The sequence below is a fragment of the Petromyzon marinus genome, chromosome 1 (assembly GCF_048934315.1).
Source record: "Petromyzon marinus isolate PM22_M1 ecotype Great Lakes invasive population chromosome 1, UKy_Petmar_22M1.pri1.0, whole genome shotgun sequence".
NCBI classification, from domain to species: Eukaryota; Metazoa; Chordata; class Hyperoartia; order Petromyzontiformes; family Petromyzontidae; genus Petromyzon; species Petromyzon marinus.
Genome location: NC_133667.1, coordinates 25,955,031 through 26,098,868, shown reverse-complemented (window position 1 = coordinate 26,098,868; position 143,838 = coordinate 25,955,031). Strand labels below are relative to the sequence as shown.

General features: G+C 48.4%; 6 protein-coding genes across 10 annotated transcripts in view; 4 read left to right on the top strand and 2 right to left on the bottom strand.

Moving 5' to 3' along the window:
* Positions 1–9,955, top strand: part of DCAF15 (DDB1 and CUL4 associated factor 15) — a 13,407-nt gene extending 3,452 nt beyond the window's left edge. Inside the window, exons 4-15 of the mRNA XM_032956772.2 lie at positions 223–329; positions 614–738; positions 1,760–1,821; positions 2,492–2,600; positions 2,919–3,122; positions 3,545–3,649; positions 4,286–4,374; positions 7,349–7,477; positions 7,847–7,932; positions 8,487–8,600; positions 8,967–9,079; positions 9,486–9,955. Of these exons, the coding sequence (XP_032812663.1) occupies positions 223–329; positions 614–738; positions 1,760–1,821; positions 2,492–2,600; positions 2,919–3,122; positions 3,545–3,649; positions 4,286–4,374; positions 7,349–7,477; positions 7,847–7,932; positions 8,487–8,600; positions 8,967–9,079; positions 9,486–9,556 (1,314 nt within the window). The 3' untranslated portion in view covers positions 9,557–9,955. The remainder of the gene's footprint in view (positions 1–222; positions 330–613; positions 739–1,759; positions 1,822–2,491; positions 2,601–2,918; positions 3,123–3,544; positions 3,650–4,285; positions 4,375–7,348; positions 7,478–7,846; positions 7,933–8,486; positions 8,601–8,966; positions 9,080–9,485) is intronic.
* An 8,054-nt stretch (positions 9,956–18,009) lies between these two features.
* On the top strand, positions 18,010–21,990 carry TMEM215 (transmembrane protein 215). The gene is made up of 2 exons (XM_076066196.1): positions 18,010–19,017; positions 19,762–21,990. Exon 2 carries the CDS (start codon positions 19,828–19,830, stop codon positions 20,893–20,895), a length of 1,068 nt encoding a protein of 355 aa, XP_075922311.1. The 5' UTR covers positions 18,010–19,017; positions 19,762–19,827; the 3' UTR covers positions 20,896–21,990.
* Positions 21,991–28,986: 6,996 nt separating this feature from the next.
* Positions 28,987–31,952, bottom strand: NDUFB6 (NADH:ubiquinone oxidoreductase subunit B6). Its single transcript, XM_032957085.2, has 4 exons — positions 31,640–31,952; positions 30,637–30,732; positions 29,845–29,889; positions 28,987–29,328 (listed from the first exon to the last, which is right to left on the bottom strand). The coding sequence occupies exons 1-4, from the start codon at positions 31,823–31,825 to the stop codon at positions 29,257–29,259; spliced, it is 399 nt and encodes a 132-aa protein (XP_032812976.1). The 5' UTR covers positions 31,826–31,952; the 3' UTR covers positions 28,987–29,256.
* A 2,794-nt stretch (positions 31,953–34,746) lies between these two features.
* Positions 34,747–69,314, top strand: DOT1L (DOT1 like histone lysine methyltransferase). Of its 5 annotated transcripts, none has more exons than XM_032956574.2 (31): positions 34,747–35,442; positions 36,102–36,145; positions 38,152–38,226; positions 40,488–40,551; positions 40,913–41,141; positions 41,635–41,729; positions 43,091–43,153; positions 43,514–43,569; positions 44,006–44,085; positions 44,483–44,551; positions 44,857–44,963; positions 45,570–45,611; positions 46,678–46,752; positions 50,167–50,214; positions 51,131–51,530; positions 52,194–52,307; positions 53,771–53,862; positions 54,693–54,794; positions 55,387–55,524; positions 55,842–55,967; positions 56,540–56,712; positions 57,178–57,342; positions 58,381–58,510; positions 58,816–58,998; positions 59,579–59,698; positions 60,086–60,176; positions 61,448–61,986; positions 62,246–62,454; positions 63,194–63,246; positions 63,806–64,519; positions 64,667–69,314. In XM_032956574.2, the coding sequence occupies exons 1-30, from the start codon at positions 34,858–34,860 to the stop codon at positions 64,492–64,494; spliced, it is 4,956 nt and encodes a 1,651-aa protein (XP_032812465.2). In that variant the 5' UTR covers positions 34,747–34,857; the 3' UTR covers positions 64,495–64,519; positions 64,667–69,314. The 5 variants fall into 5 exon arrangements, with proteins under 5 accessions (XP_032812465.2, XP_032812456.2, XP_032812491.2 ...); XM_032956565.2 differs by having other exon boundaries at positions 63,188–63,246; XM_032956600.2 differs by having other exon boundaries at positions 34,748–35,442; positions 63,188–63,246; positions 63,932–64,519.
* A 1,144-nt stretch (positions 69,315–70,458) lies between these two features.
* On the bottom strand, positions 70,459–125,574 carry CACTIN (cactin, spliceosome C complex subunit). Its single transcript, XM_032956614.2, has 11 exons — positions 125,473–125,574; positions 86,159–86,199; positions 78,869–80,455; positions 77,821–78,010; positions 77,331–77,426; positions 76,377–76,522; positions 75,754–75,916; positions 75,253–75,367; positions 73,835–74,183; positions 72,337–72,626; positions 70,459–71,792 (listed from the first exon to the last, which is right to left on the bottom strand). The coding sequence occupies exons 3-11, from the start codon at positions 80,305–80,307 to the stop codon at positions 71,302–71,304; spliced, it is 3,279 nt and encodes a 1,092-aa protein (XP_032812505.1). The 5' UTR covers positions 80,308–80,455; positions 86,159–86,199; positions 125,473–125,574; the 3' UTR covers positions 70,459–71,301.
* Positions 125,575–130,366: 4,792 nt separating this feature from the next.
* The window catches only part of DNAI3 (dynein axonemal intermediate chain 3), a 27,664-nt gene continuing 14,192 nt past the window's right edge, over positions 130,367–143,838 (top strand). Inside the window, exons 1-14 of the mRNA XM_032956667.2 lie at positions 130,367–130,817; positions 131,692–131,854; positions 132,315–132,359; positions 133,215–133,396; positions 133,721–133,825; positions 134,771–134,917; positions 135,367–135,560; positions 135,738–135,854; positions 136,477–136,670; positions 137,564–137,688; positions 138,404–138,493; positions 138,791–138,880; positions 139,699–139,824; positions 140,450–140,523. Coding sequence (XP_032812558.1) covers positions 131,710–131,854; positions 132,315–132,359; positions 133,215–133,396; positions 133,721–133,825; positions 134,771–134,917; positions 135,367–135,560; positions 135,738–135,854; positions 136,477–136,670; positions 137,564–137,688; positions 138,404–138,493; positions 138,791–138,880; positions 139,699–139,824; positions 140,450–140,523 — 1,634 coding nt within the window. The 5' untranslated portion in view covers positions 130,367–130,817; positions 131,692–131,709. The remainder of the gene's footprint in view (positions 130,818–131,691; positions 131,855–132,314; positions 132,360–133,214; positions 133,397–133,720; positions 133,826–134,770; positions 134,918–135,366; positions 135,561–135,737; positions 135,855–136,476; positions 136,671–137,563; positions 137,689–138,403; positions 138,494–138,790; positions 138,881–139,698; positions 139,825–140,449; positions 140,524–143,838) is intronic.

Sequence of the window (143,838 nt, the reverse complement as noted above, 5' to 3'; positions counted from 1 at the left end):
CACACACTGCATCTTACGTATACGAACTGTGCCGGGTTTGAATGCTTTTATAAAGTTGAACTTGATCATCAAGAGCAACATGCTCATGCGTGTGTACCTGCGTGCGCAGGTGTTTGTCCATTTCAGTGTACCTGAACGTGCCCATGGATGTACAGGTGTAGGAGTACGTGTGTATGTATGTGTAACCTGTGTGCACATGTGTTTGTTTGCCTGCATGTGCAGGTGTGCCGTGTGCGTCTTTTTGGGGACACCCCAGCGTGTAGCGACCTCTTCCTTTCCGTGTGCGAGTGGCCCTCGGACCCCTCACAAATCATGGTCTACGGCATCAGGTACCCACAACCCACAGCTCAGATTAATTGTCTAGAGACTCGTTACCCTACCACTCTGTGAAAGGGATCCGTGACCAGTTCCGTGAAAAGCTCTTAGCTATGGAGGTGGCCATTTGACTTAGGGGTCAGCGATGCAGAGCTGGTGACGGTGGTGGTGTAGATGCGGTTTACGGTTCTCGTGTTGATCGTCTTGATAGTGTTGATGCTGCCCGTGATGGTGTTGATAGTGATGGCATTTCATGCTGTCTGTGATGGTGTTGATGGTGTTAATGTTGCTCGTGCAGTACAGTGATCTCCGATTTACCACTCGGTGTACTGCCGAGCGAGGATCACCGCGATGTCTTCATCACCATCGCTGCCTCGCCACCCCTTACCGCGTGTGCAGAGTGCAGCAGTGCCTTACCCACAGGTACCACTCACACAGATAGTACTGCACCCACAGATACCACTGCACCCACAGATAACATTGCACCCACAGATACGTATGCATGTGTATGTATGTTTAACTTATTTCGCACCGTACGTAGGCAACCGTGGTAATACCACTGCACCCACAATAAATGAGCAACATCTGAATTTGACAATTCAGATGTTTCCTTCATATATCTGTCGCGGCATTAAAAAAGGTATTCGTTTCACAACTCATTGGTTCCACGGCCTTCTGGGAGTGAATTTCAGCAGCATCAATTAAATACAAACATACTGGACCGGTGTTGACATATAGTGTCTCATCAGCACAGTCACATTTGCTTGAATTGATGCTGGTGAAATGCGAGATGTTAAGGTAAGGATCCTGAACGTAAGATTGACTGGAGCATCAACAAAAAGTGTTTGCTGGAGCGGCAAGTGCATGGAGTAGAGGGGAGAGGCAGGAGAGTTTATGGAGGGGACTAAGAGGGTGATGAGAGGAGAGAGTCCATGGAGGATCTTGAAGACAATGAGTGTGATCTTGAAATTTCTGGCATCAGGTTGGGAGTTAGTGGAGGAATTGTATTATTGTAGTGCTGTGGTCTCGTTTACTAGTGCCACTGTGAAGTCTGGCAGCGGGGACCGTGGATCATCTGGAGTTTGGAGAGGAGGAATGTGGGGGAGGCCATAGAGAGGAGAATTGCAATATTGGAGTTGAGATGTGATGATGGCATGGATGAGGGTCTGAGCAACAGTTCGAGTAAGGAAATGGTTGATGTGGGAGGTGTTGCAGAAATACAGGTTTGAGGTCTCGTGCATTTCAGATTTGTGGGGAGAAACTGAGAGCTCAGAATCAAGGACAACTCCCAAGGCTTTGTACACTCATTGCCTCAAACTTGGCCCCATCTTTGTGCCTGTCTTTGTTTCTTTTTGTGTTTCTCACTATCCTTGTGTCTGTGTATCTTTACCTGTATCCAGGTCTGTGCGTCTGTACCATGGTCTGTGCTTTTCTGTGTCCCTAGGGGAGTCCGGTCTCCGTGGGAGGTGTCGTCGTCATGGCTACCTTGTCAACTTCCACTACCAGGTATGTACCGCCTCGTGTAACCATTGTGTGTGAACCACTGTCCACTAATGTGTGTACTTCCGTGCGTGTCGTGCACTCCCTCGTGTACTATGTGTTTCCTACGGTGTCTACCCCTTTGTGGACTACTATGTGTATCACCCACAGGTCCAAGTTCAATTCCCGGCCGCAGTGAATATCAGTGGTAATTAACTTATTACCTTAAACCTTTCCCATTCTGAGACATCTGCAAGTTGCAGAGTGGGTCTCGTTCACCGCTGAATCTCGGAAAGTGCTAGTGGTTTGCGTTAATTTTAATTAGAGAGGCATGGCGCCGTTGTTTTTAAAGACATTGTACCAACCGCAAAAATTTTTTGCGACATGACCACACTGATAGCTGGTGCCAAACGATGCCATATTCCCCCCCGCATGGTCTTGTGGGATCCTCGGTACGTTTTCTGACCTAAAGACATACTGATAAAGTTATTTAATTTTAGTTTTTCTTCCAATTATGGAATCGGAAAAAGCTGATTCCGATGACTTATACGCACGTCATCGGAATGGCAAAGGGTTAGTAGGATTTGGCATAAGTCGGTATGGCTACATGGGATCTCTTTTTTTTTGTGCCACTGTGTCCCACTCTATGTGTTCCCCTGTCTGTATGCTGCTCTCTGCATACCGTGTTGGATCCCAGGTGGTGTTCCCGTTCCCCGGGTTCCAGCCATCTGTCCAGCTCGGCTGTGACCGTATCCTCGTGCTCAACACCAGCTACTCGCTGCTGGCCTGCGCCGTCTCGCTCACGGGTACGCTCAGCACGAAACCTGCACAGCACAGGCGTTAACTTTCGAGATAACATTCTTCTAAACACGAAACGTAACTCGACCCATATCCTTGACCCTAACCCTAACTTCAACCAAACCTTTACCTGACCCATAGGCCTATGCTTCACCCAAACCCTATATCTATTCCCAACCCCAAACAGTACCACTAACACTGATCATAACCCTACTGCTAACCATAATTATATCTCTAACCCCCCTGCTTCTAACCCTACCTTTAAACCCTTAGCCTGACTCTACTGCTAACCCTGGCCATTCTGTGTTGTTATTCTGTGACTGCAGAAGAGGCTGGAAGTGCCACTCCAGGTCTCCTTTACCAGCAGGCGGAGACAAAGCCGGAGACACAGAGACTCAGGTCCCCAGGGAGATCGGCTTCCAGGTCTCCCGACGGTCTCCGCTCTTCTGTTCCTCACGTCTCCGTGGGCGGGACGCCGCTCCACGCCTTGGAGGAGGAGGGAGACCTGGCGGGGAGCGGGGAGGATCATGGTGAGGAAGAATGTGGATGCACGTGTGGGTGTGAGCACACTTTTAGATATGTTAATGTATGAGTGTGTACAGGTGATGCTTATGTATTGTGGGGAGTGGTAGGGTCGTGGTTATCACACTTCACTACGAACCCGGTGACCCGAGTTCGATTCCCGCTCATGGCCAACACCAGCGATGATTAGCTGAACTGGTCCTGGGCCTCCCCTAGGTCGACTCAGCCTCAATTGAATACCTGGTGCGATGAGTAAAAACATTGCCACTAGGGAGACAAAGGCGGCCGGGTATGGTGCTGGCCACCCATCCCCTCATGTGCCGTACCGGCCTTCATAGGTTCTCGCTAACAGCACATGCCCCAAGTCTAGTCAGGCTATTCGGGGGGTCTTTTTCTTTATACTGTACTGTAATATGTGTATGTGCCACAGACCCTGGCGTGGAGCTTGGGGGCGTGAGCTACAGCAGCAGCGTCTACTCCCTCGCTCGCACACCGAGCCTGGACCACTCGAGGGGTGGGCGGGGCTCCTCCTACGGTGGGTGACTGTGTGAGCGTGTCTGTGCGAGTGTGCGGGTTGAGCGGTGGTGTCTTGGTTAGCGGACTAAACTATGAATCTGGCAGTCCAAGCGTTAGATTCCTACTCACAGCCAACATTGGTGGAAAATTCTAAACTGGTCCTTGTACCCTCCCCAAGATGGACTCAGCCTTAAATTAGTACTTGGTGCGGTGTGTACTGGCAGACCTCGCTTACCGCTCAAGATGTGTTCCTGGAGAAGTGAGCGCTAATTGAATCAGCGTTCTATGGGGTCACGCTAAGCGAGGTTTGCTAGGCGTGGTGCTGACCATCCACCCACTTGTGTGCCGTGCCAGTGTGTGTGTGTTATATATTGATGAAAGTTGGAGTGGTGGCAGGGTGGTTTGCGCACTGTGCAATGAACCCAATAATCTCTGTCCGATTCCTGGCCGTGACTAACATCGGTATCGAGCAATATCTGAAAGGGCTCCTGTGCCAGCCCTTCACCAATCCGCACTGACCATCATGGTGAAGTATGGTCAAATAACTCCTGTGACCGACATGATGTGGGGAGGCCTTCATGCAAAAGTGGTTTGACAAAGGGCTGTTACTCTTGTTATTTTCAAGAATATATTGAGGTGTGTGTGTCGTCCACAGATGAGGACATGAAGCCAGGTCTCCCTGTGTCCGTCACCGACTTTGCTCTGCGGCAAGGCATCCTCGTCTCTGAGGCAATGGCACAGCGGGTAATGGCACGCTGCCATGGTCACCACCGTTACCATGGTACCACACATTAGCACAAAGAGTAATGGTGTGTGTGAAGCTCGACTATTTGCTTGGATATGTCTGTATATTTTTTGTGTGTGGGGAGCGGTAATGTAATGCTTAATGTACTACAATACGAACCCGGCGACCCAAGTTTGATTGTAACTCACGGCCAACATCGGTGACGAATATCTCAACTGTTCCTGGGCTTCCACGAGGTCTACTCGGCCTTAAATGAATACCTGGTGCAGTATGTAAAACATCACCATTTGGGAGACATAGATGGCCTGGCATGATGCTGGCCACACTGCCCACTTGTGTACCATGCCAGCGTTTGTAGGTGCTCGCTAACAGCACTTGCCTCAACAGTCTGTGTGATGAAATTGGATTTTTCATGTTTGGCACTGTGATATTACATAGGTATGTGTATATCAGAATAATAATCTTTATTTAGACTGGACAATCTATCTAAAATAACCATGTGATTTAGAGAATGTGATTCAAGTTAAAATGTTTGAAAAGTTCCCCTCTCTGTGAAACGCAAGAAAATGTTGTGGACCCATATTACGTGATCGGGAACGTGGTGAGGAGGAGTAGGGGGAGCGGAGGAGAAGGACTGAACCTTGATCAGGGCCGTGCGAAAGGGGACTCCGGTCATCCTCGCAGCAGCTTTTGGCTGACTATCGAACAAAGACAGTAACCGCGTCGCACGCTTTCAGATGCACTTCTGCTGCTGTCTGGGAACACTCTTCCTTCCGATATTAGGAAGCCACTGGAGCTATGCACTTTTAAATCATAAGGACTGAAAACTCATTTCTTTAGAACAGTTTTTTGTGTTTAGTTTGTTGTTCTTCCACCACACCTCCCGATTTGCACAGGTGGCTACGTTCGGTGCGAAAGAACTTTAACATACATACAGTGAGGGAAAAAAGTATTTGATCCCCTGCTGATTTTGTACGTTTGCCCACTGACAAAGAAATGATCAGTCTATAATTTTAATGGTAGGTTTATTTGAACAGTGAGAGACAGAATAACAACAACAAAATCCAGAAAAACGCATGTCAAAAATGTTATAAATTGATTTGCATTTTAATGAGGGAAATAAGTATTTGACCCCTCTGAAAAACATGACTTAGTACTTGGTGGCAAAACCCTTGTTGGCAATCACAGAGGTCAGACGTTTCTTGTCGTTGGCCATCAGGTTTGCACACATCTCAGGAGGGATTTTGGCCCACTCCTCTTTGCAGATCTTCTCCAAGTCATTAAGGTTTCGAGGCGACGTTTGGCAACTCGAACCTTCAGCTCTCTCCACAGATTTTCTATGGGATTAAGGTCTGGAGACTGGCTAGGCCACTCCAGGACCTTAATGTGCTTCTTCTTGAGCCACTCCTTTGTTGCCTTGGCCGTGTGTTTTGGGTCATTGTCATGCTGGAATATCCATCCACGACCCATTTTCAATGCCGTGGCTGAGGGAAGGAGGTTCTCACCCAAGATTTGATGGTACATGACCCCGTCCATCGTCCCTTTGATGCGGTGAAGTTGTCCTGTCCCCTTAGCAGAAAAATACCCCCAAAACATAATGTTCCCCCTCCATGTTTGACGGTGGGGATGGTGTTCTTGGGGTCATAGGCAGCATTCCTCCTCCAAACACGGCGAGTTGAGTTGATGCCAAAGAGCTGCATTTTGGTCTCATCTGACCACAACACTTTCACCCAGTTGTCCTCTGAATCATTCAGATGTTCATTGGCAAACTTCAGACGGGCATGTATTTGTGCTTTCTTGAGCAGGGGGACCTTGCGGGCACTGCAGGATTTCAGTCCTTTACGGTGTAGTGTGTTACCAATTGTTTTATTGGTGACTATGGTCCCAGCTGCCTTGAGATCATTGACAAAATCCTCCCGTGTAGTTCTGGGCTGATTCCTCACCGTTCTCATGATCATTGCAACTCCACGCGGTGAGATCTTGCATGGAGCCCCAGGCCGAGGGAGATTGACAGTTCTTTTGTGTTTCTTCCATTTGCGAATAATCGCACCAACTGTTGTCACCTTCTCACCAAGCTGCTTGGCAATGGTCTTGTAGCCCATTCCAGCCTTATGTAGGTCTACAATCTTGTTCCTGACATCCTTGGAGAGCTCTTTGGTCTTGGCCATGGTGGACAGTTTGGAATCTGATTGATTGATTGCTTCTGTGGACAGGTGTCTTTTATACAGGTAACAAGCTGAGATTAGGAGCACTCCCTTTAAGAGTGTGCACCTAATCTCAGCTTGTTACCTGTATAAAAGACACCTGGGAGCCAGAAATCTTTCTGATTGAGAGGGGGTCAAATATTTATTTCCCTCATTAAAATGCAAATCAATTTATAACATTTTTGATATGCGTTTTTCTGGATTTTTTGGTTGTTATTCTGTCTCTCACTGTTCAAATAAACCTACCATTAAAATTATAGACTGATCATTTCTTTGTCAGTGGGCAAACGTACAAAATCAGCAGGGGATCAAATACTTTTTTCCCTCACTGTACCTACATTGTTGAGAAAAAAGGCCACTGGAACTTCTGCTCATCTTAGGGACACACAGAGAAACATCCCTATCCTGCATACGCACCCCTTCACAGCACCTGCGTCTTAAAAACTGACAGGGCTTAGGGCTGACAAATAACGGAAACGTTTCTGAAGTAGTTGATGTGCTGCTGTGTGTAGACGCTGGTAAAGAGGCGTTGTGTGTAAGCTGAATTGTTCGTGCCTTGTTTGACATAGACAATGTTGTGTTAATTGCTTTGGCATTGTGCTTTAGTTCTCTCATGGTATGCAAATATATGGAAGGAGAGGCTCCTGTGTCAAATCACTTCACATGCACCTCATCCATCATGTGCTGCAACCCGTTGGACTGTGTGACAATCTGTTGATGGGATTGTCTTTGTTGTGTGTATGTGGTGTGTGTGTGTGTGCACGCACAGGCAATGTGTGTGCGTGTGGAGCAGCTCACGCTAGACCTGGAGGACGTGATCAGTGCCTCCATTGCGTCGCACGCACCCTGGAGCGACCGCTTCTGCTCCTTCACTGACTATGACGCCGTCGTGCTGCAGGTCACCACACATGTCCCTGTATGCGTGTGTACACGTGTGTACATGTGTGTGTTCGTGTGTACGCCTCTGTCTGTATGGGGAGCAGCAGTGTAGTCGTGAGCGTGCTGTGCTATGAACCCAGCAATCCAAGTTGGATTACCGATTACAGCCAACATCAGTGACTATCATCTGAACCAGTCCTGGGCTTCCTCTAGATCGACTCAGCCTCAAATGGGTACCTGGTGTGGTGTGTAAACATCACCACTGGGGAGACAGTCGCCGAGCGTGGTGCTGGCGTACCCACCCCCTCGTGTGTTGTGTCGGTCTTCATAGATGCTCGGTAACAGCGCTTGCCCCAATTGCATGTTTGTCTTTGCTTTATGTAAACAGGTTTGCCCAGACACTGCCTCAGTTCTCCTCATGATTGGGCTGATTCTCCTCGCCTTCCCAGCCGCCCCACAGCCTGGCACCGACAGGTGAGCCCCGACCCCTCCTCTTTACCCACTTGATTCCCTTTGATACCCCCAATCTCCCAGATCCTCGTGACTCTCATCAACACCCCCCCCCACCCCCGGTACCCAGCTACCCCTTGATTCGCCTTAACCTGCTTCCATCCCCATCCCCCCCTCCCCGATCCTGCTGATCCACTTAGATCCCCCAACATTTTGCTCCCACAATACAGTGATCCTCATGATTATCTCTCCCCCTTGATGCCAACTTGAACCCCTTGATTATTCTGATCTGCACTTTCTTAATCCTGGCTGCCTGTTAATTGCCTCGAATGTTCTCCTTTTGATCCTCTTGGTTTGTGTTGATTGTCATAAACTACCCTTGATCCGCTTACGATTCCACGTAAATTCCCCTTTAGTCCCCTGTTATATGAATTCACATTGAGTTCATTGATCCTCCATAATATCCCATTTACCTCTTATCGACCTCCTCTTATCCCCTTAACCGCCTGTGATCCACTTGAGCCCCCTCACTCCCCTTTGATCCCTGTTGATCCCCGCTCCCCAACGTGCCGGGCTAGATGTCCCCGCACGCACCACGCATCTATGTTCATTCGCTGGAGCTTGAGCACGGGGAGAGCGGAGACGATCGGAGTGGAGGGGATGCTGCACGAGGTGGAGGGGAGACCTAGCAGGTGACACTCTCACCACACAACGCTCACCACTCACGCTCACATGCCGCACACACTGTTCGTGCTCACGATTCAACATGCACATGCCGCACTCACCACTCATTCTTACCACTCACGTTGACACTCACCACTCGCCACGCTCACCACTCACACCACTCGCCATGCTCACAACTACTCACCAATACCACTACTCACCAATACCACTACTCACCATCCACAACCAACACTCATCACCACTCACCAACACTCAGGACTTGTACTTATCATGGTAGATAGAGCGTGATGTGGGGATTCTTCATCATTACGTGGTGTACTGTAGTTCAATGTGGTGTCATAATGTTCACCATGGCATGGTGTACCGTGGTGCAGTGTGGTGTGGCGGCGGTGGCGTAAGTCCTGTGCTGAGCTGCTGATCAAGTGGACGAACCCCGTGAAGCCGAGCCAAGCCGTGACGAGACTCACGAACCAGGCCGTGCACACCGGTACAGCAACACCACCACCAACGACACCGTCAACACCTTAACTACCATCGGCACCATCGCCATCAATACCAAAAGCGCCAAAAACACAATGACTATTATTACCACCATCAACACCATAACCAACCTCCATCACTGTGAAAAAAATCACCATCGTCATTGTCATCTGTGAAATAGCTTCATATCTCCATCACATTCCTCCAGTCTAAATAAATATTCTGAGTCTGATTATCGCCATGACCGTCGGCACCATTTCTATTGCCATCAACACCACCACCACCATTGTCATTGTGATGTTGCCATGATAATAACGGTATTACCATGGTGAGTTGCATTTCCTTGGTGACGATGTTGCTATGGTAACGATGATGTCATGGTAATGATGATGTTATCATGGTGATGTGTGCAGGATGTTCATTGAAGGTCCTGTTGGATGGAGACAGATGCAGAGGCGTGAGACTGGGACAGAGTCTCAACTGATACGTGGAGACACTCATATTCGCACGGTTGTCTACGTACTGTGCGAAATAAGTTATACATACAATCACAGGGACACCCAGATATCTTAGACAAGGAGACATCTCGGATAGAGATGGAGACAGACACGGATACACTTGATTAATATGTGGAGACACTAAGACAACTAAGATGCACAGGGAGATACCTCAAGAGAGATCCAAATTTCGAGACATACAGACAAAGATACACACACACCACGAATACACATACGTTTGAGTCACAGATTCCCAGAGACAGACGCTTGACACACATGGAGATACGAGCACACACTTGAGACCTGAAGACACGTACATATTGAACTTGAGTTGCCATGGAAACATGTTTGTTGCTGTTAATACTGAAAATAAACATTTTATTGTGTCGGTGTGTTCAGTGTGTTAGTTTATATTGAGTATGTATATATATCTCTCTGTGTGTATTTATGTGTTACTGTTTATGTGGGTATGCGAAAAAATTCCTGCTGTCCTGGAGAATCGAGGGTTCTCCCTAACAGGTCTGGCCGATTGTGGGAAGTTCTGACATGTTCTGTAAGGATTATAAGGCTGACATGGCACGTTTAAGTCGAGTATCAGCCTATAACTAGAATATATGCAATTCAAAACTGAAAGTCAAGAAACTTAGAGTGTGGATTTACATTTATTTCACTCGTAGGGCAGAGTCAACCTAACGTTCATCACATACTTTTAAGCAAAACACTTAAAAATAGAGAATGTACCACCCACCATCAGTAATTTGTCTCCCACGGAGTGGGACGCTGAAGCCAAAAAGAAGTCAATAGAGATGTGTGTGGAGGGGACAAGAGTGTACATTCAGTAGGCCCTTGTGCCAGGGATGAATGTGGGATGCTGTTTTGTTTCCCCCCTCTTAATAGCCTGGCATCTGGGCCCCTCCTACCCGAGGGCACCGTTGCAGTTTCACCGCCTGCACACTCGATAGCTTCGTACTGGTAGAGAGCAAGAGGTGTGTGCACGTGTGTAGGTGTCCGTGGTAATGGGTGGGATGGACAAACGTGGGGAGTGGTGGCGCAGTAGTTGCTGCGCTGCGAACCCGGCGACCCGAGTTCAATTGCCGCCCTTGACCAACAGCAGCGAATATTTGAACCCGTCCTGGGCCTCCTCCAGGTTGACTCGGCCTCAAATGAGTACCTGGTGCCGTGTGGAAAACATCGTCACGAAGGAGACAAAGGCAGTCACGTGTGTTGCTTGCCAGCCACTCCCCTCGTGTGCCGTGCCAGCCTTAATAGGTGCTCGCTAACAACACTTGTCCCAACCGACTTGTATAGGCTACGCGTGGGATTGATGTATGGTACAGGTGGGTTGTGTGTGCATTCGCGCTCTGATCATGAGAAGCGAAAAGGAGCAAGCAATGTGGAGGGGAGGGAGGTTTTGTTGAGGACGTGGCCTGGCTAAGACAAATACCTCCATACTAGCCTTTTACCCGTCTAAGGGCGGGTGTATTGCAGTAAATCTGAAACTAGCAAGTGAAAAGCAGACCGCGACGTGATGTTTCATTGCATCAATTCGTGTGCAATTTGTAAGGGCGCGGCAACACAGATTTATTTCATGTAAAGGTTATGATCCCTTGTTCATCGTGACGTCCTTTTTACTTTGATGTCTCAACAGCGTTACGGAGATCACGTGACGTGAGGGTTCTGCCTTTGTAGGGAGAGTTGTCAGTTGACGCCGAGGAGGGAGAAGGAGGCGCCTCGGCCCCCCATGTGGAGTGACGTCAGCCGATAATTATTATTAATGGGGGGGATGACGTCACCTGTTAATGATTATTAATGAGGGGAGCTAACAAAAAACTACGACGTTTCGATCGCAACAGAAGTGGTCGTCATCAGGAAAAGGGGGTGAGCTTCTCAAGGCAAACTTTATAAAGGTTTGAAATGGGCATAGCCTAAAGGGGCCCTCCATAAATGACGTCACGCGATTTTGGACGATTTTTGAACCCCCCTCGTCACACGGCGCCACAACAAGTCAGACCCCTCCTCAAATATGACGTCACAAAGCTCTGCCCCCCCCCCCCTCCAAAAAAATAAAACATGCTTAAAATCGCTTTAAACTATTATTGTAGTGCGTATTTAATGTGGCGCTGCACTCTGATGTTGTAGGAGAAAACATCTATTAATTGATTGAAATAGCGTAATCAACCAGCCAAACGTTAATTGTGTTTAACCGACGGTCTGTGTTGCTTTATATAGTTTCCAAATTTTGCTAAACCCTATTTTATTCAGTGTGCTCCTCCGTCTCTCTCTGTATCCCCTGGTGTATCTGTGTCAATTCCCTCTCCTTAGGGTCTGTATATATATCTGCGGTTATGTGTTTCCTCTACCTGATGATGATTGCTTGTGTTGCAATCGAAACGTATGCTATTATGTAATTTTTTTCTTATTTCTACGTGACTTTACCGAAAAAAAACAAAGAGTAATTCCTGCAGTCACGAAAGCGCCAAATCGACTTTATTAACAAGTCAATTTAATTAAATAGAACGTGTTGTCTATATTTAAAGTTGCGCATTTTGATGTGACGTCACATTTCTCAATGCGAGTGGCGGCCGAAGAGGAGGGGGGGGGCGGACGTCGACCCCCACAGCGACTCGGTAACAGCCACTTGCCCTAACAGTGGGGGGGTGTTTACTTTGTGTGCATATTGGGCGTTGGCATGTATTTGTCCAAAATTGCCTGTGCGTGTGTTTAAGAGTGTGTAAAGGTGTACATCTGTGTGTCTTCACCAGTGCGTCTATGCAGTTGTCGGCATGAACAGGTTAACAGGTAACTTCACACAGGTGTGTGTTTGTCCTGTACACAGGTGTGTGTTTGTCCTGTACACAGGTGTGCTCTATACACACGTGTGCTGTCTTGTGTACTTGTATTGCACGTCGTGTTGGTGGCCTTGAGCAAGAATCGAACTCGGGTCGCCCGGTTCGTAGCGCAGCGCGCTAACCGCTACACCACCGCTCCCCTCACTCACTCCCACACACACTCAGGGGGAGAACACACAAACTCCACTCCCACGGGGAGCACACACCAGCCCTATCGACACAGTCGGAAATTGAACCCAGGACTTCTTGCCCCTGAGCCACCCGGCTGTCCGTATATGCTTATGTGTGTAGTATATGCGTCTCCATTTATGTATTTGTGAGTGCCGACTCGACTTTAAGTGGGTATACCTGGTCCGTAGTGTAAACATCCGCACTTGGAGAGACAAAGGTGGATGGGCGTGGCGTTGGCCACACCAACCCCATAGTGCACAGTTTCCGCCTTTAAAAAAAATGTGCTTGATTGCAGAAATTGCCCTAACATTCTATATAGGCTATATCGGGGATGTTGTGTATTGTTTCTTTATATGTGTATAACCGTTGCTCGCTAACAGGACTTTCTCCCCACGCTGTCTTGTGAGCTATGCCGATGGTGTTTAGATATTTTCTTTATATGTGTATGACCTGTCTTAACGGGTACATGCTTACAGCGCTTGCCTCCGCAGGCTACGTGGGCTACACGGCGGATCTTTATCTTTGTGTGTTTGTGTAATCTCCCTCTCTCTGTTATAAATCCGCTGTTTACCGAGACCCCGCTGGGAATTCACGTGTCGCGTTACGGAAGAAGCTGAGCCCCGGGGTTAGATTCCCGGCTGCTCGGTGGGGGGGTCTCTATGTGTTCGCGTGTGGGTTTTAAGAGATAGAGAGACTTCCCATTTGGTACAAAGGGGGACGCTAATCCAATGCCTGGGCGCGGTCAAGAGGTTGGTTCCAAACAGCTCAACCACGTTGTGCATGCTCGTGACATGGTAATTTCTGCCCGCTCTTGCCAACGACTTGGAGCCTCTGATGCTGAAGATGGGCAGCGTGCCACGAAGCCAGGTGGTCAGAAACCTGCGGCTCCGGAGACGCATGCGGCTCTTTCAGGACCACTTCGTGGCGTTATTTTTTAAGGATCACCGTCCGTGATCCACCACTTGCACTGCAGCTCTTGAAATATTGAGGTTTATTTTTACCGAATAAAAAAAAAAGCTTTTCTTGCTATTTTGGTTTGCCGAGCCCTGCACTAAGCGATGGCGCCTTAACAACATCCTCACCAAAAACAAAGCACCTGCCTGGGTGCTGTGTGTCATCCAATACTCCATCCCCTTCAACTCTGATCGACGGGTGTGGCGGTTGTCGAGAGTGTGAAGGAGTTCACATAAGTGAGCAGTGAGTTTGCTCACGACCAGCTCCCGCTTGGCAGAGGTCTCACTCCAAATTAGTCGAGCGGACATTATCTGTTAATCGGCTGCGTAACGCCGTGTGGGAAGCTGCCTGGCCTGTCGTTCCACACGAAGCTGTGGCTATTTTCACAGTTATACCCTATTATTTTCTATGCTTGCGAAACGTGGAATCCTTTACAGGAACATATGTGCCGGCTTAACACATTCAGGTTGATCTGCCGACGGTCCATCCTGGGGTTAACCAGACTGGATTGCGTAAGTAGCTCACGGGGGCCTTGAAAGTTATGGAAAAGGTGATGTTTATGCACGCTCCCTCGGCCGTCTTGTTCTTATTCTTGACACTCTATACTTACATTGGACCTTCTACAAATGTAAACTGTGTACGTGTTTAAAAATGTTTGTTTCCGTGTCATTACGTGTTTTCTATGCACGTGCCACTTGACACCCCCCTATACACCTTAGCAAACGAGATGTTTCAGCTCGACAAAATTTCCAGTTCAAATATTTTTTTAAAAAAATGTTAAATGCGTGTCCCATTAGTGAGCCCCTCTGGCAGGTGAGGGTGCGTTGGCCAGGTCACATAGCTCGCATGCCGAGCCACCGCATGCCCAACGGGTTTTGTTTGTGCGGATGGACGGTGCACACAACGGGCCCGGCACGGACTAGCGAAGAGATGGACTGATGCGACACAGGAGGACGTGGACCTGAGTGGACTTTGTCAATGACCGGTACCAGCAGTGTCAAGATCGTCCTCGTGAAGGATGCTGCTCGGCAGTTTGACACACTCACAGTGTCGCTATAGGGAGCACAAGTGTGCATCTTGCCAGTCGTCTCTGCCAGTTAACCCGTAATACCTGAGTGACCTGTCAGCGATCAATCGACACATCACATGATCTGAAAGTACACCTAGCCTGGCAAAGCGCTGTGGTGACCTCACGACTTAATCGCTGCTACGAGTCTTTATTGCCATGGTTAATCCACGGTTGGATGACGGGCTCCCACGCCAACGCCGTTACTCACTGCCGCCGCCGCCATGCCACACAATCTATTGCACGCCTGCTCATGAACTGATCTCACTGTTCAATACTATAATACAAAAAATGATGTTCGACATTCAGTGTCTTGTCAGCAGAGTCAGGCTTGTTGGCTTCCTGCCAGATGTGTTTTTGGCAATAACCGTCTTTGTTACATATCGATCCGAGTTTGACACCTATCTAACACATACCTATATTGTCCCTAATTACCATACGCAAGCGATTTTTATTATTTAGTGCAAGGCATGTACGTATATATAATATGTTTTGTTCTTCAAACAATTACGGAATTGTGTTCAGTAAATTTGGTGCTAAACACATCGTCTGTAACTATATAGTTGTTCATATTAAGGCCACAGTTTTATTGACAAATGTGTTGCATTCTTAATTGTATTTGTGTTTGTGCACCGCCACTGCCAACGCAGTAGCAGCATCACCCAATAATTTGGTATCACTTATTTTGCTCATACGGTAAAGTATATTTCCTGAGTCTTTTATTAAATTCTTCAATCGTTTCCCGAAATGTACCCGCTAGGTTCTTATATTTGTGTCCAGTAAACCTGAGACGTGTAATACTTTCTGAAGATATACGTATCTTATTATTTCTCCAAAAAAGTTTTCAGAAAATATTATTTTATGTTGACAGGAACCACGGTGAGAAGGCGTATCTTTATCCAATTTCTCGTTTGGAAGTTCTTATTGGTAGATGTTCTTCGTCATTGTGGTATAGGGATAACTGGATATTGTCGTGGAAGGGATAACAGAGCCTCGTGGTGGAGGGAGACTGGACCTCTTGATGGAGGCAGAATGGGCTCCGTGATGGATGGAGACTTGGCTCCGTGATGGATGGAGACTGGGTCCCGTGGTGGAGGAAGACTGGGTCCGAGGAAGAGGGTGTTGTTTCCCATTTTAGCGGAATGCGCGCTGTGAAAATCCGCGGAAGTTCTCTCGTTTCAGGGGCGGGGAGCGGCAGCTGCTCGGTGTCACGTGTACGGGCACGATCCCTAATTAACCCATCATCGCCACCACCACAATTATCAGCGATGATGCTGATGATGCGCCGGTTATTGGTGATAATGTTTTTGGTGCTGATGATGATGGCGGTGGCGTGGTGATTATTACGTCCGTTGATGACAAAAGTGTTCATGATTGTGATGATATTAGTGATTAAGTTGATGGTGATGATAATGGTTATGTCGTGGTGGTTAATGGTGGTGGTGACGATGATGTGGACGATTGTATCGATAACGCTGATTATGACGGTTATGGAACTGTTGCCCGTGTTGGTGATGATAATAGCGATGAACGACTGGTTTAATAGTTATTGGTGGCGTTGTTGATAGGTATGCTGGTGATTATAATTATGATAGTTGTTGAATTCATCATGCGTAATGTTGGAGAGACAAAGGCATCCCGGGCATGTGTTCGAAATTGAAACGTGGTTTCTAGTCACACCTCTACGCACGTGGTAAAACGTCGCCACATCCTTAATCGGTGCTCACGAACAGTCCCAGAAGTGTTAAGAGGCTATAAGAGGACCTTTGTGTATGGGTGTAGGTATGTGTGGACATGAGTGGGAGTGGACATCAGTGTGTGTATGGATGGTGTATCTATTTGTGTTCTGTTTATGCATGTGGATTCGTATGCTGAGCGCGCTGCTCTGCGAACCCCGGTAACACGAGTTCGACTCTCGCTCACGACCAACACCAGTGACGATTATCTGAAACAGTCTTGGGCTTCAACTCAGCCGACTCAGCCTCAAATGAGTACGCATTGCCACTAGGGAGACAAAAGCGGCCGGGAGCGGCGCTGGCCACCCACCCCCTCGTGTACCGTTCAGGCCTTCATATGTGCTCACTAACAGCACTTACTCCACAGTATGTTAAAGACTATACCGGGTTGTTTTTGTATGTGTAAATGTAGTTTTGTGGTCTTCATCATCAGCCACGGTCTATCGACACGCCGTGTGGGGCGCGAGGGTTATGTGACCACACTTCACCTCGCTGGTCCGAGCTGGTTGGTGAAGGCGGGCAGCATAGACGTGGCAGCATAGAAACCATAGGGAGAGACAGGGGCGTATGCACCCCGGATATGTATGGGCATTTTATGTTTAGCCAGGAAAACCTCGATTTTCCACAGTAGGGGGGGGGGCGATGTGGCTGTGCGTAATCCCAATGCAGTGATATTTCAGAATTGAGAAGTTGGGCCAATACCAGTTGCGTTGTATTTTCATTAGCTCGGCAGAAAACCAGAGGCGCCGAAGGAAACCCATGCAGAGCAGGCGCAGGTCATAGAAACGCTACACAACCGAGACCCCCGCGTGCGGAAATCGAACCCAGGTAATTATTGCTGTGAGGCACAGGTGTCACCACATAATGTGTGGATAGGTCAGTCCTTCATTTACGAACGGAGTTCCGTTCAAGAACCCCGTTCCTAAGTCGAACGGTTCGTAAGGTGGAACAACGATATACGTACGTATGCATCCGTCAATATGTACACTTCATACAAGTATGTATCACAGTGTATGTTTTTAAAAAATGTATACATAATGTGTATCAGTACATGTGTCTCCGTGTATGTGCATGTATCAGTATATGTGTCACTATACGTGTGTCCGTGGTTGTGTATCAGTGTATGTGTATTCATGTGGGGAGCGGTGGTGTAGCGGTTAGCGCGCTGCCCGACGAACCCGGCCACCAGAGTTCGATTCCCGCTCGCGGCCACCACCACCGGCGACGATTCTCTGAACCGGTCATGGGCCTCTCCCTAGGTTGACTCAGCCTCAAATGAGTAGCTGGTGTAGCGGTGTGTAGTAAACATCGCCACTGGGGAGACAAAGGCGGGCGGGGAGTGGTGCTGGCCATCCACCCCCTCGTGTGCTGTGCGTCTACCGGCCTTTATAGGTGCTGCTCGCTAACAGCACTTGCTCCTACAGTCTGTTAAGGCTATATGTGGGGGATCTTTGTCTTTGTATCAGTATATATGTGTCCGCTTGTGGATGTGAACAAACCCTCTGTCAAAATGTAAACCCTCTGGACTTATCCTCACTTTCACACGCACATTACAAAGATCCCCCGTATAGCCTTTAACATCCTGGGGGGAAAGTGCTCTGAGCGAACACACACACCGGCCACCTACAAAGCTAAAGATCCCCCATATAGCCTTAACAGACTGTAGGGGCAAGTGCTGTTAGCGAGCACCTGTGAAGGCCGGGACGGTACACGAGGGGGTGGGTGGCCAGCACCACGCCCGACCGCCTTTGTCTCCCTAGTGGCGATGTTTACACACCGCACCAGGTACTCGTTTGAGGCTGAGTCGACCTAGGGGAGGCCCGGGACCAGTTCAGATAATCGTCACTGGTGTTGGCCGTGAGCGGGAATCGAACCCGTGTCAGCCGGGTTCATAACGCAGCGCGCTAACCGCTACACTATCGCTCCCCTACGAAGAGAAAGACCCCCCCCATATAGCCTTAACAGACTGTAGGGTCAAGTGCTGTTAGCGAGCTCCCCTACACACACAGACACACATACACGTAAATACACACTCCACTTACACGTTCTCACACACCTCGGCTTACACAGACACACTCACATCTCTTACACGGTCTCTCGCTCGCATTCTCTCACGCACGCGCTCAGACTCGCTGTGTCTTCACTCCCTTCACCAAACACCCCGCTCTCACGCAAATCCTCAGGGTCAAGTAAAGAGACATTTTTGATGGAGTTAAGACAAGGGCTCCAGATAATCGAGATATTTTTACTTTGAAGAGGCGGCACGGAACCCGAATCATCGAGAGACGATCACTTTGAATAACCAGGATTATTGGAAGACCTTTATTTTGAAGGAGTTAAGTCAAGGGACAATCATCGGTGGGACCTTATTTTTGGAACGAGGCTTCTGGACGATCGAGATACTTTTATTTTAACAGAAGTCAAGGTACGTGAGACGTGGTTCACAAGGGGGGCCTTTGATCGTCGAGGAACCTATATTTTGAAAGCACCAAGGACTCTGGATAGAACAGGCATTTTATTTTGAAAGAACATCCGAGTGTTTGAAGTTTATATCCCGCTCTTTCCAGCTATCAAGAGCTCCAATACAACTTCATCGAGAGGTCTTCCTCTCCGCCCAGCTTTCACCACAACTTCTCAACCGCTCCCAGGGTCTGCCCCTACCATACCTCCAGGTACCCCTCACGCCCCGCGGCTCTCCCTCCACCTATCCTGTAAACAATTTGCCAGCTGTCTTCCCACGTCTCTTTACCCAGTTCTTTCAGCTACTGTCAGGTGTCCGGTCTCCTTTTGGTTTTCGTGCCTTTCTCCACCACCGCTCTGCACCACCCAGGTCTCATATCAGGGTCCCTCCTAAAGGGTCCACACCTCTTCCGAGCCTCTTTCCAATCATATTTTCTTCCCTCCAGGTCTTCCCTCGCTCGGTCTGTCTTATCCAGGTCCCTCTACCTCACAGCAGGACTCCCTTCCCGGATTTCCCCCATTTCATCCTAATCCCAGTCTCAGTGTGACATTCGCGGGTCCCCACTACTCCAGCTTAATTTTCCCCAGGTCTTCATCAACATATCAACCCAAACCCCTCATTGATTCCCCTCTCCAGGTGTTTATCACATCCCACCCCTCCCTCCACAGGTTACCTCTTCCACTTCCTTTCATTTTCCCAGATTCCCATCTCCATTATCCCCTCCCTTTTCCCAGGTTCTGCATAGGTCCCTTTATCCCAGGTATCCCTATTTGCTCGTCCCCTATCCCATTCCTTTAGTTTTCTCTACCAGCACCCCCTCCCTACCCCCATCAAAACCAGAAGTCACCTCCCTTCCACACTCTCCCCCCAAGGTCGCCCGTCCCAATACTCCCCTCCCTCTCTCAGGTCGTCCAACTGGTCCGTCACTCTATCTCCGGTTTCTCTGCCATTCCAGGGACCCAGCTCCACGGATCCTTCTTCGACCAACTCCATTCGGCACCTCCACGAAGGCTCGCTCGCCATGAAGCAGGAAGACTTGGACCCACGCACGGGGATCACCGTGGCCCTGGTCTCCATCGTGCTCTTCTTCGGCTTCATGTTCACAGTGTCGGGGCTGCGGGGGGAGATGCTGGGGCCCGTGCCGCTCTTCGCTCTCGGCCTCGCCATCTGCCTGCCTGGCCTTGGAATCATCGCGGCCGCCCGCATCACACGGGGGTGGCGCCATTTCCCCAGGATCCCGTTCCTACGGCGGGGTCGGCGGAACCCCGCGGAGACTCGGGGAGATGGCATTGCACGAGATCCCAAGGACCCCGAGTGGGGTCTCAAGGTCGTGGCTGGAGGTCCGGGTGTTGTTCTAAAACGGGGTTCTCGAGACTCTGTTCGGAGTCAAAAAAATCTTCACCAAGTGGGTCATAGGGGCACCGCAAAGCATCAGGGGCATCCTGAATGGGGTCCCAAGGGCATACATTTAGGCCCAGAAGTTCTAAAAATGGGTCGCGCAGACCTTAAGCGGGGTTCCAGAGACTCCGTTACAGGTCTAAAAATCCAGCCAGGGCGTCAAGGAGTCCAAGAAGGGGGTTCCAAGGAGACATTATTTGGTTCTGTGCATCTTAAAATGGGTAAGGGGGATCTTAAAAGAGATCGAAAATACTCTGTTAGGGATTTAATAATCCATCAAGGGGACGGGGAAGACGCTGATAGTGTTCTCAAGGATGCTACTGATAGTCCAAAAGATATTCAAGAGGGTCAAAGTGACACTACTGTGGATCCAGGGGTCCTTACAAGAGGCCAGGGAGACCTTCAAGTGGATTCAAATGTCTCTCAAGGGGGCCCAGCAGAGGTTCATATTGAGGACGCTCAAGAAGGTGAAGGAGTCCCTGTTCAGGTTCCCCAGCGGCTGGGCCTGGAGGCGTGGGAGGAGAAGGAAGTTTCAGGGATCCAATCGGATCCCCTTCGCACCCCGGGGGCTAGGGATGGAAGCAGCAGCAGAGGAGGCGAAGAGGTGAGATTCATGCCCAACATTGACATGAGCACTAGCCCTGACACTAACGTTGACACTCGTCCTGTAACACCATTACCAGCCCTGTGAGACTAGCCCTGACACCAACACTAGCCCTGACACTAACGTTGATACTCGTCCTGTAACACCATTGGCAGCCCTGTGAGACTAGCCCTGACACCAACACTAGCCCTGACACTAACGTTGATACTCGTCCTGTAACACCATTGCCAGCCCTGTGAGACTAGTCCTGACACCAACACTAGTCCTGGCACTAACGTTGACACTCACATTAGACCTACACTACCACGAGGCCTGACACTAGCATTAGTCCTACACTAGCAGTAGCCTTGACACTAACAATGACACCAGCACTCGCCCTCTGACACTAGCCCAGTAAAACACCAGTACGAGCCCTGTTACACTAGCCCTGACAATAGTATTGACACTAACACGGTGGGATGCCACGGTGGCGAGATTTTAACTACCTCGCCTGGTATAGAGGACGTCGTGGGTTCGATCCCGACTCTCATGCCTGTATGTTTGCAGGTTGCATATCTCTCTCCCCATGGTCGAGTGGATTTTTATCCGGGTCCTCTAGTTTGCCCCTCCACATTTACAAACAAGCATTAGGAGTATTTCGCTGCTATACATTTCCACACGATAAGTCACTCCGTTGAGCTATCATTTGTGTCCAGGTCGCTTCTGAAAAAGAGCTATATAGCTCAGTGGGCCTTACCCGGTGAAATAAAAAAAATAGTTAAAAATCTTTTTGTTTTAATACCAGCCTTGAAAAATAACATTATGCCTGGCATCCTAACTCGAGCACCCTGCCCAATGGCAGAGCCATGATTTTCAGGTGGGGGGGGGCAACCCCTCCAGCAATTAAAAATTATAGAGGAGTTAGTAAATAAGGACATGTCCCTTGCTTTTTATTCGACGCGTGTGCGGCAATGGAGCAGCCATCGATCGAGGGTCGAATTCGAACCGCATTGTGTGATCGGCATCGCGCTCGCTGAAGGTGAATGCCTTTAGGGAACTGCGCACAATTCTGAGTCACTTATAACTGCTTTGCCGTTACTTATTGCCAATTATGGACTCAGACTATTGTCCTATCATCTCATAGAGTCCCTGGCACATAATAATATTCTACACAGTGGCAGTGGGGGTCGCAAAATGCCGATTTATAACTAATAAAATCAATGATCCAATCGAAATTAGGGATTTCGATCGGATCATTGGGGGGGGGGGCACGTGCCACCCCCCCCCCCCCCCCCCCCCCCCCACTGGCTCTGCCAGTGCCCCTGTCTGACATTAGCACTTCCAGCCCATGAAAAAAAAGGTCTTAACGCAAGCCCTGAGCACCACTGCTAACCCACTCGGGAGGCTGGCTGGCTTCTCACGTAACGTACAGAGAGGACCTGAGCTATCTTGCCCGGTTCAGTTTACAATTTCATGTTTAGAAGTAAAAAAGAAAACCAACAACGCTTAAATTGCTAATTGTTTAACGTGTAACTGAATAGCTTTGTTCAAAATTATCTTTCAGCCGCTCGTTGCCAGTGTCACGAATTGTCACTCGTGTCGTATGTCTTGTTTGTTGCAATTAACCGAAATGTAACGTTAGCAAACTAATATACACGACCCAATATCTATTCTCATGCATAGAATTTGATTTGTCGTCAACACAAGTGGGAAAATATTTAATTTGCAGTGTATTGTCAACCAGCGATTGGATGAAGGCTTCCTCCAAACGGTGTCGATCATGGGGGTGGGTGGGGTGTCGGGGGTTGACCATACTTCACCACGCTGGTCAATGGGTGTTGGTGAAGGGCTATAGAGCCTGAGGCCGGCTCAGATACCAATTCGCCGCTGATGTGTGCCGTGGCCGGGAATGGTCAGCAAGCTGACAATTGGTGTCTCCTGGTGTCCCATCCCCTCGGCTACAGCGTCTCTCGACAGCACGAGACCACCGGCCGTGAGAAGACTGATGTAATCACGTTAGAAAGGCTAGAAAAGCTGCAATTATTCACAAGTATAATCGAGTCCATGTTTACAACAAGGACAATATCAAGAGAAAGTTTTCATTTCACTTCATGAGAGTTTGTTATCTGCTTTTACTTAGGCCTAGGAAGGGTGCGCAATCCAAATGGGACAACCATTCATATAAAAGCTGAAACTCAACATTTTGCCCTCTCCTAAAGCAATGGCATCCATGGCACAAAAGTACGACACAAAACGCTAGAAATCTGACAATTGGCTCAAATAGTGTCGAGTCTATTCTAAAAAAAGCACCAAAAATGCAATGTTGCTAATTCTCACTTGTAAGTGCCTGAAGTCGTGTTATTGTGTGGAAGTGTGAAGAAAATGGGGTGAGGGTGAAGGTAGGGCGAAAAACTTGCGATGGTTGTTGTTGAATCTAGTTCTACACGCGTGTGTTTTTGTGCAGGGTTTGAAGTGTGCCAACTCCCAACGGTGACACCACATTTCCTAAAATCCCTTTTCTTGGGGGGGGGGGGGTCCTTTTCAGAAAATTGGTGGAGGACAGGAGAGAGGGCCGATGGCAGCGGTTAGCACACTGCCAGAGTTGTTAACTACCTCACCTGGTATGCAGGCAGTCGTGGGTTCCATCCCGACCCTGACGCCTGAAAATCTGGAGTTTCCATGTTCTCTCCGTGGTCATGTGGATTTTCTCCGGGTCTTCCCGGTATTTCCCTCCACATTTAGCATGAACACGCGTTTAGAGTATTTGGCTGCAATACATCTCCACGTGATACACCACTTCGTTGAGCTATCATTTGTGGCCAGATCGCTTCTCAAAAAGAGCTCCTATATATAGCTCAGTGGGCCTTACCTGGTAAAATAAAACATAGTTTTTAGTTTAGTTTAATTCCTGACCATGGCTAACATTATATGTTAGCGATATCTGGTCACCCTCTACCCTCAACTAACCCTTCACCAACTCGCACTGATCACCGTGGTGAAGTGGGATCAATAAACCCCCCCCCCCCCCCCCCCGTAACTGACACAGCGTGGGGAGGCCTTCACATAAGCAGTGGATTCACAAAGGGCTGTAAACTATAATGGTTGAGGGGAAACCTGATACAGGTCGCTATTAATACTCTAATCCTCCTCTGCACGAACATTGTCACGCTCTGAAACATGCTACGTATTTGAACAGTTAAAGTACACATTAATAACGATAATAAGCAATATTTGCCCGCCTCTCACCCCCTCTCGATGAATACCCTCGTCTCCCACAGGGATTACTCGTCGGGACGTGGGGAGGAGATCCAGGTTATGATTGTGTCCCATCTGCTGGTGGGGAGTCTCTCCAATGCCCTAACGCTAGGCCTGACAAAAGCATCACCCATAACCCTCATCTACCTCAACCCAGAGTATTAACCTCAATCCCAACTTTTAACTCTCACCACAAAACCCAACTCCACCCTTACAATGACCAAAGACTAACCCTATCACCCTGACCCCAAAATTAATCCTAACCCCTATGTACCACCCTGACCCCAAATGTAACCCTAACCCCTATCCTCTAATCGTGACCCTACTCTTGACTCTGGCCCTAAACCTAACCTCTACATTAACACCCAACCCTAATCTGCACCTAAACCTTATCCCAAACTCTAACCCCACAGGTGAAGTCCCAAGTCCACACGGAGCCCGCTCCACCCCCCACCCCTCCGGGCTCCACCGCCCGTGCCAGGCTAGGTTCCCTGGTTTGCTGGGGCAACGGAGACTCTGACGCTACCCGTGGCATCCACGTGGAGGACCACCCTGCATCAACCTCCGCTCGTCCCCTCTCCTCCCCCACCTCATCGGCGCACCTGAGTGCCGGCTGCTTGGGCTGGGACCCCAACGGTTCGACTCCTTACCTGCACCTCCACACTCCTCCCCCGCGGCGTCCACCGCCACTCCTCGGTGGGCACTGCGCCTGCGCGGACCAGCGATTGTCCACCTGTTCGCAAGCCATGGGCCGCGTGTGTCCCAGGACGTCCACCTACGCGGGGATTGGCTGCCTCATGCTCGCCCCGGCGGAGGCGGGGGCCCGGTTGTCCACCTGTTCCACGTTACCTCTTCTCGGCGGGCCCAGGCTAGGAGGCTCCCGGCGCGAGTCTCACATCGGCACTGGCGAGTGCACGGCGTTCGAGGGGTGGCTTCCACCGCCAGGCCCTCCTGCACCTCCGACTCGATTGTCTACAGCTCGAGCTGCTTCTCCACCTCCTCGTCATTCGTCAGAATTTCCGCCCCCTCAATCATCTGCACTTCTTAGATCATCTACTATACCTACGCAACCACCAGCAGCTACACGTCCTTCACCTCCTCCGTTATCTACGTCTACACCACCACAATCATCACATACATCTCCACATCTTAAAGCATCTGCATTTCCATCTCCTCAATGGTCCACTTCTACACCACCGGAATCATCATCATCTCCTCCTCTTCATCAATCGTCGTCCCCTCCTCCTTGCCTCCCCATGCCAACGTGCTTGCTGTTGGAGGGGAAACCCGTTGGGAGACGTCGAGAGGGTAGGGGTGGTGGTCGGGGCCCCCCTCCCGGTGTGACCCTGTGCTGGAAGCTGGAGCCATCGGGCCCCCACACGGCCCACGTGTCCCCCTGCCTCCTCGTGGAGCCGGGACCCGAGCGGGGAGGCTCCACGGGGCTCCTCCTGCACCACTCTCCATACGCCACCCAGCACTGCCCCCTCCATGCAGAGGCAAGCGCAGAGGAAGGGGCAGGCCTAAGAGAGGTAGGGGATAGACAGGCAGGGATCGAGGGGTTAGGGCTAGAGGGTGTAACGCTACGGGTAGGGACGGCGGAAGGCCCGAGCTGGGTGTTAGATGGTGAAACAGTGGTGTAGTGTTAAAGTTAAGGCTTAAGGTAAGGATTTGGGATTACTGGTGGGGTTATGGCTCATGATAGAGTTCAGGTGCTAGGGTTGGGGGTCAGTTGTTTAACAATCAATGTGTGCAGGCCGTACATCTGCACTTGGGTCCATGGGCCAGAGGAGCCTAGGTGTAAATTGGACAGGGCCCCCGATTTTATTCCTTGCACCAGGGCCAATGTCAATCATGGTAACGAGTTGGGGTTCGGGCTAGGGTTATGGCTATGACATTAGGGGCAAGGTTCGTGATAGTGTTTGGGTTAGCGTGTGGGTTTTATGTAGGGTTACGATGAGAGTTAGTGTTTTAGGGGTTCTGTGATGAGATATCTTGGTTATCACTGCTATTAAATATCTTTGCTCTCGTATTAGTCCTTTGTATGAGGAGCAGATACACCACTGGTTAGCGCGCTGCACTATAAACCGGTGACCAGAGTCCGATTACTGACCATTGCTAACATCAGTGGCGAGTGATATCTGAACCAGTCCTGAGACTTCACCTACTTGAACAAACCAGTGTGGTGAAGTATGGCCAAACAACCCCCAAGACCAACATTGCGTGGGGAGGCCTTAATCCATCAGTGCATTGACGAAGGGCTGTAACTTCTCCTACCGTCCCTTATTTTACCAAGTGAGATGCCATTGAGATCAATTTTCTCTATCTCAAAGACAACTTACCTGGTCTGGGTCTTGCCCAGGTCGACTTGGCCCAAAAACTTAGTTACTAGTGTTGCGGCAGTGGTGGTGGTTGCAGCGGTCATGGTGGCAAGATATTAATTACCTTGCCTGGTATGCAGGTCGTGGGTTCGATCCCGATCTTGACGCCTGCTGTATATTTGGAGTTTGCATGTTCTCCCCGTGGTCGTGCGGATGTTTCTCCAAGTTCTCTGGTTTTTTGACTCCACATTTAGAATCAACATGCTTTTAGAGCAATGGTTCTTAACCTGTGGTGTACGCACCCCTTGGGGGTGCGAGATGCCTTTTCTGGGGGTGCGATACATGCCAGATTTTTTTCGAAGGCAAATCATCAAAACACAAATTAAGCACGGGCACGTAAGTACTATTTTGTTTAATCAAACCCTCTATGTATTTATTTACATTATAATTTTTATACGATGGAGAACCAAAGCGGTGCAATGCTGCAGGAAAGGTTAAGAACCACTGTTTTAGAGTATTTGGCTGCTATAAATTTCCACAAGCCACTTCGTTGAGTGATCATTTGTGGCCAGGTCTCTTCTGAAAAAGAGCTATATAGCTCAGTGGGCCTTACCTGGTAAAATAAAAAGTGATAGAAGTTTAATAAACTCCCCGGGCTAGACAACAGCAGCTGGTAGTTCCAACTGCACCACTATCTTCACCATATAAACAAATGCGTGCTCACACCAGCCCTAACAGTTGCTCACAAACAGTTGCATTGGTGAGTCTATAAAGGGTATACGTATACCATGCTCATGCATGTACAGTGTGCTTTTATCACATGTATACAGTAATATATAATGTACAAAATAATGTGCTGATTAATGTGATGCAATTAACTGGGCCTTCTAATTAAAATGAGTTAATCGTCGTTGTCACACGCTGTTCTGTGATGATTTTAATGAGCTGTCAGCAGGAGCGGTGTTGGGCTATTCCTATGAACCCTCACCTCGAATTGCAATTCAATGCTTGGAATAAAATTATTCCTAACAGGATTGTGAGATCTTTGGAATCGCGGAATGGCCAGGTTGTTCTATGCAGGAATTGCCAAAGCTTTTGCTGCTGAATGGCAATCGTGTTCTGCTGTGTCAGGCTGCCAATTATAACCACTGGAATCCCATTTATTTGGAGAAGCAAAGCTTACAATGAATGGCAATTCTCTGAGTTTCCAGTGGCGATTATTGCTTCTCCATTAATAGGTTTATACGAACTGGGATTTATAAAAATAAGGATCATGCAACACAATCTTATTTTTTATGAAGCAGGAATTGCCATTGAAATTAGTAGAGATGCCACAAACGTTTCCTAAGACTGTCAGAGAATAATTAAATGGCGATTTCTGCTTGTCCATTCAAATGATTAACATTCCACCGAATGATTCTCAAGCAATCAAATAATCCCACTTGTTTGTATGGATACACACGAATCTCCATTTAATAAATTGGGATTCTGTGACAGCTTAGGAATGGTCCATAAAATTCCAATTTCAATGGTGATTCAAACATCTCCATTAAAATGAATGGGAGCCTAATGCATGATACACAAGACATACAATTTGGATTCATATCGTGTCCCGACAGGAAATATAGGAATGGGCATATTTATTATGTATATATACAAGAAGTCACAGGTGGCGGAAAAGAGCAAGATTTTGAACCTGGACTTGAGCAGTCAACAGCATAGATAACTGAGGGGAGTTCTGGTCTACGAGGTCAGCGGAGGACAGCATTTCTTCAATGGTAAAATCGCTTATATTAGGATCCCACAGTACTAACACAGGTATCACCCATAGAAGAAACAGGATTCCTGCAGGGATTGGTCGGGTGGAATTGTGGGATTCAAATACGATTATTGAAAGATTTGTTCAGCACTAATTGCCGGGGATAATCATAATCAGCCAAGCAATAATCAATCGCCAAGAAAGACACAACCTTCCACCCTGAGACTAATTGTGAAGCTATCCCTGGTACTAACAGCTAAAATCCTTATCTTATTCATAACCCTGACCCAAACTCTAAACTGGACCTACCCTAACAGCTAAAAGCCTAACTCTGACCCCATCCTTAACCCTGACTCGTACACGAATAACCTTGACTCTTACTCTATCTTAATCCTAACCCCAAACTTTAACCTTAACTCGAATCCTGACCCTAGCATGGACTCTGTAGTATTATGCATCCCTATCCAAATCATAAACTTTACCCAAATACTAACATTAACCCAAACACTAACCAACCTTAATATTCTAGATTTGAATCTTGACACAGATATTCTGCTGTGACTGTTCCACCTGAAGACGGAAGCTTGTGTTGCCTCCGAAACGTCGTGATTTAATTGTTCTCTTTTATTTAATTTTACCTACGTGACTTTACCGAAAAAACCAAAAAGTATCAACCTTAATATCTTTATACCCTGCACTGACCCTATGCCAATCAACTTAACAATAAACTGTGATCATAAACCATACACTAATCCTAACACTGTCCCAAATCTTAAATCTAACCTCCCATCCTAACCCTCACCATTGACCCCATCACACCTTTCTCTCTCCATTGCCCAGAAAACAAGTCTGACACACCCACAGATGTTAAGTTAGGAATCATTTATTTAAATTCTCCAATCAATATGATGTTGGTGATGACGATGGTTAAGGTAGGCCACTGCATGTGGGTTTTGCATTACTCGTAGATGTAGATACATAGGGGGTAGCAGGGGCAGCTTCCCTCCCCACAACACATTTACGATAATGTATTAGGGTGGGTGGTTAGCCATGTGCTGTGCTCCCTCAATTTGCTTGATGCTCCCCCTTGGCTACTTGACCCGAACTTGTCGAGTTCGCGGGGGATGGACAGGGGTCTCAGTGGTGGTGATCAGCGTGGGGGATGTTCAGTTCAGGGATCACCTCCCCAGTCTCCACAATTGTGTCACCCTGCAGCACACACATACACATAATGAATACACCAAAATAAACACACATATACAAAAAACAAAGATACTCCGTATAGTCTTAACAGACTGTTGAGGCAAGTGCGGTTAGCGAGCACCTATTAAGGGTGGCACGGCACATGTGGGGGTGGGTGGCTACACCATGCCTGGCCACCTTTGTCTCCCAAGTGGCGATGTTGACACACCGCACCAAGTACTCATTTGAGGCTGAGTCAACTTAGGGGAGGCCCAGGACCAGTTCAGATAATCGTCACTAGTGTTGGCCGTGAGTGGGAATTGAACTCGGGGGCCGGGTTCGTAGTGCAGCACTCTAACCGCTACACTACCGCTCCCCATATACAGTATAGATATACACACATTCACAGGCAGACATACAGAAACACCCAAAAAAACACGTGGATACACATCCACATATTCCAACACACACACACACATATAAACACGGACAGTGAAACACAAAGACAGTTGCCCACAGGCAAACACAGACATGCACACTCACCGGGTAAACCCTAGGTTTGGTGCGACAATGACCGTATGGTACATCCTGCAACGACATCAACATCATTAACATCACTCCAACAACATCAATATACAGTAGATGACTAATATGGTGGTGTCGTGTGGCCGCGGTAGATGTTGATGTGGTTGTAATGCAGATGTACTTGTATATATTTTTTTATTGCCGGTATTGTAATCATGTGCTGTGACTTTAGCCATGTGTTTGTTTTTTGTCGTGAATGTTGTGGCTGTGTAGCAGTGATGTATGGATGTTGTGGTAATTGTTTGCATGTGATAATTATTGAGGTTTATACTGTGGTTATGATTGTTGTGTGCTCGTGCTTATAGTTGTTATGGTTTGTTGTGTGGTTGTGTGTATTGTTACGGGTCAGTGTGAATGTAATTATATTTAGTGTCTTGGTATCATTGTAAAGAGGTGGCATTGTGGTAACCAGTTGTCATGGTATAGTAGTGGTGGTATCGAATTGGTGGCTGTGACGGTACTCTGATGGATGTGGTGGTATTGTAGTCATGCTTCTGGTATAGTGGTGGTATTGCAGTGGTAACTGTGGTTGTCGTAACATTGGTGGCTGTGGTTGTGATGAGATTGTAGTTGTGGTGGTTGTGGTTGCTGTGGTCAAAATGGTATTGTAGAGGTTGTCGTTGTATTGTAGTGGTTGTGCTGGTATTGTTGTGGTTGTGTTAGTATTGCAGTGATGGCTGTAAATGTGAAGGCTGTGGTGGTGCCTGTGGTAGTAGTAGTAGTGTAATTGTGTGGTGGTTGTTTTCACACCGTGGCCACGTGGTATTTCAAGTAGTAGTGAACGATCCAGGCCGGGACCAGAACAAAGCGAAACCCAAACGAGAGCGACTGTGCCGCACGGTACGTCTGTCAAACAACATCAACACCATCATCATCATCACCACCAATACCATCGTCCAATACATCCACCATCACCATGCACATCAAAACCATTGCCATCAACATCACCACCACCATTATTATTAAACACCACCATCAACATCCAAATATACCAGCGACATAATTACCATTAACATCAATACCATCATCGCCATAATAACAAAACATCCCATCATAAACGCAAACACCGTCATCAACAGCATCAACATCAAAACTATCGGATGGAGGTTAAAGGTCAGGATGAGTGACAGTGGCGGTGAGGGGGAGGTGAGGGTTCTAATCTATTATTGCGTATGGCCGTATGTGCAGGAGCTGAATTTCACTGTCGATGTCTGCTAACCACGACGAGAGGGCTTTCAAGAGGGAGTTCGTGTGGGTTTGCCGTTCCTCCTCCGCTGAAGAAGCACACACCACATCGGTTCACTATATGGTCCACGTGTATATTTGTTAAACTTCTTTCGCACCGCACGTCGCCACCCTAAGCTGGCCCATAGTAGTTTCTGTTGCGTCGCCACAATCGCACTGCGCGGTGGGGATGAAGGGGTCGGCTGAAGGGGGACGATGGAGACGGAGGTGGACGGCGAAAGGGGGTTGCGAGTCGAGGTGAATGAGAGAGGTGGGGGGGGTGAAGGTCACGGTTAGAGGGTTAAAGGTCACAGTTAGAAGGGTGAAGGTCACGGTTAGAGGGGTGAAGCCGAGCGAGCGGAGGATGAACGGCTTGGGGTTGGCGTGCAGCTGACGGGTGGAGGAGGCCTTGGATAGGCGCTGAGATAAACGGTGGAGGCGGGCGAAGGCGTCGTCGAGAGGGAAGGGGTTATGGGGGTTGTTTTGGCGAGAGAGCGGCTCTGGCGTGAGCTGTGCGGAGCCGTCTCACGCGAAGCCTCCACGCCGTGCCGGGCTGCAGGAATCTCGCCCAGGCCGCCGCGACGGGGCCGGTCCGCGCCGCGAGCTGCGTCGCGGGCTCCCGGGGGCTCAGCTCCTGGTCGCGCAGCCACTGCCGCCGCAGGGTGAAGATCTGCTGGCGGCGGAGGCGAACGTCCGCGCTCGGCTCGCTCGCCATGACGACGGTGGAAGGAAGGAAGGTGGTGGAGGAGGAGGAGAGAAATCAGACCGCGGCCTCAAGCGGACGGTGAGCCGAGTGAGAAGTGTAAATTAAAAACGCGCTGTGTTCCCGTTGCCAGCTCCGAGGTTTATTTGACCTCCAGCGCCGCCGCTCCAGAGTCTAGCGGCGGCGGCGGCGCTGGTTCGGCCGGCAGAGGGCAGCGCAGTCGGCCCGTCGACGTGATTGTGGAACTTTGCGACGCTTTAAACGCCGTCAAAGGAGGCTATCGCGACTAAGGGGGGAGTTAGATCGCGTAAATATAAACGTGTCGTTAAACCCAAACATTACTGTTTGGCTGTGGCGGGTGGTGGCGGGGTTTAACGAAACATTTAAATTTACGCGATCTAACCCAAAAAATACCGACGTTGTGGATAACTTCTATGCTCCCACGCCTAATGCTCCCAGCCTTCAGCTTTCCACACTGACCAGCGTAGGGGGGTATGGTGATATAGCCCCCCACTCTCCCCAGCTCAAATGTGTTACATTTATTTTGATTAACTAGTTGAGAGAACTCAAAAGATCAGCACGAGAGTCGCATTGACAACAGCGACCCTGGGGTCACCAAAATTACAAATTAACCCAGCAATCGAGTGACAAAAGGACTGTTATACACGTACACGCATACATTTACCACACTAATACAATGCCACGTGGGTTTTACACAGTTTAATAAACGACAGTATATTCATGTTATTTTTGGTCGTTGTGTATTTTTTTCTTTCATTTGTGTTCGAGCAGGGCTAGGTTTGCGGAGATTTGTCACAAATATATACCTGAGGTTACACTTATCTTAATATCTTGGGATGCAGATCTTCTCTGCATTCCCAGGTCGAGATTTCGGTCTATGGGTGGCCGAGATTTTTCCCGTGTAGCCCCCAGGCTATGGAACGCTCTTCCACGAGATATCAGCGATCTCTTGAGTCTGTGGACATTTTTTAAAAAATGCGCCTGAAAATATATTTATACGCTTCCACTTATTAAACGTTTAGTTCATTTCACCAATTATTCTTAAAATGTGCTTGTTATTTTTTATGCTGAGTGTCTGCTGCTTCTGCGTCCTGTACAGCGCTTTGAGATCCTAAATGAAAAGCACTATATTTAATTAGTATAATTATTGCCTTTAACAGACTGTTGGGGACAATTTATGTTTCCGAGAAGCACCTATGAAGGCCAGCACTGTGGCACACGACGGGGTGGGTGGGCAGCCCTACGCCCGGCCGCCAGTGAGTTCACACATCACACCAAGTACTAACTTGAGGCTGAGTCGACCCACGGGTGGTTCCAATGACCGGTTCAGACAATACAATTGTAACGAGGAGATTAAGCGAGATGCAAGACGGATGCCCCCTCTGTTCACTGTTGCATTGCTTTTATGGCTTTATTTTGGTGATTTCGAAAACGTTTTTTGGTTTGGCCTTGTTTGTTGTTGTACGGAGTTAAACGGATGGCTTTAATCTAAGTTGTCTTGTGGTTGTTGTTGTTTGACTTGCATCCCACTGGGATTTTTGCACACAGCGTTGGTGTACGGTGCTTTTTCTGGAATATTTTGCTGTTTTTTTCATGGAGTTTATGTTTGTACAGTCACATAGTCACTTTAAGATGTTTTCTTGTTCATCTTCTTTGGTTCTTTCGGTAAAGTCACGTAGAATGAGAATAAAATAATAAATTGATAAAATAAAATAACACAATAATATTCTCACGACGTTTCGGCCACAACTCAAGCGGCCTTCATCAGGTGAAGGGACGAGACTGTCTGGTAGGACAGCGCTGGAGTGAAAGAGCCACGTTCAGATCACGGCCTTTAAGCTGTGTGAGAGGAACAAAGCGCCTTGACAAAGGAATTAGCATATAATTTAGCATTGAAATGGCTGAATGATTAGCTTGTGACTGGTCACAGAAATAGTTATGTTAAAAGTTAAAGCATACACATCCGCAGAGGCACCCCTTGACAATGGAATTAGCATATAATTTAGCATTGAAATAGCTAAGTTAAAGCATACACATTTATTCTCATTCTACGTGACTTTACCGAAAGAACCAAAGAAGATGAATCATTGCAGTCACGAAAGCTTTAAATCGAAATTTCTTGTTCATGTTTTTGTTTTTTGTTTGTTGCTGTTGCACCCGATTCAAGAGCCGAATGGCTCACAGGGCTATACCAAAATAAATACAACTGAAAACTGAACTCTCAGTCGATTCGCCGCGACCCTTGACCCTTTGCCCTCGGCCCCCCCCCGTCCCACCTGGGGGTCACCTTGGCCCCCCAACCCTTTCAGATTCCCCAGTCCGCATGGGCGGGGGGGGGACAGCGCTGATTGGCCCAGCGCAGTGGGGGCGGGCAAGCGAAGGCCACGTGCCATTTGCGGAATGGCAAAAGTTGTTTTTGTTTCGTACGGTGCAAATTAATTTGTACAGTTAGCGACTTTATCAACCGGCTGAATTCTTCACATGATTGCAACACTGGAGCCTCATGTAATGTAGTAGGCAGCGTGATTTAACAAAAAAAACACATTTTTATTTTGGTGTAATGGTGACATGTTGGGGAAAATCACGAAGTGTATAATTTCATTGTGTGATAATACTGAGATGTTGTTGCGGTTATTTAATGCATTTAAAGTTATCTGTGTGATTTAATAAAATACGAGACGGTGCTGCACGGTTCCGTTACAACCAGATCGCGAGGAGACTCCCATGACGTCAATGGTGGGAACGCGGGTCACGTGACGGCACGTGCGCCAATCGGTCACGTGATGGGAAACCCCCCCCCCCTTCCCCACCCCTTACGACCACCCCCACCCTCTGCCGGTTGGCCTCTTCCGGAAGTTGTAAAAAAACGGGCGGAATGAACTTCCGGAAGAGTCGGCAGCCGGAAGCCGCCGCGAGTTTCAATACAAAGAGGTCTCTGCCTTCTGGAAGACGGTAGAGATCTTCCGGAAGATGGTAGAGGACTTCTGGCAGAGCGGCAGAGTCGTCCCCAGCCATTGGTTTCTATGGAGGAGGCCGGGTCCGCCTCCCCCCAAGGCCTCGGTAAAAAAAACGCGAACAAACGGAAGAGAAGCGCGGGGTCCCTGGGACCCGGCTTCAAGGCGGCACAGGGACTCGTGTCCCCGGGTCTCCCCGTGCCTCCCTCCTCTTCCCCGCGTCTCCCCGTGTCCCCCCCCTACTCCCAGTGTGTCCCCGCGTCTCCCTTCTCTGCCCCAGGTCTCCCCACATCTTGCCGTGTCCCCCCATTTCCCCGTGTCTTTCTACTCCCTGTGACTCCCCGTGTCTCCCCCCCCCACCCCCGGCCTCTCCCCGTGTCTCGTAGTTTGTCCAAGCGTCTCCTCTTGTCCCGTAAAATCCTCGTGTCTCCCTGCCTCTGTTGGCCTCCCCGTGTCTCCCTGATTCTCCCCGTGTCCCCCTCAGCGTGTCCCGCCCTCCTCTGCCCCCGCGTCTCTCCCGTCTCCCTCCGACCCGGGTCTCCATCGACCCGGGTCTCCGCCATGGGAGACAAGGCCGCAGACACGCGGGAGCTGAGGTTGAAGAGCCCCAGCGGCGTGGAGCCGGCGGTCTACCCGTGGCCTCTGCCGGTCTACGTGAGTCTCCGTCTCCTGCCTTCACTGCCTAACAAGTAGCCCTAATACTGACGCAAGCACCAGCCCTATAACTAGCACGGACCCTAGCACGAGCCCTAGTCCTAACACTAACCCTAACACCGAGCCTAACGCTAGTTCTAGCCCTAACACTGACCCATAGTCCTAACCCTAACGCTACTCCTAGCCATAGCACTGACCCTTACACTAGTTCTCGCTCTAACACTGTTCCGAAGACGTACCATCCTTAGCCATAACACCGACACTATCCCTTGCTTTAACAATAATATCAGCCTTATTCCTAACAGTGGCCCGAACATTAGCACTGGTCTAACCTTAATATTGACTCCAACCCTAGCCGTAATACCAACACTAGCCGGAACAGTGATCGTAACACATACTGTGCTAGCACTAACACTCATCCGAACACCAACACGTGCCATACCACTAAAACTCATCCGAATACTATCAATAGCCCGAACAATAAACCTATTTTTTGTATTAGTCCAAGCCCTAACCTTTACCCTTAACACTAATCAAACCATAACACTCTAACTTGACACTATTACCAACCTGGTACACCCCCAAGCCTGATACTAAAAGCTAATCCTCACACTACGTTGAACTCGAACACTGAATTATACTTTTGGGTGTCGTTGCAGGATAAACACCACGACGCTGCTCATGAAATCATAGAGACCATCAGGTGAGGGGGACAGTTGTGTGTGTACATGCGCGCGTATATGTGTGTCCCTGTGTATGTGTGTACCGATTTGTGTGCACACGCGCATGTCTATGGAGCTGTGTGTGTCTCTGTATACGTGTGTGTGTGTGCCTCTGGACCGCAGCATGCTCGCTAACTCGCACTTTCCCCAAAGTCTGTTAAGGCTATACGAGTGTTTTCTGTCTTGTATTGCCTGTCTTGTGTGGATATGGGACCTTGCCATCAGCCCCACAAAAATAAAAAAAACGTCCCATTTGTGATGAGGTTAGTTTTAGGGAGGTTAGAGAAGTTGTCCGTGCTTATGACCAGCTCTGGTTTGGCAACGAAGCTCTCGCTCCGAATCAGTCGAGCAGGATCTTTTCATCAGTTGCGTAACGTTGTGTGGAAGCTGACTTATTTCTCTATTAAAAAAAAAAGCTGCAGATATTCTCGGCCACAGTTATGACCACCAAAGGTGGCAGTACGGTACAATATGGGAATTTTTGTTTTTTAAATACGGTACGATATTACGATACGATATTTTTTCTTCTGGTACGGTACAAAAGTATGTGTTTTCGTACTGTTTTTATATCAACTCAGGTGATCAATTAATTAGAAGCTAAGCTTCTTTATTTCTGATAATGATTCTACTCTCTTGTATATAAAGGCGGCTACAAGAATTTAACACATCAGTTATCAAAAACTTAAACGTCAGGCAAGATTCATTTATTAAAATGCCACTTTCCATTGATAACGGATAAGAATGTAAAGTATTTTAATCAATATTTCGAAATTGTGCAATTTTGGTTCAATAATTGTTTGTCAATTCGAGCAAAAAAAATCCAGAACACGTTTATATAAGTTTTTTTAAGTGGAAGGAGCTTTCTTCCAAAACAATCAAGCAAAACGATATACTATAAGCTTGCTTGTTATCTATTTATTTTCTAAGCTTTTTTCTCTTAGGTACGAAATAAGATACGAAATTACGGTACGAAATTTACCATATTGGTACGGTACGGAAAACTGTTTAAAAGTACGGTGCGAAAATGTTTTCAAAGGTACAGTATGAAATTACGGTACAATATTTTTTTAGAGTACAAAATACCAACAAAAATATCTTACCCTCCTACCACCCTGGATGCCCCCCCTCATCTGTACTTGTGAAACGTTTAAAGGAACATATGCACTGCTTTGAAACATTTAGGCTGACCTTCCTACAATTCATCCTGGCTTTAACCAGACTAGATTGTGCGAGGAGCTTGTAGATCCTTGAAAGATCTGGACCCAGTCCCATCGGTGAGCGTTGGTAGACGAGGCTCCATTAGCTTGGTCATGTCCAACTACTCAATGCCCAAACAGCTTCTTTTTGGCTGGATAGAGGGTGCTAATTGGGCACGGCATGGACTAGAAAAGAGATGGGCTGATTGCAATACAAAAAGGATGTGGAGCTGATTGGACTTGTCAATAACTGGCACCAGCGGTGTCAAGATTGGCCTCTGGAAGAGTCTCGTGGAGGACGCTACTAGGTAGTTGGAAGCGGTCACACGCCAATAACAGCGGAGGGCAAAGGAGTGACGCTCAATATTGATGGGAGTGCCGGGTGGCTTAAACGCAGCAATTTGGCACAGTGGGGAGCTCAGGTGGTGCCATCTGGCAATCATCATAGTCAACCCATGGCACCTGGCTCTGTCCTGTGACCTGCCGGAAAACCTTCGACGTTCACGTATTCTCAAGGAACACCTAGACTGGCATAAGCGTCGTGGTGACGTCACCTCCATTTCATGGCAAATAGCGGTTGTCTGTATATATTTGTGTGTACCTCTGTGTGTAACTATTCCACTTGTATATGTCTCTTTGAGTGGTGTGCCAAAACTACTCCTGTGTGCAATACCAGTCTTAATAGGTACTTAATGACAGTACTTTCCCCAATAGTATGTAATTATAAATGGGGCATCTTTGCGTGTGTTTATATTTATATATGCCGTATATATGTGTGTGTGTGAACCCAGGTGGGTGAGTGAGGAGGTGCCCGAGCTGAAAATGGCCATGGAGACTCACGTCCTTGTGGACTACGACACCAAGAGGTACTCGCTCTAACTACTACTACTGCAGTCCTAGCCCCAACACTACTCTGGTTACTGGTCGCGTGAACTTCACCGATTGATTTGTCCACCCATGTTGAGGGCCTAGTATACCAGGCTGACTATTTTGACTAAACGATGCTGTGTTTAGCCACCACACCAGAAGTCAAAACACTTAATTTATCTGCTTCTTTCCTCGCACTGCTTGAGCCTTGCTCATTGATACAAAAACGTATGAATTATAATCTAGTACAAGAGCTCACAATTGACGTCATCACATCTATCCCTCTATTTAAGGAATGAAACAAGAGGATTTCCCCACATCTGGCTGTCCGCCTAATGATGCTCGTTGTAATTACCAACAAAACGTCGTACTCCGATTGTAAATGTTGTGGATTTTCTCCAACACCGGTATGCTGTACTAGTAACGAATTGGCATGTTCTGTTTACGTGACAAACATTGCTGTGACTGTGTCGGGTGATGGCGGGTTTAACGACACATTTATATTTACGTGATCTCACCCAAGAAAAACCTGGATTATGGACAACTTTGACAGTTCTGTTGTTGGTCGCTTTACGTTTTGAGGCTCGGTCATCGTCTGTGCTCAGTAACTGTAAAAAAATATATACTAACACTCACTCTAACCCTGACACTCACACCTTCCTTAATGCTAACACTGGTGTTGGTGGTGGTCTTAATGTTAATGATGTTATTTATGTATCAATTATCGAGGCTTTTTGGGTGCGATCGTGTAAATATAAATGTTGTCGTTAAACCCGCCACCACCCGACACAGCCAATACCTACTATAATTACCCAGGAATGTCTGTCCTGAATGCTCGTGATGTCACTCCACATCGACCAGTCCCCCTCATTAATATCCATGAGCAGGTGACGTCCTCCAAATTTACACCCCCCCACCCCTCATTTATAATTATGAGCGGGTGATGTCACTCAATATGGAGTACTCCCCCTCCCACACTAATAATCACGAGCAAGTGATGTCACTCCACATCGAACAGCCCCCCTCATTAATAATATAGAGCAGGTGACGCCGTACAAAAGAACACCCCCCCCCCCATTATTATTACCTACTATAATGAGCCAAGAATGTCTGTGTGTAACGCTCGTGACGTCACTCCACGTCGACCAGCCCCCCTCATTAATAATCATGAGCAGGTGACTAACTCCACATTGAACAGCCCCCCTCATTAATAATCATTATAAGGTGACGTCCTCCAAATGGACACCCCACCATTAATAATAATTAGCAGCTGACATCACTCCACATGGGGGGCCGAGGTGCCTCTTCCTCCCTCACGTCACGCGATCTCCGTAACGCTGTTGAGACATCAAAGTAAAAAGGACGTCCTGATGAACAAGGGATTATAACCTTAAAATGAAATAGGTCTGTGTCACCGCGCCCTTACAAATTGCACACGCATTGATGCAATGAATGTCACGTCGCGGTCTGCTTTTTGCTTGCAAGTTTCAGATTTACTGCAATACACCCGTCCTTGGACGGGCAAAAGGCTAGTTAGTAAGGTTTGTCACGTAAACAAAACATGCCAATTCGGTACTATTTCAGGACACCAGTGTGTTGGAGAGTAATAAATCCACAACATTTACAATTCAAGTACAAATATTTATGTATATGTTGATGGTATTGATATTATGAGTATAGTTTTGATGATGGTAATGTTGATGTATGTAATTAGTTGTGATGATTGTGGTGTTGGTATTGATGCTAACATTATATTCTTGGTTCTTTCGGTAAAGTCACGTAGAAGGGAAACAATAAAATAATAAAAATATAAAACAATAAAATTCTCACGACGTTTCGACTGCAACACAAGCAATCATCATCAGGTGTGAAAACCACAATAAGAAATTTTGAAAAAAGTGGCGTTTTTTTAACGTTAGCACCACGGAGAGAGATTTCACAGTTTGTTTAGATGGACGAGTCCATCTATGTTCGGAAAAGAGGAGGGGGGAGACGAAAAATAATGGATGCGGTCTGAAAGCCACCTTAAGCGTGATCAATCAATTAAGACCCGAAATGGTTTATCAAATCCTTCCAATGATTGCTAAGCCAGAATCCATCTTCTCGGTTGAAATTTATTGTTTTATATTTTTATTATTTTATTGTTTCCCTTTTACGTGACTTTACCGAAAGAACCAAGAATATGAATCCCTGCAGTCACGAAAGCTTTAAATCAAAATTTGAGCTAACATTGTTGCTGATGGTGTTGATGTTTATGTAGTTTTGAGAGTATGCAGAAGCTGTGCGATAAATACAATCGGGCAATCGACAGCATCCATCAGCTGGTGAGAGCCTCGCCCACTCACATCTAAACGAGCACTAATGGCACAAACCACTCCATAATGAGCTGTCTTGTTTCCTTGTGTTAATCTTATCTCCCCATACCTCCTGTCTCCTTCCCATGTCTTCCATCCCCTCTCTGTGTCTCTCCCCTTTTTCTTGTATCCCTTTTTCTTCCCCATGTCTCCCTTCACCCCGTGCCTCCCATCTCCTCCCACTCACCACTTTCTCCCCTCTCGCTGTGTTTCCATGTCTCTCCTTTCCTACCCACGTCTGCCCCTCTCCTCTGCCCCTCTCCTCCCCACATCTTCCTTCTGTTAATTTCTCCCCTCCGCACCACGCCTTCCCCCCTCCCCCCCCCAACAGTGGGCGGGCACCGCAAGACCCATGCGGATGCAGACGCGGCCGTGCACGGGGCTTCTGCGCCACATCCTGCAGCAGGTGTACAACCACTCGGTGACCGACCCCGACAAGCTCAACAACTACGAGCCCTTCTCGCCCGAGGTGTACGGGGAGACCTCTTTCGACCTTGTCGCTCAGATGATCGACGAGGTGCAGATGACCGAGGATGACACCTTCGTCGACCTGGGCAGCGGTGAGCAGATCGGTGCGCGATCCGACTTCGGGTCGCCACTCCGCGTTGTAATGTTTCCCTGTGTCTCCTCACGTGTGCTCGGGTATTTACGTGTCTCTCGTTGTCTTTCTGTATCTTCTTGTTTCTGTTTACATGTGACCATATCACACTGTGCCTTCTCATATCAAAACAAGCCTCCGATGTCTCATTGTGTTTTTTCTCATGTGCTCCGGTCACGTCTCCTCATATCTCATCATGCTTCCGTTTCCTCATGCATTCCTTTGCCTTCATTTCTCTTCATTACTCCCTGTGTTTCCTCATGTGTGCCTGTGGCATTCCTTTGTCTCTCTGTTTCCCCATACCTAATTACTGATTACATCTGCCGTTTTCCCTGTATCCCTGTGAATCCCGGTATGTCCCTGTGACTTCACCATGCCTTCCCCTCTCTCCCAGTGCCACCGTTTACAAATCTCGTCTCTCCCCATGTCCCTGCGTCTCCCCACGTGTCCTGTAGGTGTAGGTCAGGTGGTGCTACAGGTGGCTGCCGCCACTCCCTGTAAGCATTGCTACGGTGTGGAGAAGGCAGAAATCCCAGCTCGATACGCAGAGGTGAGGCACAGGGACATGCAGATACATGGGGAAATACAGGGGGGTATGGAAGACGCAGATACATGGAGGAGGTACGTACCATGGAAAGACATGGGGAGACATACAGTGAGGGGAAAAAAGTATTTGATCCCCTGCTGATTTTGTACGTTTGCCCACTGACAAATAAATGATCAGTCTATAATTTTAATGGTAGGTTTATTTGAACAGTGAGAGACAAAATAACAACAACAAAATCCAGAAAAACGCATGTCAAAAATGTGATAAATTGATTTGCATTTTAATGAGGGAAATAAGTATTTGACCCCTCTGCAAAACATGACTTAATACTTGGTGGCAAAACCCTTGTTGGCAATCACAGAGGTCAGACGTTTCTTGTAGTTGGCCACCAGGTTTGCACACATCTCAGGAGAGATTTTGTCCCACTCCTCTTTGCAGATCTTCTCCAAGTCATTAAGGTTTCGAGGCTGACGTTTGGCAACTCGAACCTTCAGTTCCCTCCACAGATTTTCTATGGGATTAAGGTTTGGAGACTGGCTAGGCCACTCAAGGACCTTAATGTGCTTCTTCTTGAGCTACCCCTTTGTTGCCTTGGCTGTGTGTTTTGGGTCATTGTCATGCTGGAATAGCCATCCACGACCCATTTTCAATGCCCTGGCTGAGGGAAGAAGGTTCTCACCCAAGATTTGACGGTACATGGCCCCGTCCATCGCCCCTTTGATGCGGTGAAGTTGTCCTGTCCCCTTAGCAGAAAAACACCCCCAAAGCATAATGTTTCCACCTCCATGTTTGACGGTGGGGATGGTGTTCTTGGGGTCATAGGCAGCATTCCTCCTCCTCCAAACACGGCGAGTTGAGTTGGAGAGCTTTTTGGTCTTGGCCATGGTGGAGAGTTTGGAATCTGATTGATTGCTTCTGTGGACAGGTGTCTTTTATACAGGTAACAAGCTGAGATTAGGAGCACTCCCTTTAAGAGTGTGCTCCTAATCTCAGCTCGTTACCTGTATAAAAGACACCTGGGAGCCAGAAATCTTTTTGATTGAGAGGGGGTCAAATACTTATTTCCCTCATTAAAATGCAAATCAATTTATAACATTTTTGACATGCGTTTTTCTTTATTTTGTTGTTATTCTGTCTCTCACTGTTCAAATAAACCTACCATTAAAATTATAGACTGATCATTTCTTTGTCAGTGGGCAAACGTACAAAATCAGCAGGGGATCAAATACTTTTTTCCCTCACTGTAAGAGGCATTAGGAGAAACGGGGAGGTGATGAGCAAAATGGGGACACAGACACAAGGAAGCATGGGGGAGACGTGGAAACAAGGTAAGGAGCTAATGATGGTGATGTTGTCGGTTCTAGTCTATGCATGTAGAGTTTAAGAAGTGGATGCGGTGGTACGGCAAGAAGCATGGAGACTACACGGTAAAGATACTCACGAATTACCACAACATTTACCATTCACTCTTCACACGCGACACACATTACACACCCACAGTGCATGCAGCACATTCCACCCACTACACCAACAGTTGTTTGGTTGTGGTAATAACAATGGTGTGTTTGGTTTTGTTGGTGTTGCTCGTGGTCATTGTATTGTTGATGTTTCTTTTTATGGTATGGATATTTAAATAAACTTAAGGACAGAGTGTTAATGATGTTCATGTCATTTTTGTTGATAGTAATGATTTTGATGATTATTATTATGTGGGTGATGTTGATTGTGTTGATAGTGATTACGAGAATACTAACTTTGCTTATGGTGGTGTTGCTATTTGTTTGCAGCTGGAGAAAGGAGACTTTCTATCTGATGAGTGGTTGGACAGGATCGCCACCACCAGGTGCTAACGTAGGATATCATACACACATGTATAGACGTGCGTGCACAAAAACTAAGAGCCCCAAATAGCTTTAAAATACTTTTGGGGCAAGTGCTGTAATGGAGCTCTTATGAAGACCGGCACGGCACTCGAGGAGGTGGGTGACTAGCATCATGCCTGGCCGCCTTTGTCTCCTGAGTGGCTATAGTTACACTTCGCACCAAGTACTCATTTGAAGCTGAGTTATATGAGGTAAGTTCCAAAGACCGTTTCAGATATTCGTCACCGATGTTGGCCGTGAGTGCAAATCGAGCTTGGGTTTCTGAGCTCTTCGCGCACCATGCTAACCGCTACACTATGGCTCCCCATGGGCACACACACATGTACTGTCGTCAGCAGTTGTATAAAAACAAAATAAATAAACACTCCCCTTGACTGTGACGTGTCCTGTTTGCAGCGTGGTGTTCGTCAATAACTTCGCGTTTGGACCAGAGGTCGACCATCAGCTGAAGGAACGCTTCGCCAACATGAAGGAGCGTGAGTAGTGGCACTAGAAACCACGATCACAGCAATAAGCAGAACAACCATCGCATCCTCCACAGTCACACTACAGACCCTGCACTTCGCATAGTAGACACTGAGCCACACATACACCCCATTGTGGCGGCGATGGTGAAGTTGTTGATGTGTCTAACGATGTTGCTACTGATGCTGCTGGCAATGACTGATGATAGAAGTGATGTCCTTGCTGCTGACTGTGATTATGCTGCCGGTGCTGCTACTGCTGATGTCTCCAATGACGTTGCGGCTACTATGATGATGGTTACCGCTGCTGACGATGAAGCAGTTATGATTTGTTCGTGTAACTGCTGGTGACGATTATCTCACCACTGATGTTGCTGCTCCTGCATGCGTGTTTTATGTGTGTTGCCAGGAGGGAAGATTGTGTCATCTAAGCCCTTTGCTCCTCTCAACTTCAGAATCAACAGCAGGAACCTGAGTGGTAAGAAACCGGCATCATCACTTGCACAGCGATCATGATGGCTCTTCTCTTGTAATCACGCTTAAGTTGTGTGTCCTGGGCTGCTCAAAGTGTATTGTTTGTTGTTGTAACTTGCTGACATGCCCCTACTGGACATTTGTGAAAAAGAGCTTCACAGCTCATTGTATTCCTCCAGTATAAATAAAGATTCTGATTCTGTGTCTCACATGGGCAGGTGTGTGTCAGTGTGTTGATTTGTCTCCGCGTGTCCCCATGTCTCCCCGTGTGTCTTGCCTTGTGTCTCACCCGTGTGTCCCTGTGTGCAGACATAGGCACGATAATGCGGGTGGTGGAGCTGTCTCCCCTCAAGGGCTCCGTGTCGTGGACGGGGAAGCCTGTGTCGTACTACCTACACACCATCGACCGTACCATCGTGAGACACACATGCACACAAAGGCCAAAGTCCCCCACAATGCCTTGAACAGATTGTTGGGGGAAGTGCTATTCGTGAGCATCTATGAAAGCCGGCACGGTGCATGAAGGGGGTGGTGTGGCCAGAACTACGTCCAACCGCCTTGGTCTTCCCACTGCTCGTGTTTAAACGCTGCACTAGGCAGTCATTTCAGGTTGAGGCGTCCTAGGGGGAGGCTCGTACTGATGTTAACCACTGATGTTAGCCGTGAACGGGAAAAACTCAAGTTTCAGGGTTCGTAGCGCAGTTGGCTAACTACTTCATGACCACTCCCCTCAATACACTACCAATATACACACAACACACATATTGATGCACATTTACACATAACACACAGTACACACCCCTACACTCTTTCAACCAGACTGTTTTGAGACAACGTTACACCATAACCTCCATGACCACCACCATCATAGTGTCATCACCACCATGATATCATAAACTCCACCACCACCGTCATCACATACAATCATCATCAGCACCACGACCGTATCACTACCATATCAATATCATCACCACCACCCATCACCACCACTGACACTGCTGACCTTGTTGTGTTTGCTTTAGTTGGAGAATTACTTCTCGAGCCTCAAGAACCCCAAAGTCAGGGTGAGTGGTCACGCTGATGTCACCTCGACTCTGATTGAGCTGAGGGAGAACCCATTGAGATTCTTACCGCCTCTTGGCATTGGTGTCCATTTTGCCATGTGAGAGCCCATTGAGGTTCATCGGTACATTGACTTCCTAAAATTAGCCAGGCGAGACACCATTGACATTTATTGTGATTGAGATCCTTCATTTAACACTTGAGGTTCCCCACTGAGATCCAGTATAGATAAAATAAAGGTTATTTATAAATACTGTTTGTTGCCATAAAAAAGGGAAAACCTATTTTCATATTTTGGTACTGGCAAAGGAGGTCCCATTATGTAGTTGCTCACCCCGAGCTCTCATTACTCTGATAGTGGCATTGTTTTTGTGCTGTACACCTTTTGGCGTCCTCTGGTCTAACACCGTTTTGAGACTAGGCTCAAAAGAAAGCTGTCTCTGGTGTGGACCAATCAGTTTCAAGGACAATACATATATTATCAGACTTTTTTGTTTGCATTCTGACCACAAGTATTGTGGTTAATGCAGACATGATTCCTTGTAAAAGGTTTTAGTTTGGTGTTGTAAAATCTTAACACCTGTTTGTTGCCAGAAAAAAAGGGGAAAACCTATTCTCAAGAAGGAAACAGTCCATTGAGATGTATTACCTCTCGTCATTGACACCCTCAACCAGATGGGGCTAGCATGTCCTCATGTCTCATTATCCATGTCTCTGTTTTCTTATCCCCATGTCTCCATGTACCTGTGTACCGTGTCACTGTGTCTCTGTCTCATGTTCCGTGTCATCCATGTACTTGTTTCTCTGTATTCAAATGTTTTCTTGTCCCTCTCTTCATGTCTCCGTTTCCTAATGTCTTCATGTCTCCACATCACCATGTCCCAGATTTTCATGTGTACCAAGATTTAATTGTACAGAGCAATCTTCATCCCCTACTCCGAAAACTTGGCACAACCCTCCTTAAAAAGTCCCGAGACTTGGTCTTTCCTGCATAATAATAACAACATGTGTCTGTTCTGAAGTCTGCGTGCCCGTATTTACTAATTTATCTGCGTCTCCTGAGTGCAGGAGGAGCAGGAGGCGGTGCGTCGCCGGCAGCAGAAAGACAAAGAGAACAAGGGGAGCTCCAATAGCCCCTGCAAGGTGAACTCACTCGCTCACTCCTCGCCACCGCTCGCTCGCTCTCACTCACTCAATCACTCACCCCACCCTTTGCTCACCTGCTTACTTGAAGGTGCCACGCCCTGCCTCGCCAGCAGAAGGCAGCACAGCAAGTAGAATATTCGGCATCTCTTTCCATATGTATGAGGATCGTGTTGCCCCCCTCGCATGCGTGGGTTTTCTCTGGAAGCTCCGATTTCCTGCCACATGTATAATCACTCATTACTTGGCTAAAACATAAAAAAACACAATGCAAGACCCTCCTGAATAATAGTTCAATAGTCATTGACTCTTCCAATCGCCCACTGATTAGCTCACCCACCCACTCCTCGTTCACCCACTCACTCGGTCACTTGTTCATTCACCCACTCACCCCTCCACGGTGCATATATATTGTACAGTATGTGTATATATGTAATATATTTTTTTACAATTAAATATACATGGCCAGTACGTCTGTATGTGTGTCATCTTCAACATCAGTCATTCTCTACCCACTGCTGGATGAAGGCTTCCCCATGCCATCGCCTCTTGGACTGTTTTCTATCCTTTGGTTGCCATTCCATCACCAGTCTCATCCGCTAGTCATCGTCCTTTCTAGCAATGTGTGCCCTGTCCAAGCCCACTTGGCTTTTCTGACGTCGGAATTATTTACCTTTGCTGCCTGATCCACAAACTCATTTCAATTCCACCATGCTTGATTTCACGTTTTTCATCTTTCATTTCCTTTTGCCGTGATTCCGTGTTTTTCTAACCGTAGTTTCTGGCGGCATGCATTGTTTGAACGCATTTTTATTCCCACGCCTGTGCGCTGCTTTTCATGATCACATCAAGTGGCTTTCGAAAAGCCCTCCATCCTCATCATTAGACCTCCTTTGCCAGTACCAAAATGTAATAATAGGGTTTTTTCCCCTTTTTTCTGGCAACAAAACTGAAACCTTTTTACAAGGATTCATGTCTGCATTAACCACAATACCTGCAGTCAAAATGCAAACAAAAAACATACTATGATAATATATGCATTGTCCTTGAAACTGATTGGTCCACACCAATCAAAAAAGGGGGAAAACCTATTATTACATTTTGGTACTGGCAAAGGAGGTCTAATGATGTAGATGCTCACCCCGAGCCCTCATTACTTTGATAGTGCATTGTCTTTGAGCTGTACGCCTTTTGGCATCATGTGGTCGAGCACCAATTGGGTCGAGGTTCAAAAGAAAGCGTCCCTTGGTGTGGACCAATCAGTTTCAAGGACAATGCATATATTATCATAGTATGTTTTTTGTTTGCATTTTGACTGCAGGTATTGTGGATAATGCAGACATGAATCCTTGTAAAAAGGTTTCAGTTTTGTTGCCAGAAAAAAGGGGAAAAAACCCCTATTATTGCCCTCCATCCTGTTCATCATTGCTTCTGTTTTATTATTTTGTTTCCGAATGTTATTGTTTTGTCTCACTGGGTTAGTTTAAGAACAATTTTCACAATCAGATGTATCGATTAGACTCGATTAGATACAATTATTAGATACATTTTGCCGTGAGAATTGTCCTTTAAGTGCTGAAGGAATAATGGTTTTCCATGTTAAACGCTTATACTGTTTTTTTGGTTAGATCGTGTAAATAAAATGTATGATTTATTATAAAATTATTTACATGAACTAACCCAAAACAACCTGTTTTATGGATGAGATTGGTCGCGAAAGCCTGCGTGTTAAACTATGGATGATATTTTTCGATTTAAAGCTTTCATGACTGCAAGGATTCATCTTCTTTGGTTCTTTCGGTAAAGTTACGTAGAATGAGAATAAAATAATAAATTGATCAAATAAAATAACACAATAAAATTCTCACGACGTTTCGGCCACCTGATGAAGGCTGCTTGTGTTGTGGCTGAAACGTCATGAGAATTTTATTGTGTTATTTTATTTTATCAATTTATTATTTTATTCTCATTCTACGTGGATTTACCGAAAGAACCAAAGAATATGGATGATGTTGGTCGCGAAAGCCTGCGTGTTAAACTATGGATGATATTAGTCGCGAAAGCCTGCGTGTTAAACTATGGATGATATTGGTCGCGAAAGCCTGCGTGTTAAACTATGGATGATGTTGGTCACGAAAGCCTGCATGGTAAACTATGGATGATATTGGTCACGAAAGCCTGCATGGTAAAATATGGATGATGTTGGTTGCGAAAGCCTGCGTGTTAAACTATGGATGATATTGGTCGCGAAAGCCTGCATGGTAAACTATGGATGATGTTGGTCACGAAAGCCTGCGTGTTAAACTATGGATGATGTTGGTCACGAAAGCCTGCGTGTTAAACTATGGATGATGTTGGTCGCGAAAGCCTGCGTGGTAAACTATGGATGATATTGGTCGCGAAAGCTTGCATGGTAAACTATGGATGATATTGGTCGCGAAAGCCTGCGTGGTAAACTATGGATGATATTGGTCACGAAAGCCTGCGTGTTAAACTATGGATGATATTGGTCACGAAAGCCTGCGTGTTAAGCTATGGATGATATTGGTCACGAAAGCCTGCATGGTAAACTATGGATGATATTGGTCGCGAAAGCCTGCGTGGTAAACTATGGATGATATTGGTCGCGAAAGCCTGCGTGGTAAACTATGGATGATGTTGGTCACGAAAGCCTGCGTGTTAAACTATGGATGATATTGGTCACGAAAGCCTGCGTGTTAAACTATGGATGATATTGGTCACGAAAGCCTGCATGGTAAACTATGGATGATATTGGTCGCGAAAGCCTGCGTGGTAAACTATGGATGATGTTGGTCACGAAAGCCTGCGTGTTAAACTATGGATGATATTGGTCACGAAAGCCTGCATGGTAAACTATGGATGATATTGGTCGCGAAAGCCTGCGTGGTAAACTATGGATGATGTTGGTCACGAAAGCCTGCGTGTTAAACTATGGATGATATTGGTCACGAAAGCCTGCATGGTAAACTATGGATGATATTGGTCGCGAAAGCCTGCGTGGTAAACTATGGATGCTGTTGGTCGCGAAAGCTTGCGTGTTAAACTATGGATAATATTGGTCGCGAAAGCCTGCGTGGTAAACTATGGATGATATTGGTCGCGAAAGCCTGTGTGGTAAACTGTACTGGACATCCGTGAAAAAGAGCTCCGTAGCTCATCAGATTCTTCCAGGATAAATAAATAAAGATTCTGATTCTGACAATTTATTCCAATGGGAGGTTCTTGCGAGACAAAATTGGCCTCATCCAAAATGCAATTGTAAATAATATTCTTGGCTGCGAAAACCTATGTGCTAAGTTGCTGTATTTGTGTGTGTGTGTTTTTACGTGTAAATGTGTTTTGTACGTACATGTACGCGAGTGTAACCGCGTGTTTGCGTGCTCGTGCGGGCAGTGCGGTGACCCTGGGGTCTGTCCCCCCGAGGGATGGACCCCCCTGCAGGTGGGTGGCGCCTCCCCTCAGCCGCTAACCTCACCCTTCCCCCTCTCCCTAATGGACCTCGCCGCACCTCGTGCAGTGCAGCCATACATTTGAAACCGTCGCTCCCCTCGGTGCGAGGCCTAAAGTTGTGGCGTGCGGTGTTTATGAGCATGGCGTTAGTGTTGCCATGCCGACCCTTGCCCCTCCCTCCACCCTTACCCTTAACCAATTTCTGCCTCCTCTAATCATCGCCAATCCCTGCATGGACTGCTAATACCTGACCTTCGACCCTTAGTGGGGGAAGAGGAGTCATAGGTCTCAGGCACCCCCAACCCAAACCCCCTTCCTGTTCACCGCAGTAATGATCGACTTGATTAGTGCGATGGCCGCGTGCTCGTTACCAACACTCGTGTGGAGCAGTCATTAATTAATCTGCTGATCTGCTCCTGCATGGCCATGACCGTTGCACCCCTTCATTGTGACCTCGCCACATCACAGCTTGCCCCGTCCTCCGATCTTACAACCTAACGTCAGCTTCACAGCGGGATCACATTTTAACGTTATCTGATTGTGACCTTTCACTTAGTTTGCTGACATACCCCTGACCTCTGACCTTACCCTGATATCTGACCTCATATCTTGACCGCATTGGTCCTCTGAACTCCTATCCTGACGTTACCCTGACCTCTTGATTTACAATCTCGCTGTGACTTCTAAATTCATACACCTGATCTTTGACCTTATATCAGACCTCTTATCTAACATCTTGACCACACTGATCAATGCACCTGACCTCACCGGGAGCTGTGACTGCAACACCTTGACTTCCGTCCACTCACCTTATGGAAGCCCAGCAATGGCAGTTCTGTAACCACCTCCTTTCTCCCCTCCCCCACTTTCTCCCTTTACCTCCCCCCCTCCATACCCCCTCCCACAGCCTGCACAGGAGTCGGCGCCACGGATAGAGCAGCGAGAAGAGAAGGCAGCTCGCCCGGCCACTGGGACACCACCTCCACCAGCACCACCTCCATCGGCGGCAGCAGCAACAGCAGCAGCGGCGGAGTCCGGGAAGGGCCCTGCATTGGGCCCCGGTGTCAACAGCAAAGTTCCGCGCTTGCGCCGCATGCGGGGGCGGCGCCTGTGCCTCAAGAGGAGGGGGAGGCCCAGGAAGGGCGTGGAGCCCCGTGCCGCTGTGGGCAGCCCTATGGGGGCGGGCGGTGGTGGCGTGGAGAGGTTTGCTCGGAGGGGTGGGAGCGTCGGCGGGGGTGGAGCGGCGGCTGCGGACGCGGCGCTGGAGCTGCTGCATGCGCAGACGCTGACGCACGTGCAGGGCACAGGTGTGTAACCCACGTGCGTGTCGACGTGTGTGCGCTTAGAAATGTGGCCTAGAGATGCGTGTGCGCGTGTGCATGCGGGTAAGGCATGGTGCTCACTGCACCACCACCTCCTGTGCCATGCCGGCCTTCATAGGTTCTCGCTAACAGCACTTGCCCCAACAGCCCGATAAGGTTAAGGGGATATATGTCTTTGTTGTGTATGCAAGTTAGCACACTGCGCAACGATTTTGGCTACCCGAGTTAGATTTTCGCTCACGGCCAACATCAGTGGTGAATATATTAACTGGTCCTGGACCTCCCCTGAGGTCAAATCATCCTTAAATGAGTGGTATGTAATCATCATCGTGGTGTTGGCCACACACCCCCTTGTGTGCTGTGCCAGCCTTCATAGGTGCTCACTAACAACACTTGCCCCACTAACTTGTGTAGGCTATACAAGGGATATTTATCTTTTTGTATGTACATGTGTGCATACCATTTATATGAAGACCGCCCATGTATACAAACGTCTGTGTGCACACCTATATACGTTTGCAAGTTTAATCATGGAATACAGACATGCATGTGTGCATATATAAATGTGAATACATTTTGTATATGTATGAGTGTCTCTGGCTGTGTCTGTAGTTTGTATATACAATACAGATGTTTATGTTTGTGTAGATGTCAGGAGCCCCCCAGGTAGCCCCTATCGGGGCCTAGCCCAAGCCTTTCCTGGACTGGGTGCTTCCCCTGGTCTCATGGCCTCTACGCCTCCTGCATTGTACAGACTCATAGGTAAGAAACGCTATGCACATGCTTGTGAGTGTAATAACGTTCATGCCGACACAACTAGAATCATAATCATCAGCCATGGTCAATCCACTGCTGAACAAAAGGCCTCCCCAAGCCTCCGCTACCTTGCACGATTATGCAATGCAACAATCCACTTGGTGCCTGCACACAAGCTGATTTCAAAACTCCATCTCTCCAATGAAGTGCTTTTGGACGCTCAACCATTTTTTAAATGTCTAATTTAAAAAACTTTAAATTACTGTGAACAGAGATGCCTCATTGATGACTGCTTGTTTTGTATTCACCCCCCCCCCCCCTCCACGTGGCACAAGAGCGCAGAAGCGTGCTCACCACATCTACACCTCTATATAATGAAACAGGTGGACTTCTCCACAAATCTGGCTGTCGCCTGATGAAGCTAGTTGTAATTACTGGCGAAACGTTGTTCTCAGATTGTTAATGTTGTGGCTTGGCTCTCGATTGACGAATTGGCATGTTCTGTTTACGTGACAACCCTTACTAGTTGGTTGTGTCGGGTGGTGGCGGGTTTTAACGACACATTTATATATTTACGCGATCTAACCCAAAAAACCTCTTATGGATGATATTGGTCGCGAAAGCCTATGTGTTAAACTTCATCCCAAGTGTTCTTTTTTTACATGCAGGTGTAGCCAGTACTGGGTTCGTGTCTGATTGTCCACTGTCATATGACTGGAAAAATGCGACTGGTCACGTGGCCTTTGTGGCTTTCTACGATTGGCCACTGTTACCTTTAAAATGGTCAACATAAGAACTCCCCCCCCCCTTCCCGGTGAAGACCGCACAGGCCGTGTTGAACCGCAGCTCAGCATGTTGAGAAAAACTGCGATGCCTTCGGTGGCTCCTCCTGTTCATGCTCAGCAGCAGGTTTTTAATGTATGGACGCGCGCGTGTGTGTTTATGTGTACAAGGTGCGGTGTGTAAACATCAGCACTCAGGAGACAAAGGCAGCTGAGCTTGGTGCTGGCCACCTACCACCTCGTGTGCTGTTGCGGTCTCAATAGATGCTCACTAACAGCACTTGCCCCAACAGTCTGTTTAGGCTATACGGGTGATTTTTGTCTTTGTACATGTACAGCACTTCACCAATTCACTGCTGGATAGAGGACTCCGCACCCAGTGTGTGGGTCGTGGGAGTTATTTGACCACACTTAACCACACCGGTTCGGGTTGGTGAAGGGCATAGATGTGGTTGCATATAAGTTCAGTACTACAGTGGCTTTTTCTGTACTGTCCTCTGCTGCCACACATGCAGCCCCAACCCTCTAACAACCTGTGTGTGCATGGTGGTCACTGTTTCAGGCACTGTCCAGGTTCAAATCTGCTTGGTTTCCTAGATCTATTGAGATCTGGGTACTTTCCAGGTTATTTGGTCAGAGGCTTGTTTGTACATGTACATGTGTGTGTATATATGTGTGTGTGTACAGACTCATTTAGGCTGCAGTACATGCAGTTAATGTCTCACATGCGCACGCCTCAATACCGCTCCAGTCTACAGCAGCAGCTGCAGCAGGAGGAGGTGATCCCACTCACCTGCACACACCTACACACCTGGCCACTCACCTGACATCTTACCTTATGCACACACCCAGACACTCACTTGAACAATCACCTATACACTCACCTGGACATTCAACTGCACATTCACCTAGACTCTCACTTGTATGCACCCTCACCTGGATACTCACCAGTACATACTCACCTGTTTCCTCACCAATACATTCAACCACCTGTACACTCACCAACACATACACCTGTACATACTCACCTGTACTGTATACACACCAGCACACATTTATACTCAGTTGTACACTCACGTGCACCCTTGGTGTTCTCTTTGTGTCCTCGTGTCTCTGTGTCTTTCCATGTCACCCCGCGTGTCTCCTTGTCCCTTTGTCCTGGGTTTCTGCGTGCCATGCCCCCATGTCTGTGTTGCTGTGAATTGATATCCACATACCCTCCTCATGCCTCTCCTGTTTCCCTGTGTCCTTGTGTCTCGTTTTCCCGTGTCCCTGCTTCCCTATGTCTCCACGGCCATGTGTCTCCCCGTGTTTATGGGTGCCCGTGTTGTTGTATCCCCTTGTGCCTGAGTGTTTCTATTTTCCTGTATCTCCGTATCCTCATTTGTCCCAGTGTCCCCATGTCTCCATATCTCCGTTTTCCCATTTCTCACGGTGTCTCCATGTCTCCTCATGTCCTTGCGTTTCCATGTATCCTCCTGTGTCTCCCTGTATCTCTGTGTTCCCGTGTGTCTCATTGTGTGTCCCTGCGTATTCATCTTTCTCCATGTCCCCCGTGCCTCATGGTCTCACTCCGTGTCTCCTGATGTCCCTGCATCCTCGTGTGTAGGCTCGTAGCGCCCGTCTCGGCCGCTGTCTGCAGGCGCTGCAGGATCAGTGCCAGAATCAGGAAGCGGAGCTCCTGACGGCGCTGAGACAGCGCTGCTCTCAGGTCCTCGCCCACTCTCCAACAACAACGACACACTCGCCAATTTCACGAACACACTAACACGCGCTTGTACTCCCTAACACACGAGTTTTCCAGGTCATACAATAATACACTCACAAAAGCAGCAACACACTAATACTCACTAATATTCCCTCTAATCCTCGCACACTAAAACACGGATACCCTAACACACAGTCTTACTCAATGATCGGGGAAAAATAAATTAAACGGGATGAGAGCGGAAGTGTCTGGGAGGGGATAAACAGTGTGGAACTTGCACTGCGATCACCAACCGCCCCAACCATCTCAACTATCCAAGCAGCGATGCCCAACTCCACCGCCCCAACCATCTCAACTTTCCAAGCAGCGATGCCCAACTCTACCGCCCCAACCATCTCAACTATCCAAGCGGCGATGCCCATCTAAACCTTACTGGCCATCTCAACTGTGCCAATCACTAACCATACCACCCACCCCAAGCAATGTTGAGCGCTTATGTGTGTTTGTGGGTCTCCTTTATTGTTGCACAGCTATACGCTTTGTCAATGTGTTCTGTGTGTGCCTGTGTTTTTGTGCGTGTGTGCGCGTGTCGCAGCTGGGTTTGTCCGGCACCAGTCTGTCGGAGTTGGCTTCCGCACACAGGCAGGGGGTGGCGCAGCAGAGCCTCCTGCGCCAGCAGGGCCAGCAGCTGGAGCACAGCATCAGCACACTGACGCGGCGCTGCTGCCAGCTGGTGACAATCTGCACACACTTGCATACACTTGCATGCACACACAAAGACCTCCCTATAGCCTCGACAGGCTGTTGGAGCAAGTGCTGTTTGCAGGCACCAATGTTGGCCAACTCGGCACATGAGGGTGTGGTGTGGCAGCACAAAACCCGGTGCTAGTGTTTACACACCACCAGGTATTCATTTAAGGCTGGGTCCACCTAGGATAGCCCCATGACCGGTTTAGATATTCACCATGTATATACGTACATACACACATCCACACAGATGTGTGTGATATCGTTAGCATCAGCTGTCCCCTGTGATATCTGTGGCATCAGCTGGCCGCGCATTGCCGGGAGTTGGGGTTGGAGGTTCAATCCCTGAGCGAGGAGACTCTGAGCCGGGAGCTGATGGCGCTGCAGCTGAAGGTGGCGCACAACCAGCGCAGCGTGGCTGAGCTGCAGGTATACACACACACTAAGACAAAGATTCCCCGTATAGCCATAACACACAATTGGGGCAAGTACTGTTAGAGAGCACCTATGGAAGGCCAGCACGGCATACGAGGGGCTGAGTAGCCAGCACCATGCCCGGCTGCCATTGTCTCCCTAGTTGTGATGCTTACACATCAGGTACACATTTGAGGCTGAGTCGACCTAGGGGAGGCCCGTACCGGTTCAGATAATTGTCACTGGTGTAGGCCGTGAGCAGAAATCGATCTTTGATTGCCAGGTTCATTTTGCAGCGCACTAACTGCTATACTATTGCTCCCCATGCTCCAAAATGAAAGATAAAGATCCCCCATATACCTTGAACGGACTGTTGGGGCAAGTGCTGTTAGGTGCTCGCTCCCTATGCCGACACCTTGACACACATGCACACTGTGTTATAAAGGTGCTGCTACTGTGCAGAAGCAGAAGGAGCAGCCACCACTTTAAAGGAGGACCAATTGATAGTAACAAACGCTACCCATGTCTTCCGAGCATCTAACACGTACGTCCGGATCCGTGGGGCCGCCCTCTGATGACATCTTCAGATCAACATCCTGGAGCTGGAGCGCCGGCGGGCGGAGGCCGTGAGCTCGCCGCACAAGACTGTGCTGTCCGGTGCCGACGGGAAGAGCGACGGGGCGCAAGCGGTCGGGCCAACGTGGGGGCACGAGGGTGGGGCTCCCGAGGGGCTCGTCAATGGGCACCACGACCCGCGCAGGTGAGGGGCGGGACCCCCCGCTCGCCGCCCGCTCGGCGCTTGCCGCAAACTGGCAGCTTGCTCGGCGCTCGTCCCGCAAACTCACCGCAAACTCGCCCACTTGCTGCAAACTCACTGCACACTACACAACATAGAACGTACAAAACAACTGAATCGCTCTAAACTGATTACACACTTTATACAGTCGCACGTTCGTTCACCGATAAAGTCACTCACCATTCACTCGCCATACACACCCACTACTCGCCATCTGCCCACACTACTCGCCACACCTCAATGTTCACCACTTATTCATCATACACTCACTATTATTTTAAACTTACTATAAATACACGTACTCGCCACTCTTTTATGCATTGGGCATGTTCACTATGCATTCAAACAATTTTCACGCACCACTCATTCACTCACCCACACACCTACTCACCCTGTGGTCTACGTATTCCCGTGCCTCCGTGTCTCCAGGGTGGTGAGACTGCGACCTTCCTCGTGTGCCCCCCGTTCCCGGGAAGGACCCCCCATTTCCTCGGCCCCCCCTGACTACACGCGCTTCTCCCCGGCCAAGCTTGCACTAAGGAGGCACCTGACGCAGGATGGGACCCCCGACTCGCACACGGGCATTCCCAGCAGGTGTGGGGGGGGGGGGGGGGGGCGCGGGGCGCGGGTGGTGAGCGGGGGCGCGGTTTGGACGGGGCTGGCGGCCAGGGCGAGGGTAGGGTTAAAGTGAGGTGTGGGGAATTATTCAGGGGCAGGGGTGGGGTTGAAGATAGGGGGATAGCCGTTATTTATAGTGTCCGGGATGGGGAGAAGGGTTTGGCTTAAATCTGGTTTGACAGCAGAGGTCTCATGCTGAATCAATCAAGTGACATTTTTGTCGGTTGCTGAACGCTTGGTGGAAGTTGTCTGCCCTGTTGCTCCACATGATGTTGCCGGTCTTTGCTACAAGCATGCCCTCTCATCTCTGTGCTTGCAAAATGTAGACCTTCCAACATGAACACCTGTGGCAACATGAAGCATTCAGACTGTCCGGCTTTAAGGTCCTGTGTTTATCCACACTGTATTGTGTGACGAGCTCACAAATCCTTTAAAGATCTGGTCCATCGGAGAGCTCCTCCTGTAGTCGAGGTGGCGTTGGTAGGGTCATGTAGCTCACATACCCAGTCGCCGCGTTCCCAGGCAACTTCTGTTTTGTCGGATAGAGGGGACCAAATAGGCGCAGGGTAAGTTAAAGACGTCAGAGAAGATATGGGTGGTTGTGGTACTGGAGGCCTTGGAGCTGACTGGCTTCGCTGGCAATTGAGATCGGTGGTGTCAAGATCAGGTTGTTTGGAGTAGGCAGTTGGAGGCAGTTGCCCTCCAGCAACAATGGGAGATTGAGGATTGGCGCTCGCAACAACGAGCAAAGCGCTGGGTTGCTAATACACAGCAAGTTGGCACAGTGGAGAGCGCAGCTGGCGCATCTGCCAGTCTTCTCGGTCAACCGATAATGCCCGGGTCTCGCTCTGTCCCCTGACTTTCAGCCCTCCACATTTCACGTGGTCTCAAATTTCACTTTTTCTGGCATAAGCACCATATTGGTGAATAGCAGCTGCTGGTGTATGCCTGTGTCTTGGTACCGGAATGTGCTTTTATGCATTTACACTGTGTGTGTGTCACCCTTCCCATTAGGTTGGAGGAGCAGCATGAGAATGGAGTCGGAGATCATGACCTCGATGGGGTCGACTCCCCGCGTATACCCCCACCACCTTTCCCTCTCTCCCCTCCCCCAGCAGCCGAAACAAACTCCATGGAGGAGGAGGTAAAGCCCCGACTTGGTCGAACACTCGTGCTGAGCTGACACAAATACTACGACCACTAGCCCTGACACGAACACTTGTGCTGATCCTAGCACCAGCCTAACCCCTGATGCTAGTGCTAACACAAACCCTAACACACAGTCCCTGATACTAATCTTGGTCCTAACACTAGTCCTACTCCTACCTATAACGTGAAACATAACAGTCCCATAACAACAACCCTACTACCCCAAGCACAAGCCCAGTGGAATAAGATTTCAATAACTAACTTGTGTTCGTATATGCTTGTTTGTCTTCGTGCTGCCAGTGCCCCACCGTCACCGCCGCCCCTCCCCGCAGTGCTGACGCCATCAGGAGCCTCCCCGTGCGCATCCCCCTCAGCACTGTGCTGCCCTCGAAGGCACCCGCTGGTGGGGGGCAGCCGCCCCCCAAACTGCCCGTGAGCATCCCGCTGGCGAGCGTGCTGTCACCCGCCCCCCCTAACACCATGGTGAGGAGAACATCGCGGTCCGCTGCCCCCGCCCCCACCCATCCGCCCCTCCCCGCTGCACGATCACGCACACCTGGGCTCACTGCTGCTCACTCCTTCTCATTGCTACTTCACGAACACAACGCAATTTTACCTTGCTGAGCTTGTCAAAGAGCATAACCATCACGCAAACTGCGGTCGTCCTCGCAGCGGCTTTTAGCTGACCGTCGAACAAAGATGGTCACTGCATCGCTCGCTTTCAGCTGCGCTTCTGCAGCGTCTGGAACGCTCTTCCTTCTGATATTAGGGAAGCCCACTGGAGCTACGCTCTTGTAAATCTAGATTTAAATCTCATTTCTTGAACTGCTTTTGGTGTTTAGTTTTTTGTTCTCCCCCCCCCACCTCCGATTAGCACGGTTGGCTTTGTACGGTGCGAAAGAAGTTCAACATGTGTACGTACACTTACATACGTTATACTGTCTGCTAGACGCTCGCAGTCGCACCCCTCCTCTCTGCTGCGCACTGTGAAACGCTTGTACCGTTGCTCAGCACGCACGCTCCCGCCTGCTGCGCCTCGCGCTCACTGCTGCGCATTCTGCAGCAGGACGACCCGGAGGCGGTGCGCTGTGCGTTCCTCCGCGCGCGCCGCCCCCCCCTCGCCTCCTCCTCCGCCGGAAACTCCACAGTCAGCCCCCAGCTCTCCCCCACACACGGCAACCAGGTGGGGGGGAGCTGGGATGGAGTGCAGCGCTCTAGAGGGGGTGGGGGGGGGGGGGGTGAGGGACCTGAGAGATCACGAGGGCCGGCCAGGGTAGAGGAACCGAGAGGATTGTGACGCTGGTAAACGGGGACCTCGGTAGGGATTTGCGAGGGACCCGGGATACGATGAGGGAACCTGGAAAAGGGGTGAAGGCTTAGGAGGGTTACCTTAGGAGGGATGAGAGGGGGTGAGAGATGAGGGACCAGGGTTAGGGGGTGACGGCTGGCAGGGGGATCTGGGAGGGGGTGGGCACATGAGACGGGTGAGGAACCCGAGACGGGGTGAGGGATCTGAGGGAACCTGAGCTAATGGAGACTTCTGCCTTGTGTCTCTCCTCCCCTGCCACAGAGGAGGACCCCTGCTGAAGGGGGGTGGAGGGGTCTGGGGGACAGCCCTACCAGGACACCCCTCGCCTGCCCACCGAGGGGACTCGCATCAGGTACGTGTGTGTGCGAGTGTCTGTGTGCATGTGTGTGTGCGAGTGTCTGTGTGCACGTGTGTGGGCGGTAGTGTAGCGGTTAGCATGCCACACTTTGAACCCAGTGACCTGAGTTCTATTTCCACTTACAGCCAACACCAGTGACGATTATCTGAACTGGTCCTGGGCCTCCCCTAGGTCGACTCGGCCTCAAATGAGTACCTGGTGCAGTGTGTAAACATTGCCACTGGGGAGAAAAAGGCGCCTGGACGTGGTGCTGGCCACCTACCCCCTCGTGTGCCGTTCCGGCCTTCATAGGTGCTCGCTAACAGCACTTGCCACAACAGTCTGTTAAGGCTATACGGGGGATCTTTGTCTTTGTGTGAGCAAGCACGCACCTTGCCTGGCACGGACGGAGTTGTGCTTTGCCACCACTCAGTGGAGAAGGGCGGCTGTTGTGTGTGCACGTGTACATGTGTGCACGTGTACATGTGTGCACGTGTACATGTGTGCACGTGTACATGTGTGCACGTGTACATGTGTGCACGTGTACATGTGTGCACGTGTACATGTGTGCACGTGTACATGTGTGCACGTGTACATGTGTGCACGTGTACATGTGTGCACGTGTACATGTGTGCACGTGTACATGTGTGCACGTGTACATGTGTGCGTGCATGTGTACAATAGGTGGAGTGGTGGCACAGTGCTTGGCACACGACAATTCCCGGGCACTGCTTAGATCATTGACAAGGGTTCCCTGAACTAGTCCTGATGGCCTTACGTCGACTAACTCGACCTCAAATGAGTAAATATGAGCACTTGGGATATAGAGGTGGCCAGGAGTAGTGATGTCCATACATATAAAAACTATTATAATGCTTTATTCTACCAGGTAAGGCTCACTGAGGTATATAGCTCTTTTTCCGAAGCGACCTGGCCACATGATAGCTCAACGAAGGGGCTTATCATATGGAGGTTTATCACAGCCAAATACTCAAAACGCATGTTTGTAAATGCAGAGGTAAAAACAGAAGGACCTGGAGAAAAATCCAATCAACCACGGGGAAAACATGCAAACTCCAAATATACAGGCGTCAAGGTCGGGATCAAACCCATGTCCTCCTGTATACCTGGCTAGGAAGTTCATATCTCGCCACTGTGGCTCCCACTCGCTCAAGCACTCACTCAAGTACCGTGCCAGCCTTCATTGGTGCTCACTAACAGCACTTTTCCCCAACAGTCTACAAGGCTATTCAGGGGGTATTTGTCTCTTTTTTTTTGCACTGCAGGTCTGCCACTTTCCTCCATCTCCAGCCAAGATGGGCCATGTGCTCCCCCTCTTCCCTGCCAGCCGGTGGCCCCCACCCAAGGCCCTCCTGGAGGAGGAGGCGCCCCCACCTTCTCCCCATCTCCACTGGAGGGGGGCCCCCCGCTGCTCCTGCCCGCCAACCTCTCCCCTCCGCCGCTCAACGGCGCACCGCTCCTCTCCCACAACTCCCTGCACTTCTCCCAGAATGCATCACACCTCTCCCACAATTCCCTGCACCTCTCCCAGAATGCCGTGCTGCCCCAGCAGGGCGGCTGTGACCCCTTGGCCGACCCCAATGGGCGGCGACGAGGTCGCAAACGCAGGGGCCAAGGCGGCTCCCTCGCCTCCTCGTCCTCCTCATCCTCGTCATCATCGTCCTCATCATCGTCACTTTCCTCCTCTTCCTCCTCTTCGTCCTCGTCGTCTCCATTGCCCTCTTTGCCGAAGAAGAAGTCGCTGGGAGGGGTGAGGGGGATACGATGCCAAGCGTCAGGGTCCCCACTCAACATCACCGCTATGGTGAGTGTCCCCCACCCTTCCTCTGAGTGTCTCCCTCTATCCCAGTATCTCCTTCCCAGTGTCATCTTCTCTCTGTCCCTCCTGCCTTCTCAGTGTCTCCCAGTGTATTTCTCTCCATCTATTCTCCTCAGGGTCTCCTTCTCAGTGTCTCCCTCATTCCCTCACGCCCAGTGTCTTCCTCATTCCCTCCCTCTCAATGTCTCCCTCCCAATGTCTCCCTCCCTTTCAGTGTCTCCTTCATTTTCTCTGTGTCCCATAGGTGAGCACCATTAACCAGCCGCTAGAAATAACGGCAATCTCCTCTCCCGAGACGTCTCTGCGGAATTCTCCGGGGCATAGCGGAGCAGGGGAGGAGGGTGGGGTCGCCGGGGGAGGAACCGGAGGCGGCGAGGGCCCTTCCCAGGGGGACAGCCCTTGCAGGGGCCCCGCGATGACTCCCGAGGCCGGGCAGGGGAGCGACGCACCCAGGTGACTGAGTGAGGCCATGTGTGAGCGTGCACCTCTGTGAGTTTGTGTCTGTGTGCTGTGCCGGCCTTCGTAGGTGCTCGCTAACGGCACCTGTCCCAACAGTGTGTTAAAGGCTATACGGGGGATCTTTGTCTTTGTGTCTGTATGCAGAAAGTGCATTTCGCTTGTGTTTTAGTAACGTCGCTGGCACTTGATTGTGAATGGCGGTTGTTGTTGATGTCTGTTTACCTTTGCTGAGGCCGGGGGGTGCTAGCCACCCATCCCCTCATCTGCCATGTCAGCCTTCATAGGTGCTCGCTAACAGCACTTGCTCTTACAGTCTGGTAAAAGCTATATTGGGGGGCGTCTTTGTCTTTGTACAAGTCTGTGGGTGTGTATTTGTGTGTCTTTGTGTACTTGTGTAGGTGTGTGTGTGCCGAGTCGGGCCAAGTGAGCAGTGGTGTAGTGGTTAGCGCACTTGTGCTATGGGGCCTGAGTTCGATTGCTGGCCACGGCTAACATCAGTGGTGAATGATCTAAGAACCAGTCCTGGGCCTGCCCTCACACGAGTACCTAGTGCAATGAATTTTAAACCACAATTGGTTAGAAAAAGCCAGCCGGGCACATTAAAACTCTTCTGCTATGTCCCTGTCTTAATAGGTGATCGCTTAACAGCACTTGCCCCGAAGGTTTATAATGCCTTGTGGGGCTTTGCGTCTTAGTGTGTGTGTTTCTGTCTCTGCTTTGTCTGAAGGGGCAGGAGTGGTGGGACAAGGGAAGGAGCTCAAGACAAAATGAACCAGCCCAGCAATGGTACACAGACATGTTTACTCACGTAGACATAGATGCACATTCATAGACATTTAATGACATACACATATGGGGAGGAGAGGTGGCACAATGGTTAAGCACCATCTGCTATGAACACAGCGATCTGAGTTCAATATCTTAACCTGTCCCTGGACCCTACTTCACCAATATGTGCCTGCTAACGTGGTCAAGTATGGTCAAACAACTTCCATGACTGACACAGTGAATGGGGGTGTTTATCCAGCAGTGGATTTAAAGATACGTAAAGACACAATGCACACGTACGCTGACATGTGCACATATGCACACACACACACGGACACATGTATGTATGTTGAACTTATTTTTCACTGTACGTAGCCAACTGCTAATTGTAGGTGTGAGGAAGGACAACAACGCAAAGCGGTTCTAAAGAAACTACTTTTAAATCTTTTGGTGTACGGTACGTTTTTATATATATGTAAAACCGTACCCTACATCAACACAAGTTGATATGCACACAGATGTACACAAACACCCATACACACACGTGACGGTGCCATCTGTCTCTATCTGCCTCCAGATGCCCCCCCCATGCCCCCCCCGTGCCTCCCCTTGCCGATGACGCCGCTGTCCTTTCTGCCGCCGGTGCCCCCCCACGCCGGCGCCGCGGTCTTCCCTCCCCCACCCCCCCCGCCGCCGGCACCAGCAGCGTCGTCGGCGCCATCCACACTCTTCCCACCAACGGCGACGCTTCCCTCCTTCTCCTTCCCAGTTGGCACCACCTCCTTCCATTTCCCGTCGAGCACCAACACAATGTTCGTCTCTTCGCCGTCGTTATCATCATCGTCGGCGGCGTCGTCATCGTCGTTATTGTTGTCGTCGTCATCCTCCTCCTTACCGTCATTGACCACGGTCCTCCGGACTTCCCCGGCGCCAGCGCGGCCCCCGCTAGCCTCCTTCCCCCGGTCGACGTTCCCACTGCTGGGCACCACCTTCAGCTCACTGGTGCCACTGCTGGTGTCTCCTCCCCACAACAATCTCCACAACCCCTCGTCCCAACCGCCACCGCCGCCGCCACTGTTACCGCCTGCGCACCACCAGCGCCACCAGTACCAGCAGCACCAGCAGCAGCAGCGGTCAGGCAGAGTGGGGGCGGCGGGGAAGGTGGGGGCGGCGCCGGCGAGGCCGGGCGTAGAGCCGCCGCTTGGGCTGGACGGCGCAGTATGGGTGCCGCTCGGAGTTCAACCGCCATTCCCCGCGAGAGGCTGAGGGGCCAGCGTGGCCTGACGGCAAGGTGAGGTGGTACTGGGTGCTCTCGAGTCTCGTGGTTGATAGTGCTGGGTGGTCTAAAGTTCTAGTGGTGATAGTGCTGGGTGGTCTATAGTTGACTATCCCATGATTCATTGTCTCACTGCTCCTCCCGGTCTCTCCCCTTTCTCAGCACTCTCTCACCTCTACCTCGAGCTGTCTCGCCATCAGCTATGCAAGGAGAGTTCTGGTGCTCGAAGTTACTGCTGAAGACGTCCCTTGACTCTGAACACAAAAGAAGGTCTCAAGGAGATGGGGGTCTTGGGGAGTAGACTGGGGTCTCAAGGTTAATGGGGGCTTGAGGGGCGAACTGTTTATTTCAAGGAAGTGTTTGGGCCTTGAGAAGGTGCGGGAGGGGGGGGGGTTATGGGGAGGAATTTAAATCTTGGGTAGGCTCACGTTTCAAGGAAGAGACTGTGGTCTTGGGTGGGGGGAGAGAATGGGTGATTTTGGTGACGCGAGGGAACTGCGCTCCCACGGGGGCAAAGCGCGTTCAAGGAAACCTCGAAGGCGTCTTGGTGCTATTTCTCTCATCACTCTGACCTCATTCTGGGGCCCAGACGGGGCACCGCCAAATGCGACAAGCGCCGTTTCCTCCCGAAACAAACAAAAAAACCCCGCCAAATGGCTGGTCAGGCTGAGCTGTAGAAACTCTCCACCTTTTCATCCTCTCCCTCCGCAATCCCGGGGAGAAGACATCTCCCCGGGAGGCCTGACAGCGCTATCTTGAATCCAGTGCCATCTCGATATTGAGTTGTCATGAGCCAGAATTATTGGCTTTTGCAGTCGCAGTCAAACGCGACCCGAAGCGAATGGAGCGATTGAGTAGAATTTAGACGGCCTCGGTTGCTTGTCGTTAAAATGTTTTAAACGTATGTTTAAAAAAAAAAACCTGACACATCATCAATTGTAATGATAGCACGATGTCACAGTCATGTTGGAACCATGCCTAGCAAACATCCCCAGTAATTTTCTTAATTTAAATATTATTTGACTCGTCATTTTGTCCGAGAGCAGCCACAAGCCTTGGTGTCGCATTATTCCGTCTCCGCGACTCATAGCGCTGGCGGTCACCAATGGTGGAGGCAGCTGACACCGCGTGCTGGTGTTTGTGTTTTCATACAGCGACGGTGGTGGCGATCAATGTGTTTTTTGCATAATTTTTTATTCCCAGTGCACAATTGAGTGTTTGTTTCGTTTGGTGGTTTTGTGAATGTGTCGTTGATATTTTAACATTTAATTTTTTTTTTTTGCGGTGGATTTCTTTGCTCGTACGGAAAACTTTGTCGCAATACTCAGCTTTAACATCAGGCCCTGATGTCGGAGGAAGACTTTTCTGCCCTTCGGGCCCCACTTGGGAGCCACTCCTTAAACACAAGGTTCTCTCCATGCAGCCAAATTATAGCTGCAAGCAAGTTTTATTATTAAATTGATGGATTTTGTATGGCCATTAGTGACTGGGTAGAGATGTCACAATCCCCGACCAATAGCTGGTTTTATCATGCATGGCTGAAATATTAATTTAAAACACTGGATCTCAGTGGTGTTGGCTTGGTGTCTCCAACACAGCCATTATGGACCTCCTGAGAGAGACACCCAGCATTTCGGTGATGCGGACTCTTTCTTGACAGCCATTGGTGAAACCCCTGAGGCTGATGTTAAATCTGGGTGGGGAGTTCTGCTTTCACCCCAAAATGGAAGCTCACTCAACTCTTCATATCAAAAAACCATCAACCCTCTCACCCCTTGAATCCCTAACGCCTGCATTTATAAGCCCCATAACTACTGTATCGGAAACCCCCCTAAACTCCTCATATCCACATAGCTCCTGCAACATAGTTGCAGTTATGGGGAGTTGGGTGGCAGAAGATAGGACCAGAAGCGCCTTTTTCCCCGATAACTGCGATGGTGCTGGCTGTGATGGTGCTAAACACTCGCTGGTGCTGTGTGGGCTGGCATTGTGGGACTGCACAAGGATGGGAGCACTAGCCATTGGGGAGCCGCGGTGCATTGTGGGGCAGGGTGCTAGAAGGGGTCTTTATCATCGCCAATCAGGGGTCTTTAACGTCACTAATAGACGTGCCATCTTGGTGAAAAGGCACATGTACAAATCCCGTGATGCACTGCTCTACCCAGAAACCCCTGTGGCTCCCTTAATTCCATGCAGTCGCCCATTGTCGCTGCAGACTTACTATTATTATGCACACATGGTGCATTATGGGTGAGAAAGTGTTGGGGCAGCTGTTGGAGTAGATCTAGAGGAAGGCTAGACGGCCTCCTTGTACCTCAATGGGTTCCCGTACCCCCCCATCCCCCCTCCGTAATGACCTCTTCCCAACCCCTCCACCCCCTACATGTTTGTCAGTATGAAGTTTTGCGACTTTTTGAGGGTCAATTGGTGACTTTCTGCTTTAAAGTGTTGGCAATGCTACACGGGGCAGAAAATATAGGATAGCTAGCGGTGATCGGCTCTGGGTTAGGAGAGTGGCATGTGAATGAGTGAATTCTGTTTGCAATTCAGGAATGTATTCACCTTTTGTGGGTTGTAAAAAACGTAAGTTAATTGACGGGCGAAATGTAAAAAACAATTAAGGCAGTCGTATCAGTTTGTACGTTTGTGGTTGGTTACGTTTTAACTGTGGCAGCTCAAGTAAACGAGAACACGACCTCAATGATAAGAAACACTCGGGAAAGGCCTGGGTTCTGAACTTGGGGGGGGGGGGGGAGATAGTGTCTCTGAACGTAGAATCTTGTTGGTTTGAGAATCCAGGATCACGGAATCTGGGTTTTTAACCTGCAGTCATATTGGTTCTAACCTCAATATCTTCAAGTTATGAACCAAGGATCTTGTGAATCTGACCTTGGGTGTCTAAAGCAGCGGTTCTCAAAGTGTGGGCCCCGGTACCACCGGTGGTCCACGACGGTGCTCCAGGTGCCCCGCGGGGCTGTGATGCAAATGCAGGTTGATCCGGAAATAATGACAACGGTTATACTTTTTGTTTTGGACGTAAATTCATATTTTGGATACATTAGTTACATTAAATTTCATAAATGAGGTTAGGTAAACTACCCTGATTAAATTATCCGAACCCTAACATCTAAATGCCCCCCCCCCCCCAAATAAAAACCGAGCTGTTCTAGTAATATGAATCCTCCTGTATTGGTATTTAGAGATAAGTGAACGTGTTTTGTCACCAGGCCTGGGTGGTTCACAGGAATATTTGCATCGGCTGAGTGGTCCGCGGGCCAAAGCAGTTTGAGAACCACTGGTCTCGAGGGTCTGAGCGGTGTGAATCTGAGTCGAGGGTTACATTGTTATAAAATCAATGTCTTGTGGTTGTGAAACAGCAATCTTTGTTGGCTTTGAAACCTAGGTTGATGGATTCTGTGGCCGATGGTTTAAAGCAACTTGAGTGAAGTTCATCCATTCGTGTGTAGATATCCGTGTAAGAGGGGTGCAATGTGCATTTTCCCTTAAAGGCTGACACAACCCAAAACATCAAACGGCTCTTCAGCAGCTACGCTGGCCCCTTTTTACATCGGAAAAAATGAACTGTTTTACAATCACGATGTCACAACAATATTAAAAATGTCTATCTCCAAAAATTTTGCAAAAAATATAATGAATTTATATTGCCAATTTTATTTGCCATGTAATCGATGCTTAGTGGAATTGTTGTTACAGCTCTCATCGCCTAACAAAGCCGCCCGAATGAGGCTGCGTGATTCCGTAGTTTTTATTAAAGTGCAATTGCAATAAAGTGCAGATGGTATATGTTCATCTGTTCCAGATAAAGTATCTTATTGTATTCTCGTAAATTATACTTCATTTTGTAACATTGTAAATCGTAAGTAAAAAAAAATAGTGTGCCGTCCTTTCATTAGCTCGTTTTTGCTGGTCTCTTCCTCTTCTTGGTTCTTTCGGTAAAGTCACGTAGAATGGAAATAAAATAATAAAAATATAACATTATTTTTTATGTTATTGGTTTATTTTTATTATTTATTTCCATTCTACGTGACTTTACCGAAAGAACCAAGAAGAAGAATCCCTGCAGTCACAAAAGCTTTAAATCGAAATGGTCTCTTCCTGTTTACATCAAATCGCATGAAGTAATTTCCAAGTGCTGCGTGGTGATGTCACGTGTTTAAAAAAAAATGTTACCATTAAACAGTTGGGTGAACCACAGGGTGGTTTCACTGAACGTGGTGGTTTTACACCAGCGAGCGTGACATCACGATGTCAGTAGTAAAACCGTTTTTAAACCTGCGGAGTAAAATACGAGCTCTGAAGGAGAACTTTAAAGTTTTTTCTGCACGTGTATAAAGGGTCACTGTGGCTGTGCTATCCCACACGAGCTTGAAAATTTAGTTTTTAAGAAAAAAACTTTAAATTGACTTCATTAGCGTTGTAGTGACGGCACTCGTGTGATTCACACCAGTATCACATTAACCACTGGATTTTCTGCATTGAGGGAAGTTGCTCATTATCCTCTGTTGCCCACATGTCTTGAACGTAATTTCCTAAAGCATCTGTGCTTTTGACTCTGACCCTGTTAATATCCAGGCTCATGACCATCCATCATTCCCTCTATCTAATTAATTCCTCGACCAAATACAGGCCCACTCATTTTGTTTTTGGGTTGTGTCGTCCTACATTTAAGGTGTGCTTATACGATCGGCCACTGCAGCTGGGGGTCTTGTGGTTTTGCCCAACGGTGTCGTGTGATTTAATGTCTCGTGTTCTCTTCAAAATGGTGCTGTGGATTAAACAGGTGAACAGGTCTCTTCGCACGCGTTCTTGTTGCTCGGTCGCCTTGCAGCACCACCCCGTTCACCTGCATCACATAACCCTCTGCCCAGGTGGGTCGCATGACTCTACACCCACCTAGGTCATGTGAACCCTACCCTGTTATCGCATGACCGCACTGGGTCACATGTATGTTGCACTTGTTTTGCACCGTACGTAGCCAACTGTGCTAATTGGGAGGTGAGGTTGGGTCCTTTCCACCTGGGCCACATGAGTTGCCCCCACCGTACTTGACCCCAACAAAGTGGGAGTGGGTCATGTGCCCCAGGTATGTAGAATCTTGTTCTATAGGGTTAGGTCATGTGACACTGGATGCATAGAATGTTTCAGATGGAGCATAGATGTAAAACCAAATCACGAGAGGGGGAGGCTTCAAGGAGTGGCGACCACTGGACAAACTTGGACCTGTTATGCGTACGAGGTGTGGGTGTATGCATGTAGCTGTGTAAACATTGCAGGGTTGTATAGTTGTGAATATTTCAGGCCTAAGCTTACAAGTCACATCTCACATTTACAGCTGTCGCCACCTACCACCGCTAGACTCCCCCCACCTTCCACTCGCAGGTATGCAAACAACTCTGGCAACCACATCCACGTGCCAGCTGAACTCTCCCAACAGCACTCTTCCACCACTACCCTCAGTCTCGCCCCATCACCACTCGAGGCATATGCATTCATTCCTCAAATGTGAGGCACTGACATTGGTAGGTGTTTGTACATGTGGTATGAATGCATGGTGTACATACGCGTGTATGTACCGGTGTGTATGAACCCAGGAACATCCCTTTCATTCACAACCAAGGCTAACAGTGGTGAAAGGTTAGTCCCTCAGCCTATCAGTCTCCTGGAATAACAATTCTCAGCAGCATTTGTAGATGGTAAGTCCTTGACTGGTTTTGACTTCTCTGGGCCTCACCAGCAAGGTGTGGAAGGGGTTCAATTATTTTAAATAACATTTATATTTACATCAAATAGACGTTTCATCATTTACTGCCCACAGTCCACCAGACTTAAAGTTAATTTTGTTCACAAGCCATTGTAAAGTACACCATCAGCACAGCACTGTTAAGATGCACATCAATTGGCTAGTTGTGGCTGTCAAGTTTTAAGAGGTCATATGGGGGGGTCACAAACAATTTATTACAAAACCCAAATTTTACAAAATATTCAAGTCAGAACAAAGTTACCAAACATGACTGTCATTCAACCCTCATTTACACCAGCATTGCGCAGGAGTGGTCTGTTCAGGTAAGTGTACTCATGAGCAACACTGGATGGGTGGTCAGGTTGGTTGGGTGAGTTTGTAAGCTGGATAGGTCGTTGTGGGTGATTTCATTGTGTGAAAAGGTGGGCAAGTGGGAGATTGGATCAGTGAATACACCATGACAGCACTGAGTGCACGCTTAAAGGCTGTACGTGAAATCTTTGTATATATGTGCCTATGCATTTCCAGAATGCGCCCTATCTTGGAAGTTCAATAGAAGTAAGCTTGGATAGTGTTTTGGTGGGTGTCCATAAACGGCAGGTGGTAATATGCTGCTGCATTGTGGGCAGCAGAGGGGCAGTTCAGCAAAATCTATTGTTCTGAAGTTTGCTCCCACATCTATTCATCCCTACTTCATCAATCCGCAATGACCAGCATGGCAAAGTACAGTCAACTTCCAATACCCACATGGTGCGGGGGAGGCGGCCATCCAGCAGTTGATTGACAAAAATGTTGTACATGCATACGTACGCGTACACAAGTCCACATACATACGTGACCGTACACAAACCACCACCCGGTCCTGTTGCCTCGAAATGAAACCAAAGCTAGGAGAGCACATTATGGCCCTACCGGCGACAATAATTTCTCGCCAACAGCACTTGCCCCTGCAGTGTAATGCAGGCTACACGGATTATTTGCAGCTCCATGTGAATATACGTGCCCCATATACAAAAGTCCACCGCCAGCAGTTCGATCACCGCCGGTAGCGGTACCTCTTAAAGTGGAACCACAGCTGGAAGATGCTGTTGGCAAACTGGCAGCGGAACCCGTGGCGGTGGGAGTATTCCCACTCGCGGCTCACGATCTTGAAGGCGATGTCCTCGTAGGGCGGCCCGGCGTGGAAGCGCAGCGTCGCAAACTCGCGGTCGCCGTCGCTCGACTCCAGGAAGTACTGCGGCGTCGATTTCTTGTCGATGAGGTCCGGGTAGAAGATGTTGAACTTGTAGCCCTGCACGATCTTGGGCGGCGGGTTGTCGAAGTCGTAGTGCGTTTGGTTGTACTTGTTCCACTCGAAGCCTGTGTGCACGCGGTTGAAGAAGCGTGGCTTGCGGGGGCGGTACTTGTCCGACCACAGGTAGAGCTTGTCCGTGAGGGGCACCTCGACACTGAAGCGCGCCTCGTCCGTGCCCATTCCCTCGCGCGCACGACGCTCGAATGCATCTTCCGCTGTGTCTTCAGCTGAACCTGCGGGAAAAGTGAGGAGGCAGGAAAAAGATGGGGGAAAGAAGAAAGCAGATGGCCAGTGAGGTGGAGAGGGGGAAGAGAAGGGAGACGAGGATTGATTATGAGATGAGTGTGAGGGGAGACAGAGTGAAGGGAGACATGGAGAAAGATGCAGGAGGGAGTGGGGTGTTGAAGTACATGTAAATATTAAAGACATAAATACAGAGGTGGCTTGGTGTCACAGTCGTTACACCACTTAACCTCTGATCCCTTCAATTGGATAAATTCCAGTTGCACAAAACAAAATACATTTGACTGACACGCAATTAACATTTTTTTTATCTGCAGTCGTCCTTGTTGGACAGTGCTGCCCCCTAGAGTGTAGATAAGTGGCGTTATCAAGCAACTTTTATTTGCCATGTAAATAAATCGGTACAACTAAAATTTTACAAACATTTGATGGTACCGATTTCTGCCCTGGCCCATAGTCTATCTCCTCCCGCAAGACACGGTGCCCTCCCTCACTCCGCTCTCTCACGCAACGCCGCTTCCCGCGGTGACGCACCGGTCTCCTGGAGCTGTTTGCGCGCCAGGTAGAGGCGCTGGTTGTCCTCTTCCGCCTCCATGACGTGCGCCTCCACGGGCAGCTCGTCGGGCGGCAGCAGCGTGGGGCTGTAGCGCCCGGCCTCGTATTCCTCGCAGCTCTGCCGAACCAGATCGGCCTCCGTCAGCACCGAGTCCCCCGCTGTGCCCGCCCCTTCCCCGCTCTTGCCGGCTTCGTCCTCCTCGTTGTCGTCGTCCTCCTCCTCGTTGTTGGTGGCGGCGGCGCTCGATGGAGTCGCAGCTGATGAGGGTCTGGGAGGGCGAGGGGGGGGCATGCGTGGGAAGTTCAAACACGTGAACGCAAGCTGCGCCATCGTTATACGTATCCTGTGTGAACTTGCGCATGTCAGCTGTATAGTGTGGTTGGCGTGGGACCTGCAATGAGGAATTAAATGCCCCACCCTCTTCATGTAACAGCACCTGGGCATGTGGGTACCACCTCCACACTCTATAGCAATGTCACTGGCATGTATAAGTGACGATACATATGGAGTGAATGCATCATATCAAACACATGACTATTACGTCCAGTACATGAACACGCAAGTACGAAATGAATTAATTGTTACCCTTTTGTCAATTACATATACAGTAAAACCTTGGATTGCAAGCATAATTCGTTCCGGAAACGTGTTTGTAATCCAAAGCACTCGTATATCAAAGCACTCGTATATCAGTTGTGATCACGTGACGCTCGGCAGACAAAGCGTCTATACATACTACTCGTATTGCAAGACCTCGCTCGTTTATCAAATTAATAATTATTTAAAAATTTTGCTCGTCTTGCAAAACACTCTCAGACCAAGTTACTCACAATCCAAGGTTTTACTGTACAAGCTAGACCAGCGTGGGGCCCTCGCAGTACGGGTGGTTTTCCATTGGCTATTTCCCGACCTCAGCTACAATCAAACCGTGCAACTCTGGCGTCACCAAACATCTGTATGTGGCTGGGGGCCAAGCAGGGCAAGGGGTGTGGTTAAACATTTTTATCACATGTCGCATCAGTCCGCACACAACAATAGGACCCAGGCTGACACACATACTCCAGAACTGCCCCACAAACCAAAACGCATGTCACACGTCCCCATACCTTCACAGACCACATACCCCACACCACACCTCCACACACCAGGTACCCCCACACATCATAACAGCCTTAACAGACTGTTGGGGGAAGTGCTGAAGGCCAACACAGCACATGAGGGGGTGGGTGGCCAGCACCACCCCCGGCCGCCTCCGTCTTCCCAGTGGCGATGTTTACACACTATCAGGTACATATTTGAGGCTGAGTCGATCTAGGGGAGGCCTAGGACCGGTTCAGATAATCGTCACTGTTATTAGCCATGAGCTGGAATCGAACTCTGGTCACCGGTTTCGTAGCACAGTGCGTTAACCGCTACACTACCACTCCCCAGACACATCATAACACCCACATGCCCACACACACCACCCCCACGTACCCTGGCAACAGCGCCCCTGCACTCTGCTGCAGTCCGCCCTCCCCCCTGCCACCACCGCCACGCATGATGGGGAAGAGGGGCTGGCTCTGCACGCCCTGCTCCTGCTTCAAGCGGAACAGCTTGAGCCGCAGGATGTCCTGGTGGCGCTCACGGAGTCGCGCGCGCGCCGTATATGCGCGCAGCTGCTGCAGCAGCCCCTCCCAGTAGCCGATGTCGAGCGTGGTGCCCCCCGCGACGATCTTGCCCGTGATCTGCTGGTTCAGCGCTGTGAGCTGTGCGTACGTCTTGCCCTTGAACACGGCTGAGACGTCGCCCGCCACCGAAGGGTTGATGCCCTCGCGACGGTCAACTGCGAGGGAGGGGGGTGGGGAGGGGAGTGGTGCCGCAGTTTGGTGAGGGAGAAGGGGAAGCGAGAGGGGAAAAGGGTTGCGAAATCAACAAAGGCTTGGGGATTCATAATTGATTTTTGGTTGAGACCTGGCCAAATTTTTTACATGAAAACCCTCCACCACATGACGTAGCCAAACAAATGAATTTGTCACGTGTGCAACAACATGCCAATTGTTATCATTTCTGCTCAGAGTGAAGCTGAAAGATGTTTAATTTGAGATTGCATCAGGCATCCTCAGGTCAGAACCCACGAAGTTAGAATACCTGTGTCACATGACCCGGCTTCTTAAAAAGCAAAGGTAAGGGGGTTTGTGGAAAAGAGTTGCGGGAACATTTGAAGTTTATAACAGGGGTTAGATTTGTAGAGTTAGGAGTTGGAGCTAATGATGGGTTTGAGAGTTTAGGGGTAAGCGTTGGAGGAATGTTAGGGTAAGAGTCAGGATTCGAGTTAGCATTATGGAGCGAGGCATTGCAGTTTGGTTAAAACCCAGGGTTAGAGTAAAGTCTTGGGGTAGGGTTTGGGTTGTGTTTGGGTCAGGGTTATGATTAGAGAGATGGAAACACAGGGAGTTTGGAGGTCGATATAAAAGAAGAGAGGGAGACTGGGCTTTAAGGAGGACATCTGTGAAAAATAACTTTATAGCTCATCGGATTCATCTAGTATAAATACATATTCTGATTCTGGAGTGACTGAGTGAGTGGATGAAAGATTTAGTGGATGTATGGATGAGTGACTACAGAGTGAAGTTATATAGGGCAAGTTCATGTATAAGTGGTGTGGTTAAGTTGATGGGAGAGTGAGTGGTGAAAGAGCATGTGAGTCAATGTATTACTGGTAAGTGGTGGGTGGGTGAGTGAAAGCATGTGTCTGGTTAAGTGAGTGGGTGAATAGTGAAAGTGAGTGATAAATCAGAGGTGAGTGGTCAGTGAATGGATAGAGAAGTTAATGAGTGGTGAAAGCTATGTGGTGAGTCAGGGGGATGTGGTGAGCTGTGTGTGGACAGAAAGGTGAATGGTAAATTCTGTACCAGGCCCTGTGCCCTCCGATTGTTTCTTGCGGAGTTTTCCCAGTTCGTCCTCTGTGATGATCGTCATGTCCTTCCAGAAGTCCACGTTCTTGCCCTGCTCTAGCTCAATGTATACCTGCACATAAAAGCATGCACATCTGTACATACAAAGACCCCCAGTATAGGTTTAACATGCTGGTGGGCAAGTGCTGTGAGTGAGCAGCACCTTATGAAGGCCGGCACGGCACACGAGGGGGTGGGTGGCCAACATCACGCCCGGCCCCCTTCGTCTCCCTAGTGGCGATGTTTACACACCGCACCAGGTACTCATTTGAGGCTGAGTCGACCTAGGGGAGGCCCAGAACCGGTTCAGATGATCGTCCACTCGTGTAGGCCGTTAGCGGTACTCAAACTCAGGTACATACATACATCTCCCTTCGTCTCCATCTATCCGTACCTCCCTGTATCTCCCTTCACCTCTCCGTGCCTCTCTTCTCCCATGTTTTTCCCCCTGTGTCTTACCCGGATGTCTTCCAGAAGGTCCTCCAGGTCGGAGGCGGTGAGGCCATTGAGGAAGGTGTAGGGTTCGTGCATCTCCACAGCCAGGTCCTCCTCCTCCATGCCCACATATTTGGCCAGGAGATCGATCGGTTTGGCACGCCCATCCTTGATGCGGATCTTGGATCTGAGATGCGGGGCCAAGGGGTGGGCGCATCAGTCAAGGTAGGCGAGTCCACGCATGCAAGAGTCCACGTGAGCACACGTACGAGTGCGAGTATGCGAGCACATTTGTACACAACCGCTTGAGCCTCCGTAAGTGACCTGTGAGTGAGCCTTCAACACGTCACGTGGATGGAGGTTGTCTTTGTGTATGCATGCGAGTTTATGTGAACGGGTACAAGTGCACCAAAAAAGACAGCACACTGGTACACTTTAATTTTTATTTAGCGAATGTTTTTACACGTGTCTGTCACACAGAGCAGCAGATAAGGAAGGAAAATACATAGTTGAATACATTGTGCGAGTATTTAATTACTTATTTTTCTTCGATATCTGGTGCTGACAGTCATGTGAAAAATCATTCTCTAACTCAAAATGAAAGTGTATCAACGCTTGTACTAACTCGTGTGTGCGTGGGCGCTCACCGTAGCTTGGCCTGCTGCAGGTGGAAGTTGTCCTCCTGCTGCTCCCACTGCTTGAAGTGCTCGGCCTCCTTGTCTCGCTGCATCATCTCAAGCTCCTGGTCACGCAGCGCCTGCTCCCGTTCGCGCTCCAGCCTCAGCTGCTTCACCTGCAGCAGCGGTCCCGGGGAATAACAGCGTCGTCGTCATCATCATCATCGGCCTTGATCAATCCACCACTAAATGCCTCCCAAAACCGTCGCTATCTATCAGGGTGCTGCGACGTAACAATCCACTTAGCTCCCTGCGCGCCAGCTCATTTCGTCACCATGGGTGCATGTACCGATTCATCAATAGAAATATATGATTACGCTCATGATACTCGCGTGAAATTGCGTGGAAATGTATTTATATTGTATGCAGAATACATGCAAATACTATGACATTGTTACATTGAAGCTCATGACGTGAAGGAACAAATGGGCGAACCACAAATGACAGTAAAATCAGGCAGATAATTTATTTTTAAATCAAATCATGAGACTTTACAATAGCAGGGAAGGGAAGACAGATTGGCGCAAGTCTCGAGCCGAGGCCAGGGGTGGGGAACCTGTTCCTGAGGGCCGAATACCACTCTCAAACTCCTTTAGCAACCACACAAACACGCACCTCATTCACTTCTGTCACTGTAAGAGGCCCTTGCAGTGACAGAAGTGATTGAGCACACTAATATTATTATTACAGTGTTTCCAGGTTTGAAAATATTGCCCCCCAAAACCCGATTAGTGCAACTAAGGTGCTTGTCCACAGATAAATATCGTTTGTGGGCCATTTCAAAGGTGTAGGCCTCGTGTTCACCCAGGCCACATGAAATTAAATGAAGTTGCTGAATGTGCAACCCGTGGGCCAATGGCTCCACAGGGTTTGTTTGTGCATCTGGGCTGTGTCTTTGTTAGGCGAAGGAGGAGGAGTTCCCACCTTCTGTAGCTCAATGCGGTTTTCCTTCTGGATACCCTTGTTGCGTTCTTTCTTATCCTTGTCGCTCAGGTGAGAGATGCCTTTTGTCTCCAGTGCCTGGATCATGGAACAAGAGTTGGACACGCATGACACACACAGACGACACTCGCGTGCATTTGCATATACATACACATCTATACACACCGATACATAATAGAGACATATATTCCTATACAGTCTTAAGGCGGAGCACATCTATTTATACAAACCTAAATACAAATTATCCCATGTATAGCCTTAACAGATTTTTGGAGCAAGCCCGAGCACATATGAAGGCTGGCAACGGCACATGAGGGGGTGGGTGGCCATCCACACACATGCATCCACACACATGCATCCACACACATGCATCCACACACTTGCATCCACACACATGCATCCACACACATGCATCCACACACATGCATCCACACACATGCATCCACACACATGCATCCACACACATGCACACCTTGTGCCAGATGAAGGTGCCTAGGAGATTGTTGTCTCCGAAGGGGTTGTCTGCGTTGGTGTAGCCCATGTACTCCTCGCCCCAGCCCATCTTCTCACGCCGCTTGCGCTCTTTGGCCTCCTTCTTGGAGAGACGGCGAGCTCGCTTCTCCTCGGGGGTCTCCAGCGCCTTCACCAGCTCCCTCTGGCGCCTGGACACGAAAGGCAAGGGGGTTGAGACATGGAGATGTGGGGTACATTCACTAGTACAGCGGGATAAAACAAAGCGTCAAGAGTCATACACAGGGTTGGGAATTCGTTGATAGAATTATGAAATCTCGAAAGACAGGGAGTGGTCATTCATTTACAGAACTGCTGTGCAAGTTATTCGCACAGGTATTTTATGCATTCAAACCGATGTAGTCATTCATACAGTTCATCATAGATGTGTGTCATCATTATTACTGTTTCGTAGTAATTCCTTGTTTCGATTTATGATAAGAGTTCTGCTGCTGTCCATCATGGAACCTGCCAGCTCATTATAATCACCCTGTGAGAGTGAGCAGTGGTAATCCCGTGGCAACACTGGTCCCCAAACACGGAATGTGGCTCAGGTTCTGTCAGTGGAGATGATCGCCACTCATTTGCCCGTTTGGGTAGAATTTTTTGTGAACGGAGGGGGTGGTGGTTTTCTCCAATGACAGATCTGCACCGGTGGTAGAATTCCTAATTTCATTGGATGAGGCCCATATAACCAACCTCCTTCCCAAAATCCTCCTCCACCTCCCCTATCCACTGCTTCCATATTCCCCTCTCACCCTCCACCCCTTCCCTTCCTTCACTCCACTACATCCTCCACCGATATTCCTCCAGATTCCCTCTGTGCCATACAATCCTTTCCACTCCCCACCAGACTTAAATTCCCTTCCACATTTCATACCTCTTATAGAGGAATTCCATTCCTCTCTCCACCTCGATCTCCTATGTTGCTCCCTCTTGCTCCTATTCCTCTCCACTCTTTATCTCATCCACCTCGCCCATACCTCCCTCTCGTTTCCACCAACTCTCACCTTCGCTCCTCGCGTTGCCGTTTCTTATCCTCTCCACGCAGTCGCGTTCTCTCGATCTCCGAGCTCCTCGATCTTGACCTCGACCCGGAGCGGCCACGCATGCTGCCGCCAGAACCCGACCCCGAGTCGTAGTTGCGGGAGTCATTCGATGACACGGAGTCACTGCTGCCATCCTGATCTCCCTTGCTCCTCCTGCTCCCGGGGTCCCCCGATGTCTCCCGCTGTCCTCCTGCCGCACCGCGCAACGGGGACCCCGGGCCACTCCAACCCGGGGGCCTCGTGCCCCAGCGCTCCCAGGTGCGCTCGCCCTCGCGTACCTGGGGCCCCCAGCGAGACACGCGAGTACCGTGGTCTCCTCCCGAACGCTGCCCTCTTGCTCCAGGAGACTCTGAACGTTGCCCCCTGCATCTGGGAGATAGTGAGCGCTGCCCTCTGTGTCTGGGAGATTCCAACCACTGACCCCTGTGTTGGGGAGACTCTGAGCGCCTTCTCCCTCTGGGAGACGCTGAGAGCTGCCCCTTCTCCCGAGACCCCAACCGCTGCCCTCGCTGCCCATTGTGTCGACCGGTAAACTCCAGGAGCTGACCCTTCTCGCTAGGAGACCCAGACCGCTGCCTTCTGCGTCTAACAGGAGACACCGAGGGCTGCCCTCTCCGTCTAACAGGAGACACCGAGGGCTGCCCTCTGCGTCTAACAGGAGACACTGAGGGCTGCCCTCTGTGTTTAACTGGAGACACCGAGGGCTGCCCTCTGCGTCTAACAGGAGACCCAGACCGCTGCCCTCTGCGTCTAACAGGAGACACCGAGGGCTGCCCTCTGTGTTTAACTGGAGACAATGAGCGATGCCCTGGAGACAATGAGCGCTGCCCCCTGTGTTTAACTGGAGACAATGAGCGCTGCCCCCTGTGTTTAACTGGAGACAATGAGCGCTGCCCCCTGTGTTTACCAGTGGATTCTGGGCGCTGGACCTTCTCTCTGGGAGACCCAGACCGCTGCCTTCTCTGTTTAACGGGAGTCGCTGAGCGCTGCCCCCTCTCTCTAGAAGCTGCGCGCTGACCCCTGTGTTTAGCAGGAGACTCCGAGCGCTGCCCCCTCTCTCTGGGAGATCCAGACCGCTGCCCCCTCTCTCTGGGAGATCCAGACCGCTGCCCCTTGCGTTTAGCAGGAGACGCAGAGCGCTGCCCCCTCTCTCTGGGAGACGCAGACCGCTGCCCCCTGCGTTTACCAGGAGACTCAGTGCGCTGCCCTCTGCGCTTAGAAGGAGACTCCGAGCGCTGCCCTCTGCGCTTAGAAGGAGACTCCGTGCGCTGCCCCCTCTCCCTGGGAGACGCAGACCGCTGCCTCATCGGCTCCGCGCCGGTCTCGCCTGAATGAGGCCTGTCGTGGGCCGCGGGCCGGGCCGCGCGCCCCTCGCGGCGCCTCTTATCGCTCCCTCCCATGGCCCGTCGCCTCGGCTTCTTCCACCCGTGCTCCTCCTCCTCCTCGCCGCACAGCGGAGACTCCGTTGAGTGCCGCGCAGCTGCCGGCGAAAGTTTCGAACGACTGCGAACTCGGAACGTGCGCGACGGCCTGGAAGGTGCGCGACGCCTGGAACACAGAAAAAAAAAGAAAGGGGGGCGGGGGTAAGGCCCGGGTTCGTGACGTCAATTCGCTGCGTGACGTCATCGCGCGCGAACAAAGAAATGACGTCGTCGTTCAAGCAGCGCTACGACGTCACAGCGCAGAGGATACGTTAGTGGCGTCACAAGGCGACGACAATAGACGCGGGACAATGAAAGGGCTGGGTCTGTTGTTGTTCTAGATTTGAAGCTTTCGTGACTGCAAGGATTCATACTCTTTGGTTTTTTTCGATAAAGTCACGTAAGGTAAAATTAAATAAATGAAAACAACAACTTAAATCACGACGTTTCGGAGGCAACACCAGCTTCCGTCTTCACCAGAAACAGTCTGTGACTGTTCCACCTGAAGACGGAAGCTGGTGTTGCCTCCGAAACGTCGTGATTTAAGTTAAGTTGTTTTCATTGATTTAATTTTACCTTACGTGACTTTACCGAAAAAAACAAAGAGTCTGTTGTTGTTGTGTGGTTGCATCGCGCGTGCCATGTCAACCCATTACGGTTTAGCCCCTATTCCTGTACAGGGGAATTGAGTTTTCATGTCCATTCGGCGTACAGCCGTTTCAATACGGACAACAACAACAACAAAATCATACGGCCAAATACAATAGTACTACTTCTGGAGAGTTGGGATTGCCTCCCACCCCCCCCCCCCCCCCCGGAGCAGTCGACACATTTGATCCGGAATTGAGACGCTCTCGGTAGAGAGATGGTGCGCATTGTCTTTGAAACCGCTGACCTACACCAGGAACAGCTTTCTTTAGAGCCTAGTCTCACCAGTGTCAGACCAGAGAACGCCAAAAGGCGACCAGTACAAAGACAATGCACTGTCAGGGTATTTATAACTCGGGGTGAGCAGCTACAGAATTACCTTTTTGCCAGTATCAAAGCAAATATTATCAGAGCATGTTTGCATGTTCACCACAAGTTCGTGTGGTTAATGCGAACTTGATTTCTTGCAAAAGGTTTATATTTGGTCTTTGAACATCTTAACACCTATTTTATTGGCCGAAAGAGTAAAAACCCTATGATGATTACTCTTTGGTTCTTTTGGTAAAGTCACGTAGGAAGACAAAATAATCGATGACGACGTTTCGATCGCAACGCAAGCGACCGTCTTCAGGTGAGAGAGAAAGCTGGCTGCGAGACACGGGACCCGGGAGGGGGGGGGAGCAGAGAACGAGCGGAAGAGAGAGAAGTGCACCGACCGCAACACAGGTGATCGTGAGACACACACAGAGAGAGACACACAGAGACACACACAGAGAGAGACACAACAACAACCGCCATTCGCCACTAAGTGGCGGTGACGTCACCACGATGCTTGTGCCAGGACATGTGCACCCTGAGGCCACGTGAAGTGTCGAACGCCCGCGGGCAGGAGGTCACGGGGCAGACCCAGGTGCCACGGGTCGAGTGACTGAGATGACTGGCTGGTGCACCACCTGTGCCCCCTACTGTGCCAACCTGCTGTGCTTTAGCCACCCGACGCTCCACTCGTTGTTGTGAGCGTCGCTCCTCTGCCCTCCATTGTTGTTGGAGGGCGACTGCCACCAACTGCCCAATAGCGTTCTTCACGAGCCTCCTCCATAGAGGCCGATCTTGACACCGCTGGTACCAGTCATCGGCAAGTCCACTCGGCTCCACGTCCTCCTGTACCACATCACTCCATCTCTTCTCTAGCCCGTGCCGCGCCCGTTTAGCCCCCTCGATCCGGCCGAACAAAAGCTGTTTCGGCATGCGGTGGCTGGGCATGCGGGCTACATGACCCAGCCAACACAGCCTTGCCTGCCGGAGGAGCTCACCGATGGGACCGTGCCCAGATCTTTCAAGGATTTGTGAGCTCCTTACACAATCCAGCCTGGTTAAACCCAGGATGGATCGTAGGCAGGCTAGCCTAAATGTTTCCAACCAGCGAAGATGCTCCATTAAGGAGGTCCACGTTTCGCAAGCGTAGAGAAGGGAGGGAATGACCGTGGCCGAGAAGACCCGAAGCTTAGTGCGGAGCGACAGACCATGTAGCATCCATACAGCGTTACGCAACCGATGAAAAGATATTGCTGCTCGACTGATTTGGAGCGAGACCTCTGCTGTTAAACTGGAACCGGTCATAAGCACACTGCCCAGGTATGGGAAACTCTCCACTCTCTCCACAACTGCCCCATCACCGATTGGGAGTTGTGGGGGTGGAGTGTCCGATGGTACAAAATACCCAGGCAGGTGCTTAATTTTGGTGGGGCTGATGGTAAGGCCCAATCTCTTAGTGGCACGCTCCAGTCTCAGCAGCAGCGTCTCCAACTCCTCCTCTGAATGAGCAGCTATTACCAAATCATCGGCTTACATAATGTGGTTGAGCAATAGGGAGCCATCCCTTGACCACACCCAGGCATCGATCAGCCTCCCACTATATCTGTACCAAATGGAGATTCCCCCGGTACAGCTATTGAAGGCTTCACGAACTACGTGGTCAAAATAGATGTTAAATAATGTGGGAGCCAGAGGACATTCCTGTCGCACCCCAAGGTGTACAGGGAATGGCTCTGACTCCCGGCTACGTAGTTTTACCCGGGCCCACTCACCATCATGAAGGTCCTTAATGATCGTGAGCAGAGGTCAGGGACTCCAAAAGCACGAAGAACAACCCAGAGCCCAGGCCTACTGATGGTATCATAGGCCTTGACCAGGTCAATAAAGCAGAGATGTAGGTCTTGTTGGAATTCCCTACACCTCTGCTGTAGCAGACGGAGAGAAAATATGGCATCTGTGCAGGACCGCCCTTTCCTGAAACCGCATTGGGGCTCCGCAAGGATCTCCTCAGCGTGCCTGGCAAGGTGATGTTGAATAAACTTTGCCAGGACCTTTCCCGGCACACTGAGGAGTGAGATGCCCCTGTAGTTGTTGCAGTCTGTGCGGTCCCCTTTCTTAAAGAGGGGGACCACCAGGGCATCCTTCCAATCCTGCGGAACCCGTCCAGTGGTCCAGACTGTTATTATGATGTCATATAGGGCAGTCTGTGCACAAACGCCACCCTCACTCAGCATTTCGCTTGGGAGATCATCTCTGCCCGGTGCCTTTCCTGGTCTCAGACTCTGGATCGCCTTCAGTACTTCCTCAACAGATGGCACCTCAGCCAGCCACTGACAGGGGGTGACTTCTTCCAATATTTGAGGCACCGCAGCCTCAGCATGGTCATCCCCACTTTGTGCCACGATGTTTTCCTGGCTGAGGAGTTTCCCCTCCCCCAGGACCTCACAGAAATGCTCAGCAAATCTGCAAACCTGTTCCTGGGGGTCGGAGATTGGAACACCATTTTTTACCCTAATGATGGTAATAGGTGTGGCGCTGCAGGTTACTTTTTTGATGGAGTTAAATAGAGATTTGTGATCGCGGGCCACTGAGGCAGACTCCATCTCCTCAGCAACCCGCGACCACCACCCATCCTTGCAGCGCCTCATGGCTCTCCGAACCTCCGAGCGAAGACTGCGGTAAGCCTCCTCATTCTCTGACATGGGATTCTGTGGCCGGTAACAGTGGGCCTGTCGCTTTTTCTCAACCATCTTGAACACCTCAGTCAGCCAGGGTCTCTGGGGAGGTCTGGACCGCGTACCCAAAGCAGCCATTGCAGCTGCATGAGTCACAGTCCTAAACCTCGCCCATTTGCCCTCGACATCAGGAGGAGTGGGGGACGATGCCAACCCCAGCCGCAAGCGATGATGAAATTCTCACTTGCAACTTTCATCAGATAACTGAGACCAGGCCACTTTAGGTTGGAATGGGGTCCTGGGTGTACACCCACCACCGGAGTGGAAGAATGGCAGGCGCATCTTACAGATGACTAGTCGATGGTCAGAGGGCATATCAGCTCCACAGTAGGTCCTTGTGTCAAGGACATGGGCTCGCATCCGCTGGTCCATCACTATGTAAAACAATAAAATTCTCACGACGTTTCGGCCACAACACAAGTAACCGTCCTCAGGTGAAGAAACAGGACAGTCCTGTAGCCGTCCTCAGGTGAAGAAACAGGACAGTCCTGTTTCTTCACCTGAGGACGGCTACTTGTGTTGTGGCCGAAACGTCGTGAGAATTTTATTGTTTTATTTTATTATTTTATTCTCATTCTACGTGCCTTTACTGAGAGAACCAAAGAAGATGAATCCTTGCAGTCACGAAAGCTTTAAATCGAAACATCACTATGTAGTCCAGCAGATGTTCTTGCTTGGACTCAGCATGCATCCATGATGTTGTGTGGATGCGCCGATGCCGGAACAGCGTGTTGGTAATTACAAGCCCATGGTCTGCACAAAAATCTAGCAGCCTCCTACCGTTGTTATTGAGCTGATCTGGCCCATGCCCTCCAATCACTCCAGACCAGGTGCCAGCATCATGACCAACTCGGGCATTGAAGCCACCCAACAAGATGACTCTATCCCAAGGGGCCACTTTAGCCAGCACCTGTGACAGGAGGTCGTAGAAGGCACCTGACTCATCGGCTTTGCCTGCATCCCTCCACGGATGTTCGTCTTCGGTGGGGGCATAAGTAACCACGACCACCACTCCTTGCCTCCGGTTGATGGGAAGCGAGCCCAAAGTCGCCTGGGGTTTACAGCTTCCCACACCTCACCGCCACGCTCTCACGACCCCTTCATTCTTTTGTTCAAAAGAAGAGCCACACCCTGTTGTTTGGCAGTCTGCTGCCCCGAGTAGAGGACTGTCCACCCCTCATGGTAGCAGGAGCCAGAACCGGTCAACCGGACCTCCTGAATGCCACAGAGATCCAGGCGGTATCGGTCCAGCTCCCGACAGAGGAGTGGCAGCCTCTCCTCCGCAGTGAGTGTTCGAACATTCCACGTGGCCACAAGAAGCGTTTTTTTGTTGTTTCTGGAGGAGCCCCGAGGGTAGAGATTCAATCTCCTGGCTCCGCCAATTGGGGTTTGGCCAGAAGACGTCATAGATGCCTTTCCCCCCGGGGCCTCCGGCACAAGCTTATTAGTTAGATATTTTAGTCGTGGTTTAGTGGTAATTTTTTTTAGGTGGAGGGGTTACCAGCCCTTCGCACCCGTCCAGAGCCCCCGTTGAGCCACTGTGGTGGTCAAACGCCATGAGGGGAGGGGCCAATCGGAATTGGCCCTCCCCCCAAAGCACTGTCCACGACAGAGTTGCCCGTCCGGCACCGCGAGGAGGTAGGGGGTTGTTTTGCCAGACAGAGGCACAAACACACAAAGAGACACACACACAGAGAGACACCACAGCAAATATTTGATGGAACCCGAAGGTTTGCAGAGTACATTGGTCTTGGAAAAGAGCCCACTACCTTAAAACAGTGATCAGCTACAGCAGAGGTATTGGTTCTGCCGTGTTTCAAATCTTTCTTGTGTTCACGAACACGGTCCGAGACATGTCGTTTCGTTTCCCCAATGTAACTGCTGCCGCAGATACAGCTTAGTCTGTAGACACCAGGTTATTGCATGTCAGGAATGACATCCTTCACAGATGGGATAAAATCACGGTACTCTGCAAACCTTCGGGTTACCATCAAAGATTTGTCCATGAAGCCATCCAGATATATAAACACAGAGACAATTTCAACCAAGAAGATGGGTACAGACTGAGCAATCATTGGAAGGACGTTATTAACCAGGTAAAGTCTTAACTGGCTGTGATGTTTCATTCATACCTGCCGAGTTTTAGGGGCCGTCCATAAATGACGTCACGCACCTGTGGGGGGGGGGGGGGGGGTCAGACATTTGTGACGATTTGTGACGAGGGGGGGGGTTGAGAAATGTGACGTCACATCAATATGCGCAACTTTAAATAAATATAGACACGTTCTACTTAATTATAATTTTTAATAATTTTTTTTATTCTACAACATCAGTGCAGCGCCACATTTAAAATGCACTACAATAACAATAGTTTAAAGCGATTTGAAGCATGTTTTATTTTTTTAAATGGAAATATGGTTTTGGAGGGGGGGGGGAGCAGAGCTTTGTGACGTCATATTTGAGGGGGGGGGTCTGACTTTTTGTGACGCCGTGTGACGAGTGGGGGGGGGGGGGGGGTCAAAAATCGTCCAATAAAGCAAAACGTCATTTATGGACGGCCACTTAGCAGTTATTTCCGACTCTCTGAGTTGCATTGCCAGGTTGGATGTCTTTACATTGATGTGCTAGATGTCTTTGTATTGCCAGGTTGGATGTCTTTACATTGGCGTGCTAGATATCTTTACATTGGCGTGCTAGATGTCTTTACATTGGCGTGCTGGATGTCTTTGTATTGGCGTGCTAGATGTCTTTACATTGGCGTGCTGGATGTCTTTACATTGTGTTGTATATGAGCCTTTTCCAAAGTTGATATTAACAAGAATATTTGCGTTATATATATCATATTTTTTAAACAAACGAAAAAAAATAATCAATTAAACCCGTAAGCCAGGCACACGAAAAAACAGATGTCGATCATAAACAGGCCATTAACAAATAAAGAAATAATAAAACTCTCAAGGCGAGGATGTTAGCAGCTATCTGCGAAGATCTCCAGATGAACAAGAGTTTGATGGGCCCCTTAGGAAAGGTCCCTCTGAGGTCAGAACACCAAGAGAGTAGACACGGAGACGCCAACAGGGTAAATCGTATACATATTTTTTTCCTTATTTGCCAGTAAAACAATGGGTAAAAAAATTAAAAGGCAACAACAAGAATAAGATAAAATTAGCGGTCCTAACGCTCACTCCAATTAAGACCAGGCCACCAGATACATCAGTGAATTATTATCCAATAATTAATTCGCTATCAAATGATTTTCACCTTTAATACTTTTACTGTTAAAACAAAGCTTGGAGACAAAATACAGTCACATCAAATGTTTTCGAGAAGGAATGAGACAACGGGCAAACTTGCGAAAGAGTTTAAACAATATCCCAAGCAACCCCGACCACCTTTGTCTCTCTCGCAGCGCGGAGAAGCAGGAATCACACCTTATCACAAGGGGCCATCTGGAGCTAGCCAGGCGGATTAATGAGAAACACACACAACAGCCAGCGAGCACGTTTTTAAGTTAAAGAAGTGGCTACACATCAGTCACACATAAAATTAAGAATAACGTGTTCACCTTACACGACATTCCATTATAGAACCTTACAGAACCAAGGGATATGGATTCCAACAATCAAGAAACGGACCTCTTAAACTCAGGATGAAAATTATTTTTCTTTTTAGTAATTCCATCATAACAATGCGAACCTCGGTAAACCGAGAGGTGTCGGGAGGACGTAGTTACAAACACGAGTCTTGGCGAACATGGGACCAAATGGTATTTGAGAAATATAAAGTCGAAAGTATAAAGAGATAGGTACTCCCGACCACCTTTGTCTCTCCCGCAGAGCGCGAGAGAGGAATTTCACGCCAGGGCAAACAGATCGTTATCGCAGGAGACATCTGTACACACACAACAACAACAACAACCGCCATTCGCCACTAAGTGGCGGTGACGTCACCACGACGCTTGTGCCAGGCTATGTGCACCGTGAGGCCACGTGAAGTGTCGAACGCCCGCTGGCAGGAGGTCACTGGGCAGACCCAGGTGCCACGGGTCGACTGACTGAGATGACTGGCTGATGCACCACCTGTGCCCCCTACTGTGCCAACCTGCTGTGCTTTAGCCACCCGGCGCTCCGCTCGTTGTTCTGAGCGTCGCTCCTCCGCCCTCCGTTGTTGTTGGAGGGCGACTGCCTCCAACTGCCCAGTAGCATCCTTCACGAGCCTCCTCCACAGAGGCCGATCTTGACACCGCTGGTACCAGTCATCGGCAAGTCCACTCGGCTCCACGTCCTCCTGTACCACATCACTCCATCTCTTCTCTAGCCCGTGCCGCGCCCGCTTAGCCCCCTCAATCCGGCCAAAGAAAAGCTGTTTCGGCATGCGGTGGCTGGGCATGCGGGCTACATGACCTAGCCATCGCAGCCTTGCCTGCCGGAGGAGCTCACCGATGGGACCCTGCCCAGATCTTTCAAGGATTTGTGAGCTCCTCACACAATCCAGTCTGGTTAAACCCAGGATGGATCGTAGGCAGGCCAGCCTAAATGTTTCTAACCGGCGAAGATGTTCCATTAGGGGGGTCCACGTTTCGCAAGCGTAGAGAAAGGAGGGAATGACCGTGGCCGAGAAGACCTGAAGCTTAGTGCGGAGCGACAGACCAGGTAGCTTCCACACAGCGTTATGCAACCGATGAAAAGATATTGCCGCTCGACTGATTCGGAGTGAGACCTCTGCTGTTAAACTGGAGCCAGTCATAAGCACACTGCCCAGGTATGGGAAACTCTCCACTCTCTCCACAACTGCCCCATCACCGATTGGGAGTTGTGGGGGTGGAGTGTCCGATGGTACAAAATACCCAGGCAGGTGCTTAGTTTTGGTGGGGCTGATGGTAAGGCCCCACCTCTTAGTGGCACGCTCCAGTCTCAGCAGCAGCGTCTCCAACTCCTCCTCTGACTGAGCAGCTATTACCAAATCATCAGCATACATAACGTGGTTGAGCAATAGGGAGCCATCCCTTGACCGCACCCGGGCATCGATTAGCCTCCCATTATATCTGTACCATATGGAGATTCCCCCGGTACAGCTATTGAAGGCTTCACGAACTACGTGGTCAAAATAGATGTTAAATAATGTGGGAGCCAGAGGACATCCCTGTCGCACCCCAAGGTGTACAGGGAATGGCTCTGACTCCCGGCCACGTAGTTTTACCCGGGCCCGCTCACCATCATGAAGGTCCTTAATGATCGTGAGCAGAGGGTCAGGTACTCCAAAAGCACGAAGAACGACCCAGAGCCCAGGCCTACTGATGATATCATAGGCCTTGACCAGGTCAATAAAGCAGAGATGTAGGTCTTGTTGGAATTCCCTACACCTCTGTTGTAGCAGACGGACAGAAAATATGGCATCTGTGCAGGACCGCCCTTTCCTGAAACCGCATTGGGGCTCCGCAAGCCTCTCCTCAGCATGCCTGGCAAGGCGATGCTGAATAATCCTTGCCAGGACCTTTCCCGGCACACTGAGGAGTGAGATGCCCCACCAGGGCATCCTTCCAATCCTGCGGAACCCGTCCAGTGGTCCAGACTGTTGTTATGATGTCATATAGGGCAGTCTGTGCACAAACGCCACCCTCCCTCAGCATTTCGCTTGGGAGATCATCTCTGCCCGCTGCCTTTCCTGGTCTCAGACTCCGGATCGCCTTCAATACTTCCTCAGCAGATGGCACCTCAGCCAGCCACTCACAGGGGGTGACTTAATCCAATATTTGAGGCACCGCAGCCTCAGCAGGGTCATCCTCACTTTGTGCCACGATGTTTTCCTGGCTGAGGGATTTTCCCTCCCCCAGGACCTCACAGAAATGCTCAGCAAATCTGCGAACCTGTTCCTGGGGGTCGGAGATTGGATCACCGTTTTTTCCCCTAATGATGGTAATAGGTGTGGCGCTGCAGGTTACTTTTTTGATGGAGTTAAATAGAGATTTGTGATCACGGGCCACTGAGGCAGACTCCATCTCCTCAGCAACCCGCGACCACCACCCATCCTTGCAGCGCCTCACGGCTCTCCGAACCTCCGAGCGAAGGCTGCGGTAAGCCTCCTCATTCTCTGACGTGGGATTCTGTAGCCGATGACAGTGGGCCTGTCGCTTTTTCTCAACCATCCTGAACACCTCCTCTGTCAGCCAGGGTCTCTGGGGAGGTCTGGACCGCGTACCCAAAGCAGCCATTGCAGCTGCATGAGTCACAGTCCTAAACCTCGCCCATTTACCCTCGACATCAGGAGGAGTCGGGGACGATGCCAATCCCAGCCGCAAGCGATGATGAAATTCTCACTTGCAACTTTCATCAGATAACTGAGACCAGGCCACATTATGTTGGAATGGGGTCCTGGGTGTACACCCACCACCGGAGTGGAAGAATGGCAGGCGCATCTTACAGATGACTAGTCGATGGTCAGAGGGCAGATCAGCTCCACGGTAGGTCCTGGTGTCAAGGACATGGGCTCGCATTCGCTGGTCCGTCACTATGTAGTCCAGCAGATGTTCTTGCTTGGACCCGGCATGCATCCATGATGTTGTGTGGATGCGCCGATGCCGACAGCGTGTTGGTAATTACAAGCCCATGGGCTGCACAAAAATCTAGCAGCCTCCTACCGTTGTTATTGAGCTGATCTGGCCCATGCCCTCCAATCACTCCAGACCAGGTGCCAGCATCATGACCAACTCGGGCATTGACGTCACCCAACATGATGACTCTATTCCGAGGGGCCACTTTAGCCAGCACCTGTGACAGGAGGTCATAGAAGGCATCTGACTCATCGGCTTTGCCTGCATCCCTCCACGGATGTTCATCTTCGGTGGGGGCATAAGTAACCACGACCACCATTCCTCACCTCCGGTTGATGGGAAGGCGAGCCCAAAGTAGCCTGGGGCTTACAGCTTCCCACACCTCACCGCCACGCTTCCACGCCCCCTTCATTCTTTTGTTCAAAAGAAGACCCACACCCTGTTGTTTGGCAGTTTGCTGCCCCGAGTAGAGGACTGTCCACCCCTCATGGTGGCAGGAGCCAGAGCCGGTCCACCGGACCTCCTGAATGCCGCATAGATCCAGGCGGTACCGGTCCAGCTCCCGACAGAGGAGTGGCAGCCTCTCCTCTGCAGTGAGCGTTCGAACATTCCACGTGGCCACCCGTAGTGGCTTTTCGTTGTTTCTGGAGTAGCCCCGAGGGTAGGTATTCAATCTCCTGGCTCTGCCAATTGGGGTTTGGCCAGGAGACGTCATAGATGCCTGGCCCCCCGGGGCCTCCGGCACAAGCTTATTAGTTACATATTTCAGTTTAATTCGTGGTTTCGTGGTAATAAATTGAAGGTGGAGGGGTTACCAGCCCCTCGCACCCGTCCAGAGCCCCCGTTTAGCCCCTGTGGTGGACACATATGCCATGAGGGGAGGAGCCAATCAAAATTGGATCTCCCCCCACAGCACTGTCCACGACAGAGTTACCCGTCCGGCACCGCGAGGAGGTAGGGGGTTGAGTTCGTGTGTGTGTGTGTACACACACACGAACTCACACACACACACAGACCACGCCCCCCCTTTTCCACTGCGCGGAGAGAATTGTCTTTGAATATAACGGTCAGCCGCATTTTCAAAAGTTCAGTGAACAGTGAAGCAGCGAGTCAAGACAGATCAGCGAGTCAAGACGTCCACAGGACGAGCAGTCGCATGGAGCGGCTGGCTCCGAGCCTCGCTGAGTAGCGAGGATCGCATGAGTCGCCATGTATCAATGAAAGTGAGTCATACAGCAGTGGAGAGAAACTGCTATCAGCGAATCAGCGCTGAGAGCGCTCGAGCATCTCCACCGAGAAGCACGTGCAACGTAGCTCAACCAGCAGCGGAAAAGCTTGGACAGCCGCCAACAACTTCAGCAAATCAGCGACCAAGCGCGTGCGACTTGAGTCATACAGCAGTGGAGGAAACCTGCTGTCAGAGAGCCGCCAACAACCTCAACAAAGAGAGCGCGTGCGACTCGGCTCACTCAGCAGAAGAAAACTTGACCTGTCGCCCGCGAGCGCAGCGTCAGATACTACAGCAACGGAAAGAGCGCGGCCAGCAACGCCAAGCAAGAGCGTGCAGCAGCTCATCCAGCAGTGGAGAGAAACTGCTGTCAGCGAACCAGCACGGGTGCGTTCGCGCATCTTTAAGGAGAAAGAGCGCAGCCAGCAACGCCAAGCAAGAGCGTGCAGCAGCTCAGCCAGCAGTGGAGAGAAACTGCTGTCGGCGAACCAGCACGGGCGCGTTCGCGCATCTTCAAGGAGAGGGAGCGCGCGCCACCAGCGTGCCATCAGCACCAGCACCAGCGCGTGCCAACAGCGTGCCACCAGCGTGCCACCAGCACCAGCATCAGCACCAGCACGTGCCAACAGCGTGCCACCAGCGTGTGCCATCAGCACCAGCATCAGCACCAGCGCGTGCCAACAGCGTGCCACCAGCGTGCCACAGCGCGCAACTTCGCGTCACCAGGGCTGAGAGGGCAGCGGCTCCGCACTCAACACCCATCGGCGCGACGATGGCGAGCGTCGTGCTGACTCATCCAGCCAGCGGTGGACAGAAACTGGCAGTCGTTCGTATGCCCCCCACACTCTCCCCCCCTCCTCACTCCCCCACCGCTACACAACGAAGAAACATTTTATTTTGACAAGGAAATCAACCGAGGCGTTTGCTCAACGCAAGAAATCAACAACGCTCCCATTAAACATACAAGACTCATGATAACTGTGTCAACTATTAGCTGATAACGAAAAACATCGCCACCCATTGAGTTACGTTGATGAGGCAATCAGAATAATTTCAGTGGAACGCTTTAATTGCATAATCGTTGATGAACCAATGAACGAACATCGCCGTAGTACTGTGCTCACGATTTCAAGCATAATAATTTCGCATATCAGAATGTGTTAAGGATTGTATACGAATCAAAGACCGAGTGCCGTCTTGTGTAATAATTCAAGTATACGAATTCGTATATAATAGAGTTAAGGTTTGATAGAATAGTTATACATGTTTAATCTCTCTCTCAACAACCGATTGATTGCGTTACGCGTCGGGAATTAACCACAGGTGCCGCTATCGAGGTGAAACAACACAATCGTGATGGTATCATGTTAACGCTGTGTTAAAATTCCAAAATCCCGAGATTGAGTTTTCATATTATCCAAAAATTAAAGTTAGCTAGAAAATAAAATTGATTAAAGCAGAAGGTTTGTGTGTGATTCTTCCTGAAATTCTGCATAATATTGTTCTGCGTATGAGATCTGAATCCTGGGGACCTATCATAAGCACACTATCACCACACATAATCCATAACACACATAATTCATAATGTTCAATCGAGAGTAATCGTATCCTTATCGATAATACGGAATTAAAGAGCAGAGTCGAATCGACTCTCTCTCTCATTCACGCTCACAACGCCTGCGTCACTGCATACGATTAATTGCGTTATTCCAATTCATAACACAATCCTCGTCACCGAGGCTCGACCTGATAATCCATAACGACCTGCATTATCATAACCACGCCCACTCGCATAAATTAATACGATTATCTCTAGAATCAGCAAAATTTATGCGCATAATTACACTGATTAACATAATTTCGGATACATTATGCAAATTTCAAATTTCATTTAATTTTTATTATTTTCATCAATTTTCATAACACCTATATATACAACAATTGGCGTGCTAGATGTGTTTACATTGGCATGCTAGATGTCTTTGTATTGGCGTGCTAGATGTTTTTACATTGGAATGCTAGATGTCTTTGTATTGGCGTGCTAGATGTCTTTGTATTGGCGTGCTAGATGTCTTTACATTGCCAGGTTGGATGTCTTTACATTGGCGTGCTAGATGTCTTTGTATTGGCGTGCTGGATGTCTTTGTATTGACGTGCTAGATATCTTTACATTGGCGTGCTAGATGTATTTACATTGGCATGCTAGATGTCTTTGTATTGGCGTGGTGGATGTCTTTACATTGGCGTGCTAGATGTCTTTACATTGGCGTGCTAGATGTCTTTGTATTGGCGTGCTAGATGTATTTACATTGGCGTGCTAGATGTCTTTGTATTGGCGTGCTAGATGTCTTTACATTGGCGTGCTAGATGTCTTTGTATTGGCGTGCTAGATATCTTTACATTGGCGTGCTAGATGTTTTTACATTGGCGTGCTAGATGTCTTTACATTGGCGTGCTAGATGTCTTTGTATTGGCGTGCTAGATGTCTTTGTATTGGCGTGCTAGATGTCTTTGTATTGGCGTGCTAGATGTCTTTACATTGGCGTGCTGGATGTCTTTACATTGGCGTGCTAGATGTCTTTGTATTGGCGTGCTGGATGTCTTTACATTGGCGTGCTAGATGTCTTTGTATTAGCGTGCTATATGTCTTTGCATTGGCATGCTAGATGTCTTTGTATTGTAGTGCTAGATATCTCACCGGCACGGCCGCCGCTGCACCTTTCCCTCCATGTGGCGGAGACGCTCGTGTTGTGGCGGACTGTGACTTGCTGCTGTGTCTCTGTGTGTGTCTGTGTGTCTCTCTGTGTGTGTCTCTCTGTGTGTGTCTCTCTGTGTGTGTCTCTCTGTATGTGTCTCTGTGATATTAGATCCCAAACAATGAAAGGGATAGTTGGACCCGTACATAATCCCCACAGCAGTTTATTTGTAGTGCATTCATATTTTGCAGAGCACGCTGGCAAAGTCCATTGGAAAAATATATATGGACATTTCAGCAGAAACCTGAAATGTTTTTTTCAGATGTTTACATCTCCAAATATCAATACAAGAGGATGTTCCTTCACAACTGTGCTTCATCATCCCCACCTCTCCCCTCAATCTCCACTTGCCTCGCCATCGGACGGTTCTATAAATTCCTGTGACTTGCCACAGGAGACGACATATTGACATCTACCACAGGGTAGGTCCAAAGAAAAGCTAAGGCTGACTCAACATTAAGAGCAGAGGAAGATTAGGTGGCGGCAAGGACGTTTCCGTAAAAGCCACCCGAGAAACATGATGAACATCAAGGTTTCTTTGGGTAATTGCATGAATACTTGAAAAACTCAACTTTTTATTTTACCAGGTAAAGTTATATAGAGTTATACAGCTTTTTCAGAAGCAACCTGTCCACAAATGACCCGGAGATAAATCCACGCGACCACAGGGAGAACATGCAAACTCCAAATATACAGGCGTTCGGGTCAGGATCAAACCCACGACCTCCTGTATACCTGGCGAGGTAGTTAACATCTCACCACTGTGGCACCCATTTACTCGTCTGCCTCCTGCTAAAATTCTAGAAAATAAAAGACACATTAGACATTTTGCATGGGTATATGGAAGATTCAACCTTTGTCTTCTATTTTCATATACACATAGTTGTATTGCTGTGTGAAAGTTGACCATTTTTATTCTGTTGCTCACTGGTGTTATAGGTTTCATTTTTCTGCTGTTGATGTATTTGAATAAAATCAGATGCTCAATAATTGGTCTACAGGTTGTAAAGGTCTCGTGTTATGCAATTCCAATTAAAAACAATTTTTACAACTTGTTGGTACTGGTGAGAAGTCTAAGACCCAACTGGTTTATCTTAAGTTTGCAGATGAACTGGCACAAGCTATTACAGGCCGCTGGCAAAAATAGTTTGGAAAATCAAGCCTGAATTTCGGGATGGCATCTTTTGCTTCTGTAGTGCCCCAAAATACACATTTAATGTGTATGCATTAGCCTGCATATATGTACATCTGGTAAAGCAGGACGGCTACGATTGCTGGAGACCGTTTTTTCCGGGTCAGGGTTAGTCACAGAAAAATCAGTGTGCCGAGCTTGAGTGGTGATAAATCACAATATGTCATGACATCATGCATGCATACAGCGACTATTTGGTAATAATATACAATGTATCACACTGCACGTTGTGACGCTACCGACCAAAAAACACATCATATATGGATACTGCTATTTCTAGCACGTCTTAATGATCATCGAGGCAGACGAGTCATTTGTTTATTTCCACACGCTTGCAAATATTTGACGAAAACCTCTCGGCGTCCCTCGGGATAGACCAACGTAAGGTCGCGGACAACAAAGCATTGAGAGCTGGAACTGCCGAGATCCAGGATTTGAAATCCAAGCTGCCACCGCCTGTGATTATGAAACACAGTTCTCAAGTGTAGCGGAGTTGATAATCACAGCTCAAGTTGCCAAATGACTCCACAAAACAAACAATGCATCGCAATCAATTAGATTGCTGCAATTAATGTTAACTTTCAGCTCTGGGTAATTCAAATATTGATTTGACTGTCATGCAATGAACATTACTCTCGCATGCAGAGCGGGTGGGAAAGTGTGGACCAGAGGTCATTGGAAGGGATCACAGAAGTAGCTATGCGACGCCATTGGAACATGATGTACATTGACTATTTTCATCTGCCATCTGTATGCTTTTTTGTGGGGCGTTACAGTTCATATGAACAAAGACGCAAACCCTTTATTTTGCTACACAAGCACTATTTGATTACATAAAAGTAAACATTTGCCCACAGTCAATTATGTTAAATGGGGTTATAACATAAATGGAAGCCCATCATCTCTCCCTGGACTCATAAAATTAGAAACAATCACCGCTTTGTAGTAAATCACCAGTGGTTATCACTACAGAGACACTGGGCCGCCCCCACAATGGGAGTGAGGAATGTCCACCGTGATAGAGGTCTCCAAAACAGACGCCCACCTTCCTATTGTTAAGTTGTGCAGAGAGGGGCTGACACTTTGTATTTGCCAAAAAAATCCTTTATTCAACCATTAATAACGACATCAGCTTCTCCAGCAGAAGACCAGGTCTCCAATGCCATAGTGAAGATGTGAACATCTCTACACAAGGGTTCAGGTTAAATAACGAATACAGGGCTGAGTCCCTGAGCCTCTCAAAGATGTGATCCATAATACAAATAGCTCTTCTCTTGTAGCTACACAAAGCCACGCATGTCCACCACACGAGTTGCAAGTTGATGAGAACTAATTACTTTAAAGTGACTTTCAGGATCAACCCAAGCGACGTGACCACAGCGCAAATGTCGTTGTGTTTAAGATGTCACACGATCGCGTGATGGCAATGTCTCTAAAAAATATCGCGTTCATCGTCATTGTCAGCCTCCCCCCCCACGTGGGAATCTTCAAAATTGTGACCATCCACCTGGGCCACACGGTCTGTAGCCAGTGTGTAACGAAGATTTTATTAGAATCGATTGTGACATCTATGATACAAGCAATCAAGTATATTTGTTTAAACTCCAGCACTATTTGATGCTTAACTTCACCAAATAGTGCACGAGGATACATTATTTACAATGTTTAAGAATCTATATACGAATGGTTATGTTTAAGGCTGATGATGCCGTGAACAAAACGTGGACAATCGAGCCATAAAAAACCCACCGATTATTATTGAATCGAATCGTGAACCTAAATCATGGCAATTCATCAAATTGCTAACGAAATTTATCTTAACGTGCCTCCAATGTCCGCGCGTAACTACAAGAGAAGAGGTATTTTGGGTTTTGGGTTACATCTTCCTTGAATGGGCTCCTTATCAAAGTCCAGTCAAAAGTATTTGCACATACACACATATATTTGCGCATGTATATACAATCAAACTATATATGAACAGGTACACGCATGAGCACACAACACAAAAATAGAGACCTAAATTGTACATAAATACAGGGAACACATAAAAAACTAAACAATTTCATAAGCTGAACTATTTTTTTTATATTACCAGGTAAGACTCACCGAATATATAGCTCTTTTTCATAAGCGACCTGGCCACAAAGGATATCTCAACAACAAAGTGGCTTATCACGTGGAAATCGAATCAGCCAAATACTCGAAACGCTTGTTTGTAAATGTGGAGGGAATAACCTGAGGACCCGGAGAAGAATCCATGCGACCATGGGGAGAACATGCAAACTCCAAATATACAGCAGCAGGCGTCAGAGTCGGGATCAAACCTATGACCTCCTGTATACCAGGCGAGGTAGTTAACATCTCGCCACCGTGGCGCCCCAAAAACCAAAACAGTGACTCCCCCATTTTAGTCTCATAGACCACTGGGACAAGACACTGCTGTTAACGAGCACATCTCAGTAAACATGAAATGTTGGTCCAATGTTGGCACGTGGTTGAAACCCATGGCTCAATGTTGGCCCAAAGGTCCACGTTTACTAGAATATGAATACACATACAGTATATATACACACATATCTTAACATTTACTCATGTACATAAAACACAATGAACATAGCCGTGAACACATGGACAGGCATATACGTAAACATTACAAAGGGAATTATTTCCTGTACAGCTGTATACAATGTTGCAGCGAGAGTTGTCAGCGAGCACACACACAATAAGACTGGCATGGCAAATTAGGGGGTGGCACGGCCAACACCACGTCCACGAGTGCCTATGTTCACATATGGTACCGGGTATGAACTTAAGGCTGAGTCAACCTACATGAACACACTTGCACACCCACACAAGCAGCTCTAAGCACAAACGCAGACATGCAAGCACACAAATTCACTTATAAACAGGCACACACTAATATACATAAGAGATGTGCAACTCGTAATCAGAGTCCACTATGCTGATATTTATGCATAGTCACCCATGTGCATTTGTGTCATTCATGGAGCAAAGCCACGTGTTGCCATTCATTGCACACATGGAGGGCGCTGCAGTTATCATACAAAACACTCCTTGATATGGTGGTGGGTGTCGTTCAAATGTGATCGACTTTCCAGCACAAAAGGTGGAATTACGGCTACAAAATACGGATGGCAGCTTTCATGCCGTTTACAGCAATACCTGTGCATGTAAAAGCAATGCCAGCAAGTGGGTCCAGCCATCTGTGGTGAAGGAGTGTCTTCGCGATAGCCCTGCACGATAACAATGGTGTGAATACCAAATGTACATTATATTTGGTGATATTATTGTTAAAAAGCCAAAAGGAGTGTCAGAACCGAGAACAGCAGCCATCCAAAGAAATATGGAAATGCCAAACCGGAGTTCTACCATGATGGCATTTTCAGATTGGTTTCACAATGGCACAAGTGCATCAACAATGCTGGGAAGTGCATGGGGAATGTTAACTTCTTGGCATGAATATAATTTGTCATGTGCGACTCGGATAACTTTATCACCTATCGATGAGATGAAACTGATCGAGCATTTGCCGCATAACCAAAAGTCAATGCAAAACATTGGCCCAAAAATAATTTTCACCGATGGAACTGAATGTTATGTTGTGCATGTGCAGAACTCAAACCTTGTCCGTGTCTTTTATTTTAATTCCAATAAAGACACTTTCATACATACTTTCCTTATGTCCCATATAGACTCTCACAACGACAAAAATATTCATGGCACATGATGGTGAGATGTGGCCCCGTTTCCCCAGGGCTGATGTTTTCACACCACACCAGGTGCTCAGTTAAGGCAGAATTGACTTAGGTGAGGTTCAAAACACATTCAGATAGCACTCGCTGATATCCACCGTCAAGAATTGAACCCAGGTCACGGCGCAATGTGCAGACCACCGCACTGCCACTCACTACGCACATAAATCCATATACATGAACACACACAACCTTCAGCCATCTCCACACAAACTATGTATTGATATAAGTCTCACCCCAGGGTGGTGATGACACCCAGTGAAAGCTGAAACAGTCCTTCACATCAGGCAGCAATGCATGACTGGATATGTCACGCTGAAGATTCACTATGGGAATGGTGTCATCAACCTGTACACAATGTAGCAGCGAGTGGCTGACCACAGCATGCTGATGAACTCCAATGAGAACATATTATTTTAGTCAGCAAGTAGCAGGAGGATGGCCAAGTAGTGTTAATGACCCTTGTGGCCGTGAAGATGAAACCCAGAGATGATGGAATGGTACAACCACAGCACAAGGCAGCAGCAGTGAGCGATCATCTTTTCACACAACGCACAAGGCAGCAAATGGCCATGTGGTGCTGATGAACCCCAATAAGTGTAGATGCTCTGTCTGAATCTGTCTGTTGAAAATGTGTCCCTCTATCTGTGACAGTCTGTGTAACTGCCCGTCTTGTATGTTAGTAGACGATTTGGGAATGGGTGAGTAGGTGGGTCAATGAGCGAGCAGCTGAGCGAATGGTCAAACAACCAAGTGTGGAGTGACGAGATCAGCGAGTGGTCCAGTACGCGCAAGTGGTTCAACAAGTGGTTCAGTGAGTTAGTAAGCGAGTGGTCGAGTGAGCAGTCAAATTAAGTCACTGAGCAAAATGACCCGTTTGAACCAATCCATCAAATCGCAAATAAACCCTCTTCCTCACTCAAGCAAATGAGCCTGGTTCACGGCAGACCTCCACCACCGTCACCCCGTCTGCTGCCCTCCAGGTTTTCGTCGTTACGAGCCAGCTCCTCCTCCTTGTTCCCGTCGGCCTTGGGCCCGTTTTTTCGGAGGGACGTGATCTGCACCTCCTCCGAGTTGGTGGCGAGGTAGAGTGGCCGGCGGCAGCGCAGCACCTGCAGGAAGGTACTCTGCATCTCGTGATCGCGCAGGGAGTATATGATGGGGTTGACACCCGAGTTGAACTCTGCGAGCAGGAGGAAGAACTTCTCGTAGACATAGAGGTTGCAGCCCTTCTTGCACACGACGTCGAGTAGCAGCAGGACGAGGGCAGGCGTCCAGCAGATGACGAAGGCTCCTGTTGCGATGACAAAGACAAATTAGCCTTAACAGACTGCTGGGGCAAGTGCTGTTGGCGAGCACCTATGATAACTTTTGCTCACTCCAAGAATGAGATTGAGATCCTGCTGCTGAACCTGAAGTTTGACACAGATGCAGCCAAACCATTAGAACCCTGCTAAAAAAAAACATCTGCCGATATATAGTGTCATCGAACATTCCACTACTCTACAACTCTCAATGAGTACTGAGATTGCTGTGAAGATGGTGAAGGAGCGCCTGTAATTTGAGCAGTGTGCTCATGGTCAGCTCTGGTTTGGTGGTAGAGGCCTCACTGGAAATCCACTTGAGTAGAATTTTTCTTTAAACCAGCTGTGCTCTATGGGAGCGACAATACTATTCAGGTATTCTCAGCCACAAGTATGCATTCTCTTCTCTCTGCCTGCGAAAGGTGAACCCCTCCTTTATCGGAACACATGGGCTGGCAAAAAACACCCAGGCTGTCCTGCCAATGACCATCCTAGGTTTCTTCAGACTGTGTGGAGCAGCTCACAGATCCTTGAGAGATCAAGGTGGGGGGAGGGGGGGTCATCTGCCACCAGTGTGGGTGGCGCATCTGCCAGTTAGCTCAACCAGTTAACCATTAACACCTGGGTGTTCCATAACCTTCTTTTAGCAAGCCTTCACACCACGTCATGTGGCCTTACCTAGCTGTGGTAAAATCACCGCCAATTACTAAAGAATGGTGATTGTTGTGTACTGTATATGTTTTTATCTATGTATATGTAGAGGGAACAGTGGCTTGTGCACTGCACTATGAACCTAGAAACCTGAGTTTGATTATCAGCCATTGCAAGCTAACCTAAGTGGTGAGTGATATCTAAACTGGTCCTGGGCCCTCCTTACCCATCCTGCCTTGACCAGCGAGGTGAGGTCAAACAACCCCCATGGCTACCATGCCATAGTGAGGCATTAATCCGGCAGCGGGTCAACCAAGGGCTCTATGCTATTTAATTAAACATGAGAAAATACTTATGAATGGTATACGTGTACATATGTCCATATACTGTACATGCATGCGTGTCTAACTGTGCATGTGTGCGAGTGAGCGAATGAGTGTGTGTTTGTGCGACTGCGGTCAGATTTTGCTTCGGTACTTAATTCAGAGCAGATGGGTACAAAGACACGACCAACATTGCCGAGTCCCCACACATACTTCCATCCACACGCAGATCGCAGAGTCCATATGCACACACAAAGAGAAAGATCTCCTCGCTTTAGGCTCAATTGACTGTTGGGGCAAGTGCCGTTAGGGAGCACCTATGAAGGTTGGCACAGCATACGAGGCGTTTGGTGGCCACCACGACACCCGGTCGCCGTTGTCTCAAGTGTTGATGTTTACACACTGCACCAGATACACATTTGAGACAGTTTAACACGTAGGCTTTCGCGACCAATATTATTCATAATAAAGGTTTTTGGGTTAGATCGCGTTTATTTCAATAAACGCGATCTAAGCCAAAAACCTTTATTATGGACATTTGAGACAATCGACCAGGACTGGTTCAGATATTTGTCACTGGTGTTGGCCCCGAGCGGGAATTGAACTCGGGTCGCCGGGATCGTAGTGCAGCACGCCAACCTCTAGACTTCTGCTCCCCCCCACCCTCACACAAAACACTCCTCGCACCCTCACACAAACACGTGTGTGACGGTGGGGGAGCGGTAGTGTGTTCAGCCTCGTATTGTAATTGACATGAAATGTAAACATGTACAGTCCATTTTGGCAATCCACTGCAGGATTAGGGCCTGCCAACGCCTTGCGGGCCACGAGGGATATTTTACCATACTTCACCACGCTGGTCAATGTGGGTTGATGAAGGTGGGAGTGGGGAGTGCAGAACAGTGGATTTTTCTTCACTGCCCTCAGCTGCCTACAACGCCTACTGCATCGGTATTTTACAAATGAAGGCCGCTCATCCAAGCACCGTCCAGAGTCAAGTCTGCTTAGCTTCCAAAGTCTTATGCAATTGGGCACTTTCTGGGTGATTCGGTCAGATGTGTTGTGTTCCCATTATATATATACCACCAAACTGAGAATCCACTGGTTCTGTCTTGGTATGCTTCTCCATCGAAATGGCCAATAAAGACGTCACAGTGTAGGGGCCAGAGGACATCTCTGATGCAACTCCAAGGTGAACAGGAAATGGCTGCGATTTATGGCCATGTAGAGTTTAAAGAAGAAAACTTCAACATATTTGCAGCTTCATTTTTAAGGGGTCCGAAATAGATTATTATAGTTATAACTAGCCTTTTGCCCGTCCAAGGACGGGTACATTGCAGTAAATCTGAAACTTGCAAGCGTGTGCAATTTGTAAGGCCGCGGTGACACAGACCTATTTCATTTTAAGGTTATAATCCCTTGTTCATCATGTCGTCCTTTTTACTTTGATGTCTCAACAACAGCGTTACGGAGATCACGTGACGCGAGGGTTCTGCCTTTGTAGTGAGGGTTGTGAGTTGACGCCGAGGGAGGGGAGGAGGCGCCTCGCCCCCACATGTGGAGTGATGTCACCCACTAATTACAGTGTAACAAAAAAATGTTTTGTTCCTGGGTAGTAAGTGTTATTTCCTAATTGTTTATGACTCAAAAGTACAGAAAATGGCTATTATTCCCCACAAACTTTTCTTTTGTGACCAGGACAGTGATATTTTTAAATTTACTTATTTTCAATGAGAAAACGGGCGAATTTGTCTTTTCGTTCACATAAACTCAGAAAAAAACAACATATGAATCAAAATTTACACGTATTTATACTAAAGTAATACAGGTCAGTATCGAACCCACGACCTCCTGGACACCAGGCAAGCTAGTTAACATTTCGCCACCATGGCCCCCAAACAGTCCGTGTAGGCTATAGAGGATCTTTTTCTTTGTACATATGTGTATGTGTGATGGACAATGTTTCAGACAGTGGCTGAAAATGAAGTGCTAGCCTCAGACATTGTGGAGTAATAACTCGGTTAAAAGCCAGACACGTTTCAGCCTGGGTCTGACCAGTGCCAAACCTTCGGACCTTCATCAGCGGTAACCGCTCTCAGAACGATTATTTTCATTATCACAGCAGATTTAAGACTCACAGTCAATTGTGACCGAGCTAGTGACTTGGCGTACGGTCTAAAGATGCTATAGAAGGGCTAAAAAGCCAACGTTTGGGTCAAATATAGTGAAGTCCATGCTGATAACTAGGAAAATACAGAAGTAAATAAACATGCTTTAGAATGTGGGCCCATAAATCTTTACGGGCCAGACGTTGATAGCCTTACTCAAAGAGCAGGGTCAGCCTATGGCTCTAAGCATAAAACTAATTGCTTAACAGTATACAACCCACATCATTAGACCTCCTTTGCCAGTACCAAAATATAATAATAGGATTTTTCCCCTTTTTTCTGGCAACAAAACTGAAACCTTTTTCTAAGGATTCATGTCTGCATTAACCACAATACCTGCAGTCAAAATGCAAACAAAAAACATACTATGATAATATATGCATTGTCCTTGAAACTGATTGGTCCACACCAAGGGACGGCTTTCTTTGGTGTGGACCAATCAGTTTCAAGGACAATGCATATATTATCATAGTATGTTTTTGTTTGCATTTTGACTGCAGGTATTGTGGTTAATGCAGACATGAATCCTTATAAAAAGGTTTCAGTTTTGTTGCCAGAAAAAAGGGGAAAAACCCTATTAGTATACAACCCTCCAAGCATTAGTGAACCAAGTAAGTTGTCTTCTTTGTAAGTGCGATGCAAAATTCTAAATATGGGCAAAGCCTGCTCATGGTTACATATATACTTAGGTGCTTGTTACCAGCACTTGCCCAAACAGCCTGTCCAGGCTACTTGAGGGCATTTTGCCTTTGCTAGTGGACCAGAGCGTGCATGTTGTATATGTATAAATGAGGGTACATGCAAGTATTTGTGAGCATATGTTAAACAAAAAATATGTGCACATGTCTTTGCTCAAGCACGATCTCTCTCCTGAAGCCCTCTCGTGGCTGGCTCGCAGACCTCGATATTGGCATTGAGCTTCTGAACACAGCATATGCAAGCATGTCCATTTGTACAGCGAGGGTAAAAAGTATTTGATCCCCTGCTGATTTTGTACGTTTGCCCACTGACAAAGAAATGATCAGTCTATAATTTTAATGGTAGGTTTATTTGAACAGTGAGAGACAGAATAACAGCATACAAATTCAGAAAAACGCATGTCAAAAATGTTATAAATTGATTTGCATTTTAATGAGGGAAATAAGTATTTGACCCCTCTGCAAAACATGACTTAGTACTTGGTGGCAAAACCCTTGTTGGCAATCACAGAGGTCAGACGTTTCTTGTAGTTGGCCACCAGGTTTGCACACATCTCAGGAGGGATTTTGTCCCACTCCTCTTTGCAGATCTTCTCCAAGTCATTAAGGTTTCGAGGCTGACGTTTGGCAACTCGAACCTTCAGCTCCCTCCACAGATTTTCTATGGGATTAAGATCTGGAGACTGGCTAGGCCACTCCAGGACCTTAATGTGCTTCTTCTTGAGCCACTTCTTTGTTGCCTTGGCCGTGTGTTTTGGGTCATTGTCATGCTGGAATAGCCATCCACGACCCATTTTCAATGCCCTGGCTGAGGGAAGGAGGTTCTCACCCAAGATTTGACGGTACATGGCCCCGTCCATCGTCCCTTTGATGCGGTGAAGTTGTCCTGTCCCCTTAGCAGAAAAACACCCACAAAGCATAATGTTTCCACCTCCATGTTTGACGGTGGGGATGGTGTTCTTGGGGTCATAGGCAGCATTCCTCCTACTCCAAACACGGCGAGTTGAGTTGATGCCAAAGAGCTCCATTTTGGTCTCATCTGATCACAACACTTTCACCCAGTTGTCCTCCGAATCATTCAGATCTTCATTGGCAAACTTCAGACGGGCATGTATATGTGCTTTCTTGAGCAGGGGGACCTTGCGGGCGCTGCAGGATTTCAGTCCTTCACGGCGTAGTATGTTACCAATTGTTTTCTTGGTGACTATGGTCCCAGCTGCCTTGAGATCATTGACAAGATCCTCCCGTGTAGTTCTGGGCTGATTCCTCACCGTTCTTATGATCATTGCAACTCCAGAGGTGAGATCTTGTATGGAGCTCCAGGCCGAGGGAGATTGACAGTTCTTTTGTGTTTCTTCCATTTGCGAATAATCGCACCAACTGTTGTCACCTTCTCACCAAGTTGCTTGGCAATGGTCTTGTAGCCCATTCCATCCTTGTGTAGGTCCACAAGCTTGTCCCTGACATCCTTGGAGAGCTCTTTGGTCTTGGCCATGGTGGAGAGTTTGTAATCTGATTGATTGATTGCTTCTGTTTACAGGTGTCTTTTATACAGGTAACAAGCTGAGATTAGGAGCTCTCCCTTTAAGAGTGTGCTCCTAATCTCAGCTCGTTACCTGTATAAAAGACACCTGGGAGCCAGAAATCTTTCTGATTGAGAGGGGGTCAAATACTTATTTCCCTCATTAAAATGCAAATCAATTTATAACATTTTTGACATGCGTTTTTCTGGATTTTTGTTGTTATTCTGTCTCTCACTGTTCTAATAAACCTACCATTAAAATTATAGACTGATCATATCTTTGTCAGTGGGCAAACGTACAAAATCAGCAGTTGATCAAATACTTTTTTTCCCTCACTGTATGTGTGCATGTAAGCTATTTATGTCTGTGTACATTTGTGTAAAAACATAGTATACAGTGTATACATGCGTATATCCATGTACACATGCACGCACTTACACACCCACACATACATGCACGGTTAATATTGATTCTCTAAGCTCACGGTAGCATACATCAGATCATGTATGACCACCGATGATTTTCAATTCCTGCTGGTCATCTGTCCATAAGAGGTTTTTTGGGTTAGATCGCATAAATATATAAATGTGTAGTTAAAACCCGCCACCACCTGACACAGCCAACTAGTAAGGGTTGTCACGTAAACAGAACTTTCCATTTCGTCACTAGTACAGCACACCGGTGTGTTGGAGAGCCAAGCCACAACATTTACAATCTGAGTATGACGTTTCGCCAGTAATTACAACTAGCTTCATCAGGCAACAGCCAGATTTGTAGAGAAGCCTGTTTCGTTCCTTAAATAGAGGCGGAGATGTGGTGACCACGCTTCTGCGCTCTTGCCCCACGTGGTGGGGGGGGGGAATTACTGAGGCATAATACATGATGCAAGCCCTTTGAACTTGTCCTTCCTGTCTGTTGTGCCTATTAAAATAGCCGTATCAACGGTAATCTGTAATGAGCAGAGGTCACCTGTAATGAGCACACATGACCTCTGCAGCCACTAGAGGGCGCTACAATTACCACAATGTAACAATACATTTTTTTTTTCACAAAGTCATAACCTTGAAACACAAAAATGCAGTGAACGGCCCCGACATTGAATCGTTATACCTCTACTACACATTAATTAGAATCAGAATACTTATTTATACTGGAGGAATCCGATGAGCTACAAAGCTCTTTTCCACAGATGTCCAGTCGGTACATCTTACAAGGTGAAGCCCACTGAGCTGTCAGCTGATGTTTCAGAAGCAAGCTGGCCACAATTGATAGCTAAAGAAAGTGGCTTATGTGGAAATCAACCACCGCCACCACCACTCACCCAGGATGATGGAGACCGTCTTCTGCAGGTTCATCGTCGTCTCCTTGTGCTTGCGCGGCAACGAGCTGTGCCGAGACATCCGCAGCGTCTGCTTTCGCACGTACACGTAGATGTGCACGTACAGCCCCACCATCACCACAAACACCACAAGGTTTGACGTCGCCCAGAAGATCAGGTAGCTGTCGCTGTACAGCGGCGCCATGTTCGAGCACGTTTTGATGTTGCAGATGCAGTTCCAGCCGAAGGAGGGCAGGGCACCCATGAAGACAGAGACCACCCATATCATGACGATCACCACCATCACGCGCCGCTTGCTCATCTTCGTGTGCAGCTGCATGCGGAAGATGGTCACGTGCCTCTCGATGGCAATGGCGAGCAGGTTGGCGACCGACGCCGTTAGGCTGGTGTCGAGCAGCGACTGGCGTAGCATCCAGGTCCGCACGGTGAGGTTGCGCGTGTTGGGCCCCGTGTTCGCAAGCAGGAAAATGTAGGCGATGCCCGCGAACAGGTCGGCCGCCGCCAAGTTACCAAGCAGGTAGTAGATGGGCACGTGGAAGCGCTTGTTGACGTAGACGGCGGCGATGACGAGCCCGTTGGCGAAGAGGACGAGGGCCGAAACGAAGATGCCCAGCACCAGCGTCACCACCTGATGGCCGCAGCCGATCAGAGAGAGAGAAGTTTATAACGACCGAACGCAGTCGGCACTTTGCTAGAGCGAAGACGGTACATGCAAGTGTTTGCCAAACATTTAAAGCTGAACGTCATCAGTGAACGGACCTCAATATAGTGAGATAATTGTTGCTAGATTGGCCTTCCAGAGTCAAGAAGGTAATTCGACGTTTTACTAAGTATTGGACATAGGAAACATATCCCAGATCCTTAATACTGACTTGAAATCATTCTGCACCATGTTCTCATCCCAAAAAGGCACTATATAAGCCCACTTTTTGTTTTGGCAACATTTGGTTGCTAAGGATAACTGAACCAGTCCTAGCCACTCCTCCCTTCACTATAATACCATGCTGACCAACCTGGTGAAGTATGATTTAAAGCTTTCGTGACTGCAAGGATTCATCTTCTTTGGTTCTTTCGGTAAAGTCACGTAGAATGAGAATAAAATAATAAAATAACACAATAAAATTCTCACGACGTTTCGGCCACAACGCAAGCGGCCGTCTTCAGGTGAAAGGTACAGAACTGTCGGGACGACAGAGCTTCAATGAACGATGTTAAGATTCGTAGCGACTTTTAAGCTGGTTGGGAGAAGTGAGGCATTTCAATGCTAAATTACTAGTTGCCTCTGTGGATGTGTAGGTTGACTTTAACATAGCCATTCCTGTGACCAGTCACAAGCTAATCCCTCAGCTATTTGCACAAGCTAATCCCTTAGCTATTTCAATGCTAAATTACCAGTTGCCTCTGTGGATGTGTGGGTTTTGAATTTAACATAGCCATTCCTGTGACCAGTCACAAGCTAATCCCTCAGCTATTTGATATGTAAACCCCTTTGTCAAGGTGCCTCACTTTTCCCAACCAGCTTAAAAGTCGCTACGAATCTTAACATCGTTCATTGAAGCTCTGTCGTCCCGACAGGTCTGTACCTTTCACCTGAAGACGGCCGCTTGCGTTGTGGCCGAAACGCCGTGATAATTTTATTGGGTTATTTTATTATATTATTCTCATTCTACGTGACTTTACCGAAAGAACCAAAGAAGATGGTGAAGTATGGTCAACCAAGCCCATGACCAACATGACATGGGGAGGCCTTCATCCAGCACTGGACTGGCAAAAACGGTTGTACATGTACACAATCACGATCACCCCTCCACGATTGATGAAAATTAAAAAATATATATTTGGGACCACTTTGTGGGAAGTCTATTTGACAGACCCCCCCACCATGGGGGATGTGAAATTCCCACTGCTTGCTCATGGCGCAAACGGAGGTGAAGCGACCTCCCCCCCCCAAAGCAGACTCCCGGACCGCGACACTGCAATGAACCTGACAATGGTTTCCGTTACATACCAATTTAACACGTAGACTTTAGCGACCAATATCATTCATGACAAAAGTGTTTTTTTTTTAGTTAGATCACGTAACCACCACCCGACAAAGATAATTAATTAGTAAAGTTTGTCACGGAAACAAAATGTGCCAATTAGTAATTACTTCAGCACATCGGACGTTGGAGAGTAAACTCCTAACATTTACAATTTGACTACCGTGACGCTTCGCTCGTAATTACAATCGGCTTCATTGGCGCGATTTCACCAGAATTGTGACAAACCTTACAATGTCGGGCGGTGGTGGGTTATCAACACATTTATATTTACGTGATCTAACCCATTAAAAAAAACCCTTTATTATGAACATACCACTCACCTAATCTGGCACTTACATGGAGAGGGCCACTCAGTCATGCAGAAATAATTCTGCCGTGCGAGCAGGGCATCCAGGAAAATGTTTCAGCACCCGGCACACTACATCCACAACATCGAACGCCATGGCTGGGGCTACCAGCAGTCGACTGCTCCAGGTTACCAGCGACCAGTGAGAATTTAAGCCCAGGCTTTTGAGATTCCCAAACCTGCTAAGGCCGTGAAGTTTTCCAGACATGGCAGCATAGCAAGTGGGTTCTTGAAACAAGTCTGTGTGCTATTTTTCGATTTAAAGCTTTCATGACTGCAAGGATTCATCTTATTTGGTTATTTCGGTAAAATCACGTAGAATGAGAATAAAATAATAAAATAACACAATAAAATTCTCACGAAGTCTGTGTGCACCTGGAAGGCTGTCCCCTGGCATGTGTGGGTTTTCTTTAAGTTTTACTTTCCTGTGTGGAAAACACTCATTAAGGATGGAGAATTGCATTTATGTGTTCAGACTTGTTTTTTTATAAATTCACTGCTGGATGAAGGCCTCCCCATGCTGTGTGAATCAAAGGGATTATCGGACAATATTTCACCACACTAGTCAGTGTAGTTGAGAGCATAGTACAGTACAACAATAGATTTTGCTGCATGGCCCTTTGCTGACCACCGTGTTGCCCTGCAGCACCTGACAACAGCTGCTATGCATGCTAGTCCCTGGGGATTGGCAAAAAACATCGTTTTCTAGGTAGCATGCGAGGTTTTGGGTCCGACAGATTATTCTAGTGCTGCTGGTGATGATCAATATGATGATGATGATGTTAGCGACAGAGATTAGTACGATTAATTGAGTCATGCCGATTAATCGGGGCTCACCTGAAGGGTGCCCCACTCGTTCGGGAGCTCCTTGTTGCTGTTGTTGTAGAAGAATTCGATGGAACCATTGTAGTAGCACACGTTTGACATCTTGCTTGCACACTCACCCACTCACCAATCCACTCACTCACCCACGCGCACACTCACACACTAACCCACCTACTCTGCACTCGTTCACGTATTCTCCCTCGAGTCCACTCTTCCACTCATCTATTTGCTCGCCATTTTCCCAACCTACTTGTCGACTTCCCCGATAACCGACCCACTTCTAAACTAGTGTGCCTACTCTTGTACCCACTATCTCACCCAGCCAGTTGTTCACTCACTCACCCTTTCACCCACTAGTTCATGCACCCAACCACTAGCCCACTCACACACGCTATCAGTCAGTCACTCAAACAGTTGCCCAGTCACCCACTCACTTGTACAATGTAGAACCTGCTCACGTCAGACACATGTGCAACATCACATATTTACAAAATTATTATATATTTTACCTTTTCCTCTGAATTAAATTCGAAATGCACCACCAGCATTACAAATTGTCAGGAGACACAGCTGTGTTTGAGATCTCGCATAGTAAGAAGCATAACATTATATTATATCAGAGCATGACCTGGTCCTCTGATTGCATTACTATTCAACAGTGGCCAAATTCCAGCTTGGAGAATGTAAAATATCAGTTCGACTCTTATGCAATGAACATTAATTTGGGCAAGCTGGGCAGGTGAGAAAGTGCTGCCTGCCACTGTGCAAAGGGATCTCAGAAGTAGCTATGCGATATTCACTTATGTGGGCCATTCTCTAATGTGAAGGCTTACACTGCCATGTGATAGCACAATTGAGTTTAAATTGGAGGAAAATTAAAATAAAACATCCTATCTTTTGACCACATGGTTCAAGAAACAATCCATGCATCTATTAGTGTCATGTACATCTGATACAGATATAATGGGAGTCAATGGATGTCATGGCACTCTGTTATGCACGCCGATGACCTGGTGATTAGGAGACAGGAGAGACCATACCGCTGAACCTGGATAGTCGCAATGAGCTAAACTTACCAACAACCCCACCAAAACAAAATATTTGCCTAGATACTGCTTATGACAAGCTCTGGTTTGCAGCAATGTCTTGCTCCGAATCAGTAGAACGCCATATTTTTATTGGCTGCATAATACTGTAATTGTCACTCCACATGAAGCTTCAAGTGTCTTTAGCCAAGAAAATATCCCCTCTATTCGCAAAACACATACTCCCCCTTACTTGAACACCTGGCTTGAAGCATTCAGGCTGGTCTGCCAACAACCCACCCTGGGTCTACTCAGGCTATATATATCAGAAGATAAACTAAAAGATACTTGAAAGATTAAGACACATTGCCAATAGTGGGCTCCTTGCCAAGGCAAAAAATATGTTGGTTTGGTCATGTAGCCCACATGCCCAGCCAATGCATGCCCACACAGATTGTTTGGCCAAATGGAGGTGGTTAAATGGGTGTGCGTCACAGGCTAGAATAGGGAAGGGCCGAATGTCGACTTGGAGAGGAGTTGTCTTGTACCAGCAGTGTCAAGATCGGCCTCTATGGAGGAGACTCATGATAAATGCTTGGGCAGGGGAAAAAAGAGCAACACTCACAAGAACAAGCAGAGCGCCAGGAAAATAAAAACATAGCAAGCTGGCACAGTGGGGATCACAGATGGCACATCTGCCAAGTCATCTTAATAATTTAACAGTAACACATGGGCATGTCCTATGATCTCCTACCATTGGTCCTCTGGCACTTTGTGCGACTTCAAATCATATCTAGCCTGGCACAAATGCAGTGGCGATTTCACTGCCAGCTAGTAGTAAATGTCGGATGTTGCTGTGTTGTCGTCATATGTTGTGTGTGTGCTCTATGTATTCGTTGGGAGAAGGGTAGTGTAGTGGTTAACGTATTGCGCCATGAACCCAGTTACCCAAGTTTGATTCCTGCCCACTCCCAACATCAGTGATGCATATCTAAACTGGTCCTCGGGTCCTCTAGGTAACCTCAGCCTAAAGTGAGTACTTAGTGTGGTGTATAAACATCGGTAATGAGGGAGACAAATATGGACAGTGTGGTGCTTACCACACCGCCCCCTCATGTGCCGTTCTGGCCTTTATAGGTGCTCGCAAACAGCACTTGCCCCGACAGCCTGTGCAGGCTCTGAGTGTATATGCTTGAAAATATTTGCATGTATACATCTTTATGTCTGTACGTACGTGCACGTGTTTATGTACATATGTTGGGGTAAAGTAGTGGTGCAGCAGTTCGCTCACTGCACTCTGAACCCGGTAACCAGAGTTCGATTCTCGGCTTTGGCTAACATCAGCGGTTCTGGGCACACTCTTTCCTAAACCACACTGACCAGCATGGTGAAGTAAGGTTAAACAACCCCCATTAATGAAACAATGGGGAGACCTTCACTCAGAAGTGAATTTATAGGTCTGTAAAACATGTTTTTATGATTTACATGGATATGTGTGTATATGCGTGTGTGTGTGTAAGAGGGCAGAGTGGGGCGGAGGGAATTCAGGAATGCGGTCGGACAAGACAAGGCAACACACCTGAAGCACGCCTGAAAACACATGTCGAACACATTTCGAACACACATACAAATAAAATACATATAGCCTTAATAGACGGTTGGGGCAAGTGCTGCTAGCAAGCTTCTATGAAGGCCGGCACAGCACACGAGAGGTGGGTGGCCAGCACCACGTCCGGCCACCTTTGTGTCTCTACTAGCAATGTTGACTCACAGCACTAGATACTCATTTGAGGCTGAAGTCGACCTAGGGGAGGCTCAGGGCAGATTCAGATAAATCGTCACTGGTGTTGGCCGTGAGCCAACACCAGTGACGATTACACATCACACCCAGACACACACAAGTCACGCATACGAAAACACTCAAATACACAGCACAGACGCATAACCAAACCCACGACTGGCACATAAATGCACCCCCTTAACGCATACAAACACCCACCATTAACCCACTGACACACACCAAACACGCATCTCGCAAAGAGCGAACACAAAACACACTAACGTACACACACTCGCCACAAACGCGTATGCACCTGGTGCACAAATAACACAAACCCACCTAAAAATACTAAACACACCCAGACAACACACAAGCGGGATACAATGATATACTGTATACATGCACACACAACACACACACATATAACCAAACCTGCAAAGCTAAAGCATAGAGGCACACAGACACATAGATCCTCACATACCCTTATGTACACGGGGCAAACGGAAGTTAGGGAGCACCTATCAGAATCGGGATATTTATTTATAGTGGAGGAATCCAATGAGGTATAAAGCTATTTTTCACAGATGTTCAGTAGGGGCGGGTAAGAACGTTACAACAACAAACAGTACAACAACACGAGAGGAGTACAAAGTACAAGAATAGTAAACAGATCACCCAAACACATACACATAAAACTAAACCACATCCCCATCCTACCAGGTAAACCCCAGGAGGTATTAACTTATTTTTCCAAAGCGACCTGGCCACAAATGATAACTCAACAAAGTAGCTTATCATTTGGACATTAATAAGCACCAAAATAATCTAAACAGTGTAAACGCATATTTCTAAATGCAGAGGGAAAAAAATCGGAGGAACCGGAGAAAAAATCCACACGACCACAGGGACAATGTGCAAACACCAAATATACAGCAAGCGTCTGGGTCGGGATCGAATCCCCGACCTCCTGCATACCAGGCGAGGAAGATAACATCACACCACTGTGGCGCCCCTTAAATAAATAACTTATATAAGTTCGTATTCTTGGTTCTTTCGGTAAAGTCATGTAGATAGGAAAAAAATAAACCAAGAATATGAATTCCTGCAGTCACGAAAGTTAAGTAAAAAAATATGTTTGAATTGCATCATCAATTCCCAAGCTTCGGAAAGGCAGTAAAACAACAGCAAAAATAGTCCCAGACCACACCAAGACAACACACAGTCCCTGAATACAAATTGTATATTCAATTTGAACTCTCAATACATTTGTTCAGGATTCAATTTACAAATGCCATTGGCAATGTGACACTAATTTTCTGCTGCAATGCCAAAGCGTGTCAACTCTTCCAATTCGTGTTCTTTGGATAGTTAAAAGGTCGGCACCGCACACGATCTGGTTGGGGGTGGTGTGGCCACCACCACAGCCGGCAAAATTTCACTCCCATTTGGAGATGTTGCCATACCACCACCACCACACGGAGTACTAATTTAAGGCAGAATAAACAGATTTAAAGGCTTTGGACCAGATATGATGCTACGTGGAAATGATGTTACCCATGGCCCCTGAATAACACCTAGGTTGCAGAGTTTGAAGCACAGTGCAACAATAAATGCACAACCACTCCAACATACATACATACATAACTCCTCTTTATCCACAGCCCTATTACCCGCCACTCCAGTTATCCTCGGAAGCTGTTAAAATCCGCTTAAAACTCCTTTTGCCCGTAACCCAATTTCTTCCTTTTATCCGTGATATTTAACCCCGCAGATAGGAGTGAAATTGGAAGTAACAGAACCGGCGATATTAGTCCCTCAGATCAAATGGGATAAGAAAGAGTTCTATATAAAGACACAATAGACAAATATCCCATGTACAGGTTATCCTTCTATATTCTTGGTTCTTTCGGTAAAGTCACGTAGAAGAGAAACAATAAAATAATAAAAATATAAAACAATAAAATTCTCACGACGTCGAAAGAACCAAGAATATGAATCCCTGCAGTCAAGAAAGCTTTAAATAAAAATTTAGGTTATCCTTCTATTTACGAACGTTCGGTTTCACAAAAATTTCGTGTTAACGCGATTGACCAATCATGGACACTTTTCCATAGACGAAATTTAATTTCTGCGTGAAAGAAATTTCACTACAGCCACACGAGCCACGAGGTCAAATAAAGTTCCACCCCGGGAGGGTGCGTCACCCATCCGCGACAGAGTCATGGTGTCCCTGCGGTGCAACAGCAACGCCTCCATAGTGGCGTAGTAAAGACATTATAAGCTCAGGGGTACGGCAATCGGTCAGGTGCGGCCCCAATATCCGATTCGTCTCGCACGGTCCCACCTAGGCTATTGTATATCACGGCTCCTCTCGCCAAATCACATCATTACGCTCACGATCTCCAAGATTTAGCGTTGTGGGGGCACTCCGTTTTAAATAGGTTGGTGTTCTTTTACACTGTTGATGAAAATATATCTCATGGTGGTTGTCAAGGGGAGACCCAACTCGTAGCTTTGGCCACCTGGGGGCAAGGGGTCAAGGCAACCCCTGCCAATGGCGGAGCCAGGATTTTCAGGTAGGGGGGGAAACCCCTCCAGCAATGAAAAAGGATCGGAGTTGTTAGTAAGTAAGGACTTGTCCCTTGCTTTTTATTCCACGCGTGTGCGGCGATGGCTCAGCCATCGATGGAGGGTCAAATTCGAACCACGTGTGATCGGCATCGCGCTCGCTTAAGGTGAATGCTTTTAGGGAAGTCGTGGACTGTATACGCAACTGCGCACAATTCTGAGTCACTTATAACTGCTTTGCCGTTACTTATTGCCAATTATGGACCCAGACTATTGTCCTATCATCTCATAAGAGTCCTTAGCACGTAATAATATTTTACACAGTGGCAGTGGGGGTCGAAAAATGCCGATTTATTACTAATAAACCCCAATGATCCGATCGAAATTAGGGATTTCGATCAGATCATTGGGGGGGCACGTGCCACCCCACTCCCCCCCACTGGCTCCGCCAGTGACCCCTGCCCTCACGCTAGTTACGCTTACTGCCTCCAGATCACCTTTCCATTCAATATTATTTCTTTTCAATAGATTATTATTCAATAGTTTTTAATATTTACGTTATTATTATTATTTTGGATTGTGAAAAGTGACATAGGTGAATATTTTTAGATTAGGAGTAGAGTTGGAACGATTGTCCGAAATTCATCCCAATTTTTTTTTTATTCATAAGAAAAGCCATTTCAATTTACGACATTTCGTTTTACACGTGTTTTTTGAAAAACGCATCATTTTTGTAAATGGAGGGATACCTGTACTGTTAATGACTTTCACAGCCTTTTGGGGCGAGTTCTGTGAGTGAACAGATGGTGTGATCAGAAAACACTCCAAGACACTTTTGTATCCCCAGTGCGGATATTTACACATCATAACTGGGACTTATTTAAGGCTCATCTCGGGCAATTCACCTCGGGGAGGCTCAGGACCATTTCAAATATTCATACAAAGACAAAGATCCCCCCCTGCCCCCGATAGCCTGAACAGACTTTTGGAGTGAGTGCTGTGAGCGAGGACCTATGAAGACCACCATGGCACACGAGGGGGGGGGGGGGTGCGTGGGCAGCACCATGTCCCGCCGCCTTTGTCTCCCTAAGTGGCGATGGTTTACGCACCGCAACAGGTACTCGTATGAGGTTGAGTCAACCTAGAGGCAGCCCCTGACCGGTTCCGATTATAATCGATGATCGCCACTAGAGTTGGTCGTGAGCGGGTCGTCGGGTTTGTAGAACAGTGCGCTAACAATCGCAGACATTTACACAATATAGCCACGGTGCACCCCATGCACTGGTACCGCCCACCCCGCAGGGCACTACATCCACTAAACAACCCCCACTGAGCGGTGTGCTGCTCATTGCACAAGGTGGGCAACTCCATACATGTCACGTGTATGCGCAGTGCAACCACAAACGCCAAACCTCAGCTATAATCCCAACACTAACTCCACAAGACTAGCCCTACCCTAAACACATACCCTGCGCAAACACCAACTCCCCTCTGAACCATAATCTTATCTTGAGCCGGGCTATCAGATGATTTAAGTAATCACTTGCTTTACCATTGTTTGGGCTAAATTGCTCGACAAATCAGATAGTGCGAAAACAGATAAGAAAAAAGTTTCACCCGATCTCCCAAGTTTTGCCGTTGGACGGGAGGTGACGGGCGGGGCTAGGCGAGGTCATTGACAATTGCCGTGCCTAACTGGGCATGGTTTGTAGGGGGCTCGAGCAATCGACCACACAACAACGTAATTAGATTTGTAATCTCCAGTTGATCAATCGACTTATGCGACTAATTGTCACAGCAGTAACCCAAACAACACCAACGTGACCCAAACCCGAGCTACAATAACTATTCTAACCTCGGCTGTTACATTCTTACACGAGTATGGGTCCTAACCCTACCTCCATTCGCCAACCTTAACTCCCCAAACACAAATTCTGGCCCCAATATCAACACTGAGCATAACCCATTAATAAGTCCTCACTCACAACTCTAACCCTTTCACTAACCATAACACCAGTCATAGTTCCGATCTTCGCCCGAACACAAATGATAGCCCTATCCACATCTACCAACCAAACCTTATTACCTTAACTCTAACTAAAACTCTATCCCCAACATCGTTGAAAGTACTAGTACTAGTCCTAACTAGCATTAAATCCTAGTTCCATTGTAGTGGGTTCCAGGGAGACCGGAGACGGAGCGTTTGAGGCACACGTTTATTCAATACTAGCTGTACTACCCGGCTTCGCCCGGGACTTGGATCCACCACGCGCGGCCGCTTTTGTCTCCCCAGTGGGGGAGACACACCACAGCAGTTACTCGTTTGAGGCCGAGTCGACCTAGGGGAGGCACAGGAGCGGTTGAAATAATCGTCACCGGTGGTGGCTGTGAGTGGGAATCGAACTCGGATCACTGGGTTCGTAGTGCAGCGCGCTAACCACTACACAACAATGCGTTACGCTTCCACATGCGCGGGTCGCATGACAGATTTGACGTCACAGCTCACTTGCCGTGCAAAAAATATATGCATTATTGAGCTCCCCCCCCCAAAAAAAAAACAAATGTGTATTTTTATAATTTTTGCATGGTGTACAGTCTGGAAAGTACCCACATAGCAAATTTCAAGTTTGTTGCATGTCGGGAAGTATGCTAAAGATTTTGAACAGACAGACATTCACAACTTTGCCTTTCATATATATGGAGATAACTGCGGAATACACGGGTCCCAAAAACAGAGAGGTAGCAGCCTCTCTACCCGATACCCAAGGAGGTATAGCCTCCGGGCTAGCGTGTCCTCATCACTCGGACTACACTCACATTCCTCCGGCTAAGGGGACCTAAGGGGGAGGCCATCTGACCCGACCCAGCCAAGGTCCTCGGGTCCCGACCACTGGCCCACTCGGTCCCGGTCCTTAGCAAGACGTCGCGTCCCCGGGGGTTTCCAGGGTCGACCACTGGCCCACTACAGCCCCGGCCCTTAGAAGGACGGCGGGTCTGGGGGTTACCAGGGTCCTAGCCTAGCTGGTCTTCTTTCTTCAGCTTGACGAAGACTGCCAGACTCGTCCAGAGGTTCGGCTTTTATACCCGTGGCCGGGTCTCTCCGCCCCTGGCCACGCCCCCCTTCTGGAACTCTCTAGGGGGCTCTGGAATACCATCCCCAACCCTGAGAGCCTAGTGTCCCAATGGCCCAGCTCATCCTGCCTATCCCGGGTTACCACCCCCTATGGACACGTGTGCTACTACAGGTAAGTGTGCACAACAATGCTATATGCAATGCCCGACACCGACGCTACACCATCACTAGCGTGGCAGCGTGCTCATGATAGGGCCACCTGACGGCATCTCATGGAGACTGCTATTCTCCAGCCAGAGGGCAAGTGACCGATATGACTAGTCCTAATGCTGGCTGAACACTAACCACTTGGAATCAGAATCTTTATTTATCCTAGAGAAATTGGATGAGCTACAAAGCTCTGTCACAAATGTCCAAATGTTTTTACACTCAACCCTTACTGGAGCTCTAAAGTTAACCACAACCCTGTCTTCAAAATCCTACACTGTACTAGTCTCAAGTCCTATACCCAATGTCGCCATTAACCATAACTCTTGCACTAACACGAGCCCTTACACGAGCTAAAAAAACTAACCCATGATGCTAGCCCTAATATACACCATAATAATAACTGTAACCTAACTAATTATACCCTGGACCATGGCAGTGTTAAGTCCAGATAACATCTAATCACCTCCTCCATGCAGGAGCCCCATCGCTGTTGGGATAGTAACCCACCACGTACCGTTCAACCAATCTCATTTCCTCTCCACTGCACCAGTAACAACTTAACACTTGACATTTGACCGTTTAATCTGAGCCACCAGAGTTAACCGGCCCACCCCCACGTAACCACAGTGCAGACTGTGCCAAAAAACACGCTTCTGTACAGGTAGAGTTTTGGTTTGTCAGGCGTACGTCTTATCTTTGACGTCATTGCAAAAGACACTCGGCATAATAGTTCACGCGTAACCTGTCTCTAGGTCCATTCAGAACCAAGTTTCCCCGTCTCTTGGTCCGCTCAGTATGTGCCAGGTTTCCATGTCTCTCAGTCCAAGCTCCAGGTTTCCTTTTGTCAATCGACTTCCATGTCAGTTAATGGTGTTATTGGCCACACTTTGCCACACTAAATAAATGAGCAGAAACTATATCTCTCCATATAGCAAATCAAAGTACTTACACTTCCCGTAAAACACAATTCCTCCTGGCAAGCATAGCTTCAGAGCAGCATTGGTTCAACACAAGCAAACTCTGGACCGGTTATGACAGTGTCTCATCAGCAGCCAGGCTTGCTTAAACAAATGCTGGTGAACGGCCAGATATTACTGTCGACAAGGCCCGCCTCTTCATGATATGGAACTAAGACGTATATAGAAGCTAATTTAGAGAAGAGAACTGCAAGCGAGAGAATACACGCGTCTTGAAGTGGGGTTTAAGCACTGCCGTTGTCTCCGAATTGTGAACATTGGGAAAGGCATTCCACAAACAGGAGGAGCAGAACAGAAGGCACGGCCACCAATTGTGCATAGGAGCCACATCCGGTAAAATGCGCAGGGCTCATGCCATAAAAAAACTAAGCCTTTGGGATGGCGACTCATATGGGGTTAATAAATCAGGGAGATCAGAATCAGAACATTTATTTTTACTGGAAGAATCCGATGAGCTATAAAGCTCTTTTCCATAGATGTCCAGTAAGGACAGGTTAAAATGTCCAATAGGGGCACGTCAGATAACTTGGTCGTCCACATTTGAGAGCGTTATATGTCAGGAGGATAATTTTTAACTCCACTCTGAACTTTACAGGAAGCCAATGAAGAGGGGCAAATACCAGACTATTATGTTCACAAGCTGGAACTCTTGAAAATATTCTGGCGGCCAAGTTGTGAACATATTGCAGTTTATCCAGGACTTGGGCAGAGGCACCAAACAGAACGGCATTGCAATAATTGTTGTTGTAACATAATGAGCCTCCCCTACTGGACAGCTGTGAAAGAGAGCTTTATAGCTCATAAGATTCCACCAGTATAAATTAATATTCTTATTCTGAATATTTAATCCTTGAAAACAGAGGCATGGATCAGTCTTTCCATATCAGAAGCAGATAAATAAGGTCTCAGACGTGAGATGTTCCGAAGTTGAAAAAAGATGCTTACGTAATGTGTGCAACCCCATTAATGACACCTGAATGGATCCTTCTTTGGGATTTTTATTGTATGGCTTAAAAAGCTTGCTACCTCATTCCTTAAATATGTTCACGTCGTTACTATTAACTCAGCTGTTAACACAGCCTACCCTGTCATAATGTGAAAAAGTAAATCACTTCTGCAGTTGGCACGATATTCCAACAACATACACTGGTAGCAATGGCGTCTGGATGTATTCTGAGAAAAAAAACACACATTGGTGATCATTACACAACAGTTTCCATAGGTTCTGCAAAAAATATATAAACTGTCCAATCATGAATAATCCTCAGCAAATCCTTCAAAAAAATGTCATTGAAAATGAATCACTGCTGACATTGGTAACACAAATTGAGCATGTCTTGGTGTCTGCATGGTCATCTTAATTAATGTAACGGACAGAAATACACGTGATTGTATCAGGCAAGGGAACTCGCTGAAAAAAAATGTGTGAAGACCACCAAGATTCCATATAGCTTAGAAATCTTTAAAGATTTACAAATATATGTAAATGTCCAATCAAATTACTTGAGAAAGGAAACCGACAGTCAAAATAGCACCCATGAAAGTATTGGCTGGTGATCCCATTCATTCAAAAGAAACGCACTTTTCTTTCAGTCAGTCTTACGGTTAACGGCAATGATGCAGTGGGTGAGAAGAACAGCTCACGGGCGTTCAGTTGATAGTATCTTGAAGTGGAGAATTCCGCCATTGCCTGGAGAGGTCTTGCCTCATCATCCTTTCCTCTGTCCAAACATTAACTCAAGGTGTACGATATTTAACACGGTGCTGAGATGTTAACTACCTCGCCTGATATACAGGAGTTGTGAGTTCGATCCCGACTCCGACGCCTATATATTTAAGAGTGTGCATGTTCTCCCCGTGGTGGTGTGAATTTATATGTCTGGGTCCTCCAGTTTTCCCTCCACATTTAGAAATATGCGTTTAGAGTATTTGGCTGCTGCCATAAATTCCCACATTATAAGCCACTTCATTGAGCTATCATTCGTAGCCTGATTGCTTCTGAAAATAGCTACATATATCAATAGGTCTTACCTGGTAAATAAAAAGGCTTTTTTTACATTTCCTTTTAGTTAAAATCTTGTCAGTCTTCAGGAAGTGAAGACATTTTCTTCGAGTAACAATTCAAGCCGGAACAGACCACGAGGGTTGTCGTGTGACCAGAATCACGGCTAACCCCCTTTCGTCTCCCCAGTGCTGATGTTACACTACACCAGGTACTCATTTAAAGCTGAGTCGACCGAGGCGAGGAACCAGGACCGGTTCTGACAGCACTTGCCACCGATGTTGGCCATAGCAGGGAATTCGATCTAAGGTCAGCGTATTTTCAGAACCACCGCCACTGCCCGTGTACTTGCATACACATGCACTCGTATGCAGACAAACATGCAGTCATGTATATATTAACAGATATAGATATACACGCAGACATATATACTTCGTATACACATGCCTATACTGTACTCGTATAACTATATCCACGACACATACAAATAAAACGTCCAAGTGATATCTGTTTCCAGCGGTGGAAATTCTACATTGCTACGGTGGAGTGTGACTCTATATATGAAAACCACCTCCCCACAAATTGGTACACACTTTATACTGACATACAGTAATGGGCCGAGTCAACTAGGAAATAAAATTGCAACCATTTAGACTGCAATCAACTCGCTCTATGGTGAGTTACCAGACCGATTATGCAAGTACGTTTGTGCTACCGAGTCCATGATTCGTTTTCGGAAGAGTCATACAACCACGTTTTATTGTCCGAGGGGCGATGATTGCTATGCAAATACAAATTTGCGTCAATTGTGGGGGTTAATTGTATTACATTTCGCCAATTTTGACACGGATGCCGGCACAGTGGCCTACACGTGGAGATTCCCCTTGCGATAGGTCACACGTCACCAAAGACAAAGATCTCCCGTGTAGCCTGTAACGGACTGTTGGGGCAAGTGCTGTTAGCGAGTAGCAGAACCTGGCACTGTGGCACACGAGGGGGTGGGTGGCCAGCACCACGCCCGGCCGCCTTTGTCTCCCCAGTGGCGATGTTTACTACACACCGCACCAGGTACTCACTTGAGGCCGATTCGTAAAACACCAGATACATAGCGTCTCACACAGAACGTAATAAAGCACATGTACACAAGCATGTGTATTTAACTTACATATCCTGTACTCAGACAAGCAACACAGAAAAACTAACACGTACAATACAAAGACACTCCGACACATAACACACACATAACACACACATACATACTAACACACACAGTACTAGCATAGACAAACATATACATATACGGAACTCGCATACACTTTTGGTCTAAACATGAACAAAAGCACAAATACAGACGCGGCACACATTAGGAGCTGGTTACATAATAAAAGATATACAATTTTACGATGGACATGCCCATTAACCTTACGCTACCATCGCATAAATCCACTATCACAGACTGCGTCTCACACACACCTTACTCACATCACACACACCCCCATCACATCCCATGTAACTCACACATACCATTACACAATCAAACACAATCTCTCAGCAGAAACATGCCAGAACATACACACAAAGACAAAGCTCCTCCGTATAGCCTTAACAAACTGTTTGGGGCAAGTGCTGTTAGCGAGCAGCACCTATGAAGACCGTCACGGCACACGAGGGGGGTGGTGGTGGGTTCCCAGCACCACGCCCGGCCGTCTTTGTCTCCCCAGTGGCGATGTTTACTACTTGAGGCCGAGTCGACATAGGGGGGGGGGGGGGCCCGATTGTGATCGTCACCGGTGGTGTTGGTGGCCGTGAGCGGGACTCGAACTCGGCTCACCGGGTTCGTAGCGCAGCAGCGTAGCGCCAACCGCTCCACCACCGCTCCCCACACATCAGCATCACACGCACAGCAGCATCACACGCACAGCATCACACGCATCAGCATCACACGTACAGCATCACACGTACAGCATCACACGCATCAGCATCACACGCACAGCAGCATCACACGCATCAGCATCACACGCATCAGCATCACACGCACAGCAGCATCACACGCACAGCAACATCACACGCACAGCAGCATCACACGCATCAGCATCACACGCATCAGCATCACACGCACAGCAGCATCACACGCACAGCAGCATCACACGCACAGCAGCATCACACGCATCAGCATCACACGCATCAGCATCACACGCACAGCAGCATCACACGCATCAGCAGCATCACACGCACAGCAGCATCACACACATCAGCATCACACGCACAGCATCACACGCATCAGCATCACACGCATCAGCATCACACGCACAGCAGCATCACACGCATCAGCATCACACGCATCAGCATCACACGCACAGCAGCATCACACGCATCAGCATCACACGCACAGCATCACACGCCATGAACGCACTAACTACTGGACAAAGGAAACACATAATAAAACTCCACGTATAAGCCTCAACAGACTGTTGTGGCAAGCGCTGTTGTTGGCGAGCAGCAGCAGCACCTATGAAGAAGGTCGGCACGGCACATGAGGCGGTGGGGGAGGGCATCACCGCGCTCGGCCGCCTTTGTCTCCCCTATCGCGGCGACGTTGACTACACACCGGCACCAAGGTAGAGTCGACCCTAGGTTGGAGGGTCCACGACCGGGTTCGGGATAATGGTCACTGTGGTGTCGGCCGTGAGCTGGGATCGAACGGAACCCGACACTGATGGAACTCGGGTGGCCGGGTTCGTCAGCCCGAGCGCGATAACAGCCTGAATTGTTGTTGTTGTGGGGGGCACGGTCAGAGTTGGTGGTGGTGGTGGGGCAAAGCGCGGGTAACCGCAACGCCAGTGACTCGCACAACAAAACCCTCGCACGAACCTCCCCACCCCGGCCCCAGCGAGCACTAACAACACAGACACGGCTCAACTCGAGCCGCGGGAGTTGGTAGCGCAGTGCACTTCGCAGTGTGGAAAGGAAAGGCTGGGGGGGGGGGGCACGTTGTTTCTAGCGCGGGATCCAGGGCGGTGTGGCGCCTCTGCGTCACCCGCCAAGTACGGGGGAACGGGGGGGGGGGGGGCGCGGTGCGCTCCCTCTCACCTGTACAGGGCGGCAGCCTTCCTCCTCCTCCTCGTGCTCCTCCTCGTGCTCCGACGATGGCCTCCGTGTGTCGCTATGTGGAGGCGAACACAAACTCCGCGGTCATTTCTCGGCGAGTTGTAGGGTTTGGTTATTCTTGTTCTGTGCTTGTGTTATCTTCTGTCTTGAGAGAGAGAGGGAGACAGAGCGAGCGAGCGCGTGCGAAGCCGTCGGCATCCGCTCGCTTTGAGTCGCGCCTCGCTTGACGCGCCACTCCCCCCGGCGCCTCTCGGTTATCCGTTCCCTCGGCCCCCCCCCCCCCAACTGAGCCCCCCCCCCTCCATACCCCCTCCCCTCGCTCCTGTCGAAGAACACCACCCCCTCCACACCTTTGCCCTGCCCCCCTACCTTTGCCCCGCCCCCAACATATTTGCCCCGCCCCCAACATATTTGCCACGCCCCCACACCGTCGCCACGCCCCATATATTACCTGCCCCCACACCTTTCCCCTGATCTTTACACCTTTGCCCCGCCTCAACATCTTTGCCCCCCCCCCCACTTGCCCCGCCCCCAACATATTTACTCCGCCTCCAACATATTTTCCCCTGCCCCCCAATACCTTTGCCCCAGCCCCCGCACATTTGTCCCGCCCCAACACACATTGGCCGCGTCCCCACACATTTGCTCCACCCCCCCCCACACCTTTGGCCCATCCCCCGCACCTTTGCCCCGCCCCCAACATATTTGACCCTCCCACTTCCCCCGCCCCCGCAACTTTGTGGACCTTTGCCCCCCCCATACATTTGCCCCGCCCCCCACATTTGACCCCGCCCCCAACATATTTGCCCCACCCCCACACACATTTGGCCCTCCCACACACATTTGCTCCGCCCCCAACACCTTTGCCCAGCCCCCCCGCATCTTTGCCCCGCCCTCGCACCTTTGTCCCGCCCCCAATATCTCTGCCCCATCCCTGCACCTTTGTAACGCCCCCCACACCTTTTCCACGCCCACCACCTTTGCCCCCCCCCCGCACACCTTTGTCCCGCCCCTATCTTGCCCCCCCCCCATTGCACCACCCCACGCCTTTTTCGACCCCCCTCCATTGCCCCACCGCCCCACCCCCCTTTGCCGCCACCCATTGCCCCCCCCCCCCCCGCCTTTGCCCCGCCCCCACACCTTTGCCCCGCCCCCAACATCTTTGCCCCGCCCCACACACATTGAGTGCATGCATTGCAGTGTTTTTTTTTAGTGTTTTAATTGAAAAGATCTTGGCACCACAGACAGGAGTTTCACTTGAGAGCTATGTAACAATGAGAACCCTGGAGGAAGGCCTTGAGGTTGGCTCAAAATGCGCCAGAGACACCCTCCTACTCCAGGTGCTCATGATAGTAATCAAACTGCTCCGCAACCAGAGTCGAACACAAGGCCACACATACATTTCTTTGTTCTCCGAAAAAGGAGGATACATTGTGATGGCCAAGCTGTGGAGGTCCAATTAAATTGGCAAGGTCTAGAGTGCCTGATAAAAGAGGGAAGCGAGAGACAACTTATTTTTCTCATGGGAATGATCAGATAACAAATGAAATAAATATTTGGTATACATTACTCAATTCAGTTAAATTCAGAACTGCTTTTTGTTTAGTTTGTTGTCCTTCCCCCGCACCTCCGATTAGCACGGTTGGCTACGTACGGTGCGATAAAAAGTTAAACATACATACACATGAGTATATCCACGCATGCCACCACTAAACTGTGGGCAGATTAGCACTGGCGAGCGCACTGCGTGGTTCACGTCGACCGAGTGGAATAGCTCGTGGCCGTTGGAAAACCGCCTCATCATCTGCGACAAAGAGCTTCACAGCTCATCGTTTTTCTCCAGGATAAATAAATAATTATGATATGCGTGAATCAGGTCACTCTTGCAAATGAGACTATATCCCGGTTCTCTTGAGTTCTCATCCGGAAAACAAAATCAACGTTGACCTTGGCTTTGTCAAACGCATCGATGGCAAATTGATGAGGGGCTCACATTTTTAATGTTGTGGATTTGCTCTCTAACGCACCGGTGTGCTGTACTTGTAACGAATTTGCACATTCTGTTTACGTGACAAACCTTACTAAATTTCGATTTAAAGCTTTCGTGACTGCAAGGATTCATCTTCTTTGGTTCTTTCGGTAAAGTCACGTAGAATGAGAATAAATTAATAAAATAACACAATAAAATTCTCACGACGTTTCGGTCACAATACAAGTGGCCTTCATCAGGTGAAGGGACGAGACTGTCTGGAGGACAGCGCTGTGCTTGGCTGTGTTCGCTCCAGCGAACATAGCCAAGCTGTGTCGAGTGGTGGCGGGTGGTGGCGGGTTTAACGACACATTTGAAACTGAACTAATCTAACCCCAAAAACACCTCGATTATGGATTATGAGAGACTCCCATCGCGAGCCACGTGAGGCCCTCCCTACGACGGCCAGCCCCATTGCCATACCTGAGCCCCCCCCCCCCCCCCCCCTCGGGCACCCACGAGTTGCGATTTTGGCTGTGTCGGGTGGTGGCGGATTTAACGACACATTTATACATTTACACGATATAAACCCAAAAAAACACCTCGATTATGGATTATGAGAGACTCCCATCCTAGAGCCACGTGGGGTCCTCAGTGCCAGAAGCCCCGCCCCATTGCCACACCTGAGCACCCCCACCCACCCCTCGGACACCCGCCAGTTGCGATTCGATTCCCGTGCCACTTCTCCAGAGTCAATCGATTCCCCATTCCTTTTGGTGTGGTTACGAATTGGAATGTTCACAAGCGATTCCCGAATGGAATCGCCTCGATGAGGATGGGGTTTCATGGGTGTGGTTGAGCGGCGACGTTGTGACGATTTTGCTTTCGTCGATTTACGAACTCCTGTCGCGATTCCGATTATTTTCAGTTTAATTTATTAGGTACTAGCTTTACTACCCGGCTTCGCCCGGGACTTAGATTCAACCACGCCCGAACGCCTTTGTCCCCCCAGTGGCGATGTTCACACACCACAGCAGTTACTCGTTTGAGGCTGAGTCGGCCTAGGGGAGGCCCAGGACCGGTTAAAATAATCGTCACCGGTGGTGGCCGTGAGCGTGCTAACCACTACACTACAATGCGTTACGCTTCCACACACACAGACACACACAGACACACACACAGACACACACAGACACATACACAGCGTGCTAACCACTACACTACAATGCGTTACACTTCCACACACAGACAGACACACATACAGACACACACACAGACACACATACATACAGACACACATACAGACACACACACAGACACACACAGACACACACACAGACACACATACAGACACACACACAGACACACACAGACAGACACACACAGACACACACAGACACATACACAGCGCGCTAACCACTACATTACAATGCGTTACGCTTCCACATGCGAGGGTCACGTGACAGATTTGACGTCACAGCTCACTTGCTGTGCAAAAAGTAAATGCATTATTGAGCTCCCCCCCCCCCCAAAAAAAAAATATAAGTGTATTTTTATAATTTTTGCATGGTGTACAGTCTGGAAAGTACCCACATGGCAAATGTCAAATTTGTTGCATGTCGGGAAGTACGCTAAACATTTTGAACAGACACACATAATCACAACTTTGCCTTTTATATATATGGAGAGGTATAACCCTGTGAGCCATGCGGCTCTTGACTCAGTGCAACCGCAACAAAACAAAAACATGAACAAGAAACATCTTGAAGTGACTACACGCAACAGAACAATCCAGGAAAAAACAGAGTCTTCCAGAAAAACACCGTACTTCGACGCTGTGTGCAAAAATCCCAGTGGGATTCAAGTCTAACAATAACAACCATAAGACAATTTCGATTAAAGTTATCAGGCTAACTCTGTATTACAACAAGCAAACATGGCTAAACCAAAAGTTTTCAAAATCACCAAAATAAAGCTATAAAAACAATGTAACAGTAATCATAGGAATTGATTCAAATTTAACAATAAACGATATACATAACATGTACGACCAAACTTAGCAGCCATAGCTGGCTGCATGAGTCACTCCATAACAGCAGGAGTATCAACATTTTTCAATAGACCTTTAAAGATCAGCACACTATAATCAAAACTCAAGACCATACTTTTTCAGCGGTCATCCGGAACGATACATTTTATTTCAGGCCATTCTGAATAGCAGTGGCAGCTAGGGGTGTACAACTCCTCTAGAGAAGTTTTGAGTGAAGATCTCATAGGTAGTGATCCAAGTTGCAGTTTATTGGCAATAGCATTCCAGACCCTGGGGGCATCAATAGCAAAGGCCCTTCCTCCGGTTTTTGTACGGCAATAGGGAATGTGAAGCTGGTAAATGAGCGAAGACCTTAGGTCACATTTGTTCTTCGAAATAGTGAGGAGATCCAGCAGGTAGTCTGCTGATTTTTATGTAAGTACATCGTGAATAAATAAGATCTGGTGGACAAGCCGTCGATCATTAAGAGATGTTAAGTTTGACCCAATGTAGAGATCACAGTGGTGAGTCCTTCAATGGGCAGTTCAATGCAAATCTTAAGGCCGAGTGATAAATTGAGTCAAGCTTCTTCAGTAAAGTACTGGGGGCTGATTTATACACGATGTCACAGTAGTCAAGTAGAGGCAGTATGGTAGCTTTTATCAATTCCAAGCGGAACATTGGGGGGAAGCAGTGCTTGTGTCGATACAGAAAACCAATTTTTACTTTTGTATTTTTACTAATATAATCAATGTGATCTTGAAAATTCAGTTTTGAATCAAAGAACCGATCAAAAGATGCCGATGGTGCAGAGTAATGGTGGTGGGGGCGGGGCTGGGTGTGGAATTCACGTTCAGATTCTCCAAAGTAACTCTGAGATCTTCTCATCAATTTACCCAGTCAATAATTACGATTCTCAATTTGTATCGCGATTACCTTCACGTCGATTCCGACTCTAGGTGAGGTCGCCACGGCAACCGTGTCCAGGCAGCGGCGCCCCACGCGCCAGGCGAGGCGACTCGGCAAGAGGCAAAAAAAGTTTAAATTGTTCCTCAGGTTCCGGTTTATTTGTTGTAAAGTGTGAACGAAACGACGACACCGAGTTATTGTTTAGGTTGTTGTTGTTGAGCGCGCGTCGACTGCCGTGCAGTGTTCAGGTACTGCATTTGCACAGTCGGAATCGTCCACTGGTGGAGCGGTGGCGCAGCGGTTAGCGCACTGCTACGCGCTGTCAACCCGGAGAACAGCCCAGTTCGGCCAACATCAGTGGCGAGTGGTATCCTGCCCTCCGTCGCCCCTTCACCAATCCGCACTGACCAGCGTGGTGAAGTATGGTCCAGCAAACTCCCCCACCCTCCTGCCCCCATGACTCCCACTGCGTAGGGAAGCCTTCACGAGTAAAGGGCTCTGCATACATTTCTATTGGTAAATCAATATCGATACTCTTTTGTTCAGCGATCATCCTTGGGATGGACTCCCCCCCTGTCATGGCAATGAGGGATTTCCACAAGGTTCTGCTTCAGAGCTGTAATTAAGAGATGAGTACCGGTACTCCGCACACGTGGTGGGAAACTAATTCACTTTAAACGTCGAATAACTGTTCCTGCATGATTGTTATACTATAGATGGGGTCAGCGTTTTGTGTGTAGAGTGCATGAGTTTCCTCGGGCGATCACGTGTGCGCATTCATTCATTTGAATGAACGAATCCACACCGACTCATTCATCCATTCACTCAATCACCCACGCACTTCCCTACGAACTATATATACTAGCTCAGTCACTGTCCCACCCATCTACTCATTAATTTATGCACTCACCCACCCACTCCTACATTCATTCACTCACCTACCAATGCACAAACCCCACCCACAAACTCATCATTTACCCACATAATCATTCACCCACTCGTTCACTCTCACTCACATATTCATTTGTTCACCCACATCACATGGCTCATCCAGGTATTCACCCACTCATTCACTCCCTAACCCACTGATTAATTCATTCTCTCACACAGGCACTCACTCATCCAATCATTCGCTGACCCACTCATCCACCCAGTAATTAATGAATTCACTCATCCAGCCATGCATAAACCCATACACTCACTTCCTCACCAACTCTCAAAAATATAATGAGTGTCATAATATTTTGCCTCTGCTAGCGATGATGGGAGATCAAGTGACCGTCTCTTCAAACAGGCTTCCTCGGGCTCCAGGATGCCAGGCATACGCAAGGAGAAGCCGGACGGCGTGGTAAAAAAAGGGTCCGCCAGGAAAGAACCCAAACGTCCTCGCAGCAAAGACAGCTCCACATCCGCGCGTTCCACGGGCCGTGGCACGCAGCGATCTACAGCCTCCACCGGTGAGCGGGCCCACGGCAGTGTCACAGCTATCGGGTGTGCAGGTGGTGCGCAACTGCGCTGGGGGTTTATGGGCCACAGGAGCCTCAGACGCTGGTCTGCAAAGAGGGGGACATTTGGACAGGGGCTCTCATTCCATCGCTTGCATCAGGGGTTTCCTCTGGGTATTTTGGCTTTCCCCCAACATGCCACTCGTTAGTATTATTCGCCAAACATTCCAATACAGGACCCTCCTGAAATAAGAGTTTTAAGACTCAGTAAGGTTTTCCTGGATAGGCAGTGTTATTCGAGGCATTGTTATGATCATCAGCTGCACCAGCATTCTCAACCTGTTGCTGCTGATGAGTGTTGCAATTATGCTGCTGCTGTTGCTGCATTTGTTTGATCATTGATTGATCGGTGATGATGTCGATGATTGGTGGTGATGATGATTGGTAATGATGCAGATGTTTCGTGTTTCAGACCTCAAGGATCAGCATGGCCAGGAGGATATGATTGTGGAATCGGGTGGGTGACAGCAACCATCACGGGTGCTCCACCCATCAAATTACATTCTTCCTGGATGCACGGCCACCACTGACAAACCCATCGACACCACCACCATCTTGAAAATCATAACCTCCATTAAAATCACCACCACCTCTGTAATCATAACCCCGCCTTCTTCAACTCACACTCATCGGTTTGGTAAAGTTTGGTTAAACAACCCCCGATGGGAAGGCATTTTTGTCCAACAGTGTATTGACATAAGGGCTGTGTATATGTATGATCAGTGCCAGGTGGCACTGTGGTCTGAGTGCTCAAGCCTCAACCAGAGGGTCACAAGTTCAAATCCTGTTTGGGGGTTGATTCATCATACAACATCAGTAATAATCGTCGAAGTATCATCTTCATTCTTTCAAAAGTGATCACAGGGGTAGCACACAATTTGTTGTAGGCCAACAGTAACTGTTTCATAGAGGCTGTGGTAATGTGGAATTTCCACCCTGGCTCCGGAATGCCAATTTGTACAGGCTTTGTGTGTAATATGTGCAATGTGTATATATGAGGGAATGGAATGATACGTTGATGATACCCATTCTTAAGCTCACGATACAAGATTAAGATCACTTGCGTTGTGTAATGTGTTCACGTGACTCCTTAAGCCACTAGAGGCACTATCAGTACCAGCAGGTTAAATAAAATAATGAATTTCTGCATCCGTAGCAATTGAACGAATCACCCGTTGTGGTTGTGGTAGTGTAGGGGCTGTAAATAACCGTACAACTGATACATATGTGCGTGTATGTGTTTACTACGTGTATGTGTGTACCGTGCTATGTGTGTGGTATGTATAATTATTCCGGTGCTATGTGCGTGCAGCCCCTGCGGGAGTGTTGCCCCTGTTCCTGTCCACACAATCTCAGGAGCTGCTGGGGCTGCGTGCAGACGAGGACGTGACGGCGGCGGCGCCTGTGCGCCTCATTCCCAAAGAGACGCTGCTCGCAGACGTGCGGCAGCGTGGAGCCACATCAGACATCCACCCCTTCAGACAGACCCTGCTGGTACTGGCATGGACACGGGGGAGCCAGCCGGTCTACTCTTTAGCTTACTCATTTACTAGCTCACTCAATGATGGCTCGCTCACACAATCACCCACCCACCCTCTCATTCACTCAAGAACTCACCCACGAACTCACTCAAACTCTCACCCTTCGAAAAACCTAAACACTCACTTCAACCAATCACCCAATATTTTGCTCATAAAAATGTTGGGTGATCACTCCATTACTCAGTCATGTATTCACTTAATCACTCCCACATTCACAAATGCATGCACTCTCTAACTCATGCACGCACTTACTAATTCACCCACTGTTGTGCCCCAGGACTCTGAGTGTGAGGAGCTGCTGATCGGATACGACCCTGATTTTCGCTATGGACAGAAGTTTTACCTTGTCGTGACCAAGGAAGCCCAGGAGAACATCTTAAATGTAAGTACGTCAGACATGGTAGCATGGGGACATAAGGACATGGGAGCATGTGTACATGGAGACATGGGCTTATTGGGGTATGGGGACATGAAGACAACGGGGATACAGGGGCAATAAATGATCCACAGTAGTGCAATTTAAAATAACAAAAAAAATCACGACGTTTCGGCCACAACACAAGCGGCCTTCATCAGGTGAAGGGACGAGACTGTCTGGAGGACAGCGCTGGAGTGGAAGAAGCCACGCTTAGATCACGACCTTTAAGCTATGTGAGAAGAAAAAGACCACGCGCCTTGACAAAGGAATTAGCATATAATTTAGCATTGAAATGGCTAATTGAAATAGCTAAGTTAAAAGTATACACATCCGCAGAGGTACCCCTTGACAAAGGAATTAGCGCTGCTGGACAAAGGAATTAGCATATAATTTAGCATTGAAATGGCTCATTGAAATAGCTAAGTTAAAGTATACACATCTGCAGAGGTACCCCTTGACAAAGGAATTCGCATCGAATTTAGCATTGAAATAGCTGAGTGATTGGCTTGTAACTGGTCACAGAAATAGCTATGTTAAAGTTAGAGCATATACATTTTTTTTGTGTATGGATCCTAGCAGTAACGAAAGCTTTAAATCTAGAAGTGTAATTTAACATGGTGATGCTTGTGATGATGATGCTGTTGATGTTGATATTCGGCCTTCTACTACTGGTGATGATGTTGATAGTGTCGATCATGGTAATCTTCACAATGATAATAATAACCATGTTGACAATGTTTATTATGGTGAGTGACGTTAATGCTGCTGGTTATTAAGATGATGATGTTGGTGTTCCTGCTGCTGATCTTCAAGATAGTACTGATATAACATTCATTATCGTGCTGCTGCTGCTGCTATAGTTGGTGATGCAATCAGCGACGATGCTAATGATTGTTAATGTGATCACAGCCACCTCAGGCCCTCGATGAGCCCTCCTCCTCCCCGTCGGTCCCAGCGGGTAAGCTGGACTACCGCCCGCCATCGTCGCGTCCGTGGGTCTCCCTGGGCAGCGACGCTGACATCGACGAAGCCTCCAGTCTCCCAACCCGGCCCCAGGTGGAGCCTCCCTAGCCAGTGTGCCCTTGACTTCTACCCTCACAGCAGTGCACTCACCTCCCAGCCACTGGTTTCCCATTAACATCCACCCTCATGGCACTCACTACCCAGCCAGCAGCGTACCGTTCCTGCCCTCATGGCCTGTGTGCTCGCTGCTGACCTAGCAGTATGCATGGGCTGCAAGTCTCAAGTTTGAATGCTCATAATGGTCAGCTGTAATATGGAACAGCAACAACAGTGTAGCTTTTTAGTATTTCCCCCCAGCCTTATTTCACTTGTGTTGTCGGCTATGTTTTGGGCAGCACAGGGGAGTGCTGAAAAAATCCATTGATATACTGCGACATCTATGCTGCCCGCCTTGACCAATTCGCAAAGACCAGCATGTTTCTCTGTGTCCTCATGTTTCAGTGTTTCACGTGTCCCTGTGTCTGTGTGTCCCCGTCTCCCAGCTGCGGTTCAGTCTGAGCCGTCCGAGGCGTGAGTTCGGGTCACCCCTCAAACTCTCGGATGCGGAGCCCGGGCGGATGCGTGGGGTCGACTGTGCCTCATGTCAAGACCCCACATTCTCCCTGCGCCGGATGGAGGTGGATGCAGACACACAGGCCGTGCCGCTCACTCGTGAGCAGGGCAGCCAGACTACTTGGTGAGAGATACCTCGCCCAAACACTCACCCATCCACTTACTTACTCAACCATACACAAACCCACCCTCTCATCCAACTACTCACTCAATCATACACTCAGCCAAAGCACGCACACACTCACGTATTCATCCATCTGCCATTCACTCATCCACCTGCCATCTCTCCCGTTTCTCACAGGCGGTACCCACGCAACGCCTGCACGCAAAGCGAGCCACGCACAATGTCTGAGGAGCAGCAATCCACCCTCCTCTCCTCCAGCAGCGTGCAGACCTTCCTATCCGCTGCACTGCCTCGGTACTATATTCAGGGAGAAAGGAGAGGGGAGGCAGAGAAGTGAGACAGGGGCAGAAGGGAGATACAGGGAGAAGGGAGACATAGGTAGAAGGAAGACATTCCATAGACAGTGCTATGATCCTGGCAACCTGCATTTATACCTAGCCATGGACAACATTAGTACCGAGTGGATTCTTAACCTATCCTGGGCCTCCTTTAGGTCGAATCGACCTTAACTGAGTACTTGAAAGAGTGTGCATTGGCACTGGCAAGACAGTGATGATACTGAAGCTGTTGCCAAGGATGATGATGCTGCTGGTTATGATGCTGCTGCTGCTGCTGATAATAATGCTGCTAGTACTGCTGCTGTTGATAATGATGCTGCTGATATTTATGATTATGAAAGCAGTGATGAAGCTGCTGTTGGTACCACTGATGATGATGCTGCTGCTATTGATAATGATGGTGGTGGTATTGCTGCTGATACGAGTGTTGCTGTTGTGGCTACTAATGGTGTTGATGATGATCACGATGAGGCCATTGTTGTCACTGATGATGCTTCAGTTCTCGATGATGATAATGCTGCTAATGCTAATGATGACAATGGTGACGGCGACAACGGTGATGGTGATGATGTGTGTAGAATGGAGATGGTCCTGCAGCAGGGCGTCATCGCGAACGTATTTGTGGACGAGTGGGCGGCGCTGGTGGATGAGGAAGGCTCAGGGTTCGGGGGTCATGCCCTCACTCAGTTCCGCGAGCACCAGAGTTTCAGTGACCTAAGGCGCGGCAAGGGGCGTGCGGTGTCCTGCGTGGACTGGCACCCCAGCCTGCCCGGTAAGACCACTGGAAAACACAGGGCACTCATGTAGGACTAAGTGCACCTAGGAGAGGCCCAGGATCGTTTGACACGTCACTCGCCAATGATGCAAGTCAGTGGTCAGGTTCATAGCAGGGTGTGCTAACCACTGCCACTCGCTTTGCCAGACTTACACACACTATACTCCCACGCACACAAACTCATGTAATTATACATAAGTAAAAAAAAAGATTCCCATATAACCATCAATAGGCTGTCGGGGCAAGTGCTGTTAGCAAGTACCTATTAAGGTCGGAAATGACATACAGGAGGGTAAATCTTGACTTAAAGCTTTCGTAACTGCAGGAATTCATATTCTATGGGTCTTTTGGTAAAGTCACGTAGATAGGTTCAAAGAAAATAAGCAAAAACTACGACGTTTCGATTGCAACACAAGCGGTCGTCATCACCGCTTGTGTTGCAATCGAAACGTAGTTTTTTGTTATTTTCTTGGAACCTATGAACCTATCTACGTCACTTTACCGAAAGACCCAAAGAATACAGGAGGGTAGTTGGCCAGTGCTCCACTACTGCTTCCCCCAACATAAGTATACATACACACGCATTAACCCATACACACATTCAAAACACAAAGATCCTCCATTTAGTCTACATAAAATGGTGGCGAAATTGCCGTAAACAGGCACCTATTGTGGCCAACATGGCCATAGTTATGGCCGGAATGGCACACAAAGAGGTGTGGCCTGGACTGATTTTTACATAGTGCATGAGGTTCTCATTTAAGGCTTAGTTGATCTAGCAAAGGCCCAGGCCAGAGTCATTCATTCACATATGTTCATGCACAAACATGTTAATTATGATGCTGCTATTCTGTTTATGGTGCTGATGATGGTGATGCTGGTGGGTCCAGGAGTGGTGTGTGTGTCAATGGTGGAGCGAGCGTCATTTGACGAGAGGATTGACCGCTCCTCACACCTCATCGTGAGCCCCTCCTTGCTTCTCATCTGGAGCTTCACAGACCCCATTCACCCCCAGGTGAGCATAGCTCTGACATGAACCCTCACGCTAACAGTAGCCCTGACTTCCACTGCGCTGACCTTAACACTAGCACAATAGTCCTGCTCCAAACACTAACCCAAACACTCAATGCAACATTATCCGAATTTGGATTCCCGATATTAACCGAGCCATGAGCCTAACACTAATTCTAGTATAAACAGTGCCAATAACATTCACCCTAACATATACATTAGCACTCAATTTTACCCAAAAACTATTAATAGCCCAAACACTGATTCTAACACCAAATATAAAAATACCCTATCCATAACACTAATCCTAGTAATATATTACCTCTTACACTAGTGCGAATACTCACACTAATCTCAATGTGCGATAGTGTGTGTCGGTGTGTGATGGTATGGTCTGGCATGTGTTGATGTGCACTGGTGTGTGATGGTGTGCATGAGTGTGTGATGAGTGGGTTGGTGTGTGATAATACGTGCTGGGGTGAGTTGTTATTTTCTCGTTTGTTTTTGGATGTGTGTGTGTGTATGTTGCTAAGTGATGGGGTTTATGATGGTATGTATTAATGTGTGACCATGTGTGATGTTGTGGTTTTGTATGATTATGAGTGTTGGTGTGTGATGGTGTCTGTTGGTGGGTGATGGTGCTTGTTATTGTGATGATTATATATGGTGATGTGGGATGGTGTGCGATGGTGGGTGATGGTTTTTACCTCCGAGTGTAGCTACTTCTGGAAGCACCAGAGGACATCCTCAGTTTCCAGTTCTCTCCCACTGACCCCAACATCATCGCTGGGGGCTGCTTCAACGGACAGGTGACCCGGCTCTCGCCACACTGCTCCGTCCACACCACCTGTCCACATCCTCGTAGCCGTTGTGGCCACCCCATTCAGACTATCTCACTATGGCTATACCACTGTGAACACACCACCTCCACCACCCCGCTTCAAGAATATTACTCTGACCAATCCAATCACACAACCACACCTCCTTGACCACACCACCGTAGCCCCCCTACTGACCACACACACACCACTTCCACCAAACCACGCCACCCAAATCACTCTGTGTTTTTTTTGCAAGGCGCTGGCTGACGCTCCCCATTGTGGCAGGTGGTGCTGTGGGATATCTCGGAGCACGTGGAAAAACTACAGCTTGGCCGGACGGGCGGACACCAGAACGGGCTCACCAGAGGAGCACGGGTGAGAGGGCTCCTACCACTCTGGGCCACACCAACCAATCCTCGCCACACGGCTCAACACAACATACTGGGTTCCATTACACCACACCACGCTACTTTCACCGCACAACGCCGCCAGATATCCGAGAATGACACCAAAACCCACCAGGTCCCACCACATTGTAGCACACTTCACCACAATAACCCCGATCACACCACACCTCATCACATCTCATCTAATGACAGTCTCTGTCACCTTTGTGACCCTGTGTCTCCATGTCTGCGTGTCTCTATCCTCCCATAACCCAATGTGTCACCATGTATCTGAATCCTCGTGGTTATATATTGTATATCCATGTATCCTTGTCCCCATATCTTGTTGTCTCCATGTCATCATGTGCTTATGTCTCCATGGCTCTATAGCCTCATGTATGTGTCTTTGTCTCCAAATTGTCATGGCTCTATCCCATTCTATGCCTTAATTCTAGATTTGAAGCTTTCGTGACTGCAAGGATTCATACTCTTTGGTTTTTTTCGGTAAAGTCACGTAGGTAAAAAATAAATAAATACGGTTCCATTTATTTTACTTATTTATTTTTTACCTACGTGCCTTTACCGAAAAAAACAAAGAGCATTCTATGCCTGTTTCACTCAGTCTCTGTGTACCTATGTATGTTGAATGTCTTTTGCACTGTATGTAGCCAACTGTGCTAATCGGAGGTGCGGGGGAAGGACAAAGAAACTAAACACAAAAAGCAGTTCCCTCCCATCTCTGCGTCTCTATGTCCTTAAGTTCCCTTGTGTTCACATCCCCGTGTCCCGGTGTCCCCGTGTCCTCAGCGCTCGTTTGAGGAGGACGAGGGGTCTGTGGAGGACGTCCGCCTGCGCTGGTGCGCCGTCTCCGCCATTGAGCACGGACACAGAGCGCCCGTCTCGCACGTGCAGTGGCTCCCGGCGCACTTTGAGGTCGCGGCACTTACCGCTGCAGCGCTAGTGCTGACCCAACGTATCGGAAATCACTAGCATGAGCACAAGCATTTTATAACTGGAATTCACACTAACATCCGAGCAGGTGCCTCCGTGGTAGAGTGAGCAGCTTGCAATTGGAAGGTTGCGAGTTCAGATTGTCATTGAGGGTTTACTCAGTCCCTCGTCCCTCTGGGATCATTAAAATGCGTATCAGTCCATCGTGGGGAAGTCAGCAATGGTTGCCCTTCATTTAGATTCACCCCTGCCATAGGAATTTCGTATTGAATTTCCACCACTGGTTCAGGTTGTAATTAGGAGCTGTGCACAGCCTTAATGCTCATTTGAGCAATAAATTATTGTATCTATTAACAGTACCACTTGTATTCACACTATAGCACGGGTAGTAGTTTCGTACTAACAATATAGCAATCGCAGTAATACTGACACCCAGTTCTCTCTTGCTAGAGGATTCTCTTTGGGCTTAAACTCAGAGGTACCCGAATGTACAGAGAGCACCAGGCCCATGAGACCTTGCCTGGCATCAGGAGCAGCAAGCGGAGGGGAGGATCTCGTGGCATGCAGATGCTGATGCTGCACGTGTTATGGATTCCCCCGTGGGTAGGTGACGCGGGCGGGTGCTGCTGTGGAGAACGAGAGCCGGATGTGCCTACAGCTGCTCACGAGTGCCACAGACTGGTACAGAAATCCCTCCGCGCCATCTCCAACAGTAACAGCTGGCAGCTCAATGCTGCTACTGCTCATGCTGCTCTTTTCTGTTGTTGTTGCTGCCGTTGTTTCTCCGAATATTGCTGCTACTGCTGCTGTTGTCACTGCTGCCTCTGTTGCTGATGTTAATCAGAATCAGAATCAGAAAGGGTTTTATTCGCCATGTAAGTTCACACCGACACGGAATTTACTTTGGCAGGATGGTGCATACATTCAACATATAGGAATCTAAAATCTTAAATAAGTTTTAAACAAGTCTTACTATAATAAGGGTTAAAAGTCTAACACCAAGGGGCTGAAGTATATAAAATTAAATACATATCGAATATAAAATAGCTTTAAGATATAATTTAAAAAATAAAAAATACAAATAGGGTAACATAGTTAATATCGGCAAGGTGTCGTTATGTAGATCAAATGTTAAAAACAGTGTTAGCCCTTGGCCTTGTTTAACAGGCCAGCAGCAGATGGGAAGAAACTGTTTTTATGGCGTGAGGTTTTGGTCCTGATGGACCGAAGCCTTCTGCCGGAGGGGAGTAGCTGAAACAGAGAGTGTCCAGGGTGGGAGAAATCGGCCATAATCTTCCTCGCTCGCCTCATGGACCTTGTCGTGTGCAGGTCCTCGAGGGTTGGTAGATTGCAGGCAATCACCTTCTCAGCAGTGTGGATGATACGCTGCAGTCTGCTCTTGTCCTTGGCAGTGGCAGCAGCGTACCAGACGGTTATGGAGGAGGTGAGGATGGATTCAATGATCGCTGTATAGAATTGCACCATCATTGTCTTTGGCAGGTTGAATTTCTTCAGCTGCCGTAGAAAGTACATCCTCTGTTGAGCTTTCTTGGTGAGGGAGCTGATGTTCAATTCCCACTTGAGGTCCCGGGAGAGAATAGTGCCCAGGAAGCGGAAGGACTCTACAATTTTTACTGGGGAGTCTAACAGGGTGATGGGGGTGAGTGGTGCTGTATTCTTCCTGAAGTCCACAACCATCTCAACTGTCTTTAGAGCATTTAGCTCTAAGTTGTTCTGGCTACACCAGGTCACCAGATTGTCAGCTTCCCACCTATAGTCAGACTCATCCCCACCAGAGATCAGCCCAATGAGGGTGGTGTCATCCGCAAACTTCAATAGTTTGACGGACAGATGATTGGAGGTGCAGCTGTTGGTATACAGGGAGAAGAGCAGAGGGGAAAGGACGCAGCCCTGAGGAGTTCCGGTGCTGATGGACCTGGAGTCAGAGACTTGTGTTCCCAGCTTAACGCACTGCTTCCTGTCAGACAGGAAGTCTGTGATCCATTTACAGGTGGTGTATGGCACGTTCAGCTGGAAGAGCTTGTCCTGAAGCAGGGCAGGGATGATGGTGTTGAAGGCAGAGCTGAAGTCCACAAACAGGATCCTGGCGTAGGATGCTGGGGCGTCCAGATGCTGTAGGGTGAAGTGGAGGGCCATGTTAACTGCATCGTCCACAGACCTGTTGGCTCTGTAGGCAAACTGAAGGGGGTCCAGGAGAGGGTCTGTGATGGCTTTGAGGTGTGCCAGGACCAGGCGCTCAAAAGACTTCATTACCACAGATGTAAGGGCGACCGGTCTGTAATCATTTAGTCCTGTTGGCCTTAGCTTTTTGGGCACAGGGATGATGGTGGAGGACTTGAGACAGGCTGGTACATGGCATGTCTCCAGGGAGGTGTTAAAGATGTTGGTGAACACCGGAGACAGCTGGTCAGCACAGTGCCTGAGGGTGGCTGGAGAGACAGAGTCCGGCCCGGCTGCTTTGCGTGGATTCTGCCTCTTGAAAAGTCTATTAACTTCTCCCTCCTGAAAGGAGATAGTCGTCTCTGTAGTATTGGTGGGGGATGGGGCCTCTTGGGTTGGAAGGGGTGGTTCAGGACAGTCCAATTGTCTTTCAAATCTACAGTAGAACTCGTTCAGGTCGTTGGCTAGGCGGGAGTCGTTAGTGGTGTGGTGGGCTCTGGGTTTGTAGTTGGTGATCTGCCTGAGCCCTCTCCAGACAGAAGCAGCGTCGTTTGTAGAGAACTGGTGTTTTAGTCTCTCTGAGTACAGTCGTTTAGCCTCTCTCACCGCTTTGCTAAACCTGTTCTTCGACTCCTTGAATCTGTCTCTATCTCCACTCCTAAACGCTTCCTCCTTCTCCAACCTCAACCTTCTGAGCTTTGCTGAGAACCAGGGCTTATTGTTGTTAAAGTTCACCCTGGTACGTGTTGGGATACAGCAGTCCTCACAGAAGCTGATGTAGGACGTCACAGCCTCTGTGAGTTCATCCAGACTATTGGTAGCAGTCGTGAACATATCCCAGTCAGTACAGTCTAAGCACGCCCGCAAATCTTCCACAGCCTCACTGGTCCACTGTTTAGATGTCCTCACAGCAGGTTTACAGAGTTTTAGTTTCTGCCTGTATGCAGGAATCAGGTGGACCATGGCATGGTCAGAGTGTCCTAGTGCTGCTCGGGGGACGGCGTGGTAGGCTCTACTGACTGTAGTGTAACAGTGATCCAGAGTGTTCCCTTCTCTGGTTGGGCATTTAATGAATTGTATGTATTTGGGGAGTTCGTGGCTGAGATTACCTTTGTTAAAGTCGCCAAGTACGATAACCAACGAATCTGGATTTGCTCGCTCCACACTCAGAATCTGATCGGCGAGCATGCGTTGGGCCTCTTTAACCTGAGGACAAGGCGGCAAATAAACTCCGACCAAAATGAGCGACGCGAACTCGCGAGGCGAGTAAAACGGTTTACAGGTTATAAAAATTGATTCAAGGAGTGGAGAACAATGTTGCAGAATCACTGTGACATCTACACACCAGCCACTGTTAATGTAAAAACAAATACCACCGCCTTTCGTCTTGCCGGAGAGTGCTATGTCACGATCCGATCTTACAAGATGGAATCCTGCTAGTTGTAGCGAAGTGTCCGGAATCAAATCACACAGCCATGTTTCCGTGAAGCACAATGCAGAAGCTGAAAGAAAGTCTTTGTTTTTTACCATCAGTAGCTGAAGTTCATCCATTTTGTTGCACAGTGAACGTACGTTGGAGAGGAAAAAGCTCGGAAGCACTGTTCGGATCCCGCGTCTGCGTAGCCGTACTAGAGCCCCCGACCGTTTACCCCTTGGGCGGCGTTTCGTCGCTTGAGCAAAGCCTAGCGCGGCATTGACTAGAATGCCTACTAATTCTGCCGCTGGAAGCAGAAAAGTAGGAATTAAATCCACAGGAGTTGTTTCCCTGATATTTAAAAGTTCGTCTCTTGTTAGAGAACTCCGAAAATCTTGGCA

Coding starts and splice junctions, on each gene's coding strand:
- TMEM215 (XM_076066196.1), top strand. CDS start 19,828: ATGAAGCAGGAAGACTTGGACCCACGCACGGGGATCACCGTGGCCCTG.
- NDUFB6 (XM_032957085.2), bottom strand. CDS start 31,825: ATGGCGAGCGAGCCGAGCGCGGACGTTCGCCTCCGCCGCCAGCAGATC. Junction 30,733..31,639: donor GCACGGCGTGGAGGCTTCGC/GTGAGACGGCTC, acceptor GTTGTTTGACAG/ACGTACCGTGCGGCACAGTC. Junction 29,890..30,636: donor TGAAATACCACGTGGCCACG/GTGTGAAAACAA, acceptor ATGTCGTTGCAG/GATGTACCATACGGTCATTG.
- DOT1L (XM_032956565.2), top strand. CDS start 34,858: ATGGAGGAGGCCGGGTCCGCCTCCCCCCAAGGCCTCGGTAAAAAAAAC. Junction 41,142..41,634: donor CTTCGTCGACCTGGGCAGCG/GTGAGCAGATCG, acceptor CGTGTCCTGTAG/GTGTAGGTCAGGTGGTGCTA. Junction 59,699..60,085: donor CCCCCACACACGGCAACCAG/GTGGGGGGGAGC, acceptor CCCCTGCCACAG/AGGAGGACCCCTGCTGAAGG.
- CACTIN (XM_032956614.2), bottom strand. CDS start 80,307: ATGGGAGGGAGCGATAAGAGGCGCCGCGAGGGGCGCGCGGCCCGGCCC. Junction 78,011..78,868: donor CGGCAACGCGAGGAGCGAAG/GTGAGAGTTGGT, acceptor TTTCGTGTCCAG/GCGCCAGAGGGAGCTGGTGA. Junction 75,368..75,753: donor ACCTTCTGGAAGACATCCGG/GTAAGACACAGG, acceptor TTTTATGTGCAG/GTATACATTGAGCTAGAGCA.